The 144,179-nt window shown below is 41.1% G+C and overlaps 4 protein-coding genes and 2 long non-coding RNA genes across 7 annotated transcripts in view; 3 read left to right on the top strand and 3 right to left on the bottom strand.

Moving 5' to 3' along the window:
* Nucleotides 1–73,011: 73,011 nt before the first annotated feature.
* LOC124257565 (S-adenosylmethionine mitochondrial carrier protein-like) lies at nt 73,012–94,808 on the bottom strand. Of its 2 annotated transcripts, XR_006893302.1 has the most exons (11): nt 94,511–94,808; nt 92,078–92,163; nt 88,741–88,897; nt 87,923–88,032; nt 86,831–86,935; nt 82,649–82,712; nt 81,591–81,683; nt 78,772–78,841; nt 77,312–77,376; nt 76,267–76,340; nt 73,919–73,994 (listed from the first exon to the last, which is right to left on the bottom strand). XR_006893302.1 is itself a non-coding variant. In XM_046691665.1 (10 exons), the coding sequence occupies exons 2-10, from the start codon at nt 92,111–92,113 to the stop codon at nt 73,880–73,882; spliced, it is 825 nt and encodes a 274-aa protein (XP_046547621.1). In that variant the 5' UTR covers nt 92,114–92,163; nt 94,511–94,740; the 3' UTR covers nt 73,012–73,879. The 2 variants fall into 2 exon arrangements, 1 of the variants encoding a protein (XP_046547621.1); XM_046691665.1 differs by lacking the exon at nt 82,649–82,712 and having other exon boundaries at nt 73,012–73,994; nt 94,511–94,740.
* On the top strand, nt 93,191–103,871 carry LOC124257566. The gene is made up of 3 exons (XR_006893303.1): nt 93,191–93,308; nt 101,893–101,896; nt 103,860–103,871. It is a non-coding gene; the product is annotated as an uncharacterized LOC124257566 (long non-coding RNA).
* On the top strand, nt 94,759–101,166 carry LOC124257564 (myb-like protein X). The gene is made up of 6 exons (XM_046691663.1): nt 94,759–94,962; nt 95,560–95,693; nt 97,125–97,341; nt 98,937–99,399; nt 99,937–100,041; nt 100,463–101,166. The coding sequence occupies exons 1-6, from the start codon at nt 94,829–94,831 to the stop codon at nt 100,541–100,543; spliced, it is 1,134 nt and encodes a 377-aa protein (XP_046547619.1). The 5' UTR covers nt 94,759–94,828; the 3' UTR covers nt 100,544–101,166.
* A 1,097-nt stretch (nt 103,872–104,968) lies between the features above and the next one.
* LOC124257563 (cubilin-like) lies at nt 104,969–137,273 on the bottom strand. The gene is made up of 17 exons (XM_046691662.1): nt 137,045–137,273; nt 134,814–134,898; nt 132,725–132,855; nt 130,651–130,809; nt 129,926–130,007; nt 128,386–128,504; nt 127,794–127,940; nt 127,176–127,254; nt 126,809–126,918; nt 125,778–125,942; nt 124,324–124,402; nt 123,454–123,563; nt 122,184–122,354; nt 120,119–120,227; nt 116,512–116,633; nt 110,162–110,320; nt 104,969–107,974 (listed from the first exon to the last, which is right to left on the bottom strand). The coding sequence occupies exons 1-17, from the start codon at nt 137,139–137,141 to the stop codon at nt 107,565–107,567; spliced, it is 2,334 nt and encodes a 777-aa protein (XP_046547618.1). The 5' UTR covers nt 137,142–137,273; the 3' UTR covers nt 104,969–107,564.
* Nucleotides 115,910–131,230, top strand: LOC124257567. The gene is made up of 3 exons (XR_006893304.1): nt 115,910–115,994; nt 120,066–120,068; nt 131,219–131,230. It is a non-coding gene; the product is annotated as an uncharacterized LOC124257567 (long non-coding RNA).
* A 5,757-nt stretch (nt 137,274–143,030) lies between the features above and the next one.
* The window catches only part of LOC124257575 (deleted in malignant brain tumors 1 protein-like), a 51,775-nt gene continuing 50,626 nt past the window's right edge, over nt 143,031–144,179 (bottom strand). The window contains exon 8 of the mRNA XM_046691674.1: nt 143,031–143,750. Coding sequence (XP_046547630.1) covers nt 143,371–143,750 — 380 coding nt within the window. The 3' untranslated portion in view covers nt 143,031–143,370. The remainder of the gene's footprint in view (nt 143,751–144,179) is intronic.

The following is a 144,179-nucleotide window of genomic DNA, read 5'->3' as shown; positions in this document are numbered from 1 at the left end:
TCAGGAGCTGTGTTTTCGTTTCGTGGGTTCAAGATGCCTTGGAATGTGCCGGAAACAGATGGATCACTTACTAAATCGAGATAGGTTGCTAAAGGGCCTTTGATGGATTCCCTGGCATTTGCTAGGACAGACGAAGCAGTTCTACGATGTTCCTGATTTATTTGTACTCTGTTCCATGGAGCTTGGGTTTATATGCTAAATGGTATCCTTTGTAATAAACTAAATCGGGGATATCTGGATGGCGGAATTCCTGTTTGCTGAATGGTGGTGGGACTTCTTCAGAATCTAGTGTAAAATATTATTTCTTGAGTATTTGCTTGCCAGCTTTTATCGTTTTTGAGCCTTGATTTTTCCACCTATATTGATTTGCTCGGACGTCAACTGAAAATAAAAATAGAATCTTGTATCAGTGCTGAGTGGTGACTTGAAACAGTTGTAGATTCGAATAAAGATCTGAATACTTACACGTTTTGTTGGGGTCGCATGACAGAGTGAATAGGAACAATTACATGTATTGTTAGTAATTATTAGTAAACTTACCTCTGGATTATGGTTGCCTTATTCCTGTGGATTCCACAGACACATACAGAATGGAAATGATTTTTTTTAACTAAGTCATAGCTATCCCTAGTGGTATGCTTAAAAGAGTCATGCAGTTACCTCCCTTGGCTGTGACGTCACAACATATTTGTTGAAAACCTCTCACGATTTTTCTGAAGAAAAACTAGCATCTCCTCGTGGGGAGGTTGGCGTGGGCACTAAATCCCATAATCCAGAGGTAAGTTTACTAATAATTACTAACAATACATGTAAGTGTTCCTAATTATAGGCGTAAACATTCCCTCTGGATTATGGCTGCCAGAATCACACGTAAGGAAGGAGGGTTTATGCAGATGATGAATACAGCAATACCACTAATTATCCCGTTATAGTCTATGACATAACAATTAGGGTAACTATGACTTAGGTGATGAAATGTAATTATATGAATTATCTAGATCATTCCCTGGATATTCTAGTATTCAATTGGCACCCATGAAGGGCCACCTCCTCGTGGTGGGTGCTGGGTCACGCTAAGCGCCCTTCAACCCCCGTTGTGGACCCGGGGGGATATTAGGTCCACCAACCTGTTGGCCGTGGGTTGCGCCCCTGTGTCGGTGGAGGACGGGAGGCTGGTGGTTGAGGGCACTGGGGCCAGGAACAGTGTTCCTTTGCCCAACACACCACTTCGCCCCTTACTTCACCTAGACGGGTGGTTGAACTGGCCCGGTTCAACCAATCGGCTGGTCACGTCATGCCCTGCGCATGGAAACATTCATTTTTAAATTGTGTATTTTTCAATACTATTGTGATTGAATGAATGTCATCAATAAAATGTTCTATTGAAATTTTGATTTGTACTTATAAATTATTGATCCATTTAATTGCCTAGAGTCCTATGCCAGAAGGCGGTGGCTCATGGGCCAATCTGGCAATAGAGACCTCTGAATTCTGTGTTTCTCCAGAAAGGTGTCAAGGGCGAACCAGTCTGACATTTATTCTGTTAGATTCGACAGCTATTCAAGTGTTTATTTGCTGGAGTATAGCATCCTTGTAACCCTGGTGGAACATGCTGGTTTCCGCTGTACCATCGTCCTTGTTGACACTCCATGGTGGGTGGGGAGCAGGGATGTTGAACACTTTCCCTACACTATGGCTCTTACAATTCCATCTGGTTCCTCAAAGCATAAACGTAGGTGCATAGAATCTTCATCTTCTGATGAAGAATCTACTGAATTTGTTGAATCATGGCCTAGGTTCATTGTTATCACATCTGCAAATGAAAATCCTTTAAAATTAAACCCCTTCGCTATCTCCAAGGGCATACAAGGTGTCTGTGGAGAAGTTAAGGATGTAACACGACTCCGTAATGGTTCTCTGTTAGTGGAATGTACACGGAGGCAGCAATCGGACAATCTGTTGAAATTAAAACAGTTTGTGAATACACCGGTTGTTGTCTCTGTACACAGGACTCTGAATTCCTGCAGAGGCATAGTACGAGACAGGGCTCATTGTCTTTCTGACATGAGTGAGGAGGACATTGTGACTGAATTACAGAATCAAGGGGTAGTCGCTGTAAAGCGATTTTCAAAAAAGAAAGAGGATGGAACAGTTATTAAACTGAACACATACTTGTTTACTTTTGCACTTTCGGCTCTTCCGAAGTGCATAAAGGCTGGTTACTTTAACATTGGAGTAGAGGTGTATGTGCCAACTCCACTCCGATGTTTCAAATGTCAAAGGTTTGGTCATGGAGCCAAGTTCTGCCGCAATCATACGGTGTGCTCCCGTTGTGGTGATGCTCATGAACTAACTGAATGCACTAATACCATCAAATGTGCAAACTGTGAAGGAGATCATGTAGCTTCTTCCAAGTCCTGTCCCTTGTATCATCGTGAGCAAACAATTCAGAAACTCAAATGCACTAACAATATTTCATATTTTGAAGCTAAAAAAGCTGGTACCTCTTCCAACCAGTTCAACTACTTTATATTCCCATGCTGTTACATCTAACAACGTCACTGCAGTCACACGCCATGTTGCAACGTCCTCCATTTCATGTCAGACCGACTTCACATGGCTCAAATCAACACAACCTACCCTTACAGCGTCAACCCTTCCACCTTCTTCTAAAGTTACTCAGACTGCGTCTGGATCTCAGACTGGAATTCAGCCTGCGACATCCAAGACGTCTGCTTCACAGCCATCTTCTCAACCAGCTACTGACCAAACCAACAAGAAAAAAGGAAAAAAGTTAAACAGAAAACAACCACCTATTGTCTCTTCACCTTCCGAGGTTCCTCTTCAAAACCCGTTTGAACCTCTAGACATGGAGGTTGCTCTGTCCTCTCAGGACAGGCGGAGGGATAGCTCCTCCTCACATACCCGTGAACGATCGCCAATTGAGCCACCATGACTCAGTTGGCCAATATAATTCAGTGGAACTGCAGAGGACTTAAAAATAACTTTAACGAAATACAGTTACTAATTCAAGATTTTCGACCGTCAGTATTATGTCTCCAAGAGACATATCTAAAAAATACAGATAATTTTGATTTACGGCAGTACAGCGATTACCACTCATTCTCTCCTCCAGGAGATAGAGCAACAGGAGGTGCTTCAATTTTGGTGCGGCAGGGTGTCATACATAGCCCTGTCCCACTTAATACAAATCTTCAGACAGTTGCTGTTCGTTTAACCCTGCACATTGCATTGACCCTGTGCAGCTTGTATATTCCTCCTTCTTCAAATATTCGACAATCAGATCTTCAAAATCTCTATGATCAGCTTCCAAAGCCATGTGTTATCATGGGCGACCTGAACGGACACAACCCTCTTTGGGGAAGTGTCCATACTAATAATAAAGGCAAAATCCTTGAGGAATTCATCTCCGATAATAATTTATGCATTTTCAATGACGACTCAGCCACTTATTTACATCCAGCTACTGGAACATATTCGTCCCTGGATTTATCGCTAGCTGATTCCAACTTATTTAATGAATTTGAATGGATGGTCTGTGATGACCTATGTGGGAGTGATCACTTCCCCACCATTCTCAAAAACATCAGCCCTGGTGATGATCCACCTGTATCAAGAAGGAACTTCGCCAGGGCTGATTGGTCATTATATAAAACTCTGTGTGTTGAACACTTGAAGCATGATCTTTTTAGGAACAGTGAAGATCCTATACAGTCTTTTTCGGATATACTAAATCACATTGCTGACAAAACAATTTTTAAGTCCTCTACAGTTCCACATATTCGTAAACCATGGTTCAATAATGAATGTAAACAGGCCAGAAAATGTAGGAAGAAAGCCGAAAAATATTTTCGCAAACACCCTACTGTCCATAATCTAGACAAAGTCAAAATTACTAATGCTAAGGCTAGACGTTCTTTTAAACAAAATAAGCGTCAGTCTTGGCGAAATTATATTTCTAAAATAAATTCGCGTACACCTGTGTCAAAGGTATGGAACATGATACAAAGAATAAAGGGCAAAGGTTCCAAATGTACTGTTCATCATTTGAAGGACGGTGATAATTTATTGACTAATAAACCTGACATTGCAAATAAACTTGGTGAAACTCTTGCAAAGCATTCATCTTCATCAAATTATGTCCCTGAGTTCCAAAAGTATCAGAAACAACAGGAGAAGAAAAGAATAAATTTTAACTCTGACAATGGTGAAGATTATAACGAACTATTTTCGTTACATGAGCTCCATACCGCCCTTGAGCAAGCTCATGATACAGCAACAGGAGCTGATAACATTCACTATCAGCTCTTGAAACATTTACCTGAATCATGTTTGGAAATCCTTTTAGGAATTTTTGATCAAATATGGACTTCAGGGAATTTCCCAACTTCGTGGCGTAAAGCCATAGTAGTCCCTATACCAAAGCCTGGCCGGGATCATACTGATCCGTCTAATTACAGACCAATCTCTTTAACGAGTTGTGTGTGTAAAACCATGGAACGAATAGTAAATAATCGATTAACATGGTATCTTGAAACCAATAATCTCATAACAAATATTCAATGTGGTTTCAGGAAAAATCGTAGTACCATTGATCATTTGGTACGATTAGAATCCTTTGTCAAAAATGCAATAGTTAATAAACAACATGCAGTATCGCTGTTCTTTGATCTCGAGAAAGCGTACGATACAACCTGGAAGCATGGCATTTTAAAGGATTTACATGATTTTGGTTTAAGGGGTCGTTTACCTCTTTTTATATCACAGTTTTTTAAAAGACAGGCAATTTCAAGTCCGAGTGGGTTCAACCCTGTCTGACCATTACAATCAGGATCAGGGTGTACCACAAGGCAGTATTTTGTCTGTCACTTTATTCAGCATTAAGATCAACAGTTTATCAAAGGTTTTAAACGATTCCATTGATGGATCACTTTTTGTGGATGATTTTAACATTTCTTGTCGCGGTAAGAATATGCATACTATTGAACGCCAACTGCAGTTGTGTTTAAATAAAATAAATAAATGGTGTCTTGAAAACGGGTTTAAATTTTCTAAATCAAAAACAAATTGTCTACACTTCTGTAGAAAATATAAGCCTCATAAAGACCCAGAACTGTTTTTAAATGGCACTCCCATCAAGGTTGTCAAAGAGGCCAAATTCTTGGGTCTGATTTTCGACTCCCATTTAACCTTTCTTCCGCATATTAAATCCCTAAAAACTAAATGCCTGAAGGCACTCGATTTATTGAAAGTCGTGTCTAATTCAAGGTGGGGAGGGGATCAAACTACGCTCCTACACCTTTACAGATCACTTGTCCGCTCGAAGCTTGATTATGGCTCCATCGTATATGGTGGAGCCTGTAAAAGCAACTTAAAACTCTTAGATTCAGTCCACCAGCAAGGTCTGAGACTTTGTCTTGGGTCTTTTAGAACTTCTCCTATTGATAGTCTCTATGTTGAGGCTGATGAGCCATCCCTTACCCAACGTCGTATCAAACTCTCTTTACAGTATATAACAAAACTCTATTCTAACGAGTCTAATCCTGCATTTAACTGTGTTTTCAATCCTTCTTATGAGGAGTTGTACAACAAAAAGCCTTCTCTTGTTCCGCCTCTTGGTTTAAGAATTAAACCATTTCTTTCTGCTGCCGGCATTGAGCTGGAAAATATAGCTCCTTCCCGTCTTCTTTCTTCTCCGCCTTGGCAATTGGTTAGGCCACAAGTTGACCTAACATTAACTACATTTAAAAAATCAGAAACAAATGAATTACAGTATAAACAAGAATTTAGTCAATTAAGAAATAAATATACTACATACAAATCCTTATTTACAGATGGGTCCAAGGATGGTGGCGCAGTGGCATGTGCCACTGTCATTGGGTCCAAAACAATCTCTTCCAGATTACCCACTGACAGTTCCATTTTCACAGCTGAAGCAAACGCAATCCTAACAGCTCTCAAATATATAAATAGACACCCTAAATATAAACAATACATAATCTTTTCTGACTCTCTGTCTTGCCTTCAGGCGATTAAAAATATTTCTTGTAAACATCCACTTTTAATAGAAATTATAGAATTATATAATTATCTTGCTACTGGCCAATGCGACATCGTCCTCTGTTGGTTACCCAGTCACGTTGGTATTTCTGGGAATACAATGGCTGATATTGCTGCTAAGGCAGCACTCAACAAATCTGTGACACCACTTCTTATTCCTTACTCTGATTACAAAGCAAGCATTAGAACCTACATCCGTGATCTGATGCAGAAGAAGTGGGACACCCAAGTAGGTGTAAAGAAATTACATGAAATAAAACCCTATATTGGTTACACCTACTTGGGTTGTCAGTCCAGATTTGAAGAGGTCATCATACGACGATGTCGTATTGGCCACACTAGATATACTCATGAGTACCTATTAAAAGGTGAGGATCCTCCGTTTTGTATCCCCTGTGATGAAAGAATCACGGTCAAGCATGTCCTGCTTGACTGTGTTGAATATTCCATCACAAGGGATATTTATTTCAAAGTAAAAACTATGAAGGATCTTTTTAGTCATATAAGTTCTCATTTAATTATTGCCTTTTTAAAAAAATTAGATTTGCTAACTGATTTGTAAATAGATATATATTTTATTATTGGTAGTTTAAATTAGTAACTGATATTTTTAGTGGCTGTACCCTCAAAGGGGGTTGAAGCAGCGTAAAATTATTGTCCTCCTGAGAGGGTACATAAGTCCCAAAACATTTAGTCAATTTAAGTGTACCAGGTTTTTAATCGTAGAATATGTGTACTTTTAATTTATGGCTAGGTTTCTCTTCTGTCGCCAATGGCTGAAGGGATGGTGTAAATCCAGCTAGGGTCCATGCAGGAAGCAAATGTACTGTAAGTCCCCATGGTCCCTAGTATGGTGATCTACCTTCAGTTGTTGGCGATCAATAGCCTGTTTTTTATATTGTATCGTCTTGTATAGTTCAAATGTTTTAGATTTTTGTTACTAGTTTTATATCTATATCTGTGATAATCTAGTTATTTTACTGTCCTTCGTCGGCAGAATTTTATAATTTCACTTAAATTGTCGATATATTTATAACTTGCTTTAGTCACGATATGGCTGAAATATTGCCGATGTGACTTAAAATATTAACTCACTCACTCACTCACTCACTCTAGTATTCAATTACCTAAAGGGAAGGATCATACTCGTGAGGGAGAAATATTTGGTGTTTGGAGAAGAGTGACGTCACTTCCTGTCCAAGACCTCATAGGTGGTTCTGTAATAGTCTATTTGACCGATTCTCATTAAAACCGGTTTCTGTGACGTCACTTCCTGTTAATAACGTCACGATATGGCTGAAATATTGCCGATGTGACGTTAAATAATAACTCACTCACTCACTCACTCCTGTTAATAACGTCACTTCCGGTTTATGACGTCACTTCCGGTTCATGATTTCAAGTCTTCTCGTAGATTATTTAACTGGAGTAATGAACTGCAGCGGATATAATAATTCCACTTGCTGGTGATAAATATTAATAGATAAGTTTCTTCAAAGATCCTCATCTTTCCGTTTACTGTTAACCTGTTTCCTCCCTCACAGTCCACACACACACACTTTTTCCCCTTCAAGGGAAAAAACAGGAGGAGGAGAGGCGCTGTCGGTAGGCTCTCTAAGGATGGAATGACGTTTCGCAAAAGTAAATTGGTGTAGGGATTAGATATTTTCCACCGGAATGCAGCAGCAATCTGATCTATGGAAAAGGACCCCCAAGCTGCAAGTGACGACATCCAGGCCCTGGTCTCATGCAGGGAAAACTATTGTTCACTAAGTTGGGTTCACAGTCCTGGTAAACAAAAGTGATGGTCCTCCTAAGCCAAGACGATAAAACATGCAATCAATATCTCCAAATCAACAATGGTCATGCATAAGATAAAAAAGACAGCGGCAAATACGTCTGATATGGAGAGTACGCCGGAGATATCATCTCAGAGCTCGAATAGGTCATAGGACTCTAGTTCAGTCTGATCTAGAGGCAGATGTAGGGAATACTTGAATCTGGGATACTCTGTGGATGAGAGACCGCTAGCAGATGCCCGATTCTTTGGCAAGAAAAAACTGGTAAAGTGCTACATGACAGCCATCCATAGCCTCCTGTAAAGGGGATTGGCTAAAGTCTATGGCAAAAAATTCTGGTATTCTGAAACTGGAGTGAGTGAGTGAGTGAGTTAAGATTTAACGTCACATCGGCAATATCTGAAACTGGAAGCTGTATCAATGACAAGGAGAAAACCCACCTGTTAAGGAAAAGAAATGTCAAGGATTTTTTTCTACATAGGTTTGGAAGACTGCTGGAGGGACTACAGAATGAGACATAAAGCCAACGTGGGGAAGATTGTAGGACTAGGAGCTGAAAAAATAAGAATAAATAAAGAATTAAATTCGTAACTGAAAAGATCTAATCGGCTTGTAGATCAAGCTGTTAGAACCACTGCTAGTCCTTGTATATCCTAAACAGAAACGATTGCTGATCTGTAGACCACCATAGGACTGTTTCAGTGTCTTAACGTCACGAAGATAAAGATAGAAATCCGCTAAGAAATTTAACCAAACCTGAAGGGGTTTTCAATTCTTTGAAGAGAGTCGTCCTTGGGGTACATATATGCATTTTCTGCGCTGAAAATGTCCTGTGACAGTTGTATCAATGTTTTAATTAAAATATTGTACAATAAATAAAATCTTTTTTATCTATTATACGGCCCCCACCTCGTGGAGTTACCTCCCGCTACGCATGCGCAGCCAACCAGGTTAGCACCTAGGCCCGTATCATCATTCCTTCTGCTGAATAAATCAGTGAACAGAATTGCGGGGAGGCGGGTGGCCCTACACCAAGGACGACTCTCTTCAAAGAATTGAAAACCTCTTCAGGTTTGGTTAATTCTTTTTCATAGAGAGTGAGTGAGTTAAGATTTTAAGTCACATCGGCAATATTTCAGCCATATCGTGACTAAAGCAAGTTATAAATATATCAACAATTTAAGTGAAATTATAAAATTCTGCCGACGAAGGACAGTAAAATAACTAGATTATCACAGATAAAGATATAAAACTAGCGAACAAAGCTAAAATATTCCAATTAAAGAAGACAATACAATGTAAAAATGGGCTAAAGATCGCCAACAACTGAAGGTAAATCACCATACTAAGGCCCATGGGGGCTTACATTACTTTTGCTACCTGCATGGACCCTAGCTGGATTTACACCATCCCTTCAGCCATTGGCGTTTATACTGAGATTTAGCCATACATAAAAATGACAAAAATACTACGATTAAAAACCTGGTAGGCTGAAATTTACTTGAAATGTTTTGGGACTTACGTACCATCTCTCAGGAGGACAATAATTTTACAATACGTCAACCCCCTTTGAGGGCACAGCCACTAACAATCTAAGTTAACAATCTAAACTACCAATCATTAAAATACATCTACTTACAGAGCATATTAATCAAAAGTCAGTGATCAAATCAATTTCTTTTAAAAAACCAAGAATTAAATGAACATGAACAGTGTTAAAAAGATCCTTAACAGTTTTAACATTAAAATATTGATCCCTTATGATGGAGAATTCGACACAGTCAAGCAGGAGATGCTTGACTGTGACTTTCTCATCACAAGGGATACAAAACGGAGGATCTTCACCTTTCAACAAGTAGTTGTGAGTATACCTTGTATGGCCAATGCGACATCGTCGCATAATGACCTCTTCAAATCTGGACTGACAACCCAAGTGAGTGTAACCAATATAAGGTTTTATTTCATGTAGTTTATTAATACCTACTTGAGTGTCCCACTTCATCTGCATCAGATCACGGATGTAAGATCTAATGCAAGCTTTGTAATCAGAGTATGGAATAAGAAGTGGTGTCACAGATTTGTTGAGTGCTGCCTTAGCAGCAATATCAGCCATCGTGTTCCCAGAAATGCCAACATGGCTGGGTAACCAACAAAAGACGATGTCGCATTGGCCAGTAGCAAGCTCATTATACAATTCAATAATTTCTAATAAAAGTGGATGTTTGCAAGAAAGATTTTTTATAGCCTGAATACACGAAAGAGAATCTGAAAAGATGATATATTGTTTATATTTACGGTGTTTATTAATATATTTAAAGGGCAAGTGTACACGAATAAATCACATTTATTCTTATGTGAATCAAAGTGAACTGTTTTAATTAGTTAATACAAATGTTTGAAAATATACACTCATTTTTCTTACAATGTAAGTATACCTTCAAAATAAGTGCTGATATGTTACGCCAATATGAGGCCTTTGTTTGCAGAGCTAAAACAGGCCAGAGTTACCGCCCTTTGATTATGACGTAATTGGTGCCACTTGATTTTAAACTGGTCTCCTGTCTAGTCCAAAATCAAAAGATAAATTATACTGAAATTAATCACGTGAGAAAAGTTTATGAAAATTCGAAAGAAGCATAAGAACAGAAAATGTAAGCAGCAGGACAGATTGATCGTGTTTTTTTTCATTCATAACCTCATCTCAGTGAAAATAACAAATGTGTATAACAATGTTGACGTCCGTATGACATCACTATCGGGAAGCGACTTTTTCAAAATGGCGTGTTCACTGACACGAGTACGCCGGAGTTTTCGAAGACATTTTCATTGTTTCAAGCATAAAGGTGGCATGTAAGTAGTGCAAAAATTCTGTCAGTCTGCTGGTTGTTATTTTCTTTTTGTTTTCATTGTGACCAAGGTAAATAGTCAGAAATTAAGAGAGGTACCATCATCGTTGTGCGTGAGTTGGCGTCAATCATGGCGTCACGCTTTCAGAAACTGTAATATGTTGTGATGAATCTAGAAAATCACAAGAATACACCTATTTTATTTAACTATCGCTTGCTACGATACCTTTCCCATACATGTTCTAAAACTAATGAGCAGGCCCGCGTTTCACAAAAGCCTCCTAAATTTAGGAGGTCGTACCGGTAAGAGGGCTTTGTGAAACGGGCCCCTGGTCTATGCAACAAGTAGGCGAACGGATACACAGTGTAAAATCTTATTGGCTTTGTTTACATTTCACACATGTGGTCCTTCCCAGCGCGGTATCAGATATATTTCGTTCGATTTCACTGAAACACTTCGAATTGGTGACAAAGTCCACTTGCCAGTTTATTTTGAACTATATGAGGAATTCAGGGATTCGTGTCAGGAAGATGGTGTTGAACTATACAATTTTATTCATTTTATGGGCGAAACATAACCAACATACATGTGACGTGATTTTATAAACACTCTGTAATATGGCTTTGGTTTTTGCATATTTTCCAAAACATTCACAGCGATTCTCGGTTCATTGACAATGTTTCAGAACGAGCATTAGTGATTTGATCATACAACAAAACTACCGCTGATCACAATGATACGTCTTTTTCTTTTAAATTCAATTCTCCCAGTAAAATTTTACATTTGAATTAAGACATACAATAAATTACGCAAAACGCAGTTAATGGTGATTTAGTAATGTGTCAAAACTGGCGAGATTTACGATGCATGTAATTTTCAGTATATTTGATCTACAATGAGCGGATGATAGATCTATCATAGAAAAACGAATTTCAAACAGTGTTCAAAACTGCAAATTGCATTTATCTTCGTGATGTATTTGGATATGGTATCGATATCAAAGTGAAGGTGGAAGAGGAGGGACATATTGTACGATTAAGTAGGAATTTTAGTAACAAACGTAGAATGCCGGCACATTCACAGATGGCAAGCTAGATGTAGTGCACGTGAAAAATGATACTGTTGAAAAGGCGACCGACTCAGGTTGAATGTTATACAATTTGGTTACGTGGTAACACATTTAGTACAATGTATACGTTTTCAAAACAGCAACGTCATTACAGTGTACAACTGACCACATAGCCAGCTGACGGCTAGGCAACAGGTGGATTAAAACAGTAGCCTGCGCATCGAGACACAAGAACCACCCCCTATACCTGCACCACGTGAAATGGGTCTAATAAGGTCTAACGACGTCATTTGTTTATCGTTCGGGCACCAATGACGTCATTTCCAAGGGACATAAGCCATGGTGTGTTTATTGTGGACATAGAACTCTCGGTAAATGTTGAAAATATGAATTGATATAACGCAAAAAATAAATTAGTTACTTCTGAAATATGTACAGGTTTGGATATAAAACTACTTGATAAACACTTTTTATGAGGAAAAAGTGCAAGACAAAAAAGGTTAATTTTCGTGTACACTTGCCCTTTAAGAGCTGTTAGTATTGCGTTTGCTTCTGCTGTGAAAATTGAACTGTCATTGGGTAGTCTGGAAGATATTGTTTTGGGCCCAATGACAGTGGCACAAGCAACCGCACCACCATCCTTGGATCCATCTGTATATAAGGATTTATAGGTATTATATTTATTTCTTAATTGACTAAATTCCTGTTTATACTGTAAATCATTAGTTTCTGATTTTTTAAATGTGGTTAATGTTAAGTCAACGTCTGGCCTCACCAATTGCCAAGGAGGAGAAGAAAGAAGACGAGAAGGAGATATATTCTCCAGCTCAGTGCCGGCAGCAGAAAGGAATGGTTGAATTCTGTGCCCAAGAGGCGGAACAAGAGAAGGTTTTTTGTTGTATAAATCCTCATAGAGGGGATTAAAGACACAGTTAAATGCAGGATTAGACTCGTTAGAATAGAGTTTTGTTATATACTGCAAAGATAGTTTGATACGACGTTGGGTAAGGGATGGCTCATCAGCCTCAACATAGAGACTATCAATGGGAGAGGTTCTAAAAGACCCAAGACAAAGTCTAAGGCCTTGATGGTGGACAGAATCAAGTAGTTTTAGGTTGCTTTTGCAGGCTCCACCATAAACGATGGAACCATAATCAAGTTTGGAACGTACCAGTGATCGATATAGATGTAGGAGGGTAGCTTGATCCCCTCCCCACTTAGAATTGGAAACGACTTTCAACAAGTCAAGTGCCTTCAGGCATTTAGTTTTAAGTGCTTTAATATATGGTAGAAACGTTAAGTGTGGGTCAAAAATAATACCCAAGAACTTGGCTTCTTTCATAACTTTGATGGGTGTGCCATTTAGAAATAGTTCCGGGTCCTTATGCGGTTTGTATTTACGGCAGAAATGTATACAATTAGTTTTGGATTTAGAAAATTTAAAGCCATTTTCGAGACACCATTTATCTATCTTGTTTAAACACAACTGCAGTTGCCGTTCAATAGTATGCATATTTTTACCGCGACAAGAAATATTAAAATCATCCACAAAAAGTGATCCATCAATGGAATCATTTAAAACCTTGGATAAACTGTTTATCTTAATGCTAAACAGTGTGACAGACAAAATACTGCCTTGAGGGACACCCTGATCCTGATTATAATGGTCAGACAGGGTTGAGCCCACTCGGACTTGAAATTGTCTGTCATTTAAAAACTTGGATATAAATTGAGGCAAAGCGGCCCGTAATCCAAAATCATGTAAATCTCTCAAAATACCATATTTCCATGTAGTATCGTATGCTTTTTCTAGATCGAAAAAGATCGACACTGCATGTTGTGTATTAATTATGGCATTTTTAACAAAAGATTCCAAACGCACTAAATGATCAATTGTACTTCTGTTTTTACGGAAACCACATTGTATATCAGTTAATAGGTTATTGGTTTCCAAGTACCAAACTAATCGATTATTGATCATGCGTTCCATGGTTTTGCAAACGCAGCTAGTGAGTGAAATTGGTCGATAATTTGATGGATCAGTATGATCACGTCCAGGTTTTGGAATTGGAACAATTATTGCATCACGCCATGAAGAAGGAAATTCACCGGACGTCCAAATATTATCAAAGATATGTAAAAGTGTCTCTAAACAGGATTCTGGTAAGTACTTCAGGAGTTGATAATGTATGTTATCAGCTCCTGCAGCTGTATCGTGAGCTTGGTCAAGAGCTTTATGAAGCTCATGAATAGAAAATAACTCATTATAGTCTTCCCCATTATCCGTGTTGAAATTAATAGGTTTCTTTTCTTGTTGCTGTTGATAGTTTTGAAATTTGGGTACATAGTTAGAGGAGGAAGAGTGCTTAGCCAAAGTTTCACCTAGTTTATTGGCAATATCTGAAGTATCTGTTAATAATTGATTTCCATTTTTAAGATGGCGGATGCCAGTTTTAGAGCCTTTACCTTTGATGTTTTGTACCATATTCCATACCTTGGACATGGGCGTACGTGAATTGATGTTTGATACATAATTTCTCCAGGATTGACGTTTACTTTGTTTAAAAGTACGCCTAGCTTTGGCATTTAAGATCGTAAATTTATTGAGATTATGGACCATAGGATGGCGACGGAAATAGTGTTCAGCTTTTTTCCGTGCCTTCCTTGCTAGTAGTGTGCAACGTCTCCCTGGCGGGATTTTCAAGATGGCGGCACATCCGGTCCCCATGGGCGCCGCCATCTTGGATCAAGATGGCGACCCACGGTGACCGGATGTGCCGCCATCTTGGATCAGTCACTTCCGGTCAGGGGAGATCACTCGGGTTCCGGTTCCGGTGCTTCCGGTTCCGGTGGGTGCGCACGCATCGCGATGACGTCACGCCCGGTTCCGGGGGGTGCGCGCACATGACGCTGACGTCACCTCCGGGCCAAGATGGCGGACGCGTTTCAAGATGGCGTCCCATCCGGTGGGATCGCGTGAGATCTCGCGGGATCTCGTGGAGTCTCGCGGGATCTCGCGAGCGTAGACGCCTTTCAAGATGGCGGAACGGACGAGCGGCGGACGGGACGGGACGGAGAGGAAAGGAGAGGGAAGGGAGGGAGAGAGGGGGTGAGGCGGACACGATGGCGTGGCTAGACAAGTGTTAGTGTGTGTGTGTGTGTGTGTGTGTGTGTGTGTGGTGTGGTTAAAACAACATTGGATGTAGCATTCTTTCGAGCCAGGTGGGTGGCCCTGAAAAGGGCCGTTGGTATGAACGGGTGAGAGATCACCGAGGTATCTAGGGTGGTGATGGTGGTGCACTGGAGGCACTGCTACTGGAATCGTCCATGGGTTCGACAAACTCCAAGATGCGTTGAAGTAGAGAGTACATGGTGTCTATGCGATCTTGAACGAGGAGAACCTTGTCATGGAGTAGAGCCAGTAAATGATGGCTTTCACGTTTACTCACTTTCTTTGGCGGTTCACTTGGCTGGTAGGTGGGAGGAGCCGGACGTTTCTGGCCCTTGTTAGAGCAGTACATACTCTTATGGTCCTCTTCACCACAGTGACGGCAGGGATGTGGACAGGCGTAACTGAGATGACCTTCGTTTCTTCCACAGTTGTAGCAGGTGTTGTTATATCGTGCTTGTTGGTGTTGTCCTTGGTCTTCTTGGGACATACGTAATAGCGATGACCTTGATCACCACACTCGGCACAGGTCACCTTGGGACAGTGTAGATAACTGTGGTCATCTGTTTCGCACAGGCTGCAACGGAAGGAGGCGGAGGCGGAGGCGGAGACGTCTGCATGCTTCCAGTTTCAGTGAACAACTGATGAGGAGAGCTGGAAAACCTCGAATTTATATAGCTGTGGGTTGATGACGTCACTTTGACGCCTCTGGTTCGCACCGGTTGCATCCGGTTCGCACCACTCTCCTCCTGACTCAACAGGTTAGTGTGACGTCATGGAGTATGACATCATTCCTATAAATAACACATGAGCTCATGGTGCGCACTACTACGCTTAGGACAACCTATTGTGACGTCATAGGGTGGCGTGATGTATATAAACCAGGCTCAGCGTGGGTCTGACCAGTTCTCACCATGCCGTCACCACGCGAATGAACGAAGATGAACTTGAAGAGGAGCCTGTGCCCTACGAGTTGGAGCGGACGACTCAAAACAACCAAGAAATTCGGACTGGTACCCAGCGCTACCACCTGAAGTTCAACCCTGTTTGGCTGCAGCGTCAACAGCCTGAAGACCTTCCGTCGTTCTCAGAGAACAGTTTGATGCCGTGTTAGCAGATTTGAGAGACGATGTGGGTGGCCAGGATGGTGATCAGCGTGGGATTAACCCTGGAACACCCCGCCCTGGATACAGACATTCGAATCACGTTTTGGCGGATGGGTGACCTCCAGGGGAACACATCATGGGCGAAGTGGAAAAAGTACAACAAAGCAACCACGACTTACATATCGATGACACCATGGACATTTTCTTACTACATGTAGAGGATCCTGATCGTATCGTCGGTGAGGGCACGGCGGGCAACACACCTCGTTGGCTTAAACGCTTTCCTGGAAAAGAAACAGTGCATCGTTCAAATCAAGAATGAGGATCAGCTCTGCTTTGCCCGTGCCCTGGTCGTGGCCAGTCACCACGCACACCAACCCGAACCTGTGACCAAGGAATGGACCAAGGAATGGAAACGGCTTTGTGATAGTCGCAGCCCCGTTCAACTGAAGGCTGCCAAGGGCTTGTGTCGCCAACTCAAGATCCCCGAAGGTCCTTGTACAGGACATGACACGTGGGAGTTGTTCAGTCAACGTTTGGCCCCTTACTATCAGCTCAAAGTCTACTCCCAAGAGGTGTTGAATCGCCTCCTGTACAAGAGTGAAGTGGCTCAACCCACCAAGATCCTTCACCTCTATCATCACCATCACCATTACGATGTCATTACCTCCATGACTGCCTTCACAGGGTATCCCTACTACTGTGAGACGTGTGACCAAGGATACGCCCACGCTGAAGATCATCGTTGCACCCGAGAATTTCGATGTTACTGGTGCCAATGTCTTGGATACTGTGGCGACGTGGTCAGGGGAGGACTCTCCTGTCTCCAATGTGGCGGATGGTTCGAAACCCTACCTGCTTTGAGCGCCATCGGATGGCCTCCGCCAAGCATCCCAGCACCTGCTCCACCATCCACACCTGTCATCGTTGCTATGCCAAAGTCAACGTGAGGAAAATTCAGGGCATGGCCAACCACCAGTGTGGCACGAATTGGGACTGTAAGATCTGCAAAGAACCCTTGAAACCCAACCACCAGTGTTACATGTCCGTCATCGAACCACGAAACAAAATGAAGACGGTGAAAAATGGATGAAGACAAAGAACGGCAACAGCGTCAGTTCATCTTCTATGACTTTGAATGTACCCAAGATCAAGGGACTCATGTTCCCAACTTGTGTGTGGTGCATCTAGGATGTGGAAAATGTATTTCCGAGGCCTCGGATCAACTGTGTGACAAGTGCCCCTGGCGTAAAGAAGGAGAAGGACCTAGCCGCATCAAAGTGTTTCGGGGATCTACGACCTTGAAGGACATGGGCGACTGGCTGATGTCCCTGGTGGAAAAGAAAGAGAAGCAGAAGAAGAAACGTAAGGCGTCCCAGCAGCAGCCGTCAGGCCGTGCCTCGAAACAACCCAAACTGGTATCACCAGAACCCGATGATGATGATGTAGAACAAGACAACGACGACAAAGAACAAGATGACGAAGATGACATTTCCCCTACCCTTGATGATGACGACGTGTTGGTCATTGCTCACAACTACCGAGGGTATGATGGACACTTGCTCCAACAGTACTTCCATCAACATCTCGTGAAAGCACCCCAGGTCACACTTCGAGGGAATCACATCTTGCAAATGACCGTGGGACGTCTGGTTTTCAAGGATTCCCTCAACTTCCTCACGATGGCTCTGAAGCAGTTTCCAAAAACGTTTGCCTTGACGGAACTCAAGAAAGGCTACTTCCCTCACTTCTTCAACACCGAAGTTCACCAAGGCTATGTGGGTCCTTATCCTCCCGTGTCTACCTACGATCCTGACAGCATGTTTTCTGCCCGAACGCAAAGCTTTTTTGGCCTGGTACGATGCACGAGTGGCTGAAGGGACTGTGTTTAATCTGGATGAAGAATTGTTGACTTACTGTCAGAGTGATGTGGACATTTTGCGTCGAGGCTGTGCTGCATTCCGCAACATATTCATTCAACAGAACGTGGACCCTTTCTATGAAGCAGTGACTCTACCCATGGCTTGCATGCTCACCTTCCGAAAACAAATTTTGGAACCCCCGCACCATCGCCATCCTACCTACTCAAGGTTATCGTCCCCAGCGTCGCTACTCGCTTCAGTGTCTCCACTGGCTCAACTGGGTCATGCATCAACACCCTGGGGTCCACATCCAACATGCTCGGAATGGTGGAGAAGTAGGCTTTGACTGTGCTGACGGAAGTCGTTACATGACAGATGGCTACGACGCCAAGACACGCACCGTGTATGAATACTTGGGCTGTTTCTGGCATGGATGTACTCGCTGTTACAAGACGGACCGATGTGAGCGCCATACTAGCTTGGGTACCACCCCTTGGGAACGATACCATCATACCATGTACCGCCTGGGTGTGTTACGCCAACATCCCGACATCGGCCAAGTGGTGACCCTCTGGGAATGCGATTTTCTGAAACAACAGAAAGACAACGGTGATCTGAGAGCCTTCCTGACTACCCTGCAAGGGCCCCATGCCTACATGCCTGACCCGTTGAATCCTAGAGATGCTTTCTTTGGAGGTCGTACCAACGCCACCAAACTGTACTACGAAGCCAAAGAAGATGAAGAAATCAAATATGTGGACGTTTGCTCGCTGTACCCTTACATCTGCAAGTATGGTACTTTTCCCGTGGGACACCCGAGATCAAAGATCATCCTCCCGTGTCTGACTTGTTTGAGCTCCACGGTCTGATCCAGTGCCGAGTCTTGCCACCCACCGACCTCTATCATCCTGTTCTTCCTTACAAGTGTCAAGGCAAACTACTCTTTCCGCTGTGCCGTACGTGTGCTGAAGAGCAGTTGGATGCTCCCTGCCCCCACGGGGATGAAGACCGGGCATGGATCGGTACCTACGTCAGCAAAGAGCTTCAGTTTGCTGTTGAAAAGTGCGGCTATCAAGTGCTTCACATCTTTGAGGCTTGGCACTTTGACACGCTTGCCACCTACGATCCTGACACCCAAGAGGGAGGACTGTTTGCCAAGTATGTCAACAATTTCTTCAAAATCAAACAAGAGGCCAGTGGTTACCCCGAAGGCTGTCCAGACCCAGGCGCCTACATCCACGAGATACAGCAGAAAGAGGGAGTCACCTTGGATCCTGCTCGCATTCACAAAAACCCAGGACTACGTGCCTTAGCCAAGGCCTGTCTGAACAACCACTGGGGCAAGTTTGGTCAACGCGTTGGGTTTGCCAAGACGGAATATATCAGTTCCCCTGAGAGGTACTTTGCCCTCCTCCGGGATGAGCGCCGCGTGGTGAAAGACATTAACATCATCAATGAAGACCTCATCTGTGTCACTCACGAACCTCAGGCAGACTTTCACGACCCTCATCCAGCCCACAATGTGGCCATTGCAGCCTGGGTGACAGCACAAGCCCGTCTCAAGTTGTATTCTTATTTGCAACCGTTGGATCGACGTGTCCTCTATTTTGATACGGACAGTATCATTTACATTCACCGTCCACGAAGTTACAACCCGCCACTGGGAGATACCTTGGGGGGAGCTGACTGATGAACTGGGAGGGGGCAACAGCATTCAAACCTTTGTCTCGGCAGGACCCAAGAATTATGGCTACAAGCTACGCCATCCTCAATCTGACGGCAGTGTGGGCATCAGCAAGGTCCGAGGATTTACTTTAAATCACAGGGCGAGTCAACATGTCCACTTTGACAGCATGAAGAACCTCGTCTGTCAGAGGGATCAAGCCAACATCACGGTCCCGTACCCACACCGCATCATTCGCGGAGGACTTCGTCAGGGCAACGTGTTGCTGTCCAAGGACACCACCAAAATCTATCGCTTGGTCTACACCAAACGCCGAGTGCAGTACTGACCCCAAGGCGTCCCCAGGGAAACTCTCCCCTATGGCTACAAAGAGTGAACCCATCCCTCCCATGGACTTTTGATGCAGACATGCTCTGATCGATTGATGTTTAACCCATAAAATGTGATTGCCTTGTTCATTTGTTGTTGTTCTATCATTCAATAAATTGTGATTGTATTGTACTCTTGTGTTATGTCGTCTCTCTCTCTCTTCAGGGCCAGACCTGGTGGAGTCCATGGTCACCCTCAATCCTGTTGTACCCTGTTCTTAGACTCAGACCTGGTGGAGACCACGGTCACGTTGCCGTCACACACCCTATGACGTCATCACGACCCTGTGTGTGTATATAAAGAGACGTTTCTGTCAGAGTCATTACAGATTCTGTTGTCTAAGAAAAGAGAAGGATGGAACCCGTTCACTGCGATAGGCTTAGGGAGAATCGTTGTGGTCTCGTGCTCGCTATCAAGCAGGTCGAAGCCGTGGTCGACAAACTGATGACGTTTAAAGTCCTGACCATCCTCATGAAGGCAGAGATTATCGAAAAACCTCGGACCTCCTTTGACCGTGTCAGAGAATTGTTAGACATGCTTCCCCGACGTGGACCCCAAGCTTACTCCCTCTTCTGCAAAGCTTTGGAGGAATGTGGAGAAACAGAAGCCATGACCTTGCTGGGTCTCAAGACTCCCACGGACAAGGCACAGTCACAAGTGACACTCCCCTGGTTATTCTTCTATGGAATCCAGTCACCGTTCAGCAACTTTCATCCAGCTGTGTTTACCTTGGATGGTGTTACATTTAATTGTGTTGAACAGTGTTACATGTACTCTAAAGCCATGTACTTTGGAGATGACGACAGTGCGACGCGTATTCTGCAAGAGGCTGTTCCAGCAAAGCAAAAACGTCTGGGGCGATGTGTGAAAGGTTTCACTCAAACAGTGTGGGACACAGTCAGTCTGGAGGTGATGACCAAGGCGATCACGGCTAAATTTTCCCAGAACAAGGACTTGAAACAGAGATTGATTCAATCCTACCCAAAGTCGTTAGCTGAAGCTAGCCCCTACGATCAACGATGGGGAATAGGAATGGGTGTATCTCATCCGAATATTGACAAACCCTGGACATGGTCGGGGAAAAACAAGTTGGGAAAAGCGCTCATGCATCTTCGTGACACGCTGTTGTTGTTGTGAGTGACGTCATCCATGGGTCAACTCCAATGACGTCATTCATGCACGCGCCACGTGTCGTCATCCATGCACGCGCCACGTGACGTCATCCTGTGTATCTCTATAAAAAGACTCTGACCCCATCGTGATTCGTCATCATGCTGTTCACGCTGCTCTTTGTGCTTGCCACCTCTCTAGAAGAGAGACACTTTATAGAACAGTTCAGAAAAGCCGTACAAGAGGCCATCCAGAAACAACACGATCGTGACGCCATTTGAAGTGACGTCATTTGAAGTGACGTCATAGCTCGCGCTGCTGGTGCTGCCTATAAAAACGCAGGATCGATCGAGCGGGTCATCAGTTGCATCAGTTCAGTCGTTGCAGATGGCATCTCCAGGCAACCTCCCTTCTTCCTTCGTCAACTTGGCTTCGCAGGCAAAGGACCTCGCTTCTGACATGGCCCATCTCCACAACACCATGATGACTCAAAGCCAGTTATACAAGACCAACTACATGGATCTCCAGGACCGGCTGCGTGTGATGGAACAAAAGTTGCCGTCGATCATCCGCAAGCTGGCAGATATTCAGCCGAAAAGAGAAACACTGTATGGCATGATGGGTCGCTTCTGTGAGTTGACTGAGGAAGACTATTACTGGATGGCGTATCACCAAGACCACTTGCGTATCCTCTCCGACAGCGCCAACAGATCGTGTCCTCGCTTTGATCCTCATCGGTATCAACGATGCACATGCCAAGGAAAATGCAGGGGAGACCTTCCTCAACAAGCTGTTCCACATCGTGTTCAAGTTGAGGAATGGACGCCCTATGACCTATGACCATGGTGTACTGTACAGCAAGCTGCTGGCCAAACTCCAGGTGAAACTCTGGCCTCACCCACCCAGCTATGATCTTCGATATGCCACCTGCACTCTACCTTTGTTCTCCAATGATCCAGAGGTCACCGACATGACGCCCAAGCCCGTGCCTCGAAAAGAATACCTCCCAAGACCACGCCTGCCAAGACTTCTCCAAAGAAGAAGAAGAAGAAGGTCTCCACCCCGCCCCTTCCCAAGGCACCCACCAAGATGACGTCACCTCCCCAGGGGACCCTGGCCACGACTTCTCCAAAGAAACAGAAGAAGAAGGAGGCCCCCACCAAGACAGTCACCAAGAAGACGTCCCCTCCCAAGACACTCACCAAGAAGGCACCCCCCAAGCCTAAGAGTCTCAAAGCACCCCAGACTCCAAAGAAACAGTTGGAGATGACTGACTTGTGGGAGAGCGAGAAGGGTCAAGGGATCAGTCCTGGGGCTATCAGAGGGGGAGAGTTACCTCCAGATCTGCAAGACTTGTATGATCTACTCCCGATGGCTATCACCATGGAAGCAGAGCAGACAAGGGCAGAGCAGAGAGTGAGAGCAGAGAGGGCTCCAGAGACGACTTCAGTGACGGCTCCAGAGACGGATCTGGTGATGACTTCAGTGACGGCTCCAGAGACGGATCTGGTGATGGCTTCAGTGACGGCTCCAGAGACGGATCTGGTGATGGCTTCAGTGACGGCTCCAGAGGAGGAGTCAGAGACTTTTGCCGACATTCCCATGTTTAACGATGAAAACCATTTTCATCCCGGTCAAATGGACTTTTTACGGTGTTCGACTTGCAATCCCAATGATCACCTGAACTGGTGGTGATCTGTGGATGACCTGTTGTTGTTGATCTGTTAATGCATCATTATTATTGTTGATCTGTTTGCCATGTTGATGTTGTTCCTCAATAAATTGTGAATTCCATTTTCAAAGGGTTGTGTCTTCTATATCTTCAGGGATCTTAGCTCTTAGAGGTCATTTCCGTGCAACCCGCAGGGTGGTAAGACGTGTGTCAGTATGTCAGGGACACTATCAGGGACAGTGTTAGACTCAGACCTGGTGGAGGCCATGGTCACCCCACTCACGTTACGTCATCCCTTTACCATGTTAATTGCAGGCCCTACAGGGTCAGGTAAAACATCGTTTGTCAAAGCCTTCATGGAACATGTGTTTCAACCGGGGATCCTAGATCTTCCACCTCAGGGCATCGTGTGGGTGTACAGTGAATGGCAACCCATGCATGAGGACTTGGAAGTTCTGACTTCGAGGTTAGGGATACCCCTGACGTTTGTGCAAACGATGGGGGAAGCCAACACGCAGTTACCTGCAGGGTCTGGGGCTAAGACCGAGAAGGGTTTGCCTACGCCCCATTGGTTGATCATTGATGATTTGCTGGGCGACAATACCAAAGAGGAAGAAGCCGAAGTTCTGCGATGGTTTACCAAGAAAAGTCATCATCGCGAACACGTCCGTGTTGTACTTGACATAAAACCTCTTTGCTTCATCGCCTCATCATCGCACCATTAGTTTAAATGCCCACTACATGGTGCTGTTTAAAAACCCGAGGGACGCCTCGCAAATGGATCACTTGGCCAGACAAATCTTTCCAGGACAGACGGCCTTCCTTCGGGAAGCCTATGAGGATGCCACTTTGGCTCCTTATTCCTATTTGTTTCTGGACTTGAAACCGACCACGGCCAAAGAGCACCGTGTACGGTCCCATCTCTTCGTGAACCCCACCATCCTTTACATTCCCAAGTCGTGATAAATAGAGATGAGCGTCTACCCTACGGCCAGTTGACCCAGAGCTGCCATGGGAGACAGACGGAAACAGACCCAGCCCCGCAAACGTGCTGTTGCCACAGGGTTGTTTAAACCGATCCATAAAACACTCTTGACCACCTTGGGTCGTGGATCCCACCGAACAACATCGGTCAGGTGTGCAACGGTTGTACGAAAGTCTAAGTGCTCCTCCTCCCTCTGCTTCCTCCTCCTCCAAACAAAGACGTTCCTTAAAGCAGTTGTACCCCACAGCACCCACCATGAACACGTTTGTCCCTGTCAGTACGTATCGTGCCTCTCCTGCTGCCTTCTCTCCCCCTTCTTCTTTTCCGGCCTCTCCCCCTTCATTTCCATCGTCTCCCCTCTCTCCCACCATGATCCAACCCTTTCAACCCTTGACCCAACGGCGTACCACCAACACCAAACGCACCGGCAAGAAACGTACGGGTGCTAAACGCCCCAGCCCGGGCACCCCACGCAAAGGAAGCCACAGAAGCATGCCCGCCCGCAGAAAAGTCAAACCCATCATCGTGAAGAAACGACTCTTCGCAGAGAGCGTGGCTGTCAAAGGACGTCATCGACTGTTGCAATGGTTTGTCATTGCCGTGAGAAATCTGCGCGAGCAGGACGTGTTCCTTTGAAGACGCAGCACAAGACCTGGCTGTTGAGACACCAAGACATGCTGACCAAGATTGCGAATCCACGACTACCTTTGGATGAACGCCTGAGTTACCTGATGAAACGCAGTGGAAGTGGTACGTTGGCTGGTGTGTTGACCCGTATCTTGCTGAACTGGCAGTCCTACCTACAGGAAAAACAGCAGAAGCCCTCAGCACCTCGCCGTCGCCGCCGTGCCCCTAAGCAACCCCAGGGGCGTCGCAAGTCACCCAACCGACAAGAGAACAAGAAGAAGAAGAAGAAAAGGGTCACTTCACCCTCAGCCCCAGGTGCAGCCTTGACCCGGATGGTGTTACGAAGTCAAAAGAAGAAGAAGAAGACCACAACGGCATTACCCCCACTCCCTCCAGCGACATTACCATAAATAGAGGCCTCCCACCCCATCCTGGTCAGTTCAATGGTAGCAGCTGCAGGGACGACACCATCATCATCATGTCGGCACGTTTGAAGCGTCACAAAGAAGCGCTCTGTCATGTGTGTAGTCCTTCTGCGACACCAGCCATGCGACAGGCTATTTTGAAACAGGCCCCATCGGAACTGATTCAAGCCATCTGTGAATGCGTGGTGAATTTGTATGGAGGCAACATTCCTATGACAGCACAGCAACGTCAACGTTTACAAAAGCATGGGTCACTGATGCATACGTTGATGAAAAAGAAGGTGTCTGTGTCCAAGAAACGTCAACTTTTACAGCAGAAAGGAAGGGGATTAGGTCTCTTGTCTGCCTTGGCATCGGTGGTGGGTCCCTTGGTGTCTGGCCTGTTGGGTAGATGATCCTCAAGGAAGATCCTCAAGGAAGATCCTCAAGGAAGATCATAAATAGAGGACACATCCTAGATTGGCGTTAGTTGCATCTGCACCGTCCTACCACCAAGATGAAGCATGCACGGAAGATGGTGATGGTCCCAGAAGAGGTATGGCAAAGTCTGCAAGAAGAAAACGTCAACGGCATTTGCTCAAGTCCAACCTGTTGGAACAGAAACGTGTGCACACGCTTCACGATATGGATACCCTCGTCCGTGATGACACGGTTCCTTTTAGGGACCGAGAGCAGCAGTATAACACCTTGTTGCAACACACCTTGGCGTTTCAAGACCAAGCCGCTGTCAAACCACGACCTTTAGAGGCCACGGGCACCCCAGGGTTGGCACTCCCAGGGTTGGCACCCCAGGACTGGATCTCCTCACCGTAGTACGGTTGACTTACTGAGTCGCGTGTATCTACATGTCCCGCGTGAGAGGTCGCCTTCCTAAGAAGGAGTCCGCGAAGCCGGTCAGAGCAGTGGCTCATGGTTTGTTTGTTCTTTTTGTTTCAGAACCCGATGATGTCGAAGCCATTCTGAATGAAGTCGCAAACGGTTCCCAAAACGCTACAGACCAAGGCCAGGCAGTTGATGGCCCTCAGATTCGTGCTCATCCCGACTTGGGTTGGAATGAGGCGGGTCAATTCGTGGTGGAAGGGGAACCCATGCCTGGGACGCACATGGTGGATCTCATCAATGATCTTGTTCGACAACGTACCAAATTAGGCCCTCCACGGGTTGGAATATTCTGGGTCAGTATCTCGCTTCCAGCAACGTACCCCATGAACTGATTGGTAACCCTCTACGTTGGTCCTGGATGATGAAAACCAAAGGGTCATCCACCCAGCCTCCTCCTGACACCCCCGTGAAGCGTCCACACCCTCCACCCGCTGACTTGTTTTTGACACCCCCTGCATCCAACCTTCCTCTGGAACCCCAGAAGAAGAAAAAAGCTGTAGAGACCCCCTCCTCCCCTCTCAACCGGGTGCGTCAGTGGATTCACTTTTAATAAAAGGGAGCAGAGGGTGATGTCAACGACAGTGTCATCATGAGACGTCCAAAGAGAAACAACATCAGCAAAGCATCATCATCATCATCGTCTTTGTCACCTGCATGGACACGATGGCTCCACCACACCTATTACGATCCCAAACACCCAGCAGGCTATGGAGGGTGGCTTGCCTTGTGGCAAGCAGCAGGACATCAAGCCAAAGCAGGACCCAGGAAGGGGGAAAGCAAAACGGGGGCAAGGCCCACCCAACGCCAGGTGCGGCAATGGTTGAAAACCCAGGACACGTACACCTTGCACAAACCAGCCCGACGCTCGTTTCCCAGGGATCATTACCGTGTGGGTGGCGTGGATGAATTGTGGCAAGCCGATCTGAGCGATCTCCTTGCGTATCAGAAAGAGAACCAAGGCAACCGGTATTTGCTGTGTGTCATCGATGTTTTCTCCAAAATGGCTTGGGTGCAGCCCATGAAAGCCAAGACCGGTGCCACTTTGATAGAGGCCTTTCAACGGATCCTGAAACAAGCCAAAGGACGTGTGCCATCCCAGTTACAGACAGACAAAGGGACTGAATTTGTCAATGCCCCTTTTCAAGCCTTCCTCAAGAAACGGGGTATTCATTTCTACACCAGTCAAAACCCAGAAACCAAAGCCTCTGTGGTGGAACGTTTTCAAAGGACGTTGAAAACCGTATGTGGCGTTACTTCACCCAACAAGGGACACGCCACTACCTGAAGGCCTTACCCCAACTGATGCATTCCTACAATCATCGCGGTCCATCGTGACGATTGGACAACGCCCCGTGGATGTACGCCCTAACGCTCCCTACGATGAAATTCGGGTGTTGGATCACATGGAACGGCAGAAGAAGCAGAAGCAGCGCCAACTCAAGACAAAGAAGAAGAAGAAGAAGTACCCTCTCTTGTTACCGGGACCCGCGGTCCGCTTGAACAAGACCAAGGGCACGTTTGACAAAGGGTACCTTCCCAACTGGACCACCGAACTGTTCACCGTGGATCGGGTGGTGAAAGGGCGTGTTCCTCCTGTCTACCAAGTGAAAGATGATCATGGAGAAGTGCTGCAAGGCACCTTTTACCCGCAAGAACTGCAACCCATTCAGAAAACGGATGATGTGTACACAGTGGATCAGGGTCCTGAAACGACGACGCCGTCAAAAAGGATGAAGTGTTGGTGAGATGGTCAGGATACCCTGCCAGCTTTGATTCATGGATCCCTGCGGCTCATCTGGTCTTTAAATAGCGTGGCCTCCAGTCTCCCACCGTCAGTGGAGCCTCCACCATCATGCAGAGTGAACCGATCTCAAGGTGTAGGAGAGCGCAAGCCATCCCCACGCTGGTGTTGCTTTGGCATGGACTTGCCACGAAGTGAAGTGGTGTTTTTCTCCCAAGTGTTTCTGATATATGGCGTGGTCATCATGAGCATGGTTCAGTTGGCATTGGACAACGGTGAGAAACAGTTGTGGACAGCTTTGTTGGCCAGTAGCTTGGGGTACTTGCTCCCACAACCCACGTTGGTGTCGTCGTCGCCGTCGCCATCATCATCCACGTTGCCACCTTCCTCGACAACATCTCCAACCCCTCTGTATCCAGTCTGGTTCCCTAAGAGAGAGAGAGAGAGAAAGATGTCGGTGTCTGTGTTTTCCAAGCCGGACTTTTACGCGGACCTTACCCAGCGATGCGTCCATGGATGTTCATCCCGACAACAGAGTGAATCATTACGAAGTCAAACTACCCTTTCCCATTCAAGTGAATCGTCAGGAGTGGGAAGTCGGCGTCAGTGAACTTCATTTCCCATGACATGGTACAATGTGTCATACCCCTTCAACTGGTTTGTCCTTCATGTGAACTTGGAACGCATGACCCGGACTTACAGTTCAGCAGAACGCGATGCGACCGTGATAGAAGAGAACCCAGGCCTCATCAGAGCCGCCAGCTTAAAAGGTCATTATTCCAGAAGGAGTGTATTCCTGTCGCCAACTGGTCCAGAGACTGAACATCCTGCTTCAACACACCTGTGCACGGCTGTTGGACAAGCATACGCAAGATGTTTACCAACAGGATGCTCGAGGTCGTTTCACCGTCACCGTGAACTACCCCAAAGAAGACCTCTCGATTTGAAATGCGTGGCAAAACGCATGTCAACTTTTATGCTCCCACCCCGAAAAGACATGTGCAGAGCCATCACGGGTTCCTCCTGCAGAACCGCAAGTCAACCTGGCCACGATGCCATCAGGTCTGCCTACACCACCCGATTGGTGCTGCCTGCTCCTTTAGTACGTATGCTGGGATTCATACAGCTCCCCATGGTGGACGAAGCAGAAGAAATAAGTCAAGTCTCTGCTCAGCCTGTGCAAGTGGCTGCGTTTGACCGTCCTCTCGTCGTGGGTGAACAGGAAGCACACCATCTGGCTGGTTTTGATACCGCGGTAACGTCTACTCGGATGCAGTGGAAGATCAAATCGTGGGGATACCATGGCTCCCTTTACTGATGTATGTCCCCGTGTCGCGCCAGATGATGGAAGACAGCGCCGTGATCAAAACCCTCAGCACCTACGCTACATGGGATTGCGCCAGGGAACCACGGATGCCATTCGAATCTATTTAACGGATGACGAGGACGTCTCGTGCCATTCCAGACTGGGAAGACCATCGTGACACTTCATTTCCGTCCCCGCCGCCTGGGTACGCACTCGAGAATCAGCATGGTAGGACATCAGTGTATCAGACCGCAGAGCGCAGCGGTTTGGGTGGACAGCAGCGAGGAGGAGGCGGCTTAGCCGTACCGAGGACGATTCATCAACGAGGGAGAGGTTTCGTAACATCTTGGGAAACTTGGGACGTTCAGCCTCCATCCTCAAGACGGTGGGAAAATCAGCTCTCAAATCAGGCGTCAAGATGTTGCCGGGATTGGTGCAAGATATCCGTTCAGGACACCGAAGTGTGGGGGACAGTTTGAAACATCATGGAAAACAAGCCTTACTCGCCACCTTGCGACAGCACCCACCACCAGGATCACCTGCTCGCAAACGAAAACGGAAACAGTCCGTGGGATCCACCAAGAAACGTAAACCCTTGTTTTGAGAGAAGGCGTCATTTGGCTTCAAGTCGTCGGACAGTGCAGACATATCAGCATGAGTGCATTCGATGTCCCCGATACGGAATGGGTGTCTCAAAAGATCAGGCACAAGAAGTTGTATGTGGATATATCCCCATGGAGACCCTCAGAGGATATTCCTTCTCCTCTGTCATCCTCATGGACACAACCTGGATACAGCTTGAAGAATCCTACTCACCCCGAGTATGCCAAGTTTTATCAACGTGCGAGGTCGTTTCGAACATGGCCTATACAGATGGCCCAGTGTCCTTATGACTTGGCCATGGCTGGCTATTTCTATCATGGACGAGGTGATAGTGTGATCTGTTATTGTTGCGGCCTGAAAATTCATCGATGGGAAGCCACAGACCAACCCTGGCGAGAACACCTGAAGCATGCCGAAGTCCCTTGTGAATACTTGTGCCTGTTTTGTCCTGAGGAGGAAATCAATGACAACTACAGACAACTGGTGGCCAAAGGAGAAGAAGAAGAAGAATGCAAGAGAAGAGCAACGTGCTTTGAACACAGTACAACACCAGCAACCACCTGTAGTTGTTGGGGTCGAGATGTCCCTGATCAGGCAGCATAAAGGGCCGTCCAGATGAAAGAGGAGTTCAGTTCAACACCAGACACCGTAGGGTCAAGACCTGTTGTGTAGACCTGTGGTCCAGATCAGCTGTCAAGATGATGCGCCGAGATGCCTGTGAATGCTCCAAGGCCCAACTGGATCTCTTTTCTGTGCCCCCTGTGGTGACGTCCGTCCAAGAAGGTCAGTGGATTCGATACAGCCCTCTGGCACCCCCTTCGGTCGCGGGCCCCCTCCAATTTAACATTGCTAACCCTGTCAATGCCTACATCGATTTGAGCCAGTGTTACCTCCGCATCTGCCTCAAAATCAAGAATGCAGATGGTACGAATGCAGTTCGTGAGGGCGATGGGGCACTCGCCGTGTCCACGGTGAACAACATGATGCATTCCCTCTTTTCGTGAAGTGCGTGTACAAGTGGGACACAACCAACTGGAAATTACTCCTTCCATGGGTACCTATCCCTACCGAGCCTATTTGGAAACGTTGCTGAGTTATGGGAAGGCAGCCAAAGGGACCCATCTCCAGTGTCCAGGATGGTACACCGATGAAGCTGGAAAAATGGATCACTTTAATGCTGGCTTCAGAATGCCAACGCCGGACTTGTCGCGACGACGAGGGGTCATTCTACCCACCCGAGACGTGGAACTGACAGGACGTCTCCACTGTGACCTGTTTCTCCAAGACCGGTACCTGGTGGATGGAGTCCCCATGAAACTAGAACTGATTCGCAGCCCGAGTGATTTCTACTTGATGAGTGCTGGAGACGTCGAGTGCCGATTTGAACTGACCAAAGCCGAAGTTTTACGCGGCGCCAAGTCAACATTGATCCTGCCATACGGGAACAACACGTGAAACACATGTCACCAGGAGTCACGGCCAAATATCCTTTGACCCGAGTCCAAGTCACAGCCCACGACATCTCAGGAGGAGGACGCGATTTCCACAAAGATCAACTGATTGAGGCCAACTGCCCAAACGAGTGGTGTTGGGATTAGTGGACAATGATGCTTTGCCGGCAGCAAGGAAAAGAACCCCTACCATTTCAAGCACAACAACGTGACCAGTCTCAAGCTGAAACTCAATGGGCAAGAAGTGCATGGCACCGAAATCAAAAGCGACTTTCAGGACAACAGTGCCTCGCTCAAACAGTTGTACATGAACCTGTTCCGCAACACGGGACACCTGTGGCAAGAACATCCCTGCAACCTCACCCTGGACGAATTCAGGAACGGATTCACCGTGTGGGTGGTGGATCTGACGGCAGATCTGGGCGCAGATGAAGGGTATAACTACCCACGACAGACGGGCAAGTTGGGACTTGAACTTCAGTTTGCAGAACCCTACCACGCCCCGTCACGCTCGTCTGCTACGAGGAATACGAAAGCGTTTTTGAAATTGATCGGTTCCGCAACGCTCTGATGGTCTAAGGATGGACGACGACGACAGTGGCTTGACGACCAGACACTTGAACGCCTACGCACAACAGGATCCCCTGCTGCGACCCTCTACCAAGGTACCTTTGCCCGAGATCACTTTGCCACCACCGTGCTGTGTGAACAGCAGGAGGGACATTATCCTAAAGCCTACATTGTCAACACGGACCCCAGCCATCTCCCAGGACAACACTGGGTGTGCGTGTATCGTCCAGTACCAGGTGCCATGGACTACTTTGACAGTTATGGACTCCATCCCTATCAACAGCATCCAGACTTTCGGAATGTCATGACCTTCGCCGGATGGCTCCAACAACGGTGGAATGGCCAGTCACTTCAACCCTGGTTCAGTGCCTCTTGTGGAATGTACTGTTTGTATGTACTGGCTCATCGTGCCCGTGGATGGTCTTTTGACGAAGTGATGGAACAGTTTGATCCCTACGATACCCTCGTCAATGAAGAACGTAAGACGTTGGTTTCAACCCGCACGCCTGACAGACAACAACAACAACGCTAACCATGATCCACACCCCTGCCAAAGGACACAACCTTATCGTTCTGATGTGATGATGTTACAGTTCTGATGTTACAGTTCTAATGTTACAGTTCATACCGTTTGTAAACAAAAGATCAGGGACGCCCCTAATCCTGTCTCTCTTTGTCAAAGTGTTCTTGTTAGCGGGGAAATAAAACGTTTGAAAAATGTCAACCTAGTGTTGTTATTATTGTTGTTGGCATTGAAACGAACCTTTCTTTTTGAGAGATGGATGGCCCTGAAAAGGGCCGTTTTTCGGAGTGTACTTCACTCCAGGGACCACAGTGGGGTCATACATTGGCAGGGATGGATGGTCATCTTTGTCTTGACGGGCACTTGCTCCCATGAGTCAACCGCCGGATGTAAGTGTCCTTCAAGACAGTGCCACAGTACACACATTGAAGGTACCCACGATAGTCATCAGTCCCATTAGCGTAAACAGGCAGGCAGCCATGGCATCGTTGGCACTGCCATGCCGGTCAGGAGGGTGGCGATTGTGCCTCCAAGGGTATCAGCTCTAACTCCCAGTTCTCCATTCTGTCCATTGTAACACTGCTTCGGTCATTCCGCTCATCCTATATAGTGAGAGCTCACGATCATGACGTCAGCGGTGCCACGTCATGACCCTCACGCGCGACCATGACGTCATCGATACCACGTCATTACCCTCACGCGCGACCATGACGTCATCGATACCACGTCATCGATACCACGTCATCGATACCACGTCATCGACGACACGTCATCGCTGTCTGGTCGCCCATATATAAACTCCAGCATGGGTCAGTGAGAGCTATCTTCATGCAACATGAATACAAGAAAAGTAGAAGTCATGCGACCGACGCCTTACAGGAAAAATTGTGGTAGGCAGCAATGCCTACGATGCAGCCCTACCTTACAAGGGAAGGCTGACATCAAAAGGGAAGAGACAGAAGCAGCGGCAGCCCCACCATCCACGGCAGTACCACCTCCGCCACCGGCATGGCAATGTCTACCACCCAATTGGAAGTTCATTATATGCCAAACGTGTTGGAAAGCCTTGCCGTCCAACCAATTCGATGTCACCCCAGGTGCACCGTACTACGTGTGTACCTACTGCGGGGGCGGCGTCCGCAAAGGGGCTAACCATCTCCACGACGAAGTCTGCCCCGGGAAATTTATTTTCCGGGGCCTCGACCTGCTCTGTCTATGTACCATCGCCACCACAAAGTGAGGTCTCACCTTCCCGTCCATACCATCACAACGGCCCTTTTCAGGGCCACCCACCTGGCTCGAAAGAATGCTACATCCAATGTTGTTTTAACCACACACACACACACACACACACACACACACTAACACTTGTCTAGCCACGCCATCGTGTCCGCCTCACCCCTCTCCCTCCCTCCCTCTCTCCTTTTCCTCCTTCCTTCCCCTTCCTCTCCGTCCCGTCCCGTCCGCCGCTCGTCCGTTCCGCCATCTTGAAAGGCGTCTACGCTCGCGAGATCCCGCGAGACTCCACGAGATCCCGCGAGATCTCACGCGATCCCACCGGATGGGACGCCATCTTGAAACGCGTTCGCCATCTTGGCCCGGAGGTGACGTCAGCGTCATGTGCGCGCACCCCCCGGAACCGGTCGTGACGTCATCGCGATGCGTGCGCACCCACCGGAACCGGAAGCACCGGAACCGGAACCCGAGTGATCTCCCCTGACCGGAAGTGACTGATCCAAGATGGCGGCACATCCGGTCACCGTGGGTCGCCATCTTGATCCAAGATGGCGGCGCCCATGGGGACCGGATGTGCCGCCATCTTGAAAATCCCGCCAGGGAGACGTTGCACACTACTCTTGCTTGTTTGCAGTTGTCATCAAACCATGGTTTTCGTATGTGAGCAGCAGCAGAGGACTTGGGAATACATTCATCGGCAATTATATTTAGTTCATCGGAGAAACATTTTATAGGATCAGGCAGGGGTGTCCATGAAAAGCTCCGGTTTCAATTTGTTAGTGCAAAGAGTGTCATATAAATGCCGGTCAGCTTTTTTAAAATTCCATCGTGATGACGGAGGAACATCAGATGGGGACACAGGTTTCAAAATAGTTGGAAAGTGGTCACTTCCACACATGTCATCGTGGACTGACCATGTGAATTCACTCAACAAAGTTGAATCTGCAAGTGACAGATCTAGTGATGAATATGCACCTGTACCAGGATGTAAGTACGTTTTTGATTCATCGTTAAAGATGCAAAGGTCGTTATCAGATATGAAATCTTCGACCACTTTTCCTTTTTGATTAATATTTGAACTTCCCCATAACGGATTATGTCCATTTAGGTCACCCATGATGATAAAGGGTTTAGGGAGCTGGTCGCACAATTTTTGGAGTTCAAGCTTCTGAATATTTGAAGAAGGTGGAAGGTATAAGGAACAAAGTGTGAACGTAATTTGCAGTGTAAGACGAACTGCTACAGCTTGGAGGTTTGTGGTCAGGGGAACAGGACTGTGAATAACACCCTGTCGCACCAGAACAGAAGCACCCCCGGTAGCCTTAGCACCCGGTGTTGAAAAAGAATTAAAGCGTCTTACATCACAATTATCGGTATGTTTAAGGTACGTTTCCTGTAAACAAATAGCTGATGGGTTTATATCTGTTGTTAATAACTGCAGTTCATGGAAATTATGTCTAAGTCCTCTGCAGTTCCATTGAAGAAGACTGGAATGGCTCATGGTGGGTCTATAGGTGATCGCTCACGTGAACGTGAAGAGTAGTGATTACTACTCATACGTTCTGAAGATGGAGTAAAATCCATCTCGAGAGGGTCAAAAAAGTTGTGTAGATCCACTGACGTTTCAGTAGGAGTGGCAATCTTAGTTTTAATTTTCTTATTTTGTTTTTTCTTTTGATGTTTTGACACGTCGCTTGATACTTGTATTGGAGTTGTTGTTGCAGTAGCTGGTGTAGACTGAGACGTTGGAGAAGTGGCACATTGTTGACTGTCTGAATGATTCGTCTGACTGTTAGAGGCTTTGGTAATAGGCTCGGGGTGTTCCGTTTTCGCCCATGTCAAGTCAGTTTGACATTCAATTGATCTAGTAGAGGAAGTGCGGGAAACAGCAGCAGCATAGGTTTGTGTTGAGGGTGGTAACCGGCTAGCGACAATCTTTTTAGCATCTTGAAAAGAAATATTGTTTTGACATTTTACAGTCAAAACATCCTTTTCATATATCCAGGAAGGACAAGATTTGGAAGATGCGTCGTGTTGACCCTTACAATTAACACAGTTCAGTTCTGCTTTGCAACCAGAGCTTTCATGGTTCCCTCCACAACGATGGCATAGAGATGGACGATTGCAGAATTTGGAACCATGTCCAAATTTCTGACAATTGTAACACGGAGCCGGATTGGGGACATACACCTCCACTCCGATGTTAAAATAGCCTGCCTTAATGGATTTGGGGATAGCAGTCAGCGAAAAAGTGAACAAATAAGTATTTGTTGGGATAAGTACATCTCCATCTTTTCTCATGAAACGTTTCACTGAGGTCACATGTTGCCCAGAAAGTTCTTTCAGTATTTCTTCCTCAGTTCATTTCGCGAGACAACGGGCTCTGTCGCGGATGATCCCTCGACTGGAATTTAGAGTTCGATTGTACTGAGACAGTGACTTCAGTATTGACAAAAGTGGTACATTTCAAAGATTAACAGCCTGTGGTCGTCGGGCACATTCTACCAAAGAGAGCAGCCGCCGGAGACGTGAAACATTTGTTACTTCACCACAAATGCCTTCAATTGCTTTGCTAATAGCAAAAGGGTTGATTTTCAAAGGGAGTCCATCTTTTGAGTCAACGACAATAAATCGTGGCCAGGAATTTGAATTTTGAGGAAGAGAAATATCATCATCAGAGGACAATATCTCAGCTTCCAAACGTCTCTTCTTTTCACTGCGACTAGAACCAGAATGATTGTGAGCCATGGTGATATAAAATTGATTCGACAGCCCTGGTCCCCACCCACCATGGAGTGTCAACGAGGACGGTGCCTAACTGCATCGGGTCTACAGCATGCAAACACCAGGGATACAGGGATGTTATACTCAAGCAAATATGACTTGAATAGCTATATTTGTCTACTAAGTTAATTGGTAGGGTGGTTCTGCCCATAACAATAACTTAGAGACATACATTATTCAGCGGTCAACATCGCCAGATTGGCCCATGAGCCACCGCCTTCTGGCATAGGACTCTAGGCAAGTAAATATATCAATAATTTTGTACACTAGACGTCAAAATGACCAATACCCAATAATTCAAAAGTGCAAAAAAATACTTTCTACGCACAGGGCATGGCGTGACCAGCCGATTGATAGAATCGGGCCGATTCTACCACCCGTCTAGGTGAAGTAAGGGCCGAAGTGGTGTGTTGGGCAATAGGAACACGGTTCCAGGCTCCTACTGCCCTCAACCACCAGACTCCCGTCCTCCACCGACACAGGGGCGCAACCCACGGCAAACGGGTTGGTGGACCAAATATCCCCCCGGGTGCACAACGGGGGGTTGAAGGGCGCAATATGACAACCACGTGGCACGTTAAACTTCCCGCCATGGCAGAGCAACACGTGCGTAAACCACGGGAAAGTTAGCGTAAAATATTTAATACAAAGTAACAATTATGAGACAACCGACCGCAAAGTCTTACTGTTCCGTTCAAAGGACAAAATAAAGACCATACATACAGGTGGTGGTGCCCCAGACATTTTTCTCTTTAACTTCGTTTTAGTGAAGGAGTTCAGCTCTACTCTAGTGACAGCAGAAGGAATGATGATACGGGCCTAGGTGCTTACCTGGTTGGCTGCGCATGCGTAGCGGGAGGTAACTCCACGAGGTGGGGGACGTATATTAGATAAAAAAGATTTTATTTATTGTACAATATTTTTATTAAAACATTGATGCAACTGTCACAGGACATTTTCAGCGCAGAAAAAGCATATACAGTCAGGCCTCGTTAATACGAACACTTTGGTTTCTTTAAAAAAACGTTCGGATAGTGAAACGTTCGTACTGCTGAAACAACAGTATATGCACCGAGTTACTTCCCCTTGATATCAAAGAAATCAAAACAAAACATGAAAGACAATCACTGGATTTATTACACATTGTTTCACTCACACATTTTACTTACAAAAGTAGTCTTTAATGGTGGGCTGCGTCAAAGGTTGTTTTAAAGAATTGAGCATGTCCATTGCTTTATCTGCATTTTCGATGTCACCCTGGCACTCGTAGTACGTAATGATGTTACTGAGGTACAGTCTCATGTCTGTTAAAGACGGAAGGGTGACCGTGTCTTCTGCTTCTTCTTCACTTTCAATCTGATCATCTGCAGCTGTCACCATCTCTATGATGTTCTCTGAAGTCAGTGAATCACAAGTTTCTTCGTTGGCATAGGCATCGATGAAATCATCAGGCGACATGTTTTCATCATCAGACGGGAGGCGTTGAAGTAGCTTTTTCAAGTCGGCAAGCACGATATCATCTTCGAGATCATCAGTTTCACCAATCTGTTTTTTTTTTGACTTGGCAGAATTTTGACATGCTTGAAACAGTTCTTGATCGTCTGACAAGAAACATCTGCCCATGCAGATTTCACGAATCGCAAGGCTTCTCTTAAGTTTATACACTGAGGTTTGTCGTCTTCTGCACATGCGATGAAATGTCACGAGAAGTATCCGGGATGTAGTGTTGGAGGAAGAAAGTGAACTTTGATCACGCCACGCCACGTGACCTACACTGTCTATCAAAAGTTCTCAGCCAATCACTGAACATTTCAGAGATCATCCACGCCTTCTTGTTAAAACGGTACCGAGCATAGATTTCTGGATTGAAATCTTTCCCAAAACAGCGTGGTCGTCGATATTTCCCTATCATGAAGGGTTTCACTTTGATAGTACCTGTTGCATTGCAGCATAATGCAACTGTCACTCTTTCTTTCGACTTCTTCACACCAGGTGTTTTCTTAGAGGCAAGTGTGTGATTGGGTCCGAGCTTATAAAACAAGCCGGTCTCATCAAGATTGAAAATGTCGTCTTCGTCGTAATTTTTCAAGACTGATTTCCATTCTTCTCTACCTTTAACTACTGTATTCTTATCAGCACTGGCAGCTTCCCCCTGATAATTTTGTTTCTTAATTTGATGACGAGATTTGAAGCGGTAAAGCCAACCGCGAGAATAACCAAAATCATTGATTTCTAATTTTGAGCCCAATTCCATGCCTTTCTCAGTTAACATTTGGTCATTTACTGAAGCATTTTTTGTGTTCATTTCTGTCATCCAAACATAAAGTGCTTCCTCTAATTTGGCATGTTTAGCATTTCGTTCCCTTGTGAGAGATAGAGAATCTTCCGAAATATTAAGCCACTTATCCTTACTTTTTCAAATGTCCGAAACAGTAATTTTGCCGACAGAATGACCAAATTCTTCGCCAAAATGTTTACTTAAAAAATCGAAACTGGCTTTAGGATTTCTTTCTTTGTATAGGCAAATTTCCCTCTTTTGAGATGCAGTAATTTCGAAGCGCTTACGCTTAGCCGGTTGGCTAGCCATAGTGAAAATGCGTTGATTTGTGAAATGTTTACCCGTACATATTTATAGCGGAAGATTTTAACAACACACATTGACACTTCTCACTCAATATATTTGGAGTAAAAGTTGTTAAAGTGTTAACTGGACTGGTTAGGCTTTGTGATAAAGGGATCAAAGGGTTGAGTCGCTAAGTCGCTAAACAAACCACGTGTCACTTTGGGTGGGCCAGTCGGCAGCGCAGTCAACTTCAATCGTTCGGATTAACGCAGCTGTTTACAACTTAATTAGTCCAATCCGTTCCGACTGACCAGCGTTCGGAGGCGGAAACTGAATCATCGGACTGACGAGGTGTCAATTGTATACAATATATAGGGAGATGATTTGGTGCCCAGTGAGTAGCGTTCGGAAGTCGGTGGATTCGGATTAACGAGGACCGGATTACCGCAGCCTGACTGTATGTACCCCAAGGACGATCTCTATGAAAAAGAACTGAATTCCTCTCAACATAAAAAATGGAGGATCTATATCAGAACAATGAAAAATATCCAGAGATTGGTGAACCAATTTCCTCATTGGATTGTTCTGGAAGTTCTTCTCCAGTCAAGAGGCAAGATGGTACTAGTGCTGCCGAATAGTCTAACACAAACACTCAAGTGTGATTGGCATCAGAAAACTGCCTGAAAAACGACATCCAAAGAGGAGTGGGCAAGCATCCCTCGTGGGCTGACATGACCACCACGGTAACTTGATTAATCCTCAAAACCTGGGTGAGGAAGCTACCCGATACCCAAGACAAGGCAACCGCCGTATGAAAAGATATCAATCTAGTATGCATTGGCTAAAACTTAAAAACTCCCTTGAACTAGGAGGAACGTGATTTAAATGTGAACGAAAGTTTGGGATAATTCGAGAACAGATGTGAGAAATCCTTATCAAATTGGAAGCACTGGCGAGGAAAAAACAACCCCATCTTAACAAGGTTGACATTGGCTTGTCTAGCCGAGGATGCTAAGCCTTCGTATGTACAAGATTGTGACTGAATTGTCCAGCCACGTTGTACAGTGAACGCAGACACGAGATCACAGAATAATGTCCCACATGGTGCATAAAATTCTTACAGCGCATCTCCAATGGCGCGTCATATTGCTAAAGAAACGTACCTTCAAAGAAAAGGACATATTAATCAATGCGTCGTTGATTAAACCCATGATTAAACTCATGTCCGCCCGTAACATTCTACAACCTAACTACATGATGTTTACGGCGGCCATTTACAATGTATGGGCTCTCGGCCAATCAGCGTCATTCAGTCCGCAGTAAATACTATTTATCAGCCAATGAAATAATTCGTTATACTGTAGCTTACACAAGGTCTAAGCTGGTTCCCGGCTCCCGTTGCGCCCGCGAGCTTGCGCCACATTGCCTATATTGCTATAAGCGAGACAGGGCCCAGCTGAACACAAGGTCGCAAAGCATGGCAGAAGTAGGTAGACCAACGGAAGATGCCATGAGCGTGTTTAGGGAGATGAGGATGATGAAAAAGTAAACAAACGACAGAATACACCTTCCAAGCTCCGTCAGAATGCAGAGGGATAATAGGCACTTGGTAGAACAATAAATGCGCCTTATAACATGTCTTTCCCAGATACAAGGCACATGCTCAAGGAGTTGACATGTTACCTGTTATTACCCTGATAACCCAGGCTGCCAAGAGGCCCGAGAAAATTGAATAGCCACATGATTTATCCCACCAGGCACCCATGTACCCTGCTGGTTATATAGAGGCAAATGAATAAACACACTTGCCTGTATTCAGTGACTGGATGGATGGATGGATAATTGAAAGTTTGATAGGTGTTCGGGCAACTGGGCCCATTTACACCTTGCCCATCATAAAGGTTTGCTACGTTTATACATGTTTACAAAGTAGTAAAGCTGCCACAAGCTTTAATGTAAGCAAGAATGACATTCTGAACATCATTGCGAGTGATATTACTTGTACACAACAATCCAGTCAAGATGAGGTCAATATTAAGCGCTGTCAAAGATCCCACCATCGCCTTACGATGAGTTACATATTTTTGACAATGCAGTAAAATATGAGCAACATCATCTAGCTGATTACACACTGTGCAATTTGCAGGAATATCATTATTACGAATGTTTAGATATGCACCAAGACCACAATGCCCAAGACGAAGTCTGGTTATAAGAACCTCTACTCTACGATTGTTTCGAGATAATTTTGTTTTAGCTATATAAGGCTCAATGCCATAAAGATGACATCCTTTTAAGGATGAGGTCCATCTCTGTTGCCATTTCGCTTGCGCATGGGTCTTACTGACGGTGCATAATTCTGCAGGAGAGGGCAATATTGTCTCATCCTGTTCTGAGACATCAAAATCTAATGCAGCTTTTGCCAAATGATCAGCTTTTTCATTTCCAAAGATTCCAACATGAGCTGGTATCCATGAAAACTCAACATCTAACAGGTCTTTACCTAATTCATTAAAAAGATCAAGGATAATATTGATCAAGTCTTGTCTTGCTGAGGAGGCACCTATCTGGATTGCTTGTAAAGAACTGACAGAATCACTGAAAATGACCGCTGATACAGGTCTCAAAAAATGAATCCACCGCAAAGCTTCAATGATTGCTGCAAGTTCAGCAGAGAATACAGATAAGTGATCAGCTAATCATAGAGATATTTCTCTTTTATCAGTGGCTATGAAGATACCTGCACCAACACGACCAGACACTGAGCACTTAGATCCATCAGTGTAAATCTGCATTGCATTGATCCACTGTAAACTTCGGATATGTTCCTCGGCAAGAGCTTTAACAAGAGGCGCCGGATCAGATTTATTTGCTTGTTCCAGAACGTCAAGATAAACTGATGGAAGGTCAAGCAACCATGGTGGCTTCTTTGGCAAAACACTAACCTCAGCTATGGCAACATCACGTACATTATGATGGAAAGCAGTTCTCTGAGAACGCATCCCATAAGGCCCCATACCGTCTTTCCAAGGATCTAGGAAATACTCAACACAATCTCCCAATACAGCTGAAGTAGGGTGTTTCATTCCAAAAGATTTCAATTTAAGCATGTACCGAACTTCTAACAGTTCACGTCTGAGATCTAAAGGCCCATCACCAGATTCAACATGGAGAGCCTCAACAGGGGTAGTTCTAAATGCTCCAAGGAATATTCGTAGGGCTTTTGACTGAACAACAGCTAGTCTTGCCTTTTGTGTAGCACATGCAGATCCATGGGCTTGACAGCCGAAATCAAGTCGTGATCTAATGAGGGCACGATACAACAGTAACAAACACGTCCTGTCTGCACCCCATTTGGTACTGGAAATACTTCTCAGAAGGTTCAGGACTTTAGTGCATTTCTGAATCAAATAGTCTATATGAGGTTTCCAAGTAAGCCTCTTATGAAACCAGAGTCCCAAAAACTTGACTTTATCCACAAACTCCAAAGGAGAACCGCACAAAACCAATTTTGAATTATGTGGAATCTTCTTCCGAGTAAAAATGATTGCAGACGATTTAGAAGCTGAAATCTTAAAACCCCAATGGACACACCAAGTCTGTACACGATGAAGAGATTGTTGAATGCCGTTAAAGACAGTGTCAAAATTACTGGACCGTTTCCACAACGCTCCATCATCTGCAAACTGTGATGTTTCGACCATTTCACTGATATTCTCAAACAGGTCATTAATCATAACATTCAATAAGGTTGGGCTGATAACACTACCTTGAGGTGTTCCATTCTCTAACATGTATACATCCGACAGAGAAGTTCCAATGCGAACTTGTATAGTTCTATCCCTCAAGAAATCTTTTATCCAGTCAAGCATGCGGCCACTAACTCCAAGCTTATACAGTTTTATTACTAAACCGTCCTTCCATAACATGTCATAGGCTTTCTCAATGTCCATGAAAACAGCCAGTAGATATTCAGTGCTTCCTAGTGCCTTTTTAATTTTTTCAAGTCGCACTAAATGATCAGCACAAGATCTGTTTTTCGAAAGCCTGACTGGACACCTGAAAAGAGATTGTTCTTTTCCATGAAGTAAACCAGAAGGTTATTTACCATTCTCTCCATTATTTTGCACATGTTGGAGGTAAGAGCAATAGGCCTGTAGGATGTGGCTTGAGTAGGATCTTTACCAGGCTTTGGAATAGGAACTACAATTGCCTTTTTCCAAGAAATGGGAAGTTTGCTTTCAAACCAAATGTGATTAAAAAGTAAAAGCATAGTGTCAAGGCTGATAATTGGCAGATGTTTGAACATATCATAACACAATAAATCGTCACCTGGAGAGGTATTTTTACGTCCAGAGATGGCATTCCTTAATTCCTGCAAACTAAATAAAGAGTTGTAGTCTGCGATATGATGTGTGGGACAATGTAAGATATCTGAATACTCTGATTCAAGTGACTTTTTAATGAGCCGGAAGTCCGAATTAAAGTTATCTGTACTAGATACTTTTTGAAAGGACTTTGCCAGTGCATTACTCTTGTCAATATTTGTTGTTGCTGGTGTGTCTTTACCAATAGATGGAATAGCACGTTTAGAACAGGAACTACCAGAAAGAATTTTCACTTTTCTCCATACCTGAGAAAGAGGTGTATTATTGTTTATGGAACTTGTGTACTTAGACCAAGACCAACGTTTAGCTTCAGTAACAGTTCGTTTGAGGAAAGGGGAAGCACGCCGAAACTCTATCAAGTCAGATGGTAAAGTTGATTTTTCAACCAGTTTTTTTGCCCTCTTCCTAGCATCATGTGCTGATTGACACGCATCCGTCCACCAACAGACTGGCGGTTTAAGAGGACGTTTACCTGAACTTCTGCCTATGGTTCTAGTAGCAGCGTTAATAATGTTAGAAACAAAGCAGTTGCAAAACTGTTCAAGGTCAAGCGAATTTATAGCTGGCGTGATAGTGTCAGAGCACAAAGCAGTAAATGCAGACCAGTCAGCTTTAGAGAAAGTCCATCGCTGAGCTGTTTCTCTTAATTCCATTATCGGGTCAAGTTGAAAGCTGGTAAACACAGGATAATGATCACTGCCAAAAGAATCCCAAAAATACACTTCCCAATCACAGTGTGGAGCTAGTTGTGGACTGACAATGGTCAAATCCAGGGCTGAAAATGAAGCAGAAGCCAAGTCATACCGGGTCATAGAGCCATCATTCAGAAGGAAAAGATTCTGTTCATCAAGGAGTGTCTCAATGGCCTCCAACTTAACAGCTCCCCACAACGGATGATGACTATTAAAATCACCACATAATACTTTAAGATTATCTGACACATTCAAAAGAGAAATGTAATCATCGCTGGAAGCATGAGCTTTATTGTAGATATTAAAAATCGAGACCGATCTCATATCCTTCAAATGGATAGTGACTGCCTTCGCTTCTATTTCGGACTGTGGCAACCTAAGTTCACTAAATGATAACGAATCCTTTATGAGTATAGCACAACCACCTCTTGACCCGATCGGGCGGTCTTTACGTAGACAGACATATCCTTCCCAATGGAATCGCTGATTAGGATTCAAAAACGTCTCCTGAAGACATATAACATCTGGCATGGGATCAAGATTGTTGACAAACACTTTAAACCCTGGACCATTAGCATTAATAGATCTAGCATTCCACTGAAGGATTAAGAGAGCCATAATAAGGATTATGACTTCCATTGTTGACCCTTAACCATGCTCGTCAGATCCTCAGGTGACAACTGTAACCCCAGCAGAGAATGTGCAGCTGATGCTATCGTCTGGAGACCATCAGACTTGAAGGCACGATTCGTTCCAAGGTTGGCAACTAGGCAAATAACAAAATTGAGAAAATCAACAGGAGAGACATTGTTGAACAGAGGTGTACAAGAAGTTTCATGCATAAGATCAGTCATTCAACCTCTTGGGTGTCAGTCTGCGTACTTGCTGTCACCATGACAGGACGAGATACCACATCAGTAATGGGAACAACCGGAGACTGTGGTTGAGCAACGGGTGGTGATTTTTGAACCATTGGAACCTTAATAACATCTGATTCTCCGCGCACCTTTCGAACAGCCTGAGAATAAGAAAGTTTCCCCTCAACTCTAACTTTCTGGATTTGGACCGCTTCTTGATATTTAAGACAACCTCTGTATGCAGCAGAGTGAGCTTCAACACAGTTTTTACATTTAAGAGAACTCTCATTGCATTCCTCATATTTGTGCTTCCCTCCACATTTAGCGCAAACATGATGAGTGCTCCTACACTTAGCAGAGACGTGGCCAAAGGACTGACATTTAAAGCAGCGCAGTGCAGGGGGAACATAGATCCGGATTGGAAATCTCTGGAAGAAAAGGACAACATGATCTGGTCAAGACTGACCAACAAACGTGAGCAAAACAGATTTAGTAGGGATTTTTTCAGGTCCACGAGTCAGACGCACCGCAGAGTATAGTAGAGGCAAAACAGGTTTTATTTCTTCCTCAATTTCACTCATCTCAACATCAAGGTCGATACCATAAATAACTCCTCGAGATCTCATTAGTGACTCAGGCTCATACGGTGTAACATAATGTTCAGCAAGTTCTGTAATTTGCATAAGCTTATGGGTTGCCTCAACGGATTTAGTTGTTACACAAACATCACCCCTGGCCATCCGCTTAACACTATCTATCTCAGTTGTAACCTTAGCCAGAGCTCTAGCCAAAGCCCGCTGGGTCATCAGTTGACAAAGGGTTGGAGAATTATCATCATCATCAACATCTGCCTTAATGATGACAGTGGTTGACTTCATCTGAACTGGCTCATCATAAACAAAGGTGAGATCTGACCACGCATGAGAGGTAGTAGGTGGTTGCTTGACAACACAAGCTTTCTTAGAAGAACCATCTGGTATTCGACCGATTCGCTTCCTCCCTGAAGACACCACTTTAAAGCCATCCTCACAGTCCATTCTGTTGTCAGACATTGCCGAGGAAAATCCCCAACAACTGACTGACTAACCCACGAAAAATAATAAAAGTAAAAGTTTCAATACACTCCAACAGATGAGAAAAGCAGAACACAACCAAAAAGGAACAACCATAAACAATCAAGTATGCCTTGTTACTATTCAATTTGCTGACAAGCAAAAGACGTCCGCACTCGACGGCAGTCAAGACCGAACTCCTCGGTGACTGGATATCAGGCTTGTTTCCAACCTAACGGTATATCGCCCGTGCCTCCCGTTGAGCGCTCAGCTAACAGTGCATGCTGGCAAGAAAACGCACGTGTCATCCCTGTGATCTGATTCATTCACCCGGCCGTCACCTGGTCCGACGCATGTACTACCTGAACTGCCGACGCCTCGTGGGACAGCGGATTGAGTTTGAACCCTTGAATATAGCCGTGGTGTTGCTAATTAAGTAATTATAATAATATAATAATAATGAATGTTACATATCGCGAAATCAAACCACAAGGTGGATGCTCAAACGCTACAAAGTGAGGTTGGAGTTAATAGTACAGTGAAAGAGATGCGTTGAAAGATGTGATCTGAACGCAATAAAAACATGGAAACAGTTTAGAGCGAGGAACAGACTTTTGCACAGTGATGGCGCGCAACAACTGAAAGAGCATTCTCAATAAGAGGCCAAGGCAGTCCGTAAAAAGGAGAATTCAATAAGAATTGCTTCCAGATCGCAGTTGTCTGGGTGGTTGAAGGGGCAATTCACTGAAACGATTAGAAATTCTGGTGCTATGCCATTTAGACTCTTGTATGTGATACAGAGTACTTTAAACAACTGTGGAATGAACTTCCAGTTGAAGTGAGAAAAAGCGAGTCATTGAATTCTTTTATATCGAATATTGTTATAAAACATAAAACTGCTCCTCAATACTTTGATTCTGGACCGAGAATCAATAACATCATCCATACAAAACTACGTTACATGTGTAGTCAGTTGAATTATGATCTATTCCGTGCTGGTTTAAGAGATAACCCAAGTTGTTCTTGTGGAAATGTTTGTGAAAATTCTTATCATAACCTATTTGACTGTCAATTATATACAGTACAGAGAACTACCATGATGAATAATTTACGTAGCATTACAAATGTGGATATAACCTATGAGTTACTATTACATGGCAATGCAGATCTGACTGTTCACATAAATCAAAACATATTTAAAATTGTTCAAACATATATTTGTCATTCAAAACGATGTTCTTAATTGCTGCAATTGTTCCTCTTTTTCCCATATTTCTGTTCTGTTCTTCTCTGTCCATCTTGTAGAATGAATGTAAATAATACTATGTAAATACTACGGAGAGGGTGTTCTAAGTTGTATAACTTGTACCCAATCCTTTTCTCATGAATAAAATATGTTTAAAACCAACAAACAAACAACTGTACCGGGTTGTTTGGAAGCCGTGGCCGGAGGTAGATTCCAATGGAACGGGTGAATACCCGAAGTAGTAGACAAAGTAATAGGCTCAGATGATGAAAAAATATATAGCTACCTGATACAATGCCAAGCGTAACAGATTGTGGAGGGGAGACGAGATCGACAACCCCCGAGTCCCTTATACCAGGAGTAAATGTGAGAATTGCAAATGCCCTTAACCAGAGAAGGATGGCAAATACATGTAGATGGCACGTGAGACCCGTCGACTTGTCGTAAAAGGTGACTAATGGGATCGGGTGGTGAGGCTTGCTGACGTTGGTAACAAAGTGTCACCGTATCCCAAGTGCGTAGAAACCACCTCCGTAGTGTAGTTGGTAGAGCGTCCGCCCGGAGAGCGGAAGGTCCCGGGTTCGATCCCAGACCGCGTCATACCAAAAGACGTTAAAATATGATACTTGTTCGTCCCTGCCTGGCGCTCGGCATTAATGGGTACAACAAGGACTTGGCACCTCGGAGTCAGTATAATGTGGGCACCCATGAAGGGCCACCTCCTCGTGGTGGGTGCTGGGTCACGCCAAGCGCCCTTCAACCCCCCGTTGTGGACCCAGGGGGATATTAGGTCCACCAACCCGTTTGCCGTGGGTTGCGCCCCTGTGTCGGTGGAGGACGGGATTCTGGTGGTTGAGGGCAATAGGATCCTGGAACCGTGTTCCTGTTGCCCAACACACCACTTCGACCCTTACTTCACCTAGACGGGTGGTAGAATGGGCCCGGTTCTACCAATCGGCTGGTCATGCCAAGCCCTGTGCATGAATTGTATGCATATCATTATTTGATTCTATAATATGTTTTGATTGGTCTTGGCCAACGTATTTACGTTGTCAAAATGAAATCTGCCTAGAGTCTCATGCCAGAAGGCGGTGGCTCATGGGCCAATTTGGTAATGTTGTCCTCCGAAATCTGCATGTTTCCAATTTCTTGTTTTGGGCGAACCAACCAAACATTTACTTTGGTAAACTAACGCAGCTTTTCGCGTCATATTTGCTGAAGTATACCATCCCTGTATCCCCGGTGTTTGCATGTTGGAGATCCGATGCTATTAAACACCGCTCTTTTGGCACTCCATGGTGGGTGGGGAGCAGGGATGCTGAATCACATTACTTTCACTATGGCTCAACAAAACCCTGGTTCAAATAGATCCAAACGTAGACATGTAGAAACTGATGAAACTGGTCACAATGTAAATGTCTGTCCTGTACTTGATTCATGGGCTCGATTTGTTGTTATCGAGGCAGCAGATAAACAACCAATTAAACTTAATCCATTCGCGATTTCAAAAGCTGTTTCAGGAATTTGTGGCGAAGTGAAGAACGTGACACGTCTTCGAAGTGGATCACTGCTTATTGAGTGTTCAAGGAGACAACAATCTGAGAACTTGTTATCACTTAAAACATTTGCGAACATTGAGGTTGCTGTGTCTATGCACAAAACCTTGAATTCTTGCCGTGGCATTGTTCGCGACAGAGCACGTTGCCTGTCCGATATGTCTGAGGAGGAAATCGCGACTGAACTGAAAAACCAAGGTGTGACCACAGTCAAACGTTTTACTATGAAAACACGAGACGGTGACATAGTTCCGTCTAGTACGTATCTATTCACATTTTCATTGTCGGTCCTGCCGAAATCAATAAAAGCTGGTTATGTGAACATCGGAGTGGAGGTGTATGTCCCCAATCCACTCCGATGTTTTAAGTGTCAGAGATTTGGACATGGCTCCAAATTTTGCAATAGATCTGCTGTGTGTCACCGCTGTGGAGACGGACACGAGAACACTGAATGCTCAGCTGAAATACAGTGTGCAAACTGTAAAGGTCAACATGTAGCTTCCTCAAGGTTATGTCCTGTGTGGCAAAACCAGTCAAAAATACTAAAGTTAAAACACGAGAAAAACATTTCGTTTCAGGAGTGAGTGAGTGAGTTAATATTTAACGTCACATCGGCAATATTTCAGCCATATCGTGACGAGAACATTTGACCTTTAAATAGAGTATATATACAGATATTAGAAAAAACCTGCCGACGAAGAACAGTAAAACTACTAGTGTATCACAGATATCCATCTAAAACTAGCAATGAAATATAAAATATTGGAACTAGAAATGACAATACAATATAAAAACAGGCTGTAGATTGCTAACGACTGAAGGTAGATCACCATACTAGGGACCATGGGGACTTACAGTACATTTGCTTCCTGCATGGACCCTAGCTGGATTTACACCATCCCTTCAGCCGTCAGCAAGTTTAGACAAATTAGCCATAAGTTAAAATAACACATATTCTACGATTAAAACTAATGGTATGTTTAAATTTAGTTTGAATGTTTTGGGACTTACGTACCCCCTCAGGAGGACAATACTTTTACAGTGCTTCAACCCCCTGTGAGGATACAGCCACTAACAATCCCAGCTGCTCAATTAAACTACCAATCATAAAATATTTAGCTATTTACAATTCATTCAACAAATCTAATTTTTTAAAAATGCAATAACTAAATGAGAACTGATATTATTAAAAAGATCCTTCAGAGTTTTGGATTTGAAATAGATATCCCTTGTGATGGAATATTCAATGCAGTCAAGCAAGACATGCTTGACTGTGATCCTTTCATCACAAGGGATACAAAACGGAGGATCTTCGCCTTTCAATAAATATTCGTGAGTATATCTGGTATGGCCAATGCGACATCGTCGCATAATGACCTCTTCAAATCTGGACTGACAACCCAAGTAGGTGTAACCAATGTAGGGTTTTATTGCATGTAATTTATTAATACCTACTTGGGTGTCCCACTTCTTTTGCATTAGATCGCGGATGTATCTTCTAATGCTGGCTTTATAATCAGAGTATGGGATAAGAAGTGGTGTCACAGATTTGTTGAGGGCAGCCTTAGCAGCAATATCAGCCATTGTGTTCCCAGAAATGCCAACGTGGCTGGGTAACCAACAAAAGACGATGTCGCATTGGCCAGTAGCAAGTTCATTGTACAATTCAAGAATTTCTAATAAAAGTGGATGTTTGCAAGAAAGATTTCTAATCGCCTGAAGGCAAGAAAGAGAGTCAGAAAAGATGATATATTGTTGATATTTACGGTGTGAGTTAATATATTTTAAAGCTGTTAATATGGCGTTAGCTTCCGCCGTGAAAATAGAGCTGTTATCAGGCAATCGAGATGATATTGTTTTGGACCCAATGACAGTGGCACAAGCTACAGCGCCACCATCCTTGGATCCATCTGTATATAAGGATTTATATGTAGTATATTTATTTCTTAACTGACTAAATTCTTGTTTATACTGTAACTCATTAGTTTCTGATTTTTAAATGTGGTCAAAGTTAGGTCAACTTGGGGCCTAACCAGTTGCCAAGGAGGAGAAGAAAGAAGACGGGAAGGAGCTATCTCTTTCAAGCTCAATGCCGGCAGCAGACAGGAAGGGCTTAATTCTGTGCCCAAGAGGCGGAACAAGAGAAGGTTTTGTTGTAGAAATCCTCATAGAGGGATGAAAGACACAGTTATATGCAGGGTTAGACTCATTAGAAAATAGTTTAGTAATATATTGTAAAGATAATTTGATACGGCGTTGTGCAAGAGATGGCTCATCTGCCTCGACGTAGAGACTGTCAACAGGAGAAGTTCGAAAGGACCCAAGACAAAGTCTCAGACCTTGGTGGTGGACAGAATCTAAAAGTTGTAGGTTTGCTTTTGCAGGCTCCACCATATATGATGGAGCCATAATCAAGTTTGGAACGTACCAATGATCGATACAGATGTAAGAGGGTAGCTTGATCCTCCCCACTTAGAATTTGAAACGACTTTCATCAAGTCAAGTGCCTTCAGGCATTTAGTTTTTAGGATTTAATATGCGGCAGAAATGTTAAATGAGAGTCAAAAATTAGACCCAAGAACTTGGCCTCCTTAACAACTTTGATGGGAGTGCCATTTAAAGATAGTTCTGGGTCGTTATGGGGTTTGTATTTACGGCAGAAATGAATACAATTAGTTTTGGATTTAGAGAATTTAAATCCGTTTTCCAGACACCATTTATGTATTTTGTTTAAACACAACTGCAGTTGCCGTTCAATAGTATGCATATTTTTCCCACGACAAGAAATATTAAAATCATCCACAAATAATGATCCATCGATTGAATCAGTTAAAACCTTGGATAAACTGTTGATTTTAATACTAAACAGGGTGACAGACAAAATACTGCCTTGTGGGACACCCTGATCCTGATTATAATGATCAGACAGGGTTGAACCCACTCGGACTTGAAATTGTCTATCATTTAAAAAGTTGGATATAAATAGAGGCAAACGGCCTCGTAATCCCAAATCATGTAAATCTCTTTAAAATGCCATATTTCCACGTTGTGTCATATGCCTTCTCAAGATCAAAAAGATAGACACAGCGTGTTGTTTATTAATTAGAGCGTTTTTAACAAACGATTCCAAACGCACTAAGTGATCGACAGTACTTCTGTTTTACGGAAACCACATTGTATATCTGTTATGAGGTTATTTGTTTCCAAGTACCAAACAAGTCGATTATTGATCATTCGTTCCATGGTTTTGCAAACACAGCTAGTTAGTGAAATAGGTCGATAATTGGACGGATCAGTATGATCACGTCCAGGTTTAGGTATTGGTACTACTATAGCGTCACGCCATGAGGGAGGAAATTTACCTAATGTCCAAATTTCATCAAAAATATTTAAAAGAGTTTCTAGGCAGGGTTCTGGTAAGTGCTTCAGGAGTTGATAATGTATGTTATCAGCACCTGTAGCAGTATCATGAGCTTGCTCAAGAGCAGTATGGAGTTCATAAATAGAAAATGTTTCATTATAATCTTCCCCATTATCTGAATTGAAGTTAATAGTTTTCTTTTCTTGTTGTTTTTGATATTGTTGGAATTTGGGCACATAATTAGAAGAGGAAGAGTGTTTAGCGAGAGTTTCACCAAGTTTATTCGCAATATCTGATTTATTGGTAAGTAATTGATCTCCATTTTTAAGATGATGGACACTAGATTTAGTACCTTTACCTTTAATTTTCTGGACCATGTTCCATACTTTGGACATGGGAGTTCGAGAATTTATTTTTGATACATAATTTTGCCAAGATTGGCGTTTATTCTGTTTAAAGACACGCCGCGCTTTAGCATTTAAAATTTTAAATTTATTCAAATTATGCACCATAGGGTGGCGACGGAAATAATGTTCTGCTTTTTCCGTGCCTTCCGAGCTTGTTTGCACTCATCATTGAACCATGGTTTTCGAATGTGTGGAATTGCAGAGGACTTTGGAATACACTCCTCAGCTATGGTAGTCAGTTCATCAGAAAAACATGTGATAGCATCAGGAACATCAATAAAACATTCAGGTTTAAGTTTGTCAGCACACAACGTTTCATATAAAGGCCAGTTAGCTTTATTAAAATTCCATCTTGAGGATGGAGGAGCATCAGATGGGCTTACACGTTTGAGTATAGTAGGAAAATGGTCACTTCCACAAAGGTCATCGTGGACTGACCATTCAAATTCATTTAGTAAGTTGGAGTCAGTTATTGACAGATCAAGGGCTGAATATGTTCCTGTACCAGGATGTAAATATGTATCTGTACCATCATTATATATACATAAATTATTATTTGAAATAAATTCCTCCAGAATTTTACCTTTAGTGTTTGCGGTCGCACTGCCCCAGAGTGGGTTGTGGCCATTCAAATCACCCATGAGTACACATGGTTTGGGAAGATCATCATAAAGTGTTTGAAGATCAGCCTGCATAAGAGTTGATGATGGCGGAATATACAATGAACACAGAGTAAGTGCAACGTTCAAGGTAATTCGCACTGCAACTGCTTGGAGATTTGTTTTGAGTGTCACGGGGCTGTGGATAACACCACGTCTTACAAGAATGGATGATCCTCCAGTGGCCCTATCGCCTGTAGGAGAATAATAATGATATGTGTTGAAATGACGAAAATTTAAAGAATCTGTCTGCTTCAAATACGTTTCTTGTAAGCAGATCGCTGACGGTTGAAACTCCTGGTCCAATAGATGTAGTTCATGTAGATTAGTTTTAAGGCCTCTACAATTCCACTGAATAATGTTCGAAGAAACTATTTCTTCGGGGGGTTTATTGGGGATCTTCCCCTTGCCTTTCTAGAGGGCGACACGCTATGTGTCCTATTTGGGATGTTTTCGGACACATCCATGTCCTCCAACGATCCATATTTATTGAAAAGCTGAATTTTGTTTGTAGATCCTTTTGGGGCTCTGCCACTTTGACATTTTGTGAAGATTCACTTCTTGATTTCACTTTGGGATGTGCGATTTCTTTGACATTTGTTTGAGAATCAGATATGGATTTAGATTGAGTTGACTTACATAAAGATGCATCCTGAACACGGGTTGACTCGGAAGAACTTCTGCAGTTTGAGTGGATATTTCAGGTGAGAGAGTCTGAGGGGAATCAGTTTTAAGCCATGTCAAATTGGTTTGACAGCTTGCAGATGTTGTAGTTACATTGACTGTATCAGAAGGAGGTCTAGATTTGGAAGCATAAGTTTCAGGTAGTTCAGATGTTTGTACTAGTTTTTGGCTTCTGCAAAACTAATGTCTTGCGTAAATTTAATTTTATTAATTGCCATTTGCTGTTTCCAAATGGGACAGTCTTTGAGAAAGAGGAGTGATTTCCTTGGCAGTTGGTGCATTTTTTGAAATTGCTATTACAGTCATCTGTCGTGTGAGTTTTCTCACCACAGTGAGCACACGTAACAGATAATTTGCATGTATTGACACCATGGCCGTATCTTTGGCATTTAAAGCATCTTAAAGGATTTGGGATGTAAGTAGCCACACTGATGTTACAGTAGCCAGCCTTTATTGATTTTGGAGCAGTAGGACGGGAAAAGGAAAACAGGTACGTGTTTGTTTGAAGGGTTTCATTGTTTCTACGAGTTGTGAATCGCTTAACATAAGTGACACCTTGATCCTTCATCTCTGACACAATATCGAATTCTGTCATGTCAGCAAACAAGTGATCACGGTCTCGCACTATTCCTTTACTGGTGTTAAGGGTTCTGTGTGCTGAGACCGACACAGGAATGTTAACAAACGAGTCAGTCGCCATCAGGTTCGCGGCTTGGTGTTTTTTTGCTACATTCAACAAGTAGAGCACCCGAACGCAAGCGTTTGATGTTTTTGACTTCGCCCGCAATTCCTTGTATTCCCTTAGATACCGCAAAAGGGTTTAATTTCAGTGGCGTCTTATCCAGTGTCTCAATGACGACAAAGCGTGGCCAGTAATCAATCGATTTGGTAGATCTGTGGTCTGTTTCATCAGGATCAATGTCAAGTGGACGTTTTGTTTTTTTGTTGGGGGGTTTGGTAATCCATGGTTAATGTTTATATGGTTCATCATCCGAGCTCCCCACCCACCATGGAGTATCACAAGGACAATGCTAAAACAAGCGGGTCTCCGACTTGCAGCACCAAGGATACTCGGATGATATACTCCAGCAGAAAAATTAAAAGATTAATAATTCCACCAGATTGGCCCATGAGCCACCGCCTTCTGGGTATAGTACTCTAGGCAAATTACAAATGTGAAATATTTTCAAATTCAAAAACATAAACATATAAGCCAAGTCATTTCAGAAAACATGTTCCAAAGTGTTTAAAACGTGTGTATCAAAATATACATACACAGGGCTTGGCATGACCAGCCGATTGATAGAACCGGGCCAGTTCTACCACCCGTCTAGGTGAAGTAAGGGCCGAAGTGGTGTGTTGGGCAAAGGAACACTGTTCCTGGACCCAGTGCCCTCAACCACCAGAATCCCGTCCTCCACCGACACAGGGGCGCAACCCACGGCAAACGGGTTGGTGGACCTAATATCCCCCCGGGTCCACAACGGGGGTCGAAGGGCGCTTGGCGTGACCCAGCACCCACCACGAGGAGGTGGCCCTTCATGGGTGCCTTCGTTTCAGGAAGCAAAGAAACTTGTAGAAAATCAGATTCAAATACTGCCTCTAAATAGATCATATTCTGCAGTTGTAGCCCATACCGCTTCTCCTTGCACATCTGTTTCTGTTCAGACTGATCTGTCATGGATCAACTCAAATCAGCCTATCAGGTTAACTTATGTCAGTGATTCCGACACGTTGTCAACTCAAACTGTGAATCATTCTCAAATTGATGACGATGTACCTGATGCCCCCAGTATATCAGTCACAGCTGAACCAGTTGTACAACCTTTGACCAGAAATGAAAAAAAAAAAAAAAAAAATAGAAAACAGGCAAACAAAAAACCTTCATCTTCAGAGATAGTCGTCCATAACTCCTTTGAAGCTCTTGATATGGACATAACCCCTCCGTCACAGAGCGGTAGGAATCCGCCGTCACGACGAGACCGTTCACCGATTGAGCCACCATGAATCAATCGTCCAACATAATCCAATGGAACTGTAGAGGATTTAGGAATAACTTTAACGATTTACAGATTTTAATACAGGATTTTACACCATCAGCGATGTGTCTACAAAAAACATATCTTCGAGACACAGATAAATGTGATATCAGAAAATACAATTTGTATAATCACTTTTCTCCTCCAGGTGCAAAAGTCACTGGAGGTTCCTCCATCTTGGTAAGACAGGATGTCCTACATAGTGTTGTTCCGCTTACTACCAACCTTCAGGCTGTTGCAGTTCGGCTAACATTTCACATTGCCTTAACACTCTGCTCTTTGTATATCCCACCCTCCTCGACTTTACAGCAGACAGATCTACAAGCTTTATATGATCAGCTGCCCAAACCTTGTGTCATCATGGGTGATTTAAACGGGCATAACCCTCTATGGGGAGGTACAAATATAAATAATAAAGGCAAAGTTATTGAAGATTTTGTTTCTGATAATAGTTTGTGTATTTGTAATGATGATTCAAGCACCTATTTACATCCTGCTACAGGAACTTATTCCACTCTTGATTTGTCACTCGCTGATTCAAATATTTACAACGAATTTGAATGGTCCGTTCATGATGACCTTTGTGGAAGTGATCACTTCCCAACTGTCCTACAAACTATAAAACCGGATGACGAACCATCTTTATCACGATGGAATTTTACGAAGGCAAATTGGTCTTTGTATGAAACATTGTGTATGGATAAATTAATACCGGACAATTTTAATAATGTATCAGATCCTATAGAGTTGTTTTCAGCTCTGTTGAATGAAATTGCTGACCAGTCAATTCCTAAGTCCTCTGCAACTCCTCATATTCGTAAGCCATGGTTTAACAATGACTGTAAACAAGCAAGGAAGTGTAGGAAGAAAGCAGAAAAGTATTTCCGCAGACATCCTACAGTTCATAACTTCAATAATGTTAAAATTACAAATGCCAAGGCGCGACGTGCTTATAAACAAAACAAGCGCCAGTCTTGGAGGAAATATGTCTCCAACATTAATTCGCGCACACCCATGTCCAAGGTATGGAATATGGTCCAGAGAATAAAAGGCAAAGGTTCCAAGTCTTCTGTTAAACATCTTAAAGACGGTGATAAATTGATAACTGGTAAGTGTGTGATATTGCTAATAAAATTGGTGAAACTCTTTCCAGAAATTCTTCATCATCAAATTATATCCCTGACTTTCAGAAATATAAAAATCGCCAAGAAAAACAAAAATTAATTTTGATTCTAATAACGGTGAAGATTATAATGAAGTATTTTCATTACATGAACTACATACCGCTCTCGAGCAAGCTCATGATACTGCTGCTGGTGATGACAACATTCATTACCAGTTACTAAAGCATCTGCCTCAATCATGTCTTTTGACACTTTTAGAAATATTTGACCATATTTGGACTTCAGGGAATTTTCCTCCTTCCTGGCACAATGCCATTGTAATCCCCATACCAAAGCCTGGTCGGGATCACACAGACCCCTCAAATTATCGCCCTATATCGTTAACCAGTTGCGTTTGTAAAACCATGGAACGCATTGTGAACAATAGATTAGTTTGGTATTTGGAAACCAACAATCTAATTACAGATATTCAATGTGGTTTCAGGAAAACCGAAGTACTATTGACCATTTAGTACGATTAGAATCCTATGTTAAGAATGCCATTGTTAATAAGCAACACGTAGTATCAATTTTCTTTGATCTGGAGAAAGCTTATGATACTACTTGGAAGTACGGCATTTTGAAGGATTTACATGATTTCGGTTTGAGAGGTCGTTTACCTCGTTTTATCTCACACTTTTTAACAAACAGGCAATTTCAAGTCCGAGTGGGTTCAACCCTGTCTGACCATTACCATCAGGATCAGGGTGTCCCACAAGGCAGTATTTTGTCTGTAACGTTATTTAGTATTAAAATAAACAGCCTGTCAAGGGTTTTAAATGATTCAATTGATGGATCACTTTTCGTGGATGATTTTAATGTTTCTTGTCGTGGTAAAAGTATGCATACAATAGAGAGGCAACTACAACTATGTCTCAATAAAATTCATAAATGGTCAATTGAAAACGGTTTTAAATTTTCTAAATCCAAAACTAATTGTATACATTTTGTAGAAAATATAAACCGCATAAAGACCGGAACTGTTTCTCAATGGCACTCCCATCAAAGTTGTAAAGGAGGCCAAGTTCTTGGGTTTAATTTTTTGACTCTCATTTAACGTTTCTGCCGCATATTAAATCTCTTAAAACTAAATGCCTGAAGGCACTTGACTTGTTGAAAGTTGTTTCAAATTCTAAGTGGGGAGGGATCAAGCCACTCTCCTACACCTATATCGATCATTGGTCCGCTCGAAACTTGATTATGGCTCCATCGTATATGGTGGAGCCTGCAAGAGCAACTTAAAACTATTAGATTCTGTCCATCACCAAGGTCTAAGACTTTGTCTTGGATCCTTTAGAACTTCTCCTGTTGACAGTCTCTACGTCGAGGCAGATGAACCATCTCTTACACAACGCCGTATAAAATTGTCCTTGCAGTATATAACAAAACTCTATTCTAACGAGTCTAACCCTGCATTTAACTGTGTTTTTCATCCTTTTTATGAGGATTTATACAACAAAAAACCTTCTCTTGTTCCACCTCTTGGTTTAAGAATTAAACCATTCATTTCTGATGCCGGCGTTGAGCTGGAAACTATAGCTGCTTCCCGTCTTCTTTCTTCTCCTCCTTGGCAGTTGGTTAGACCACAAGTTGACCTAACATTAACAGCATTTAAAAAAGCAGAAACTAATGAATTACAATATAAACAAGAATACAATCAATTAAAAAGTAAATATAATACATATACACCCTTATTTACAGATGGGTCCAAGGATGGTGGTAGCGGTGGCATGTGCCACTGTCACTGATCCAGAACCATATCTTCTCGTTTACCAGATAACAGCTCTATTTTACAGCAGAAGCAAACGCCATATTAACAGCATTAAAAATATATTAAAAACACCCTAAATATCAACAATATATCATCTTTTCTGACTCTCTTTCTTGCCTTCAGGCTATTAAAAATATTTCTTGTAAACATCCACTTTTATTAGAAATTATTGAATTATATAATGTGCTTGCTACTGGCCAATGCGACATCGTCTTTTGTTGGCTACCCAGCCATGTTGGCATTTCTGGGAATACAATGGCCGATCTTGCTGCTAAGGCAGCACTTCACAAATCTGTGACACCACTTCTTATTCCTTACTCTGATTACAAAGCCAGCATTAGAACCTACATCCGTGATCTGATGCAAAAGAAGTGGGACACCCAAGTAGGTATCAATAAATTACATGAAATAAAACCCTATATCGGTTACACTTACTTGGGTTGTCAGTCCAGATTTGAAGAGGTCATCATGCGACGATGTCGTATTGGCCATACAAGGTACACTCACAAATATTTGTTAAATGGTGAAGATCCTCCGTTTTGTATCCCTTGTGATGAGAGAGTCACAGTCAAGCATCTCCTGCTTGACTGTGTTGAATTCTCCATCATAAGGGGTAAATATTTCAATGTTAAAACTATTAAGGATCTTTTTTATTCTGTTCATTTTCATTTAATTCTTGGGTTTTTAAAAGAAACTGATTTCATTAATGAATTTTGATTAATATGTTCTGTATATAGCTGTGTTTTAATAATTGGTAGTTTGATTAGTAACTTAGATTGTTAGTGGCTGTACTCTCAAGGAGGGTTGAAGTATCGTAAAAATATTGTCCCCCTGAGAGGGTACGTAAGTCCCAAAACTTCGAAAGTCAATTTAAACTTTCCAGGATTTTTAAAACGTAGCATTTTTGTCATTTTAATTATAGCTAACATTTCTTACAATCGCCAGCAGCTGAAGGGATGGTGTAAATCCAACTAGGGTCCATGCAGGTAGCCAAGGTACTGTGAGTCCCCATGGTCCCTAGTATGGTGATCGACCTTCAGTTGTTGGCGATCTATAGCCTGTTTTTTATCTTGTATTGTCCTAATAGCGCTATTAGTTTTAACCTTCCACACTAGTTTTAAATCTAATTGTGATATTCTAGTTGTTTTACTGCCCTTCGTTGGCAGGTTTTATAATATATACATATTCAATTACAATGTAAAATGTTCTCGTCACGATATGGCTGAAATATTGCCGATGTGACGTTAAATATTAACTCACTCACTCACTCACTCACTCACTCAGTATAATGTGTCCGAGTGGGGTATTCATGCTTCACTGCAGTATGGTATCTCAGTGGGCTTGCACTATAAACCCAGCTGAAGTCTAGGTTAGTACAAGCAGCCGCACATACACATACACACGCATGCACGTCGTCATATGAGCGAAATATTCTCAAGGACGACGTGAAACCCAATGTCGCCACACCTCACCAAGTGCGTAGATCGAAGCACAAGTTGATCACTGGAATGTCTGGTCCAGACTTGATGAATTACAGGTCGCCGCCATAAACTGGAATATTGCTCAGTGAGGCGTGAAATACGCTCACTCCATGGTTGATACTCGACTTCCCGGGTACAGACTATAAAGCATCCAAACTGTCTACACAAAAATAGACTCTAGACTATGGCTCTTGCCGGCGTTATACGAGTTGTACGGCTTACGACCCCGGGGGCGTGCCCAAACCACTGCCGCTGCCGTTGAGCTGTTGCGGCTACAACCCCACCATGCAGGCAAAAAACGATTGCCGTCCGTTGACCTCGTCGACATCTGTGTCAAGCTGATCCGGAACGTATCCCGAGATGCCAGCCCACCGACCAGCCGTTGCTACGGTGGCCGGAAGATCCGCTTGCCTAAGGGATCCCGTGGGTCCCCAGCATACGGGGGTGGCAGGACGGGAAGGTCCGAAGCCATGGAACCATACCCGACGCCAGCATGAACCAGTCCGACAGACCTCGACCCGTGGTCTCGTCTGGGACGGTTGGATGGATAGCCAGCTGTGTCTGTGTTTGTCACGTGGACGCCGACAGATCAACTGACTGAGTAGCCGTGGCCATGGGTCGAAACGCCATGGGGAACACGGACTACATGGAAAGTCAATGGATAGCCAGCTGTGTCTGTGTTGGTCCCGTGGACGCCGACAGATCAACTGACTGAGTAGCCGTGGCCATGGGTCGAAACGCCATGGGGAACACGGACTACATGGAAAGTCAAAGACACAATGAACATCTTAAGATACGCGCTTGAGACATATGCATTTTGGCGGGAAAAGTAGAGTTCAATAAAGTAACATAAAACGCAAGCAATATGTACAAAATATAGAATGCGATGGACAGAAATATCAACCAATGACACACTACTGACCGGGAGTCTTGTAGTACTTTGAACATTTTGAGGGAGGACCTGTGAAGCACGAGGCACAGACAAAACACGTGCAGATACGCGCTTGTGACATATGCTTTTTGGCGGGAAAAATAGAGTTCAATAAAGTAGAATAAAACGCAAGCAATATGTACAAAATATAGAATGCGATGGTCAGAAACATCAACCAATGCGACACTACTGACCGGGAGTCTTGTAGTTCTTGAAAATTTTAAGGGAGGACCTGTGAAGCACGAGGCACAGACAAAAACACGTGCAGATACGTGCTTGGGACATGTGCTTTTTGGCGGGAAAAATAGAGTTCAATAAAGTAGAATAAAACGCAAGCAATATGTACAAAATATAGAATGCGATGGTCAGAAACATCAACCAATGCGACACTACTGACCGGGAGTCTTGTAGTTATTTGAAAATTTTGAAAACACTTCCACTCTGTAAACACGTCTTCTGTGTTGTCGGCACCCATGAAGGGCCACCTCCTCGTGGTGGGTGCTGGGTAACGCTAAGCGCCCTTCAATCCCCCGTTGTGGACCCGGGGGGAAATTTGGTCCACCAACCCGTTTGCCGTGGGTTGCGCCCCTGTGTCGGTGGAGGAAGGGATTCTGGTGGTTGAGGGCACTGGTTCCAGGAACAGTGTTCCTTTGCCCAACACACCACTTTGGCCCTGACTTCACCTAGACGGGTGGTTGAATGGGACCAGTTCAACCAATTGGCTGGTCATGCCAAGCCCTGTGTATGTATAGTGTGCTGCACAAATTTCGGAAATTATTTAAAAATGTATCATATGTTTTGGCTGCATGGTTATGTATATATTTAAATTCCAAATGAGTCACTTCTATTTTGTAATTTGCCTAGAGTCTTATGCGCAGAAGGCGGTGGCTCATCGGCCAATCCGGTGGAAAAATTATTATTTTAGTTTTTCTGCTTGAGTATATCATCCGAGTATCCTTGGTGATGCAAGTTGGAGGCCCTCTTGTTTTTAGCATTGTCCTTTGTGATACTCCGTAGTGGGTGGGGAGCTCGGATGATGAAATTTCAAAACTAAAACATGGCTTACGAAACCCCAACAAAGAAAACCAAACGTCCACTTGACACTGATCCTATTGACGATGACCTCAGACCGTCCAAAGCTATTGACTTTTGGCCACGTTTTGTAGTGATTGAAACTGTTGACAAGACACCGTTAAAGTTGAACCCTTTCGCAATATCTAAGGGTATTCAGGGTATAGCCGGAGATGTTAAGAACATTAAAAAGTTACGCTCAGGTGCACTGCTGGTTGAATGTGTTAAACGACATCAATCAGCCAACCTGATGAGCACCGAATCGTTGGTCGGCGTTCCCGTTACCGTCTCTGCTCACAAAACATTAAATACAAGCAAAGGTATCGTCAGAGACCGCGATCGCCTGTTTGCTGACATGTCAGAACTTGATATCGTGACGCTTTTCAACCCGTAAAAACAATGAAACTATTCCAACCAACACTTATCTATTTTCCTTTTCTTCTCCGACAGCTCCCAAATCACTGAAGGCAGGTTACTGCAACATCCAGGTTGACTTGTATATTCCGAATCCGCTCAGATGTTTTAAGTGCCACAAGTTTGGCCATGGTGTAAAGACTTGTACATTGTCCGTTGTGTGTGCTCACTGTGGTGAGAAGACACACACAACTGAAGATTGTACAAGTACCTTTAAAAAAATCCACCAACTGTTCAGGAGAACATTCATCCTTCTCAAAAGAGTGTCCGATTTGGAAAGAACAAATGCAGATCAACAAGATCAAATTTAGCCAAAACATCAGTTTTTCTGACGCCAAAAAACCTTTGAAGAGATCGGAAATTACCGAAAGTTATGCTTCAATAACCAAAACACCAACTGAATCAAGCCCTAAAGTATCTACATCATCCACAAGCTGTCAAACAAACTTGACTTGGGTCAAAAGTGACAGTCCACAGTGTTTATATCCTGCTATATCATCTCAAACCACGGAATCACTTCCTAGTACATCTGAAAGGCAGGCAGAGTCATCTTCAGATCACAAGTCACTCACTCAGTCACGTTCACAATATCAATCGTCATCTGATACTCAGCAAACTGCTAAAAGCAAACATAAACAGAAGCTTGATGCTTTCAAAAAACAAAGTGGCAGAGCCCCAAAAGGGTCGGAAAATAGAATTCAGTTATATAACAAATACGGATCACTTGAGGACATGGACGTGTCCGAAAACGTCCATTCTAGGGCACATAGCTTGTCGCCCTCGAAAACAGTGCGGGGTAGATCCCCAATTAATCCGCCTAAAAGATAGGTCTATCTACCAATATCGTGCAGTGGAACTGTAGGGGACTCCGGACAAATTTTAATGAAATACAGGTAATTGTCCAGGATTTAACACCATCAGCGTTCTGTCTGCAAGAGACATATCTGAAACAGACAGATCATTTTAACTTACGCCAGTTTGAAGACTATAATTATTTTTCCCCTTCAGGTGTTAGAGTTACTGGAGGTTCTACTATCCTTATACGAGAGAATGTTATTCACAGCCCTGTTACTCTTAACACTAATCTCCAAGCTGTTGCAGTGCGACTTACTCTGGGTGTAGCATTTACGTTGTGCTCTCTGTATATTCCACCTTCATCGACACTTCAGCTGACTGATCTTCAATCACTCTATGATCAACTCCCGAAACCATGTGTTATCATGAGTGACCTAAACGGTCACAACCCACTCTGGGGCAGTACTACCACTAATACTAAAGGTAAAATAATTGAAGACTTCATTTCCAATAATGACCTGTGCATATTTAATGATGATTCAAGCACCTATCTGCATCCTGCAACTGGCACTTATTCTTCTTTGGATTTATCTCTTGCAGATTCACACCTCCTGAATGAATTTGATTGGTCTGTTCATAATGACCTTTGTGGAAGTGACCACTTCCCAACTATGCTTTCAGAAATAACTCTGATTCTCCTTCGTACACAAGATGGAACTTTTCGAAGGCTAATTGGTCTTCATTTCAAACTAACTGTAAATCGAAACTGCGACCTGATTGTTTCAGTGATATAACTGATCCTATTCAAACCTTTTCTGATGTTTTAAATGAAATAGCTGATGAGTGTATACCAAAGTCCTCTACGACTCCACATGTACGAAAACCATGGTTTAATACAGATTGTAGACAAGCAAGAAAAGCGAGGAAAAAGGCAGAGCGTTATTTCCGCCATCATCCAACTGTCCATAACTTAAATAAATTTAAAATACTCAATGCAAAGGCGCGTCGTACCTTTAAACAAAACAAACGACAATCTTGGAGAAATTATGTCTCCAAAATTAATTCACGCACGCCAATGTCTAAGGTTTGGAACATGGTTCAGCGAATAAAAGGCAAAGGTTCAAAATCAGCTGTACACCATCTTAAAGATGGTGATAACTTGATAACTGATAAATCTGACATTGCAAATAAAATTGGCGAAACCCTTGCCAAAAATTCATCATCGGCAAATTATGTCCCTGAGTTTCAGAGATATCAGAAACAACAGGAAAAGACAAAACTTAATTTCGAATCAAATAACGGTGAAGATTATAATGAAGTGTTTTCATTACATGAGCTACATACTGCTCTTGAGCAAGCTCATGACACTGCAGCGGGTGATGACAATATACATTACCAGCTTCTGAAACACTTACCGGAACCATGTCTGATGACACTTTTAGATATATTTGACCAAATATGGACGTCTGGAGAGTTTCCTCCTTCATGGCGTAATGCCATTGTAGTCCCAATACCAAAACCTGGCAAGGACCATACAGATCCGTCTAATTACAGACCGATCTCTTTAACGAGTTGTGTTTGTAAAACCATGGAACGTATGGTAAATAATAGATTAACTTGGTATCTTGAAACCAATAACCTTATAACCAATATTCAATGTGGTTTCAGGAAAAATCGTAGTACCATTGATCATTTGGTACGCTTGGAATCCTTTGTTAAGAATGCTATAGTAAGTAAACAACATGCTGTATCAATTTTCTTTGATCTTGAGAAAGCTTATGATACGACCTGGAAGCATGGCATTTTGAGGGATTTACATGACTTTGGTTTGAGAGGCCGTTTGCCTCTTTTTATATCACGGTTTTTGAAAGACAGACAATTTCAAGTCCGAGTGGGTTCAACCCTGTCTGATCATTACAATCAGGATCAGGGTGTCCCTCAAGGCATATTTTGTCTGTCACTTTATTTAGTATCAAGATTAACAGTTTATCCAAGGTTTTAAACGATTCCATTGATGGATCACTTTTGTGGATGATTTTAACATTTCTTGTCGTGGTAAAATATGCATACTATTGAACGGCAATTGCAGTTGTGTTTAAATAAAATAAATAAATGGTGTCTTGAAAACGGTTTTAAATTTTCCAAATCCAAAACTAATTGTCTACACTTTTGTAAAAAATATAAACCGCATAAAGATCCAGAACTATCTTTAAATGGCACTCCCATCAAAGTTGTTAAGGAGGCCAAATTCTTGGGTCTAATTTTCGACTCCCATTTAACTTTTTTGCCACATATTAAATCACTTAAAGCCAAATGCCTGAAGGCACTCGATTTGTTGAAAGTTGTTTCCAACTCAAAGTGGGAGGGATCAAGCTACCCTCCTCCACCTGTATCGATCATTGGTCCGCTCGAAACTTGATTATGGCTCCATCGTATATGGTGGAGCCTGCAAAAGCAACCTAAAACTACTTGATTCTGTCCACCACCAAGGCCTTAGACTTTGTCTTGGGTCCTTTAGAACCTCTCCTATTGGTAGTCTATATGTTGAAGCAGATGAGCCTTCTCTTACACAACGCCGTATAAAATTAACTTTACAGTATATTACAAAACTTTATTCCAATGAGTCAAACCCTGCATATAACTGTGTCTTTCATCCACTATATGAAGATCTGTATAACAAGAAGCCTTCTCTTGTTCCGCCTCTTGGTATAAGATTGAAACCTTTCCTTTCTGCTGCTGGCATTGAGCTAGAACATATAGCTCCTTCCCGTTTTCTTTCTTCTCCGCCTTGGCAATTGGTTAGGCCTGAAGTTGACCTAACATTAACTACATTTAAAAAATCAGAAACAAATGAATTACAGTATAAACAAGAATTTAGTCAATTAAGAAATCAATATAAAACATATAAATCCTTATTTACAGATGGGTCCAAGGATGGTGGCGCGGTGGCATGTGCCACTGTCATTGGATCCAAAACAATATCTTCTCGACTACCAAATAACAGCTCTATTTTCACAGCAGAAGCAAACGCCATCTTAACAGCTCTTAAATATATTAATAAACATCGTAAATATAAACAATATATCATCTTTTCAGATTCTCTTTCGTGTCTTCAGGCTATTAAAAATCTATCTTGCAAACATCCACTTTTATTAGAAATTATTGAATTGTACAATGAACTTGCTACTGGCCAATGCGACATCGTCTTTTGTTGGTTACCCAGCCACGTTGGCATTTCTTGGAATACAATGGCCGATCTTGCTGCTAAGGCAGCACTCAACAAATCTGTGACACCACTTCTAATTCCATACTCTGATTACAAAGCCAGCATTAGAACATACATCCGCGATCTAATGCAGAAGAAGTGGGACACCCAAGTAGGTATTAATAAATTACATGGAATAAAACCCTACATTGGTTACACCTACTTGGGTTGTCAGTCCAGATTTGAAGAGGTCATTATTCGGCGATGTCGCATTGGCCATACTAGATATACCCATGAATATTTGCTTAAAGGCGAAGATCCTCCGTTTTGCATCCCTTGTGATGAAAGAATCACAGTCAAGCATGTCTTGCTTGACTGCATTGAATATTCCATCACAAGGGATATCTATTTCAAATCCAAAACTCTGAAGGATCTTTTAATAATGTCAGTTCTCATTTAATTATTGCATTTTTTTAAAAAAAAATTAGATTTGTTGAGTGATTTGTAAATAGATATATATTTTATTATTGGTAGTTTAGATTAGCAACTGAGATTGTTAGTGGCTGTATCCTCAAAGGGGGTTGAAGTATTGTAAAATTATTGTCCTCCTGAGAGGGTACGTAAGTCCCAAAACATTTAGTCAATCTAAGTGTACCTGCTTTTTAATCGTAGAATAAGTGTGTTTTTAATTTATGGCTCGATTTCTCTTCTGTCGCCAATGGCTGAAGGGATGGTGTAAATCCAACTAGGGTCCATGCAGGTAGCAAAAGTAATGTAAGTCCCCATGGTTCCTAGTATGGTGATCTACCTTCAGTTGTTGGCGATCTATAGCCCGTTTTTATATTGTATTGTCTTCGTAAATAAAATAGTTTTACATGTTCATGCTAGTTTTAGACTCCATCTGTGATGCTCTAGTTATTTTACAGTCCTTCGCTGACTGATTCTTTAGCAACTTTAATTTATTATTTATATAAAACATTTCTCGTCACGATATGGCTGCAATATTGCCGATGTGACGTTAAATACTAACTCACTCACTCACTCTGTGTTGTCCATACAGAAAAATTATGAGAGGTTTTCAACAACTATGTTGTGACGTCAGAGCCAAGGGAGATGACTGCATAATTCTTTTAAGCATACCACAAGGGATAGCTATGACTTAGTTAAAAAAATTCATTTCCATTCTGTATGTGTCTGTGGAATCCACAGGAATAAGGCAACCATAATCCAGAGGGAATGTTTACGCCTATAATTGTTATTCGCTCGTGGTCTTGGTGTTTTGAAAAGTGTTAAAAACATTTCATACATCTGAGGAAAAATTGGTGTTTTGATGTTTTGTTCATTGATTGGTGTCTGGTAGTGGGTTGTATAGGTAGGAAATTATATTATGATGGTGCAGAACATGTCTCACCAAAAATAGAAAGGGCTTCACGGGCTTTGGGTTCTGTATCCTTTATAAGATATATTGGCACATCACTGACGCCGTAAAGCATAGAGGAATCCTGAAAAATATGCATACATTGTCATTAGTAACGTAACATACTAATATTTACTGGATTTCACAATTCTTTAGAATAGAGAATGCATGTCACCTTATGTGTTGCAAGTATCTCACCTTCACCGGCTGCTTACTGGTGGTAGGACGTGAAGCGGCTGTCAGTTGGGACGGGCAAGAAGAAGACGTGGTTTTAAAGAACAAATCTATACTGAATGCCATTAAAAACACATTTAGACATTCATACTTTCTTTACTCTCACAAATGTCAACATATACAAATGTAACTGGGAGATATGTTTTAAGTGGACATCTGTGGATACTTTCATCTGAAAACGTCCAATCAACAACAACATCAGTGACGCAACAACGACATCAATTAAAGGAGGGTCACTAGCAGTCAATATCGTGTGTGTCCACGGTGCGCAGCAAGACATGCTCGCAGTCTCCGGGACATTGAAAGACACAAATTTCTCAGGAACAGCTGTAGGATGGTCTGCCAGTGATGTTGAAGGAGCTGTGTCATTTCAACAACTGACCTTGGTGGATTTCGACCTCGCTGTCCAAGTTAATCTCACAGATGCTCGATTGGGTTCATGTCTGGGGACAATGAAGGCCAGTCCATCACATGAACATTCTCATTATTCAAAAAATCCCTTGTTACCCGGGCTGCATGGGGACGTGCATTATCATGTTGAAACACAAAAAGTTATGACCCCCATGTTGATTCATCATTGTGAGTACAGCCGGACGAAGGATATTGTCCACATAACGTTGAGCATTCAGATTGCCGTTAACCTCTACCATCTGGGATAGGAAGTTGGCATTGATAGCACACCAGATCATGACACCACCTCCTCCAAAACGATCATTTTCAAGGACACACTTTGGCTCAAGTCTTTCTCCTGGACGTCGATAAATCCGCTGACGTCCATCTGCAAAGGATACGTAAACCTGGATTCATCAGGAAACATGACATCTCGCCATGGCCTGTTGCCAGGATTGGCGCCATTAGCTGCCCATCGCTGTCTGGCAAGTCTGTGGCAATGCAATAAGGTTTTGATTGAGGCTATGTTGAGAATTAGGAGAAAAGGGCTTCACTTTAACGGACCAGTTATCTTTACATGTGGCATTTTGTCACATCACAAAGTGATATTTAGGTAGATATAATACTAATCCATGGATTTAAACACAATTCAAGATACATGAGCGGGACACTGTTATAAGGGTAATGCTATTTTTTAGGGCATTATCATTTGCAGAAGCCCTAGGTCATCCATTAACTGTTGAAAAAGACCGAGGGCTTTTGCAAATGATAATGCCCTCAAAAATAACATTAACGTTATTACTGCTAAAAAACATGGAATTTGTTTTGAAAAGAAAAAGGAAACAATGAAGGAATTTGACTGTACGTTTACCTCTTTGGTTAACTCAAAACCAACTTCTGACGGGGTTAACTGACCGAATGCAATTATGTCATCGAACAATTCAAGTGACGTCACAACAGAACGTGACGATATTCGACCTTGGCCTGCAACATGTCAAACTATGTCAGACACAACGTCAGTTTTCAGGGTTCGGTTTTGGTCCAACAACAAAGTTAATAGTGCAATTGTTTAACCTTTAGCACCAGCAAGAAAGCCAATATTATGCGGGAATTCGGGTTGCTTTGACTTGTTTGCCCCAGAATATCTGCCAGTCCAAAGCCAAAGTCGAATGAACCGTAAGCCCACGCACCTACTATGACGTCACTTGACAACAGAACTGATAGTGGTCACACTCCGGCGCAGCAATGACTTAGCATAACATCACTGCCACAGACTAATTTGCATATCATAAACAAAGGATCGCTACGCAAATCAAAATAGTGTTACACGTTTTAGGATATTTTCTCAGTGAAACTAAACCATTCTAACAAAGATGTTTAATTTGATGTGTGTACTCATCAAAAATAAAGAGCTAAGAAATATGTACATTATATTGAATGGACTGTGTAAGATGTGACGAATCGTCACATCTTTCTGGCTTGTGGCAGAGGTACTATGCTGGCAGGCCGCATGGAACTCTGGGTAGGAGAGTGGATAGCGGCCTGTTGTTAAGTTTGAGCGGTCTCATATCATTTGCAGCGGCCCGCAAATTTCTGATAATACGAGGGCCGTTTCATGATAATTCCATGTATTTTAGCTATAAAACTTGATAATGCCCGCAAATGACACGTGATCTGCAGTAAACACCAGTCCTGTTAATCTCCTACACGTGATCTGCAGTAAACACCAGTCCTGTTAATCTCCTACACGTGATCCGAAGTAAACACCAGTCCTGTTAATCTCCTACACGTGATCCGAAGTAAACAAGTCATGTTAATCTCCTACACGTGATCCGCAGTAAACAACAGTCATGTTTATCTCCTACACGTGATCTGCAGTATAGAAACTCCAGTCATTATATCTGCTATATGAGATCTGCAGTAGATAGCAGCCAGTCTGTTGTGTATTATTATCATGTAATTGTCATTGTCCCGTACCTGAATATCCCTCTTTGATGGGCTGTATAAACACCAGTCATGTTAATCTCCTACACATGATCTGTAATCATTTTCCTACACGTGATCTGCAGTAAACACCAGTCATGTTAATCTCCTTCATGTGATGAAGGTTGCTTTAGGATCTCTTACACGGATCTGCAGTTTCTTGGCTAAGTGATTAATTGTTCATCAGTGCAAAGATTTAAAAGTCCATGAAATACAGTTGATGTTTATTTTTCATACAAATATGTGAGACAGTCACATATATATATATATATATCCATAATAAAAAATCAAAACATACAAACATAACTGTTACATCTAAATTGTCATTCTGATTACATCAAAAAAATATTTTCAAAACATGCAAAAACTTGATGAAAACACTCTCACTACAACTTCTCACATTCACCCTCACAGAATTCTACAGCATATGGATTAGAGTGTCGCAGCAACACGATTGTCAAGGAGAATAACATTTCACTCTGACACCCTCAGACCAGACTGAAGGATCAAACATCCAACCAATGTGGCTTGTACAAACAAGTGCTCTCAAATACTGACTGACTGAGTTTGGTTTTAAGCCTCTGTTAGCAATATTCCAGCAACATCACGGCGGGGGACACCAGAAATGGGCTTCACACATTGTGCCCATGTGGGGATTCGAACCCGGGTCTTCGGCGTGACGAGCCAACGCTTTAACCATTAGGCTACCCCACCGCCCCGCTCTCAAATACACAGTGACTGGTCCAGAGTATGGTAGACACTGCTGTCAGACCAATCAGAATTCTGAACTTCTTTGAGTGGCATTTAGAAGCTGGTATGATGAACAGGAATGATTTTTTATGGACAGACAACTTATTTATTTCAATAGATGCGACGTTTCGGTGTAGATGCGAATACATCACTTGCTTTGATAACGCCACATCCATTCCAACAAAGAAGTTGTCAATCCATGAAAAGATCGTTCCTGTTCAGAAGTCTGAAGTACAATGTTACAGAGGAATAAACATGACTGAACACAGAGTATTACTTCATAAACTAAGTCAAGAAAAGAATAACAAGGGCCATAACTCTGTAACAAATTGTAACTCGGTTTCCAATTTTGAACTCGATCAATGCATTCATGTGCTGAAAACACATGTCAAATTTTGTTTCCCTACCTGTAACGTTTTTTGAGAAAATTTGTCCCTATCATCTCGGACGGACAGACGAACAGTTACACTTCTAAACTGAGTATTTGCAGGGACTTGTCTTTTAAAACTTTGTTAGGTCAAGTATGCTGAGCTAATATTCCATCTAGTGACAATGAAGCTCCCCAATTTTAGACCACTGCTGACTTATGGGCCACAAGTTCTAACCCAGATTCACCACAGAATATAGCACCAGTGAGCTGTATGTGTCTTGGATATATAGCGACATTGCCAAGAGGTACTGCACATGATAAGCTGAGACACATAACATGATCAAACTTTAATGTTTATTGGTCAGTTTACAAAAATGTCCGGTCCTGAACTCAATGTGCATCTTTCACAAGAAAATATGGGCCGATTTGAAATTTAAACAAATTAAATGAAATGAAAAGGCAGGACAATGAATTTAGTGTTGTTTCACGAGCAAGTGTGTCATATGACTTATACGAAACAAGTGTGAAATTTTTCACAAGTTTCGTATAAGTTCTATGATGCACTTTGCTCGAGTGTAATAATTTCTTTATTTCATTCATGTACATTTGTGCAGTAAAACACTGACAGCAAGTGTGGGCACTCTTCATTGACTCTTCAATTGTTTAATGACGTCACAGACGACAAAATACAGAAAAAAATATTTGTTAGACAAAAGGTTTATGTGCACATGTGCACATATGATATATATGACACTGGCTATGTTTCACCATATGGATAATAAATCTATATACTTGTCGAGTTCACCACACTGTCCCAAAACACTATAACACATACCTGGCACATATTCCTGGCCGGCTACTTATTGTGAAACAGTCATCCAAATATTTCCAAATATATTTTCAAATGGCAGATAGATTTGCAAACTGACGACTAATAACAAAAAAGTCCATAATACCTGCAATTACCTGCATACAAACACCATCTTCACATTGAAAGTTACACTTACAATTCTTGTATATATCGGTACAGTTTGAAATTCTGGTTATATATCGACACAAACAATATTGCTGATGTGGCATAAAGCAATAATTTGTCATTTATTCTGGTTACATGATTGCAACACACCTGCTATTATTGGTTACTATACCACAGACAGTCATACAAGGTAACGGTGGATTATATACTGTATATCAAGCTTTGTCTTTGTGTGCTGAACAAAATGGGTGACCCCCCTCAAAATCATCATCACTACACTCAAAACTTGGTTGTAGTCACTCCATCTTACATTGGAATCAGAGTGAGTGAGTTTAGTTTTACGGCACACTCAGCAATATTCCAGCTATATCGCGGCGGTCTGTAAATAATCGAGTCTGGACCAGACAATCCAGAGATCAACAGCATGAGCATTGATCTGCGCAATTGGGAACCAATGACGTGTTAACCAAGTCAGCGAGCCTGACCACCCGATCCTGTTAGTCGCTTCTTACGACAAGCATGGGTTACTGAAAGCACATTCTAACCCAGACCTTCACGGGTCACATTGGAATCAGAATCTACACTGGTACATTGCTACAAGCAATAAACAAGGACTTGTTATCCATAAACATGATAAAGGTATATGTTTTCTTAATTACTCACCAACTTACATGACACCAAATTACAGTTGCCGAAGACAAATTTGACTCAATAGTATCTTGATTAGTTTTGCAAGGCAATGGCTCAGTTGCAAGTCATCTAACACTGCATAGAGAGAATATAAACATCTCTTCACAACAACTTCGATAATGCCACAGATACTCGTTGTCATGCTCAGCATGAGGTAAACCAATATAAAAATATGTCAGATTATGGTCCATACATTCAGACTGTACTGCCAAAGAATTGAATACCCCTATTTGTAAATAAAATTCCTTCACCTTCTGTACAAATGACTTCTCTGTACTTGATGGTAGAGAGTGAGTGCTTGTTGTTATAAGCCACTATTTTGCCATATCACATCAACCTGTAACTAAACAAAAGATCACCAGGCAACAAGTGGTCAACAGCATGAGCAACAAACAGTCACAGGCTGAATAGTAACAACAATCATGATCTCTTACATCAACCATGCACTCTAAGGAGTTATTAAACTCTGGAATCCAAACAAGGCAGATGAAAATCGAAGGGGATGTTTGTCCTGAGATACAATGCATAATCTGATGCTTGATTGGCATTTTGGAAGATGTTATTTGATGAACATAGAGATTTTTCTGGGTTACATCTTCTGGGTACAACGTTTCACAGCTTGTTCTGGCCCCATCATCAGGTAAAATTGAACAGTAACTCAACACAACTCCTTCAACAGTTACTGTTCAGTTTTACCGGATGATGGGGCCAGAACAAGCCCTGAAACGTTGTACTCAAGAATAGAAAGAAGATTTAACCCTGAAAAATCTCTACGTTCAATGCATAATCTGTTGAAGCTCCACTTCTGATACATAAATAATAAATATATATTACTAACTTTCCTTCAAGTAGCGTTTCATTACAATTTGAACTTTTTCATAAACCCCCAGGAATACAGCTCCTCCTATGGAAATCCAGGCAACCCGAGGAGTAATTCCTGCAAACAACCTGAAACAGACAGTGTGTTTCAAAATATAATATATCAAAATAGAGCGGTGTGTAGGGTTTACTGGGCTTTAAACATTTTTCTCCCATTTCAGTGAGAGGGACACCAAAATATTTTTTAAGCGGCCTTCACACGACAAACTAGAGTTTGACAACACAAGTTTGATAGTGTGAATATTCCAACAACCCGCCACCAACACCAGTTTCAGAGTTGTCAAACTGTTTTCGAGAAATAGGATCAGTCTCTATTCTCACCAGAAAACTCAAGTTTGACGTGTGAAGTGTTGGCAAACTCGTGTTGTTCAGAAACAACCAATGGAAGTCAGCGAAATTGTCATGTGACCGCACCATAGAGACATGGCGCTCAAATGACCTGAAAGTTTGACATGTGAAATGGCGAGTTTGACAACTTTTAAAATTTCAACAACATGTGTTGTCAAACTTAAGTTTGCCGTGTGAAGGCCACTCAAAGTTTGATGGGAAAGTTGGTGAGAATAGAGACCGATCCTATTTCTCGACAACAGTTTGGCAACTCTGAAATTGGTGTTGGTGGCAGGTTATTGGAATGTTCACACTCTCAAACTTGGCTGCTTGACAACATGTGTTGTCAAACTATATATACATGAAGGTTATATAACTATCATACCACTATTATACTACACTTAGTTTATGAACACACAATGTCATGTAGACACCTATGTTATGTTTGGGATTACAATTTATCAGTTAAAGAACTCTAGCTATTTTGTTGGGTTGAGTCCAATCTGGGATTCGAACCCATACACTCAGTCAACAGCAAACAAAGTCAGGATCTAACCCACTCATCCAGGCTTCTACAAAAATGGAAGTCAAACAACTGGTAGTCTAGATCATGTACTGTTTGTACCCCTCTGACAAGAGAAAACTGGCATGGCTGCCATGGCTGATAGCTATGAATAGAGTGTTGGTTGAATCTGGGATGGGACTGAACCCCAAGAAGTACTAGAATCTGTAGCTTTCTGAGAAAGTGTAATCCTTCTTATAACATATGTTCCACTGGATGACACCAAATTGCCAGCACACAAAGTCAGACCCCTAACCCACTCAGTTTAGTTACAACCTGCTGTGGGCTGCAAGGGACACCAACATGGGATTTATTACCTACGAGGGCGAACATATCGGGGTTCATATTTTTTATACGATGCCCTAGGGCAACATATCACTTTGTCAGCTATGAACAATGCTATGACGTCACGTTTCTTCTGTCACATTGCGTTCTACATGCGTCGACGGCGGGATATTTGTGCCTAAGTATCGGTATATCCCTCGCTTTCGCTCGGGAAATACCAACATTTCGGCACTCGTGTCGTAAACATAGTATGACATGGGCACTCATATAATATCCTCTATTTACCCACTATGTGTGAAGGTTATAACCATTGTACTACCCCTGCTTCACACAAAACTAAAGTTGCTGAACTTGGCCTGTTTGGACAATACAGCAATTATATCACAGCATGTCATGTCATGGAACAGACAAGCCTAGACATGGACAGAAACATAACAAGGTCAAACCTTGGTTCAAAACAAAACTAGGTTTCAGGCATGCTCAAGGTCTACTTGCTAGTCACAAGAACTGAATGTGACACCCAGGCTGCCCAACCCCACCCAAAACAACAAAAAACTCAACACTATCAACAGATGATAATCTTTCTCAATATACGTCTTGTTAATCCTAGAGTTGACTTCTTACGATCATTTCAATTCCGAACACATTTTTCATGCAATTTGAAATATTTTGTAGTCTACAAATATTGTTCAGTCAATAAATACTTCAGTAAGTAGTGTGTAAATAGTTGTTTCAACAGCAGAAAAAGTACCAGAATATTATGGTATATATAAGAGGACTGGTGGGTCTATACTGATGAATTGTGATCCACATCTGATGCCCTGAATACAGAAACACTAGGCTGGGATATTTTTGTTTGTTGTTTGGCTGTCCAAACAATTAATGATTAGTAATTCAGTTATTAGAATAGCCATTTGGCTGCTTCCACACATTTTACAATGAGTACAGGCCTATTAGCTAATGATTCCCAAAACTAAAGAAAAACAATGTATCGGTTAAAGAAAAACAATGTATCGGTTAAAGAAAAACAATGTCTCCTTTTAAGAAAAAAACCGTCTTGTTTCCACACAGGTACTCAGTATATGTGTACACCTGGGTTGAAGGTCAGCAGACGGAACAAACTCGTACTTTGCAGCCATTAAGGAAATAATACAGAAATGTAGTTACCCGTTAACTCCTCGCTCTGCATGTACAACTCTGAGGGCGTGGCCAATACCACCTCTGGCGACATCAGTGTTGGCCTGTAACAGACAGATCAGGATCCAGCAGTGACTTCATGGAGAATCTAGCTGGTGACAGGGATGGAGGGGCTGGGATGGGTAACTTGTGTAGTGGTGGCTCCCGGGTGAGTGAGTGAGTGAGTTTAGTTTTAGCAATATTCCAGCAATATCACAGTGGGGACACCAGAAATGGGCTTCACACATTGTACCCAAGTGGGGAATCCAACCCAAGTCTTTGAACGCTTTAACCAAGAGGCTACCCAGCAGCCCTCCAGGATAAGACACCTAGACCAACCGGACTTGATTTTAGCCTCATGATTTATTGTGTATGACGGTAACAATAAAACTCCATGGTTACATTACAGGTCTCTAATGTCCGTGTTTCTTTCTGACCATGCACACATTCCTACTGTAATTGATATGTCCGAGTAAAGATAAAAGTGTTTTTATGTCAGCATCTAAACAGTTTTTGCCAGTGTGCCAGTAAAAATATTCCCAATTGGACATTTGACGCCAACACTTCAAATGCAACATGTTATAATTGTGATTACACTTACTTAGTAAAGTACTAATTCTGGTACATTGGGGTTTGAGCCCTATCTGAAATTTTAACCGACACTCACCGAGTGCGGCACCTAATCACCTGCACACAAAGTCATCAAACTAACTCAGCCACTGTGGCTTCCACAAAACTAGAAGTCAGACAACTGGTAGTCTAGATCACATATGTTGTGTACCCCTCTCATAAATGTTAACTGTCATGGCTTCCGTGGCCAAAAGTGTCAATAATCATGACATTTCGAAAGTGTTCAACAGTACCAAATTTTACCAAAAAAAGTGAAATCCCAAATATAAAATTTGTTACATCTCACCACCACATGACATTCTCTTCGATGGTCAAAGGCAGTATTATAACAACAAAGTTTCATTTATCAAAAGATACACCTCAATATCCCCAAAGTGTATGATAATATTATGAGTGAAAGACAAACCTTGGCCAGCATTATACGTGTTTTCGCTACGTCTAGTGGCGTTGTTACTCCAGCAGATAAACCTCCTGCAATAACAAAGAATTCAATCAGTTGTGTTTTATTATCATCAGTATCCATGGCAGTGGCAGCAGCCTTATCAGTTGATGCAATGCATTTGAAACTGGACATTGTTGGGATTAAATATCACTTGTAGAATTATGAAAAACAGACAATAATCCATGACAAGATAAAAGAATCTTCAGCTTGGGTTGCCTGAAGTATGGTATGAAGATCTGAGAAACCCCTCCATAGACTGAAGGAAAACCAAGTTCTATGGATAGTCAACTTCTTTATTGCAAGAGTGCAATGTTTCGGTCTTGGTGCTTGTTATCAAGCAAGTGTAGTACCTACACCGAAACGTCACACTCTTGCAATAAAGAAGTTGACTATCCATAGAACTTGGTTTTCCTTCACCTATACAACTTCTAAAAGGCCTCTCATAGCCTGTCATGTCAGCTGAACTCATTCTCAGCATGAGTGACTAAAGCATTCAGAACTGAAAATCTCATTTCTGTATCTCAGAAAGTTAAATGACCAATTCCGAATGTATATAACAAATGCTGTGGATATGTTTAAACACCCTGTCTTTGGGAATTGGAATCTTAATCCAATAAGACCATAAATCATAGATACAGACTGCCTGATAAATTGTACACTTGACATGACCTTTGTACAAAGGGGTATTGCATCTGAGTAAAAAGGTCTCATTCCAATTTCATTTTCATATAAAGTGGGAAATATATGAGAAAGCAGTTTGTGACATTTAAACTGACCCCAAATGTGTTGTAAAAAAGATCTATTTCCCAAACATTTGTCTTTACTTATAAGCTTTGGAAAATGGAAAATAAGCTTTGGGTACTTCTACACAGCATTCGTAGCTAAACAATTTCTGACTGGATTTCTGGTCCATCAATCATTTGATTGTCTGGTTTGTTCACAGGCCACCTACCGTAGTTGGAGTACTGCCGTGCAGTGTGAGGTAAAATATAGTGCAGTTTTTAAGCAAGTTTTGTGAATGGTGCTACCGACAGGGCTAGACATGCTTATCCTTTTTGTGAATGGTGCTACCGGCAGGGCAAGACATGCTTATCCTTTTTGTGAATGGTGCTACCGGCAGGGCAAGACATGCTTATCCTTTTTGTGAATGGTGCTACCGGCAGGGCAAGACATGCTTATCCTTTTTGTGAATGGTGCTACCGGCAGGGCTAGACATGCTTATCCTTTTTGTGAATGGTGCTACCGGCAGGGCAAGACATGCTTATCCTTTTTGTGAGCACCTGGTGCCATCACTGATTTTCAGTGATCCATTCATTTTTCACAGCTATTTTTCCCTTAACACAAATTTGTTTGTGAAGATAGTCAAGATTGGGGAGTCCTTTGCACTGATGTTTCCATATATTTGAACCCTGAGCCAGTCCTACCTGCAGCAGCCCCGCAGACCGCTGACTGCCACGCCTCTATCGGTCGGCCGGTGTGGGACGACCACTTCATCTGAAACACGTGTACATCTTATGGTTCTATATTATCAGTATTTAGCTATAATACAGTGACTTGAGTCTGGGCCATGATGTTGTTGGGTGAAGAATAAACTGTTGGGTAAAAAACATCAACTGTTTGAGTAAAATAACATGATGTAATCCACCTAACACACGTTCAATACCATTCAGAAAGTCATCCAATGTAACATATGTTATATTAGGGATTACACTTTCTCAGAAAGCTACAGATTCTAGTACTTCTTGGGGTTCAGTCCCATCCCGGATTCAACCAACACTCTATTCATAGCTTTCAGCCATGGCAGCCATGCCAGTTTTCTCTTGTCGGAGGGGTACAAACAGTACATGATCTAGGCTACCAGTTGTTTGACTTCCATTACTTGAATCTGTACTTTACTGAGAAAGTGTAATCCCAAATGTAACATATGCTACTCTGCCAAATATCATCCAATCCAATTTAGCTGCATCTTATGATTAGCAATGATGGGAAAAAACAAGTATCCTAACTGGTAACATATAGTCACATAATATCTTAGAACTCTGGTAATTGTGATGACATGGCTCTTCAATTATTACAAATATAGTAGTTGATAAGTAAGTTTCTAACCCACTCACTCTACATTCTCTTTTCCCCAAATTGTGGTTAAGGGAATTTATGATGTGCTTTTTAAGGATATATATATACCAAAAAAATTAATAAATATTGAAAAAGCACTATTTTCACCCTAACAGCCCTTGTTTACAATCTTTACAATAAAGGAAGAAGAAACATACCACAGCCCATGAAGATCCACTGAACACACAGTCCTCTGTAGACTAATGCTTAGTCTCCGAATATATATAACTTTGATAGTAACAAATCAACCCATTTAAATTGAAAAGGAGCCCCAGTGAGATGAACCTGGGGAAATCTAGACTTGCTTCTTTTCAGGCTTTAGCATTGCAGGTAGGGCTAGGCATTAGGGAAAATAATGTGGTTCAGGGACTGTGAGACAGACTAAGTCCTCTGTGGCTGACCTACACTGAATGTCATTTTAACCTTAACACTTTATGACTCCCAAGCCTGATTCATGTGACATATCGTATGTCAGACTAGCTATAGGAAGTACATTAGATCTACCACTCAACACTGGGATTCATATTTCAGCCTTCTTCTATGACACTGACATTAAAACAGGATACAGATGTGGGCCTGGTGGAAGCATCACTTCAGACAAGTGACAAGGACCTACAGACTACAACACAGCACTTCTTTACAATAACAGATTTCTTTGTTTTTTGTCTGAATAGGGGGACTGTAATCATTCAGATCTAACTACAGACCCCTGACCAACAGTCCTGCTGCAGGCAATACTTTACACACTTAGTGGATAAATAGGACCTGCCAAAATAGTAAATTTTATTCAAATCTGTATAATCACATTCTACTACTAGTATACAATGAACATACAGGACAGAATGTTCATAAAAAAATTCAAGTTATTTTCAACACTGTCTTCCCAACATTCAAGGGCATGCTATGCATGACTCACCTATGTGTTTATCATGCTGTACTTGATTAGCTAACATTATCCATTCATTTGCATGGAAAAGTGTGGTATGATTTACAGACTTGGGCAAATTCGTCTCTCAAAGGAAGAAGTCGATCAATGGAAGGGAGATAACTCCATCATTACTGTCTCTTAGTACAACACGTCGCCCTAAAACTATATGACCAACCAACCATCCCTTAGTACAAAATGTCTTCTTCAAAGCTTTCAACTGATTTCAATTTTTTTAATTTATTTGAAGATTACTGAGATTAGATCGTAAAAATTAGCTGCCTCTTCAATGTCCATGTGGCCTGAGTGAAATGTTTAAAATGTATCCTTTCAACAGTTACTTTGTAACATTCCAGCAACACAGTGCCCGGATTTATGCAGCGTATTAATTCAAAGTCGGATATCAGCTTATTATTCTCAAATGTTGTTTAACTTTGCATGTTTGTTTCACTATATACACATCATCATACACCGTTTGACAACACATATTTTTATGAAATATGACATTTGACAACATTCAAATTATTGGGAACATGAAACATTCCTAAGCTTACAAATATGAATCCAGTGGATGGACACCATAGTGCATTCCCTTTTAGAAGTCTGCTTAATACTAGGGCAATATTCCACCATGAGGCAAACATGATTCACATCATAAATATAAGTTAATGTTGGTTAAGTTGCCAAGTTGCCAGTGTTATTTACCATGCCATTGACAAGTCACCACATCACTGTCAAATTAAATCTATATGAGTGTTTACTGTCATCTTGCCTCATTTGTATATATTCTATTTTACATATTTAACTTTGATAAACAACACCCTAATCCAAGTTAAAACATTACTTGTAAATTAATCATGAATATTCAGTTCTAGTTATCGTGAATAGAGAACTGAATGCATGAAGGCTACAGTATGATCAAATGAATACACGCGAGAATCGTGAAAGCTCTACCTAGCACATTAAGAAGCTGTGTAGGTGATCTGAAATACAAAGACAACAACACTACAACCAACTCATTGGGTGATGTACATGTATTATCAACTGAAATAAGTTATTCCTGAATTTAAATCCTGATTCCCAAAATGCATCCCCCGATTTTCTGAAAAGTTGCATCTGTGTTTGGTTTGTCAGTATGCTGTCTCAACCCAAGGTGAAGACAGAATATTTCTCTTTAATGAAACTGTATGTTATAACATTTACCTTGAAATATTCCCACAATGGAAACTGTATGAATGAGAAAGGCACTTCTCTTGCTACTGTGCTGAAATAGCCCCGGTAAAGTCCTTGGAAACCCTGCAAATATAACAAACTGCATGTCTAATACCTTGAATGTTATAACAATTCACTGTGTATTTGTGAAAGACTGAGTACATTTTGATTGTCTGAGTCTGGATCCAGCAAACCAGTCAATGAACAAAAGATCCACCAAACCATGGTTTGATGACGTACTATCAGTGAGTAACATATTGTCTATGTCAGCTCTTAAAATCCTAACAATATCCAAAAACACCTGATCCTAATAAATTTGACTGTTGTGACATGCTACAATAAACAAAGCCTCATGTGAATGTCTTGTATGTAGTGTTTGGGCAGTAGATGCAGTAACTTAATTTCTGACAATTGTTAGAAATTGAAACACTCATAAAATGTCAAGTGTTCTGGTTTGCTATGGTAATGTCTACCATGGCATTTGGTGTCACATCCTTCTGTTGTTTCCAGTCCAAGCTCAATACTTTCATTACCCTCTCAGTATAGAAAGCTCCACCATGAGAACCTTGGTTAAAGATAATTCACTTCCAGGACTTACAACCTCACATGGAACTATACACACTGTAATAGTTTCTAGAAGATTGTGTGTATTCACACAGAAGCAAGATTAGGTTCCACATCTTACACAACTTGACCTTATTGCTGGCTAAAAAGAACTAATGATTATCAACATGAAAGTTGTGCCATCAATCTCAAAGAAAACTACTGTGATGAGGTTTCAAATTACTCACACGACACACAAAGTTAGGTCTTTATTCATGGGGTGCTTCTAGATTATGTTCAGGATGCTGTTTTGATCCATCTGTGAATACCGATATGTCACCACCCCCAACTGATGTGTAATTTGATGATTTCTCTCTGACTTTCCGGTCATTTTTGCTCCAAGACACTTCTGCAAGTTTTATCAAAAATTGATTGATATTTTGTTTCTGATTCCCTATCACTATGATCTATATCAATACCCAGCCTTCCCAGTACAGAATGGATACCTTCCTGAAGGCTTTCACTTCCCTGCCTGCTGCCAGCACTGTTTGGACATTCCAAGACACTCAACTGTAACATACTCTGGGTATTTGTCAATGCACTGAATATGGTAACAGGTCATATTATGTGTTGGCACTACAACATATTTGAGCAAGAGTATAACAAAATGTACTGCTTTTAATAATAGAAAAACAAATTAATATCAAACCCTGCATTTTGTAAAATCAATCATTGTTCAAAGGTGGTTATTTGCTGATTTCAGAATTTAGTTCTGGACAAGCCAAATTTATTTGGGTTAACTCATTTAGGCCGAGAGACGCATATATGGGGCAAATTAATCAGCTCCTCACAGCGACTGACGTGTTTATGGGGCAGGTAATTAGCAGTTTCTCACAGCGAGAGCCACATACAGTCGTCAACAGAAAGCACCTCTTATTCAGCGAGAGACGCACATGTGTGTTGTACTTTTAAAAATCGCACTGTACCTATTATTTCAACCAATTTAGCAGTACTGAGCAAATGTTAGCTTTTCTTACGAGAGATCCCACCTTTAGTATCAATCAGAAGAAGTATTTAAAGTGTTTTTGATAACAATTGCTAATCATTATCATAGGCTTGTACAGCGTTTAGCAAATGAACGCATGTCGTGAGAAAGGGGATTATGATGTTTTACAGAGGTAAGTGCCTGGTACTCTTCCTTGGGAATGGATACTAAAATACTTCGTATGCACCTTGATTGAATTAGATGTAATGGTTTAGAGGTTACTAAAAATTATATTTCCTTCAACTACCTAATAAATAGGAAACAATATAGGAAATTTCAAGGACATACAAAGAATTCAAACACAATAGGATAGTTTGAATTTACTTTTAAGGCATCATTACGTTGTCATGTTTCATATACTGAAACATAATGTATAAACACAAGTAATTATACATCCAAGCTCGAATAGATTAAACATAATTGAACTTACTAACTTGAAGTTTACTGAATTGTAACTAGTTGTTTTCCATAATCTAAAGTTCGTAATGTTACCTAAGCGAATATAAAGTGATAAGTCACGCCTTTGCATCGAATACATATATACATGTCAGTGTTATTACAACAATGAAATGTTTTACTCACGTTTGTTACAAAAGACAGTAAGTTGGTAATTCAAAACATTGTCACACATGGACAGAAGTAATATCATAAGTTATTACATGTAAGCCATACAAAGGTATTTCAAGCATTTTTGTTCAAGCTGTTGAAAGTTTCATGTTGATTTGAATTGTCAGTTTTCTATGCAATTTACATGAGCATTCTGTAAAACTTTGTATTTGATCTGTGTAATTATCAAATCCGGTGCAATTATCACGTGTATCAATCAACTCAGTCTCTATTGATCCATCGTCAATAAAAGCTGGATAGTATATCAGTTACGGTATCGATACACATCACGTATAATCATTTAAGCAGATTACAGTAATGAGATAATTGAGCGCCTCTTTCGACCTTGAAATAACAGCCTCGGTAGAATGCATATGTAGTTACGCGTCCTTGTTGAAAGGTTTGTCCCGTGACAAGTGTAAAATAAACAGATGCGCTGTTATATCATTGGACATCTTGCTTTATGGAGTCAGCGCCCTCTCTGTGATGTTTATACATGCATGCACATCTGTAATCTTATGAACCTCGTTTGCATTCAGTAAAGATATAAGCAGCCCACTTTCATAAATATTGGGGGTGGGGGTGTCAACTGCAAGTTTATACACTATAATAATTCAGTATAGTGTCACCCGTGAATTCTGTAATCGTGTACTCTAGTTTGGATAGTTATTCAGTATCAAGGTGAAGATTATATTTACATGTACAGCAAACCATTATGTTTTACTGTATTACTAGTTGTGTGCATAAAATGTATATGAAAATAAATACTACCTCTACTCAGTGGTTGGATTTCAATGGCTTTGTTTTACTTATCGAAAAACACTTAAATGAGGACAAATAAACTCGCCAAAGTGACTATCTACTCCTATTTGTCTTATGTGTATATTTCATACATCGTTACCAGTGTGTATGTTTACAATACACAAACTGTTACATGATAGCTTGAGTTGATAAAGCCGAAACCCAGCATATCGACTGGTCAAGGATATAGCCAATAACCAATCTCTATCCAAGCTGCTGAGTGACCAAACGTGCTCTTCAGAAATTTCACCCACGCCCCGTCACCTGTCCTTTCCTCTGTGACAGGTATCTCATGATACGATTGGTCGCAGATAACATATGACCAGCCACTATACTGAACAGTTGAGATACCAGTGTGTATGTTTACAATACACAAACTGTTACATGATAGCTTGAGTTGATAAAGCCGAAACCCAGCATATCTACTGGTCAAGGATATAGCCAATAACCAATCTCTATCCAAGCTGCTGAGTGACCAAACGTGCTCTTCAGAAATTTTGCCCACACCCCATCACCTGTCCTTTCCTCTGTGACAGGTATATCATGATATTATTGGTCGCAGATAACATATGACCAGCCACTACATTGAACAGTTGAGATACCGAACGTTCTATTCGGGAAATTTGATGAGGCCCTATCACGTGACTCTTTGTTTTATGTCTATGCAAGGAAGATGTAGTATACATTTTGTATATGTATGTTTGTATGGTCACGTATGTTTTCTGCATTAAATCTGTATGAAATAAAGTGCAATGCTATGAATGTGCTTTGTGCTAGTCACAGACTAGCGTTATAGTACCTTCATTAAAATAATTCGTAAACACTAGAAATGTATCGGCAAAACTGCTATTTTCGTCGAAGATTATAAAGTATGAAAGTAAATTCTTCTTTACAGTATGTCGTTGTCATAGATGTTTTGTAAATTTAAACCTCGCACAATGATATAAGAGAGAGAATTTGTTAACGTGTGTCTCATCTGTTACATACAAAGAATACATGTGTATGCATATTGTGATAAAATATAAATGTACAAGCCGACAAAAGGTCTACAAGAGAAACTTGCAATAAAATTACATAAAGCTTGCAATACACGACATGTATTCACACCTGATTTCTTTCAACATATATCTTTACGACACAATTAAACAATCAGGACTTGTTTGTACGACTAGACAGTTTCCTGTGATCCCCGAAACCTGCCAGGGAAATCAGGTGTGACTAGCACTAATTAGTCTCGGCACAGAGAGTGGGCAATCAGCGAGGGCTTCCAGGTGTTGAGTAGTGATGGGGCTCTTGGGCTTAATGAGTTAACCAAGGTTTTTGCGTTGCATCTTGGGAATGAATCAGTAACGATACGGCTGATGACTATCACCTGTTTGTGACTTTATACATATACAGTTGGATTCAGTATGATTCTATAAGGTTGGGAAGGGCTATGAGAGTGGTTGTGAAGACAAGCTGAACAAATGCTTAAGATGTTCGGCAGATGTTGTCATGGTTTCAGATTTCTGGATCCAGTGTGTCTTTGCTGGGTTTGAAGAAAATAGTAGAGAGTGAAGGGTTGGTGTGGTTGTCATGGTTACCTCTGAAGCCAGAGTCACATGAGGAATGAATGGACAGAGGAATTAATGTACAGGTAGTTCTCATGGTTACTGAATAAAATATTGCCAGACATTAAATATGGCCAGTGAGACCCTAAGTGTGTATGGAGGGATGAGTGGATGTGGTTGTCATGGTTACCTCTGAGGCCAGCGTGACCCTAAGTGTGGGCAGGGATGAGTGGGTGTGGTTGTCATGGTTACCTCTGAGGCCAGCGTGACCCTGAGAGTGTGCAGGGATGAGTGGGTGTGGTTGTCATGGTTACCTCTGAGGCCAGCGTGACCCTAAGTGTGGGCAGGGATGAGTGGGTGTGGTTGTCATGGTTACCTCTGAGGCCAGCGTGACCCTGAGAGTGTGCAGGGATGAGTGGATGTGGTTGTCATGGTTACCTCTGAGGCCAGCGTGACCCTGAGAGTGTGCAGGGATGAGTGGGTGTGGTTGTCATGGTTACTTCTGAGGCCAGCTTGACCCTGAGAGTGTGGAGGGATGAGTTGGTGTGGTTGTCATGGTTACCTCTGAGGCCAGCGTGACCCTGAGAGTGTGCAGGGATGAGTGGGTGTGGTTGTCATGGTTACCTCTGAGGCCAGCGTGACCCTGAGAGTGTGCAGGGATGAGTGGGTGTGGTTGTTATGGTTACCTCTGAGGCCAGCGTGACCCTGAGAGTGTGCAGGGATGAGTGGGTGTGGTTGGCCTGCGTTCTCTGCTTCACCACCTCCACTGGGACTCTAATCAAACAGGCAGCCTGAAAACAAAGGTAATCTATCAAAAGGCATGCTTCACAAAACTATTAATTTTTATTATCCCATTCATATTCTTCAGCTACTACCACACTGAATGATTTTGACTTTTCACATACAGAACTAAATCAACATGTAATGATACCAGGATCTTCATATCTTTAAATCTTATGGTTATGATATACATTTTAAGTGTGCACTAATGCTCAGTTTGAGAAATAACACATAAGTTCAAGTAAAAACACTGTTATTAAATAATTCAAGCACGGAAATAATTCAATTCAGTGAATACAGGAGTGAATTGTAACAGTCTTAATATTTAGTAAAATCAGACTTACCATACTCAGATGTGGAACGGAAATGCAGAGATGCCACCCCAAAGTGTTGCAAATAGTAGTTTCATGGATCAAAATTAGTAGTTTGACCATAAAATTAGTAGTCAACTAAATACTTAAAATCATGATAGATTATGAGAACGATAATATGACACTAATCAAGAGTGAAGCTATAATTTCACATAACTCCAACAGCAGATTTCCAAATTATCATCATTACATTTCCTCTTGTCTCTTTTTGGCAAAAATGTATTTAATCTACGAAAATACGTGTTTTTGTATATCCAAATTTTAATGAATTTTCTTCAAATTGCGTAGAATCTCTAGTGCTATCGTATTGGAGTAATCTGAGGCTAAAAATCGTAGCGACTACGATAAAATCGTAGAGGTTGGCATCTCTGGAAATGCATTGATAACATACAGATTTACAACTCAAACCAAACATGAGTAGGCACGTCATGCTGGGGCAAACTCCATTGGTTGAATCAAACTAGTCACAGATCTTTGGGGACGAGTGCTGTATGTTATAAATGGACCCATAATTTTCAGAGAAAACAACAAGCCCTCTGGATTTTCACTTTTCTGATGGCCCAACTGCCCTGGAGTTGTGATGAATTGACACACTGTAGGATCGTGATACCGCTATATTGAACGTACCACTTCTCCAAGAGACGCAGCTGCCATGTGTCCAACGGGCGCCATTGAACCAGCCAGCACCTGGCTGAAGGCATGCTTGGTTGCCTCGTATGAACAGAAGAACAAAGCCGCTGAAACCAATACAATTGACCACAGAGTGCACTGAAGTACGATCACTGGGGGATCCAACAGATGGCACAGTAGGATGCAGCTCCCACAAACAAAGAACAACAGAACAACAGAGAAATTTGAATGTATATTGACAGAATTCAAAATGCACATCTGATGTTATCCAATAAACAAATCAAATAATAAGCATTTTAATATTGTAGACAAATACTAAACCGTTGTGTTCAATAGGCATTATAAACATGATTCACAGCAACCTAAACTCATTGTCAGGACTTTGTATACACACGACTGCTCCAACACTCTTCAATACGTATACCTGCTGCATTATGACATATCTATAGTCAGGAAATGAAAGCAAGAATTGTATCCTGGAAACAGTAACTTAGGGATCATGAACAATTTGATTACGGATCATGACTATTTTTTAGGAATTAAATTAATATGAGCCTGACCAATAAAGCAATACATCTTTTCAATCAGCAAAATAACTAAAAAACTAAATATCTTTGAGTGAGTCTAGTTTTACGTCACTTTCAGTAATATTCTGGCAAAATAACTGCGGGGGACACCACAAATGGGCTTCTAACCCGGGGCTTTGGCATGATGAGTGAATGTTTTCACCACTGAACCATATATCTTTGAAAGATTCATATCTAAAACAAATTCATCATCAAAAAGAACATTCTTGCAACAAGAGGGTTTCAAACCTGTTGGTGCTGAGCCCAGAGCAGCAGACATGAGACCGGAGTAAATCCCCCTGAAGCCACCTGCCTTCCTGAAGCCATGCTGACTCTGGAGGCGGGTCTTGATGGTGTCGAGTGGGAAGAGGATCACATCCACTGATGTTCCTGCACAAGCACCTGCCTGGAACACACGACTCGAGTGAGTTGAGGTGCAACGAGGTTTAAGAGTCACATTCCAAGATTATCATACTTGTGTGTGTGTGTGAGTTCCAATCTACTGAGTGAGTGAGTTTAGTTCAGTCTTCAGCATGACAAGAAAACACTTTCACTATGAGGATACCCCACTGCCAGCCTACTGTGACATATTGCCACAGTTTAACACGGCTGTCCCACTGATTCCTGTCCACCCAGTCCTTGTTTTGTCCCTGAATCCCATACACCAGGCAGGGTGACAACAAGCACCATACTTCCACGTAGTGGCGTTCCGATGATAAAAAATAATCGAAAATTTATTGAAAGAAGGATTAAAAATAATTATCGATTGTAAAAAAACCACATTTTCGATTAATCGGAATTTTGTTGTTTTAGTATAACACAACTGAATGAAGTAAACTAACCATTAAAATTGACGAACATTCACGAACAAACATGCGCTCAACAGTGTAAAGCTGTGCGCACTGTATTTATAGACTCAGGATACTCATGAATGATGGTATACATATTTAATGATATAGAATAAAACAATCAAGCAATGAAAAGATGACAGTAAGCATTGTAAAAACTTAACCACTTTTATTGTTTAATTACAATTCCAGTGTCTTTCTTGCATGCGTGCATTTCATTGCATGACAGTATTACTTATTAAAAAAACATCAATTAGAAAATGCCTTTGGGAAAACTCTTAAAATTGGTGTTTACATTAAAAACTTATATATTTCGATTATAATTGATAATCACAAGTCCTCTGATAATCGATAGTCAATTTGGTTTCTGATTCCCAACACTACTTCCACATCTGTTGGTATGATAGAGGGAGGAGAGCCCATGGTGATGCAGCTGTCAGACATTTACCACTTTGGTGAAACCACTGGCAGTGGGTATTTCTGACAAACCTGGAAACAACTTCCTGACATCCCAAAGGGACACAACCCTGCACATGAAGTTGTGATGCCTCTGACACCTGGGAAACCTGTGCCTATTATTATATTCCAGGAAATCCTCGGTGGGGAGTGACATATAGTAATCATGGTTACAACCTCATCCAGGTATTTACTTCCAGTCCTGTATTTGACAGTCCCTGGGACTCATAGTCTCAATTTGGGTAGTGGACTACAAATTGGACTGACTGACTGACTGAGTTTGGTTTTACGCCGCTTTTAGCAATATTCCAGCAATATCACGGCAGGGGACACCAGAAATGGGCTTCACTCATTGTACCCATGTGGGGATTCGAACCCGGGTCTTTGGCGTGACGAGCCAACGCTTTAACCACTAGACTACCCCACCGCCCACTACAAATTGGAGGACTAGACACTTAAATAATATTATTAATACTATGCTGAAATATTGTTGTAATTCAGTTACTGTTACTGCATTGATCACTGCATGATCATCACATTGTTACAGTAATTAAACTGCAAATGATAACAAAACCCAGCTAGTGGCAAACTCAGTGATAACCTATTTAGTGGTGTAACGATTCATCGATAGTATCGATGTTTGCATCGTCAACTACGCGATACGAGTGATTACACATTTAGGCAATATATCAGGATATTTATATCGCAAGGGTCCACGATACATCGATGTATCGCCACAAGAGACGATATATCCCGATACAACTTCAATACTAGTTAAAGTTGTAAGGAGTATTGCATTAGGAATAGGAAGGGAGTATCTTTGAAATTCTTCTGAATGTTAAAAACAAATTGAACCTTTTAGGAATTTGTTTGTGTCTGTTATCTTTGTTACATGGACAAAGGAGTTGGTGTATAAGTGAAAGAGTGTGAACATGTTTCAAACTCTGTGAACTGTAGAATACTTGTCTTTAGTAATTGAAATATGTTTTAGTTGTTTGACAAATAACACCATTTATTAACATACACGAACGACGTCTTAGCTTTGTTAAGAAAGAGAACAAAGAGAAGATAAAATTTAGAAAGCATACTTAAGAGTTTTTTTCAGTGATTCTGAATTCTGATATAAATTACATTCAATTGTTTGTGAAAGCATCGGTGCAGAAACACACTTTCCCAAAGGAAACTTGGGTTTCAAACTTATATATGTTAGATCAAAGTATACTGAATATGTTTGACTGTACTTTAAAAGCATTAAATGCTGAAACTTTATTAAATGAACAGCTTTATAAGTGTGTGTGAATGTAACACAAGATCTGCTGTATAAGAAATAAAGATTTTAAAGATAAAGTCATTTTATCTATCATATATGTTCTGCTATTAGAAATTGTAAAGTATCGGGATACGTATCGTATCGCCACCATTGTATCGTGATGATAATCGTCTCGCAGGTTCCTTGCCAATACTTTCATGATATATCGGCTCGCCTAAGTAAACTGGTATCGGGATATATCGTCTCGCCACTTAGACCATGATACACAGCTCTAAACCTATTGTTACTTGATCAAAATTTTTTTAAAAAGCATTTGGACTTTTTCTGAGTCCCTGTGCACATGCTAATCAATTTGGTTGCGTCCATTGGCAATTGTTATGCATATATGATGCAGGAATGTCAGACAGCTCTCATACTGGGCGCTAAGACCTACCCTGCCTTCCAGCTGTAACCTAGCTGTAGCACTTTGTTTGTCTGTTTGTTTGTTCGTTCGTTAGTTCTTCATTCATTCGTTGGTTAATGTACGACTCAGCAGTATTCCTGTATGCGCAGAACATATTTCACGACAAACAATCTTTGAAATAACAGATGTAGGAAACATGAAGACTTGTCCACTTGATAAAAAGTATCTGTACTGCGCTGTGTCCATCTTTGTCAAATGTCTTCTTTGGAGTACAGAACACTTGTAGGGGCAGGAGCATTACACAATACTTGTGTTACAACTGCTAAAGGGTGTTATATAGTGTGTTGTTTAACACTGCACTCAGTAATTTTCCAGCTACATGATGGCAGTCTTTAAATAATCAAGTCTGAACCAGACAATCCAGTGATAAACAATTGGGTTACAATGACATGTGTCAGTCAAGTCAGCGAACCTGACCGCCCGATCCCGTTGGTCAGCTTATGTCAAGCATGGGTTTCTGAGGACCAACTATAACCTGGACCTTCAAGGGTAGTAACCTGTAGGATGTACAAGACAAAACAAAAGGTTACAAAACAAACGTATACTCACAACTAGAGCTATTTTAAAATCTGTGTAGCTTTTCATACTTTCTTGTATCTTCTTTCCATCAGAGACAGCTTGTACAAGTGTCAAATCTGCAAGACATTTTGTACACTCGAAAAGATGCATATATCTTTGTATATTCTGGAATAACATTATGTTCTCACACTGTCTTATGCAGAATTTAATGTATCAATGCTTAGAATTTCGTTGAGACAGTATTTCTATGCAGTGATTAAAAATTATGGAAGCCAGAAACATATGCATCACATTCAAGAAGTACTATCATGGAATAATTATTCATACAAAATATATTATTAATTATAACCACTACAAGCGATATATTAGGATTCAGATATTAGGAAAATATAAATATAGAATATTAGTTTCATCGTGTATCAGTAATAGATTAGAGAAAGACTCCAGTCAAAAGTAGTAAAACTCATCTCACAGACATACTATTGAAAAATGTATAAGTTACGGCTGCACAATTTCACAGATGTTCAAGATAAATCCTAGCCTAAGGTTTCAAGGACTCAAACCTTTCAGTAAGACAAAGTAATGTCTAGACAATTTTATGAACTGCTTTGATAAAGTAAACATGTCATCATCTATTTACAAACACCAATTTAGGGTCATTAAGACATGGCCCAGAGAAAACGCATCTATTGTAATCCAAGCACCTATGATTGACACATCAAATTAGGCTCGTTAAGATCTAGCTCAGGGTAAGCATCCAAGCATCTAGTAAAAGTGCTAGCGAGATTAGTGCCAGTTGAAATAGGATTAGCAGGATTAAGTACTCACCCTGTGTGGTCATTGAAGTTGTTTTTGTAGGACACACCCCATCTTGTATATTCTGTATTTGTTAATGTAGGACACACCCCATTTTGTATATTCTGTATTTGTTAATGTAGGTTACACCCATTTTTGTATCAGTCAACCAATCGTAATCTCTTTATTGTCTTAATTGTAGATAAAAAGTCACCAACTCCAGTTGTTCATCAGTAGGGTTTAGATTAGACTCCCAACACAGGTCAGCTCTAGCCCTCAGCCCAGAGGGTTGTACCGACTCTCTGTGGCCACCCCATGTTACTCCGTTCTTGTAAATAAAATTGTGATTAGCTTCTTGTGACTTTGGACTCTTTGCTGAGTTAATTCCCCCAAGCAGACCAGCACGCCAGTTAGATAAGGGGTATCACCGGAACCCTCACTTGGACCCAAGCCCCTTATCATAACAGTACTATGAGTCTCCTTCACTGACATATGCCTATTGTTTTCAGAGTAAGATCAAGGTGAGGTGAGGTGATATGGGGTTTAACGTCGTGCTTGAGAATATTTTGCTCATAGGACGACGTGCATGCGTGTGTATGTGTATGTGTGGCTGCTTGTACTAGCCCAGACTTAAGCTGGTTTTATAGTGCTAGCCCACTGAGATACCATGCTGCAGTGAAGCATGAATACCCCACTCAGACACATTATACTGACTCCTTGATGTACCCATTAATGCCGAGCGCCAGGGTGTGTGTGTGTGTGTGTGGCAAATGACTAAGAATAAGGCCCTTTTGACATTTTTCCATGGCCCATTTGACTTGGCACTTCTCAGCCCCTTTTGTCCTTTGGCCCATTTGACTAAAGACACCAGTAACTAAGACCTGACAGAGTTTCTCAAGTTGCAGAGTTAACAGTTTTGACACTCGATGATATCAACATGTTTAACACATGTTTTAATGACCAGAAACAAGTAAGTGTTTAACATGTTTACATCCTGCAATATGAATGCTGATCAACAACACGAAGGTATGGTGGTGTAGCCCAGTGGTTAAATCATTGGACAAGGCATCCAGCCTATGGACAGAAGGACTGAGTGTGAAACAAATCTCAGGACACACAATTTTATGGTCGATACCAGAGATATGGTCTCTGTCGATACATGGAGATCACACCGATCTGTAAACCCGATTTTCAGAGACAATGGTTTGTTTTGGTTTTGAGTTGAGCCCCATCCGGGATTCGAACTCACACCCTCGTGGTAGCTGAGCGGGTTAGGCGGCTGACTTTGTGTGCTGGCGATTAGGTGCCTGACTCTGAGGGTGTGAGTTCGAATCCCTGATGGGGCTCAACTCAAAAGTACTAGAATTTGTACTTTACTAAGAAAGTGTAATCCCTGGACTCGCTTGTAATTGAGTTTGGACCAGACAATCTAGTGATCAACATCATGAGCATCTATCTTATGCAATTGGGATGCCATGACATATGTCAACCAAATAGGGGAGACTAACCACCCGATCCCGTCAGCCGCCTCTCACGAAAAGCATCATGCATGAGCCATGACCACAGCTCGTAGCCGAGAGCCGCGATGGCATCAAGGCCTTACGCAGTGAGGGGAACGATTAGTTTTTGTAAAATACACTTTAGAGGAGTAAGTCATCTTTATCCTACCTGTGTGTAGATTCTAGTTGTCTTCTGGGATCGTGACCTATTTTTTCAGCTTTGCAAAATAAATAATCACATCCACACTGTAAGATACATTTAGTAGATACTGTCCAATATAAATAATCACTGAAGCAACACTGACAGATGTTCAGTAGATCTATAGGCGAAAATACACAGCCCACATGCCTTTTTTTAAAACCAGAAACTTCTGCTTATACTACTTCCGTTATTGTAGCGTGAGTAGCAAGTAGTCAACTTCCGCTGTAGGGATCGTGGTGCGAGTCAGCGAATGCAGATGTTATCGTTCTGATTCCAGGTTTCACGATGGCAGGAGGGACATTGACGTTCAATTCCCAGTACAAAAGCCTTGCGGCAGAATGGCTAGGACTGTCACCCGACCGGCTAGCGATAAAAGATGAACCGGATGTCGGTACAAAAGAATCAAAACAAGAGCACGTGTTAGTAAACTTACCTTTCAACACTATCATATAACTTGCTGCGAAATCGTAGCTATGGAATCATGTATTGGTCCGCTTTTACTGTCAGACGTGTCCTGGTCGTTACATTTACGGATGAAGGATAAAAAAAACACTGGTTCATGACGGATTCCACAGCTAATTTCTACAAAATCTGGGATAAGAGGGTCCTGGCGGTGGGTACCCGGTGGTTGGTACCCGGTACTGTTTAGTATAATAAACAACGATTCTAAACAACTTAATTAAAGTATTGTAAAAAACTTCAGTTCTGTTATTTTTTATGGTAAAAGAGTAGCGTATAATGTTTATAAAAGTGTGTGTGTGGGGAATCTGATCGTTTCTGACACTTTGTGTTGGTGGTTAGGGTTAACACTAAACCAGATTTAATTCATAGCTGGAGTCATAAGACTACAATCATATTCGACAGTATGGACTTTGTCAACCATCTCAGGTGTACATTTTACCCATTTCATAACAGTTTAACCAATCGTAAGACAGTTGAACATTATCCTTTATACTGTTAAGTATAACAAATACTCAAATGGTTAACGTAATCTTAATTGTCCTTGTGTTTTTCAGACCAGCCTCTGGCAAAGCAGATAAGAAAAAGGAAAAAGAACAGACCATAAAGGTGGAACAGTCTTTTGAAATAGGGGAAAAGCTGCAAAGGAAGTTATTTAAAGCAAAGAGAAAGGCATATGACCGAGAAAAGGGTGAGCTGCAGCTTTGGTAACAGTATCTCTGTGCTGCTCCCTACAAACAATTTCAATGAACAGGGCAATATGTTTTGCTACTCTCAGCTATTTGTTTGTTGTATAATGCCAAGACTGAACAATATTCAAGCTATATGACTGCAGTCTGTAAATAATCAGGTCTTGACCAGACTGTCATGTGGTTCACAGGGGCATGTCACGCTTAGAAACAGCGTTAGAAATACATATAGGTATATAGACCGTACTCTAGAACTATATAAAAGGAAAGGGATGTAACGACGGAACCACCCCCTCCTCAATCAAAGTTAGATTTCACCACGTAAACTATTTTCAAGGCCCCGTTGTGGCTACGGATCAAAAGCGAGATGATTTCCCTACAAAATGAGCTATAAATGGTCACAATCGGATCATTATTTCAAAAGTTATAGACGCCACGACTCACCGAAAACAGCTACCGCCGCAGTTCCAAGCCAAAATCATGGATCACCCAAGACAGCGAAAACTCACTTGTTAAATTTGTTTACGTAGACAGCACCTATGTAGGGCTAGATTCGATTGGCAGCGGCATTCCACGGGTCTCAAAACTTATTGCAACATCTACAAATCATTTCCTCGACAATAAGCAGGCATTTTCTCCAAAACCATCGGCAATCATACTCACTTGTCGGCCATAGATAGCCTTGACATTTAAGTGACATGAGCAGTAAATTGGTAAGAATAATTTTAGAGGTTAAACATTTATAAATATATTTTCCTAAAATGAATCCGTATCAAATGCATTTTTACAACCTCTAGAATTATTCTTAACAATTTACTGTTCCGTACATCATCGAAAATAGAAGGAATATTGCAAAGTTCATATTTCGCGCCCATTAGCAAACGGTCAAAATCTTACAGTAGATATATTTTCCACCAATCGGATGGCCCAATTCAGTTTTGCGGATCTGCTCAGATCACTTGAATGCCAAGGCCATCTATGGCGTGACATGCCCCTGTCATGTGGTTGACATCATGAGCATCTGTGATTCTGACCATCCGATCCCAGGTGGGGTAGCCTAGTGGTTACAGCATTTGCTCGTCATGACGAAGACCTGAGTTCAATTCCCCACATGGGTACAATGTGTGAAGCCCATTTCTGGTGTCGCTTGCCCGTGACGTTGTTGGAATATTGCAATAAGCGGCATAAAACCTCACTCACTCACTCTCAGTGCATCAGTAATCAGCATACTCAGTGACTCTAGACTCCATGGATATAAATATGTTAAAGTTGACAAAATAGTCAGTTCAGACTTGTCCTTCTTCCCAGTGACCATCTTTAAGCTAGCTGGAATATTGATGAGAGCGATGTGAAAAAACAAAAACAAAATACCATTGAACACATCGAAATCACTGTGCGTGTTTCGTAACTCTGTCACTCACTTGTATTACCAGATGAGACTGCAAGGGTTCATGACAAGTCTGTCATAGGAGAGGAGGAAGAGAGTAGGTCAGAGAGTGTGAAGAAGAAGCCGAGGCTGGAGGAAGGGAAGGACGGAAACAGAGTTAAACCACTTACAATTACTGACCTGAAAACAAGACTGAAAGATCCTACCCTGTCTAAACCAGCAAGGAAAAAGCTGCGTAAAAGATTGAGGGTTTTAGAAGAAAAGTAAGTCTCTTAACAAATTATGAGGGTCCCAATTTCATACTCTAAAATGGCACAAACCTTGCAGCAGCCTCTGACCAGGCCTTGGGATTACCACTGGCCCCCCATGTGGCTCTTAGCATCAGTTGTTTAGCATCAGATTTTATTTTATGTCATCATGGTTGTATTGGGGACGGTGGGGTGGCCTAAAGGTTAAAGCGTTCACTTGTCACACTGAAGACCTGGGTTTAGTTCCCCACATGGGTACAGTGTGTGAAGCCCATTCCTGGTGTCCCTTGTCGTGATATTGCCAGACTATTGCTGAAAGCGGTGTAAAACCTCACTCACTGTGTTGGGAGCATGGGAGACCCTGAGTGTGCCTCGATGTGCCATGCAGGGTTATGTCCCTTGGACCAATTATTGTGGCTTGTTGTTGGTTTGTCTGCATTATGTCAACTTGTCAACCCCATTCCTAGCTTGTGAATTTCACCAAAGTGGAAAAGGTCTCGAGACCTGCATCATTATCCCCCGCAACGCATTTTGCGGGGGGTATTAAAATGGACTCCTTGCATGCGTGCGTGCGTGCACATTTGTCTTTTCCGGAGCATAACTCTAAGACCATTCAATATTTCTTCACCAAACTTGGCACATAGACAGATCTGGTGGTCTACTGGTGCCTTTTGGTAGTTTTGGAATTCTGAATAAAATATTTTTGTTCGTTTCGTCGTCTATGGCAACAAGCTTCACTTTGACTGAAATTGGTGGTAGTGCTCTTTTCCGGAGCAGCACTTAAAAACTGTTCACTGTTTCATCACCAAATTTCATAAATAGGTAGATCTAGTGGTGAACTGGTGCCTTTTGGTAGTTTTGGATTTCTGAATAAAATATTTTTTTTGCTTTTCCATGGCAACAATTTTGGCTTCAACTGAATTTGGTCGTAGTGCTCCTTTCGGTAGCAGAACTTTGAAACCTTTCAGTACTCTCCTTCCACTTAGCTATATACACGCCAAAACATTTGACATAATCATAACTTGTAGACATATTCATGAAGAGTATTTTGCCATTGCGGGGGAGATTGATGACTTTGTCTTCTTGTTTCAACTGAAGCGTTAAACCCTCCTCACTCATCGAACAAACCCATCATGGTTCTATCCAAACACATTATTAGCTAAGCTCACTACATGTACTAGAACCCATGAAGGTCCTGGTTAGAATTGATCTTCAGCACCTCATGCTTGTCGTAAAGAGGCGACCAACGAGATCGGGTGGTCAGGCTCGCTGACTTGGTTGACACATGTCATCATATCCAAACTGCATAGACCAGTGCTCATGCTGCTTATCACTGGATTGTCTGGTCTAGACTCAATTATTTACAGACCGCCACCATTTAGCTGGAGTATTGCTGAGTGCAGCTTAAAACTAAACTCACTCACTCACTCACTCGCATGTGCTAGAGAGGTAATTTGATTTGACAGATCGGTAAGCCTAGCGGCATTTGTACCATAGCATTTGCCTTACAGGAAAAGATGGTGATGAATGTATAGATCATCATAAAATGGAGATGGAAATTCAATTATGACTCCATAAAACAAATAAAGAATGATGTTGTCAAATTTCAGAGATGGAGCAGCCCTAGCACATCATGATGGACAGAAGCATGGCTTTAAAGGTCCGATTGCTGAGAAGTTACATGCAAAGTTACAGAGAAAGGAAATTGATGAATTTTTGAAAAGTTTTTCAGATCATATGAAGGATTATAACAATAAAAAGAAAAAGAGGAAAAACAGTATATCCGATAAAATAAATAAATTGAAAAACACTAAACAGAACCAGGGTAACATTAACACCAGTGACCCTACAGATCAAGATGATTCGGACAGTGATGCTGAAGAGACTGAATCAGGAAATCAGAGTCCAGGAAAAGTCAGGAAAAGTGACCGAAGTCCTGTGAAAAAAGACAATGTGCAACCCTCGAAGAAGAAAACAAAGAAGAAAACCAAGTCCTTGCATGGTGGTGTTACCAAAGATAATAGGACTGACACCACGAAACATAAAAAAACAACAGACGGAGGTAGCAGCAAGGTATATATGATCACTGTAGCACTTCAATCTCTGACATGCTTGTTTTTGTTTGTTTTCCTGCCTGTGAAGGTCCGGGTTAGAATGTGCCTTCAGTAATCCATGCTTGTCGAGGCGACTAACGGGATCAGGTGGTCAGGCTTACTGACTTGGTTGACAGATATCATCGGTTCCCAGTTGCGCAGATCAATGCTCATGCTGTTGTTCACTGGATTGTCTGGTCCAGACTTGATTATTTACAGACCGCCCCATATAGCTGGAATATTGCTGAGTGTGGCGTAAAACTAAACTCACTCACTCACACACTCGATTTTTTTCCAGAATTTCACTGGTGATTTTGTTAATGTCGACTGCTCAAGGATTGTCATTATTACTGACATTTGGTTTCTTTCATCTTGACCATTCAATGCCATCAGAGAATTCTTTGGAGAAAGGTCAAAGGTTAAAGTCAGGAGAAAGAATTTGAAAGTTGAAATGCTGTCAAGCACCTGTAGTTTGTGATGATATGAAATGTACTCACTCCTCTCAACCCTGTTGTAGATTGGTGAGGACAACAATAGTAAAACTACAGGCAGGAAACGGAAGAGACACAAGAAAAGGAGCAAACAGAAAAACATAAAAAATGATCACAGGCCAGATGAAAAGGTGTGATATACTACATCTGTTTGGAAAAACATTGACATGTTTGTACATTTACAGTTACAAAATTCAGGGGACACTAAGATTTTATAGCCAGTATGTGTAATATTAGGTTTAATTCGACACTGTGCTCTCATGCAAACACACACACACACACACACACCCCGGTATTTTTTTGTTCCTTGGTGATGAACTGCAGCTTGAACTTTGTCAAGCATGGTCGCTGTCCAAGTGAGGCTCACAAACACATTGGATGGATAAGCGATGTTTGCAAACACATTGTCTGGATAAGTGAGGTTCACAAACACATTGTCTGGAGATTCGAGGTTCCACTGTATCTATCCTTAAGCAATGCAACACTTGTTAGTTGATGTAAGTGTGGAATGATTATTACTCAATGTCGCTCTGCGTTTCTTTATTTTTCCAGAAGCCAGCTCATCTTCAGGGTGCAGGGAAAAACAGAGTCAGCCAAAAATTGTCATCTCCGCAAAAGAACAACTCGGAATGAATTAATAATTTGTTGTACTTATTGCGAGAAACAGAGGTAAAAACAGAAGACCTGACGTAACCGTTGACAACAAACTCTGGTGTCCAGCAATACATGCAAAATGTATTGGTATGCTTTGGCAAATAGCCCAGTAATAACATCAGAAAGATTTTTCATCTTGTGAAATTCATAGTATGGATGTTGACATCAGGATATTTTCCATGTGTCACCTCTAAATGCTTCACAAGACAATATCTTTCAGGGGAAGCCTCATGGGTAAAGCCTTTGCTCGTCACGACGAAGACCTGGGTTTGATTCCCTACATGGGATAATGTCTGGAGCCCATTTTAGGTGTCCCCTAAAAGCGGGGTAAAAACCAAACTCACTGGGTAATATTTTTCACATATAGATGATTGGGAAATGCTGAACGGTCAATAGCCAACAGTCCAACAAAACCACTGTAGAAGATGAATTTGTTTATGCAAACTTATATGATGATGACCCATATGTGGTGTTATTAGTGGTAAATAGGAGGACATGCCAGACTGATTGTGTTCAACATGAATTAGCTCAACTGATCATTCACGCAATGATGGTGACTGTAGAAACTATTTGAAATAAGAGAATTAAATTTGAGTATTTGATCTTTGAAGTCTGTTGCATGTCAATAAAGTCATATCAGTAGTGAAACCAGCCTGGACTTTTGCACCAGAAGGGGCTGATGATAAGATACTTCGTTGGGAGTGGGGAAGAGTTAGAGAAGTTATATTATATTTATATTATATTTAAGTTACATTATATTCATCACCTTATTCTTGGTGGTTAATCTATTGAAACATTATTATAAGGGTATGGTGGTCACAGGGGCGTGTCACGCTTAGAAACAGCATTAGAAAGACATATAGGTATATAGACCCTACCCTAGTACTATATAAAAGGTGAGTTTTCGCTGTCTTGGGGTGATCCATGATTTTGGCTTGGAATTGGGGAGGTAGCTGTTTTCGGTGAGTTGTGGCCTATAACTTTAGAAATAATGATCCGATTGTGACCATTTATAGCTCATTTTGTAGGGAAATCATCTGGCTTTCGATCCGTAGGCCTTGACGGGGGCCTTAAAAATAGTTTCGTGGTGAAATCTAACTTTGATTGAGGAGGGGGTGGTTTCCATCGTTACATCGTTACAGGGTAGGGTCTATATACCTATATGTCTTGCTAATGTTGTTTCTAAGCGTGACACGCCCCCTGTGATGGCGGTGAGGTCGCCTCCGCTCGTCACGCCGAAGACTTTGGTTCGATCCCCACATAGGTACAATGTGAGAAGCCCATTTCTTGTGTCCACCTCCATGATGTTGCTGGAATATTGCCGAAAGAGGTGTAAAACCACCAAATTCACTCACTCACATTGGTAGGGTACGGTGATTCTGATGGGAGATGGAGCAGGTTCAGATCTTGATTCACAGTTCTTGATGGTGAAGAGACGGTGGGGTAGCCAAGTGGTTAAAGCGTTCACTCATCACGCCGATGACCGGGTTCGTTTCCCCATATGGGTACAATGTGTGAAGCTAATATCTGGTGTCCCCCGCTGTGATATTGCTAAATTGCTAAAAGCAGCAAAAACTAGCATCACTCACTTACTTGATGGTCAGGATATGGGTAACTTCAGGGGAGGGAAGGTCAGGTGAACCACCTCAACAAAGTCCATTCAGTTCTTTTTCGAGAACAAAGTCTGGAGAGATGTCACCTCCACCAGAGGCTGGACCATCAAGACCATTCTACAAACCAGTATCAGTAGCATCAGCACTGAATGTCTCAACCACAGAGGGGGTACCATGTACATGCAGGTGCCAGTTCTTGCCCATGGTAATGGTCTGTGTAGTCACCAATTCTTGAAGGTTGCATTGCACTTAGTTCATGACGTCAGTGATGTCGCTGCACACAATTCAAGTTACCATGGCAATTCTTTCTATCAACGGATGTTAAATTATGTATTATTAATTTTGTCATTTTCACGTTGTGCGAAACAGACCAAACTATAAGCAGTAACGGGTAAATAGAACACTAACACTGTCTGTAAATAATCTAGTCTGAACCAGATAATCCAGTGATCAACAGCATGCACATCTATCTACACAACTGGGATACGATGGCATGTGTCAACCAAGTCAGCAAGCCTGACCACCTGGTTCTGTTAGTCGCCTCTTAGGACAAACATGGATTACTGAAGACCAAATCTAACCCGGATCTTCAGGAATGTTTTCTTCAAGTGTGTTAACTGGGTGTGATGTGGCATGTGATCAACTTGGCAGAAGAAATGTGATCATATACAAGAAAGAGCATCTAAATGCATTTATTCAACTGAGCTGTACCTCATCACATGGATGAGAGATCCCACCTTGAGTGAGTGAGTGAGTTTAGTTTTACACCCCCCTCAGCAATATTCCAGCTATATGGCGGCGGTCTGTAAATAATCACGTCTGGACCAGACAATCCCGGGATCAACAGCATGAACATCGATCTACGCAACTGGAATACGATGACGTGTCAACCCAGTCAGCGAGCCTGACCACCCGTGGTTAGTCGCCTCTTACAAGCATGGGTTACTGAAGATCAATTCTAACCCGGATGATCACGGGTGATCCCACCTTGAGGTAACAATCGTCCACTTCGGTTGACGTTCACAACATTCCATGGGCTCGTAGCTCGAAGCAGTCGTTATAAAATCTGCTCCAACGTTTGGTTAATGAATGCTTTAGTAATATAATATAATGTCGTTGAAACATTATGTAGTGTATCGCAAAGTATTCGCTAAACAATCCTTAAGCGTTCGTTAGATGTTCCATAAGAAATCGTAACTCGAAATATAGTGAGTGAGTGACTTACAATTTATCGTCAAATTGGCAATATTTCAGCCATATTGTGACGAAAACAATTAATTTATACATAGCAATTCATGGTAAATTATATAAACCTGTCAACGAAGGACAGTAAAATAACTAGATTATCACATATGAATATAAAATTAGTAATTAAATCTAAAACAGTTTAACTATAAATGACAATGCAATATAAAAACAGGCTATAGATTGCCAACAACTGAAGGTAGATCACCATACTAGGGACCATGGGGACTTACAGTACATTTGCTTCCTGCATGGGCCAAATCGAAATACAGACAGCTTCAGGCTTAAAGACAATGGGATTCCCCGCGTCTCCTTGCAACCAACCATCTCTCACCAAGCCTTGTTCAAATGAATGCTTCAGATTGCACATACTCCAAATATGAGAATCCCGAGTGCTGCCAGACCATTGTGCAATATGTTTGTCATTTGCAGTTAAGCCCCATTCACAGTTTGAACATTTATACCATGGTGTTTTGTCCTAGACACAAACAAATGTTTATCTTTTGTAGGCGCTTTGATTGGGATTATGGAACCGTCTTCAGAGCTAAGGACATTTGGAAATTCAGCTATTTGGTTGAAATTAGTTTTCAATTTCTGTTTATCATCTTGTGTTTTGGGAAAATGAAAATACACATTGGCATGTTTGCACAATGATGTTGAGATATCGTGGGCACATCTTGAAGCTGCCATTTTTGACAAACCTTGTACATCTGCACAGACAAGAAACTCACAGTTGCATGATAACGAAGCGCTTCCACCACCTGCAGTGATACACTTTGTGCCCATTTCTCACGTAGAAATAAATTGCCGTTTTAATACCTTTATATGGATTACAACCTGTTTAAGACTGCTTAAAGGTTGGTCATGGCCTTGATTTTCGAAGCTCTCTTAGCGCTAAGATTGTCGTAAGTGCCATACATTAACATTAACTTACGACGATCTTAGCGCTAAGAGAGCTTCGAAAATCTAGGCCCAGGGATGCACCTTAAACACAGTCGTTAACTTGCCTTGTAAGGATTGTCCAAGCTTTAAGGATTGCATCAAGTTACACATCGTTAAAATAATGTATGCTTAACGATTATCCTTAATTAAAGACAATCTAACGACTGCTTCGAGTTACGAGCACCGGAGCAATTCACAGAAACTGTCCCTGTCAAGAAAGATCTTAGTTTGTAAGCAGGATAGTGAGGTGTGGTCAGCAGACATTCAAGACATCCTGGCCCAATTGCCGAACTTGGCATGTGACAGCAATGAATAACTACCATCAACCAATCAAGTGTCAAGTTAGTTAAAGAGGAAATATGCATCATATACATACTGTATTGCTGTCTAATGGACTGTGACAGGTGGAAGCGATCAGTCGACTCTGGTTTTAGATGAGATTTCATTTGGCTTATTTGATACCAAATCATTAACTTGTTTGATAATAATGGTATTACACAGTTTAGTATCCTCTAATCTGCTGTGCTGGCACTATACAGTGTAGCATGCCATCACTGCCTTAACAGCCACTATTCGTATAAAACAATAATAAATTAACACAGAGTATTTAGAAAAGGGTTTTATGAACTGTACAGATTATGGATTGATAAATGTCATCATTACACATACACATTATATACAGTTAGTCACAATCATGCAATAGACTCTGCTCTTAACAATGACCTCAAGACAATGAAAGGCTTTTCCCACTTCTATTATTGAAATTGTACTGTGTTTTATTTATGTTTCGGCAAAACACATGAGGAAAATGACAAGCTCAAGCACAGAACCTGAAATCAATGGTACCAGTTCACCTGAGGCATGTTTCAACGACCCAGAAGTTCATCTCCAATCTTGGGCAGAGAAGTGGGGCTGCCAACTTGAGGAACCATTCGCCATGGTTGGTTTGGTGTCTAACGCCGTACTCAGCAATATTCCAGCTATATGGTCAGTAAAGAATCAAGTCTGGACCAGACAATCCAGTGATCAACAGCATGAGCATCAATCTATGCAAATGGGTTACGATGAGCCTGGCCACCCCTCCTGTTAGTCACCTTTTACGACAAGCTTGGGTTGCTGAAGATCTTCACGGGTCTCATGTCAACAGACTGTGTCTCAATCTATACATTGGTACTATCTTTTTTCAGACCTTGAAACAAATATATCCAAGAAAGCCAATGCAAGTCTGAAAATGAAGAAAGTCTCTGGGCTCCGTTTCATTGTATATGGTTATCATTCATGAACCGTTTTTTCTGTAAAATATGTTCATTTCAGAGACTAAATGTTAGTCTAGTACAATGAGTGAAACGGAAGGTTCCCAGCATGTAAGGCCCTTACTTGAAATCCACTGGGGAACAGCCATGACATACAATTGGTTTTTTTAAATTTTTGTGTGCTGTGTAACTCCCGACCACCCGATCCCATAGTCGCCTCTTACAACAAGCAAGTTCCATGACACACATATTTTTTCAAAATGCTGAATATCGTTCATGGCAAACAGTCTTTGAAATAATAAATATAGATTATGAATAAATTGTTCAGTTGATAAAATATATCTGTATTGCACGATGTCCTACTTTGTTCTATGTATTATTTAGTGTAAAGAACACATGCAGCCATTATCTGTTGCATAACACAATACTTCTGCTACAACCACTAATGGCTGATAGTTTATTTGTTCTGTAACACCACTCTCAGCAACATTCCAGCTATGTGACAACTGTCTGTAAGTAATCGAGTCTGGACCAGACAATCCAGTGCTGGACAACATGGGCATCAATCTCAGCAACTTGGATATGATAACATGTGTCTACCAAGTCAGTAATCCTGACCACCCAATTCCTCTAGTCGCCTCTTAAAAGCCTTAGTTGAAGAAGATCCCTTCTAACCTGGATTGTTATAAATAAAAGATATGAGCAAGTGTAAGGCAGAAAAAAAATGTAGAAAAAGCACATTGCAACAAGAGTATAAGAGTATATAAGAAGTGTAAAAAAAGTATAAACATTTAACTTAAAATTATGAGCTTATTTTAACCCTGAAGGATATTGTGTCCATATTTTTAGCAGCTCTATACAAATATTGCTGACATTATAGATAGCACCCTTAAGGAGAAGGTGCTTGTACATAACACTGCTACATTCAGATAATGGTGCTGACAAACCTGAAACCTGATCTGGCTGCAACAATTTTCCTTAAGGGGCCATTTGTAGCTTGGGGGTTGATGATGATTGTTATGGAGAAGCATGTATCATGTGAATGACACACACACACACACACACACACACACACACACCACCCCCCATGTATGCACAAAGTAAGTGACCCCACCCCCATGTGACGTATTAAATCAATGCCCCCCCCATGTTATATGTCATATTTATTGCATAATATTTTTACATGTGTACAAAATTCTGGACCCCCCAACCTCCCCATAACAAAATTGGAAAGTAATGCTAAGTAATAACTTATCTTCATTAGGGTTTGCAAAAAATGTATAGAGATACAAATAATCTCTGATAATGGCAAATGTGAAATTAAGGCATTGAGTATTTTTCTATACCGAGATTCAAGGTAGATTGTATAGACATAGTGCTATACCAACAAACACCACACTCAGATTGCAGGCATAACAATAGTTTCTATTCAATACAGCTTGTAAAGTTCCCCAGAAACCTAAGTTTAGATCTGTCGGTCTGACAATACTTTTATTACACTGGTGACCTTAAGCATGCTCTTCTGTACAACCTGAGATTCCGATTTAGAATTGCAGATCTCGTTTCACAAGTTTCTGTAGTGTTAGCCAGATATATCTTGGTCAAGGGGTGGTGGGGTAGCCAAAATGCTAAAGCATCTGCTCATCATGGTGAACATCTGTGTTTGATTCCCCACATGGTTACAATGTGTGAAGCCCATTTCTGGTGTCCCTGCCGTGATATTGCTAAATGCTCTGAAAACCACTCACTCACTCACTCACGTCAAGGTCAAGGACGTATTGTATTTAACACCTTAGCAACACTTCAGGTCTGTGTAAAAGACATGCAGTTAGCTGACCTATACAAATATGGTATTTGTTCGTTGCTAACAAACCAAGGCTCACAATCAATGTGAATAATTGTTATGCTGGACACATGTAAAGACAATCATCCTCAAATTCTTGTTTCTTATGCCTTCTCAATCATTCTAAGGGCATCTTCGTAACTTGGTGGTGGAGCCTCTGGTCGTCTTTGCGGAATCTCTGGGGCAGCTGGCGGGTTAAAATCTGTGAACTCTGGCGGCGGGGGCGGGTTAAGATCTGTGAACTCTGGCGGCGGTGGCGGCGGTGCACTGGGAAGCATGGGATTTGTGGGATAGCTGGTTTGAAGAAACGGTGCTGTAGCATCTCTCCCTTGGGGGTCTGGAAGTTGAGATGCCTGCATAGTCGGTGGTTGTGACGTACGATCAAAGTGTCCTTTAGAACAGTAGGCTATTACAATGAGTACCAGTACGAGGCCGGTGACTGCACATGCTATCGCAACTACTGGCGTATTTGATGAAGTAGCCGTCTCTGTTTCACCTTCATAATAATCTGAAACTGATCAAAATATAACTTTTTTAATTCATCTAAACTCAGTAACATTTATCAGATGATACTGTGGGGAAGTAGTCGTCACATATGTTTCCTACCTAACAACTAAGTGGGATTGTATGACCAGAATATTGGTGTAACATTCCTACACTGTAGGTTATTCTCAAGAAATATAAACCTGAAGGCTGCTTCTCACTATATATTAGACATGGCTTCTTTTCCCGGAATTACCGCACTTGAGGTTTTTTGTTTGCTCCCAGGTTTTACTATTCGTAAGTAACACCTATTTCCCAGTTTTACTTTTTCCTAACTCTATATTAACATCAACATTCAAATTCAGATGATATGTTAGTGTTTGAAATCAATTGAAAAATATCGTCAAAGATCAACTTAAATGTGCAAATGTTTTTCCTAGCAGGATTGGAACCGTATATTTTAGATTCATCAGCAGATGCTCTACCTCACAGCCACCAGACAGACAAAGAACAAGGGTTGAATTATCTATTTATAGTTAGGCCTACTGTTATTCAATTGATTTTACTAGCACTTCAGTTACTGTTATGTAGCTTCATTACATGATCATCTAATTATCCATCATTGACAGTTTATATGTGTAGGATAAAGCACGACTCCGAGGTTATGGTTGGGAAAGTAAGAACCGAGACCGGAGGGTGGAGAGAAGTAAATATTATATTTAAATATCTTGCAAATGTAGTGTTGCATAGCACGCACCAAATGAGTATACAAATTCCAACAGTAAACTCATTCTTACACTGGCATTTTGACACAAGGGTACCACTATCGAATTATGAATGTTTGTCACATGACAGATTTATAAGTAACAAGATGGCTTTCCCTAGTAACATGAAAGATTTCCCAAGTGACATGAATGATTTCTAAGTAACAGTAAATCCCTCATGTGTCTAGGGAAATCCCTCATGTGACTCGGGAAATCCCTAAAGTTAATTTTTAAATCACTCTTGTGACTTGGTAAAAACCTCATTAGACTAGACAAATCCCTCCTGTTACTGGGGAAATCTCTCATGTGACAACAGGAAAGCCCTCATGTTATTTTGGAACCCTGTCATGTGACTTTGGAAATCCATCTTGTTACTTGGAAAGTCCCTTAACTTACTTGGGAAATTCCCCATGCTACTGGAGAAATCCAATATGTTACTTGGGAAATCCCCCATGTGACCAGGAAAATCCCTCATGTTATTTTGGAATCCCTCATTTGACTTGTGAAATACCTCATGTAATCCCTTATGTGATCGTGAAAATCCCTCATGTTACTAGGGGAACTCCTGAAGCTACTTTAGAAATCCTCCTTCGTGTGACTTGGGAAATCCCTCATGTTACTTTGGAAATCCCTCAAGTGAGTAGGGAAATCCCTCATGTGACTGGGAAATCCCCTCAAGTGACTAGGAAAACCCCTCATGTGACTTAGGGAAATCCCTCATGTTACTTTGGAAATCCCTCAAATGACTTGGGTAATCCTTGATGTTACTGGGGAAATCCCTCATGTTACTAGGGAAATCCCATGTGATTGGGGAAATCCCTTCGCTTACTTATCATCACTGAAGGAACATTCAGTTCCAATTTTCTGCAGTTAAGTATTTGCATGGTCAAAAGAGATGTTTCTTGTCACAACCCTTTCACAGATAGTTTTTATCATGTCATGAAGAAACAGTGGTTGTCAGATTATCTTTTCTTCCCTTTTCATTGTGAAAGTAAGCACATCTGAAAAACATTTATATAAAAAAGAATATTTGCCTAACAATGAAAGGTGAAGTGAAATGGGGTTTAATGCAGTTGTTAAGAATATTTCGCTCATATGAGGCAACATACATGCATGTGTATGTGGGGCTGCTTGTACTAGCCCAGACTTAAGCTGTTTTTATAGTGCTAGCCTACTGAGATACCATGCTGCAGTGAAGTATGAATACCCCACTCAGACACATTATACTGACTCCGAGCCGACCAGTCCTTGTTGTGCCCATTAATGCCGAGCGCCAGGCAGGGACCAACAAGTACCATATTTTAACGTCTTTTGGTATGATGCGGCCAGGGATCGAACCTGCGATCTTCCTCTCTCTCAAGGTGGATGCTCCTACCAGTACCAACAATAAAAGATCAACATTGGATAGACTATCACAAACACCACTTACAATCTGTCAATGAAAAGGAACTTACTGTCTTCAGAGATCTTGTAGACTATCTTGAATCCCTTTCCTATTCCCTCCTCATTGCTGGAAAACAAAACTGTTACGAATTGACCAGAGCTGGTGAAGGATGACATCTTATTGGTGCACCAAATCAAGTCTGGCTTTTTGGTAAAATCCCATAATCGCCCTGAAATGACATTTTATTACACATTTTAATAAAAAAGCCAGCAATTTAATTCATAAATTGAAACATTTAACTATAAATTGTATTGTATTATATTAATACTTATCCTTATCTCGCAATGGATGGAGAACACTGTTTTGCCTGGTCACAAAACACAAGTGGACAGTCACTGAATCGGGCTCTTCAATACAATACAGTGTAAACCGCCTAAATAAAGACCGCTTAACTAAATAGACCTGATAAGTAAACACTTTTCTTTGGTCCCGGCAACTTTGTTAATTAATTATCATTATTAGAGTCTGGTTAACTAAACTCGGATAAGTAAACAATACCTCTTAACTAAACGTCTTCTCACGGTCCCTGGAAGTAAATTCCTTTACAAAAGAGACTGAATAACTAAATTAGCGATCACCACATAATCCGACATGAGGGGCAGTCGTGTCAGTCTCCAGTCAAACATCCTACTTACAGCTCGCTGGCGTCAAGCAGTTGACAATACACTGACAACTGGAGGCCAACCCTGATAAGTTGTTAATTGTTACATATGCATACATATACATGCATATGGTTGTCATTTGCAGGTTTTTATAAGTTTGGATAAGTAAAATACCAAATAAGTAAACAATTTTGGCGAGTCCCTTGAGATTTTACTTATCAGGTTTCCACTGTATCAGTTACCATACTATCATTATTGAAAGCACAGATTACTCCCCATGATGTGGCAAGTAAAAGCACTAATGACGCAATTATCTAGATATTCATTTCACAATATTTACATTTTTTAAACAATACAAGTTCAAGGAAAACTAAGTTCTATGGATAGTCAACTTCTTTATTGCAATGAGTGCGACGTTTTGACATAGGTACTAACACCGTTATCAAGCAAGTGATACAACAATTTGAAACAAGGAGAATATATATACATGTACATTGCTGCATAGTGAGTATATACAAGTAACAAGGTTGATGTACGTTGGATATCTGATTACTGATTTCAGCAGAGGAGGTTGATGTACAGAGTGATTTGATTGTGATTAGAGTTGAATTTATACAATTGATGAGTTTGACGTACAATGAGATGATAATAAGTAAGTAGGTTGAAGTACACTAGTTGTGAATACAATGCACAAAGGGGAGCGTGGAAGCCAGATGGACAAGGTGGGTATGGGAGGATAGTGGTGGTGGTCTTTGATTAAGTAGTGATAGGCCGAGGAGATGAAATAACCTTGATCACGATTCATGGTGGGGTTGTAGCGTTGGATGTTTATAGCTTCAAGGAGTTTCCTAATCTTGTAGTCTGCTCGGTTTTAAGTTTCCATGATATTGATGTTGTTCCATAGGATGGCATGGTCAGGGTTGGCTTGGGTGTGGTCGGCTATGGCGGATTTGGAGTCGTTTTTCTGGACTGAAGTCTTATGTTCTCTAATTCGTAGTGGGAGAGGGCGGGATGTTTCACCTATGTAAGAGTCTCCACATTCACAATGGATCTGGGAGACTACTCCTGAGGGGTCATCTTTTGTTGTTGACGGTGGTTTGCCTGTGGTTTGGAGGAGGTTCTGGATGGACTTGCCTTTCTGGAACAGGACGTCTATGCCTGCTTGCTGAAGGAGTCATCTAATCTGGTGGCTGACTGCTGGGACATACGGGATATATATTACGAAGGGTGCTGATTGCCGATGGGACGGTTTATCTCTTGGGTCGAGGATAGTTCTGATGACAATGTTGACTAACTTCTGGGGGTACTGGTTATAATGGATGAAGACATGGCGGAGGTGGTTTAGTTCGGTTTCTAGTCACATCATTTCATTTTTCAAATAAAAATAAAATTGCTTTTTTCACTAAATCTAAATATTGTAAGCATAAGAATATACCCTGGCAAAGATCCAGATCAACTACGAGAGCATCTTAACAACCAACATCACAGCAATAAATACACCCTGGAACTAGTAACCAGCAACGAACTGCCCTTTCTTGTGTGACATCCTTGTGTCCCGCACCCCTACCAACACACTCCAGACCACTGTTTTCGCAAGCCGACCCACACCAACCAATATGTGCACTATCAATCCGACCATCCACATGTAAAGACTAGTATAATATCTACACTCACCAGGAGAGCCAAAAACATCTGCTCTACAAATCTTCAAGAGGAATTATCTTACCTTCCTGTAAAATACTTTAATTTCATTGGTCAGTGACGTTTTAACAAGTTTCAGTGTCATCTCTCCCAGTAGGGTGACAACTGGAAAAAATATTACCGCTGCCACGGTAACCGCCAAACTCTTCGCCGAGGTGCTGTATCAGTAACAATCGCATGATGTCATAATATGATGCAAGCAGTGCTCCGAGTTCAAAAACTGTTTGATCAGCTGTTTTTGAGTATAGTATGTACATATTTATTTTACCGACTTCCACTGCTTTATTTAAATTATTTTACATATTGCATCGTTTGCACACTCAACTTAAAGGGGAAGTGTACACGAAAATTAACCTTGTCTTGCACTTTTTCATCATAAAAAGTGTTTTTATCAAGAAGTTTTATATCCAAACCCGAACATATATCAGAAGTAACTAATTTATTTTTGGCGTTATATCAATTCATATTTTCAACATTTACCAAGAGTTCTATGTCCACAATAAACACACCATGGCTTATGTCCCTTGGAAATGATGTCATTTGTGCCCAAACGATAAACGAATGACGTCGTTAGACCTTATTAGACCCATTCCACGTGGGGCAGGTATAGGTGTGGTTCTTGTGTCTCGATGCGCAGGCTACTGTTTTAATCCACCTGTTGCTTGGCTGTCAGCTGAAAATGTGGTCACTTCTACACTGTAATGAAGTTGCAGTTTGAAAAAACGGACACATTGTACTAAAAGTGTTGCCACATAACCAAATTGTATAACATATTCAACCTGAGTCAGTCGCTTTTCCAACAGTATCTTTTTTCACAAAACCTAAAACGTATGTGCACTACATCTAGCCTGCCATCGATGAATGTGCCGGCATTCTACGTTTGTTACTAAAATTCCTACATAAATCGTACGATATGTCCCTCCTCTTTCACCTTCACTTTGATATCGATAGTACATATCCAAATACATCACACAGATAAATGCATTTGTAGTTTTGAACTCTGTTTGAAATTCGTATTTCTATGATATCATCGCTCATTGTAGATCAAATATGCTGAAAATTACATGCATCGTAAATCTCGCCAGTTTTGACATATATTACTAAATCACCATTCACTGTGTTTTGCGTAATTTATAGTATGTCTTAATTCAAATGTCAAATTTTACTGGGAGAATTGAATTTCAAAGAAAAAGACGTATCATTGTGATCAGCGGTGGTTTTGTTGTTATATTACAGAGTGTTTATAAAATCACGTCACATGTATGTCGGTTATGTTTCGTCCATAAAATCAATTGTATAATTCAACACCATCTTCCTTACATGAATCCCTGAATTCCTAATACATTTCAAAATAAACTGACAAATGGACTCTTTCACCAATACGACGTGTTTCAGTGAAATCTAACGAAAAATATCGAGGATATAAGATGCCGAGCTGGGAAAGGACCACTTGTTTGAAATGTAAACAAAGCCAATCTCAGATTTTACACTGTTCATCCGTTTGCCTACTTGTTTCATACACTGGCTCATTAGTTTAAGAACATGCATGGGAAAGGTATCATAGCAAGCGATAGTTAAATAAAAAAGGTGTATTCCAATGATATTTCTAGATTCATCACAACAGTTTATATTTTCTGAAAGCATGACGCCATGACTGACGCAAACTCACGCACAACGATGACGGTACTTCTCATTAATTTCTGACTATTTCCCTTGGTCACAATGAAAACAAAAAGAAAATAACAACCAGCAGACTGACAGAATTTTCGGACTATACTTACATGTCACATTTATGCATATACGTTGCTTGAAACAACGAAAATTTCCTTCGAAAATCTGGCGTACTCGTGTCAGTGAACACGCCATTTTGAAAAAGTCACTTTTACTTCCCGATAGTGATGTCATACAGAGGTCAACATTGTTATACATATTTGGTATTTTCATTGAGGTAAGGTTATGAATGAAAATGCACACGATCAATCCATCCTGCAGCTTACATTTTCTGTATTATCTTTCGTATTTTCACAAACTTTTTTTCACTTGATTAATTTCAGTATTATTATCTTTTGATTTGGGACTAGACAAGAGACCAGTTTAAAATCAAGTGGCACCAATTACGTATAATCAAAGGGCGGTAACTCTGGCCTGTTTAGCTCGGCAAACAAAGGCCTCATATTGGCATTACATTTCAGCACTTGTTTTAAGGGTTCTACTTATATTGTAAGAAAAATGAGTGTATATTTTCAAACATTGGTATTAACTAATTAAAACAGTTCACCTTGATTCACATAAGAATAAATGTGATTTATTTGTGTACACTTCCCCTTTAAACATCATTAACAACTTTTAAAGCAGTTTTAAGCTTGATAGAATATGTTTCACTGATTTAAAAATCCAGTCGAGAGGCAGACACCATTTTGTTTACATGTCATGTAGTTGGTAGCGATCTTCCAAATGAAATAAAATGATATTTTAACATTTTTTAACATGGCCTACCGGTTTCAGGTGATACTGCTACAAAGAGGCGTATTACCCACGAGAGAAGCATACAACTTATAATATATCATCTTTAAGAGGCGTTTATTGAACTCAACCATTACCCACCCCAATAAGTCAACAGGACAATTGTATCAACCCTCTCACCATCAACTAAGCATCCTAGGCCAGAGACAACACTGATCAAAATCTCCATCTCCTACATTGGCAAGAGTTCAAACCAGTTGCTGAACAAAAAGCTGAAAAGACACTACGTTCTCGACTTCCTAAACTCTCAATAACTTATTGCAAGCCAATGGGTACAACAACTCCAACAACAAGAAATTAAATTTTAAGGGTGTGATTTACAAAATTGACTAATTGTGGATAATCTTTTATCATCCAAACCTGTGTTCCACAGGAGATATTGCTTGTGTGAGATCAGATGATATCTCCTAGGAGATACCGTTTTGACAGTAGATTTCGTACAATGCCCTGACAATGCTATGACATCATGAACTTGATGACATCACAATGCTATGACATCACTGCACTGCAAGTCTAATGGCAGTACTGTGTTCAGAGATGTACATTTTTCATTGAAAACTAAATGAAGAGTGATTTTTTTATGATAAATAGAATCTCACCCTTGTGTCTACTGATATGACATACAGTATATCAACACTCGATAAAAGTAAAAAATATCCATGGCAAGCCTCGGATATTTGTTACTTTATCAACTCGAGGTGATATATTTGATATCAAAAGCCACTCGGGTGAGATTGTCTATATATTGGTGAAACATCAAGACTAATCAACAATATCCCTCACAGTGGCAAAATACTCTTCATGAATATGTCTACTAGTTATAGTTATGTCAAACGTTTTGTCGTGTATAAGGCAAAGTGGAAGGAGAGAATTGAAAGGTTTCTAAGTTCTGCTCCAGAAAGGAGCACTACCACCAAATTCAGTCGAAACCAAACTTGTTGCCATGGAAATGCAAAAAGTATTTTATTCAGCATTCCTTAACTACCAAAAAGCACCTGTACACCACCATATCTATCTGTGCCAAGTTTTGGTGAAGAAATAAGAAATAGTGAAGGGTTTTAAAGTTCTGCTCCGGAAAAGGGTACAACCACTAATTACAGTAAAGGTCAAACCTGTTGCCATGAAAATGCATAAGATATTTTATTCAGAATTCCAAAACTACCAAACGACACTGGTACCAGTACACCAAACGACCTATCTATGTACCAAGTTTGGTGAGGAAATAGTGAACGGTGAACTGCCAAAAAGGCACCAGTACACCACCAGACCATTATATGTGCCAGGTTTGGTGAAGCAATATTAAACAGTTTCAAAGTTCTGACTCGGAAAAGAGCACAACCACCTATTACAGTAAAAGTCAAACTTGTTGCCATGGAAACGCAAAAACATATTTTATTCAGAATTCCAATACTACCAAAAGGCACCAGTACACCACCAGACCAATATATGTGCCATGTTTGGTAAAGAAATACGGACAGAGTGCATTTTAATACCCCCTGCGAAGCCCGTTGCGGGGGATAATAAGCCTTCTCACCGTCATATATACTGATGCTGTCGTAACACTCCGGCTTTTGGTGAAGATCCATTTCCAGGACTCTGATATCCATTCTGCTGGTATAATGGTCAGCCTGTATTTGCCACACGCATTTTATTTGGCTGCAACACAAAATGATATTTAGCTAAATCGTATAAAATAAGATATTTTACTCCAAAACCTCTCTGTTGATGTAAGAGTACCTCTTGTAAGGTGAATCCCAAGCAACCTAGAGAAAGGTTTGTTCGTTTAGCACTGTGCTCAGCAATTTTCCAGCTATTTGTAAATAATCAACTCTGGACCAGACAATCCAGTGATTTATATCATGAGCTTCTCTATAAAATTGGAATACAATAACATGAATCAACAAAGTCCACAAGCATGACCTCAAAATCCTGTTAGTCGCCTTTTACGACCAGCATGCATTGCTGAAGACCAATTTTAACCCGAATCTTCATGGTTTCGAAAAGATAACATAATTGACCCAATCAGGTTTCTTATTCACCTGTGGGTGAGAGACTTATGTGCGATAACTGGTATTTAACATATGTCCGATCAAATTCCAGGTCCACAGTACCTCCTTCATGTTAAGGACGTAAAGTCAGATAATGATGGACTACTTTCCCGATTGTAAGTTAGAAGTTAGTCTCTGTGAAACTCACTAAGATCTGTGTTAAGTTACTGGAGTGTTATTTCATGTTCTTGGGTCTAGATTTCACCTTGATAATCTGCAGATATGATGGACTTATTTGCGTGGAGGGACACACCAGGTATGAGAAGTAAGCAGTAGGCCACAATAACACAAATGACCACTGTGTTCAGTATCAATACGCCACTATCATTATAATATTAGTATAATATATGTCAATTCAATGCCAGAAAATATCCTTTTAGCGTGTGTCAGAAATAGATTACTTCTGTCATGCCTGATATAATTTATCTACTGATTTGTTTAAAAACATATTTAACTGACGTTTGCTCGTCAGATACATTTGGAAAAATGGCGAAATGTACCTAGAATCTGACAGATACTTGTCTCCTCTCATCACCTGTTAAAAATGATGTGGCTTACTTCTTGATGACCTCAGTTTGGAATTTCATATTATGTATAGAATTTTGGGCGTTTGTTGAAACTACAAAGTCGATAAATTATCTACAACAAAATAATAGGGGTGCCTTCTGTCTACAATCGGAACATCAATGAAGCTAACTTTCAAGACAGATGAAAGTTGTAGATTGGTCACATGCTTTCACAATGAAAGCTTCCATTAGTCGGAATATTGAGCAATAGTCTGAAAATAATTTACAATTAAAGTTCATCCTCAAATAATCTGATTGTCCTGTGAGATATGGTAAGGTGTAAGTGATCATGATCATTAGTAGCAAAGCATCTATTCAGAGAAAAAGCACTTTGATGTAATTTTAAAAGCATATGACCACTCAGATTGAATATTGAAGATGCAAATAAAACAAGCATTGTCACTAAAGTGACATAATTCCCTGCCGCAAATTATCAAATCAAACTTAAAAGTAATGAAAGTGAAGGTCGTAATTTAAGATGAAGTTAAATGTCAACAAAAACATGACCAGTCAACCTCTCTTGATATCTTGTTCTGTAGTTGTATTTGTACAAATATTTTCAAGCCTGACTTTGACCTTGACATGAATGTCTTAGTGTATGAAATACGCAAAATAGTAATAATTACTTATTGAAAAACATTCAAGGGAAATCTTGAAAGTCCATGGAGAAAATCCAGTGAACTGTTCATGAGATATCTCGCTGACAATCGTAACATGCAGTTTAACATGCTGAAATCTTCAAAGTGTCCCTGTGACCTTGACAATTATGTGAAGGTCACCAAAATTGACTGGACCTTGCACCTTCCCTAGATGAAGCTTGGTGTCAAATATGAAGAAAGTCTAGTGAATGGTCCTTGAGATATCTCGCTGACAATCTTTACATGCAGCTTAACATGCTGAAATCTTCAAAATGTCGCAGTGACCTTGAAAATTTTGTGAAGGTCACCAAAACCGACTGGACCTTGCAGCTTCCCTAGATGAAGCTTCGTGTCATATATGAAGAAACTCCAGTGAATGGTTCTTGAGATATCTCACTGACAATCTTAAAATGCTGGTAACATGCTGAAATCTTCAAAGTGTCACAGTGACCTTGAAGATTAAGTGAAGGTCACCATCGACTGGGCCCTGCGCCTTCCCTAGGTAAAGCTTGGTGTCGAATATGATGAAAATCCAGTGAACAGTTCTTGAGATAGCTCGCTGACAAGCTTAACATGCAGCTTAACATGCTGAAATCTTCAAAGTGTCGCTGTGACCTTGAAAATTCAGTGAAGGTCACCAAAATCGACTGGACCCTGCGCCTTCCCTAGATAAAGCTTGATGTTGAATATGATGAAAATCCAGTGAACAGTTCTTGAGATATCTCGCTGACAAGGGTAAAACTTTAAAGTCCCCTTGTGACCTTGAAATGAAGGTGAAGGTCACCAAACCTGACTGGGACCTTTCTTTTACTGTGATGAACCTAGGTACCAAATATGAAAGGAATCCAGTCAACGGTTCTTAAGATATTCCAATTCGTGACAGACGGCGCCTAATACTATATCCCCTGCTTCACGCTAAACATGCGGCAGGGGATATGAATCTTTTTTTTTCAGCTACATTCCAGAGCATATACACAGAAGGATTCTTCTAAAACTTGAAGCGATATATAATTATATTTCCTAAAATTGTTGTACAATCTCCAAAACAAGACCACAAGATCATCAAAAATACACTCAATTGGACCCATGAGAGTCGTTATGTAAACAAACACGTGTGTGTATTTGAATCTCTCACCTTCTATGGCATTATCCTTATTAAAAACATCACATGAGGCAACACAATTGTGTTAGCTAAATTCTTTGTACTTTCAATGTGACGATATAAATTTTTCATGATTTTTAAAACAATGACATAATGCCATAAACGATTTAAGTACTCGGGATTATTTTTACCAAAGCACCTCAGTCATTACCCGTGTTCTGATTGGTTTGTCGTTATTTTGCACATAACAAGCATTGAGGCGTGGACGAGTCTCCTTGGAGGTAACAGAAAGGGGAGAGTGGTGACGAATGTTTATGGAAGTCAATGTTTTCTTTATTACAAGGAACATTTTCGAGTAAATGTTTACTCCATCATCTGAAGGTGATGCTGATGCTGCCTTATTTTATTGAAAGGTTATGACTATGCATTTTATTATGGTTCATTAGGATATGAATCGAAAAAATGATGTGCAAAGGTTTTGTTTTTTTCATTTATACCAAATGAAATGAAAAACATACAAAAACAGTCTTTCATTGTCTGTCGTCAATATTATCTCAATGTTTTACACTTTCCATAAGTAATACAGTCATTAAAACTATGAACATTCTCACAGAACAACAACTAATACATATCCTTTTAAAAATGTGATGATTTTCTTCCTGTATGTTAATTGAGGCCTTCATCAAAATACAGGACACAAAATATATGTTTGCAAAATACTGCCTCCTCTACAGATGGTTTATACTTCGATATTCACATGTGTTACTCAAGAAAGTATAGCACTCACTCTGGGTAGAGGTCCGGGTACCCAGGAGACGTCAGTATTCTCTCGTCGGATGTAGCTGTCAGATAAACGTTAGCGTAACCTGTATTGGTGTACCGATTTCTGAAACAACCTGTTACCAGGAAAGGAAAAACATGTTACGCATTGCAATATGACATCTGACAATCAGTAATATATGACAACTGACAGAAACAAATGTACTCAAACATTACTATAACACCCAGGTGTGTGATGATGGCTCAAGTTTATTATAACATCCAGTTGTGTGATGATGGCTCTAGTTTACTATAACACCCAGGTGTGTGATGATGGCTCTAGTTTACTATAACACCCAGGTGTGTGATGATGGCTCTAGTTTACTATAACACCCAGGTGTGTGATGATGGCTCTAGTTTATTATAACATCCAGTTGTGTGATGATGGCTCTAGTTTACTATAACACCCAGGTGTGTGATGATGGCTCTAGATAACTAGTTTACTATAACCAGGTGTGATGATGGCTCTAGTTTACTATAACACCCAGGTGTGTGATGATGGCTCTAGTTTACTATAACACTCCAGGTGTGTGATGATGGCTCTAGTTTACTATAACACCCATGATGGCTCTAGTTTACTATAACACTCAGGTGTGTGATGATGGCTCTAATTTACTATAACACTCAGGTGTGTGATGATGGCTCTAGTTTACTATAACACTCAGGTGTGTGATGATGGCTCTAGTTTACTATCGCACCCAGGTGTGTGATGATGGCTCTAGTTTACTATAGCACCCAGGTGTGTGATGATGGCTCTAGTTTACTATAACACTCAGGTGTGTGATGATGGCTCTAATTTACTATAACACTCAGGTGTGTGATGATGGCTCTAGTTTACTATAGCACCCAGGTGTGTGATGATGGCTCTAGTTTACTATAGCACCCAGGTGTGTGATGATGGCTCTAGTTTACTATAGCACCCAGGTGTGTGATGATGGCTGTAGTTTACTATAACACCCAGGTGCGTGATGATGGCTCTAGTTACAACTTCTGGTAAACATAACAGAGGTACAGAATAGGACTGTAGGCTTTAAATACATATAATGATTCTTACAAACTTGAGGATGTACAAAATATTGTGTTCTACACATTGTAATTAACAAAAAACATATAGCCACTTCATGTCAAAAGTCCAGATAACTATTAAAAAACCTTATTCTTTGTATACATGATGTACATTACCAATACTAAAAATATGTTGACAAAATTTCAGACTTTTAGATTTATAATTATTTTCAAATATATCTTGTTAACCCATTTAAGATAAAGAAGTGATTTCATATCTTCGACTATACTGAGGGGTGGTAGACAGATGTCAGACAGACAATTTGCCATACATTTGGTTCCAGCTGAGTGATTTGTTAGTTTGTTGTTTAACGCTGCACTCAGCAATATTCCAGCTGTATGGCAGTGGTTTGTAAACAATTGAGTCTGGACCAGACAATCCAGTGATTGATATCATGAGCAAACATGAGCTGGTGAGCTGAACATAAGATCCTAAAGATTCTTCTGATCTGTACAGATCTGCAGTCATTCAATGACAACCTTGAAAAGTTGATGTAAAAAGGAAGTAGTGCCAAGGTTAAGAGCCAAAGGAAAACAGATTCTGGTTGGCACTAATCTAAGAGCCATGTATGTTGGGGACCAGTTGTCAGACTTCCATATTTGTGGAAGAGCGGTGGCTGAGTGGGTTAGACGGTTGATTGACTTTGCCCGCTGGCAAATAGGTGCCTGACTTAGATGGTGTGGGTTCAAATCCAGGATGGGACTCAACCCAACAAATGTACTAGAATCAGTACTTTACTGAGAAAGTGTAATCCCAAATATAACATATGTTAACAGGGCGGATACAGCTTTTGGAGAAAGGGGTTATGAAAAGTACATCTACACCCTTTTCACGAGAGTTTTAATGGTCATTTAACAAACTTTCAGAGTAGTGAGATGACAAGCTGGCCACCTCATCTCTGGCTGTCATCAAGGGGTTTGGTTATTGCATGGCCATCTATTCCTGAAGACATGGACAACAGAACTACCTGTGTTAGCAATCCCTTTGTACTTAATGGTGAATGACACTGGCTGTGCTGAGTTGCCCTGGCTATTCAACTTGATGGCCATATGTCTGCCGGAGCTCATGTACGTGTAATTTTTCCCTTTGCCACAAATGTCCCATGAGGCATCATCATTGGACAAATCTGTATTTTCATCTGTAAAACATAAGTAAAGCAAAATGAATTTTTAGCTTTCTGTTTGGAATATTAATCATCAATATGATTAATGTCCATCACTGTTGGCCAAGAGCATGCCATTCTGTACAATATAGCCATCCCAAATGTATATTCTTTGAACTATAGATCTGTCAACTGATGTCTACATGAGTAAATATACGCTTTCAATATGGCTGACAGAAGTAACACCAATGTCAAAGATAAAAGAAAACAATGAAGCAGTAGAAATGTATTACACAGAATCACCCTTGCAGAGGTTTTAGTCTTATGGTCTTAAACTAACCATATATGTCTCAGCTTAACTCTGAAACACTACTCTTTTATGTTGCTGACCATCCCTTAGCAACACAACAGCTTTATCCTACAAATCATGGTGAACAACACAACAGCTTTATCCTACAAATCATGCTGAACAACATTATACAATTATTGACTTTTAATGAGGTTAATCCAATGATTTATCGACCTTGGACATGTGATATTCACCGTGGCGACCTTGACCTTGGACATGTGATATTCACCGAGGCTCTTCGCAATTCTCCTCAGTGAATATCACATGTCCAAGGTGGAGGTTCGCCTCGGTGAATATCACATATCCAAGGTCGATAAATCTTTGGATCAACCGAACTGAAGTCAATAATTGTTTTATCATATGACAAAAGTATTGAATACTGAGACAGTCATGAATCTTCGTGGTGTCGTGTCATCTGCCATTTTGATACAGATGGGACGTAACTCAAAACCAACACAGTCACAGGGACGAAGCGCTGCCTATTGCTTCCTTATCTAGCGTGACGCACGCAATGCAGAGTTCACAGCTGGAATATCCCAAATCTATTTTTAGCCACGGTAGGTGCTTGGTTTGTGATATCAACCTCTCGCGACATGGCGAGGTTGACATTGCTTAGCGTCAAAGCTGTCATGTGGCCAAGTGGGCCAATCAGAAGGGCGGAAATCTACCCGTCATATAATAAAACAGCTTTCCCCTACAAATCATACTGAACAACACAACAGCTTTATTCTACTCCCTACTAACGTGCTTGTTGCCTGATCTGATAATGAAAGTAAGATTGCTCACCATCATACACTGTGATCATACTTCCATCACAGTCAACTGCAAGTCTTGTGATGGACACCAGCACTTTATAGTCTCCCTTGGCTGTGATGTGCCACATGCATGTAACTGCACTGATGAAATTTAAGAAGAAACATTGGTTTCAGTTGTCTGAATTGTGTAACTTAAGACAGAAATGACAGTGAACTTGGCAGTAGACAATGGAGAGTGGGTACTGTGCAACCTGGAATAGTGCAGCAGGAACTGTACAGCAGGAACTGTACAGCAGGTTTTGTACAGCAGGAATGGGACAAGTGTGAAACTGCCGCGAATTGTGCAGCAATGTGAGTACTTGGGGAGCAAAGTCAATACATGGTCAGGAATAGAGAAGCTGGAAATTGTGCATCAATGTGAGGCTGAGTACTTGGGGAGCAAAGGCAATACATGGTCAGGAATAGAGAAGCTGGGAATTTGGCAGCAGAGAAATGGGTAGCCGAGAATTGGGAAGCTGGGAAATTGGCAGCAGGGAATTGTGTACATGGAAATTCGGCAGAGGGGAATTGGGTAGCCGGGAAGTGGGAAGCTGGGAAATTGGCAGCAGGAATTATTGACATGGAAATTTGGCAGCGGGGAATTGGGTAGATGGAAATTTGGACCCAGGGACTTGGGAAGCTGGGAACTCTGCAGCAGGCAACTTGGAAGCTGGAAATGGGGCAATGTGCACCTGGAAACACTGGGAATCTGGCACCAAGGAGGTGAACACAATGGCACATAGATGTATTTGGAAATATATGTCAAAAACATCATCACTGGTTGATAACAGAATTCATTATGACAGATCAAAAAACATGTTAGGAAAATATACATTCTACAACTGATATGGTTCATACATACTGATTGATTGGGTAAACTTTTCTAAACTGGACTGTCCTTTCACGACCAGTTTCTGCTATTAGACCCGCACCACAAATGGCTGAAAGACACAAACTGAGGGTTATACAGGCATTTCATGCTTTCACAGAATGGAGAGTTTCACACTGAAAGCTTCATACTTCAGTATGTACCGATGTCAAGTCACTGAAAATTTCCAAAAACATTAATAGGGTAATCTAAGCATGGACATTAAGCTCTTCCTGGGATGGGTGATGACTTCCTGGGATGGGTGATGACTTGTGAGTGAGTGAGTGAGTGAGTTGGTTTGGTGTGTATTTAGCACCACACAACAATATCAATTTGTTTGTTGTTAAACGTCACGGCTTGAGATTGGGGACACAAGAAATGGACTCCAAACTTTTTACCCATGTAGAAAAAGAAACATGGGGCTTTCGTGTGATGAGCGATGACAGAAAAATTTCACTATATATTGCATAGTTATAATATTAATAAGTACTCCTCCTTGTTCTTTCAACTGTGGAATGGAAATGACCTGGAACAAAGTTTTCAGCTTGCCCAAACACCCCCCTGCCCTCTTTCTTCCTTTCAATGTGAACTTGGGTCACATCCAGCATGGAGTTCTGAAACATGCAGCAGTAGCAGGAGCTACTAGGAAGACTGCCTTGAGAGTGATGCTCTCAATATCTTTGTCCTGAACATGTTCATAGTCAACTGAGGGGAGGCGCATCATCATGGCAGAGTTGTCCGAATGATGCTGGTCAAACACAGATATATGGACCAAGTCATTGATGTGAAGGGAGATTGACCAATGAACAACCACTGCCCTGGCACTTGTTGATAATGAAGAAGCGCACCCCAATCCTGTAGGAACGCATTTCTTCTACTTTTTCTCATATCTCAGTTCACCCGTGAAGATCCAGGTTAGAATTTATCTTCAGTAACCCATGTTCGTCTTAAGAGGCGACTAACAGGATCAGGTGGTCAGGCTCCCTGTCTTGGTTGACACATGTTATTGTATCCCAATTGTGTAGATCGATGCTCATGCTGTTGATCACTATTTACAGACCTCCACCATATAGCTGGAATATTGCTGAGAACGGCGTAAAACTAAACTCACTCACTCACTCATATCTCAGTTGGTGATCACATGATCAGCCTGGTTAGGTCACATGCTCTGTATGAGCTTCCAGCCACGTCCTTCATCAGTAACTGGGGTGTGTTCGGCAGACATGTTTAAAGAGGCTGAAAACTTTGTTTCAGATCGTTTTCACTCCACAGTCAAAAGAATAATGGAATATGCATACCATAAGATGGGATCAGTCGCAAAATAAGTGATATCGTGCAGACATCTTGCAGTGTCTTTAGTTCTGGTAAGCTGTACGAAAGATCGAAAAGATTCTCCTTCACTGAAGTGAGGGTCACCTAAAGTGATTATAAGGAAATCAGAACTGTACCTTTGTCATCAACCCCTTTGTACTTGATTAAGAACGACACTGGCTGTGCTGGCTGACCCTGGCTATTCAACTTGATGGTCATATGTCGACTGGTGCTCACATACGTGTAATTGTTCCCCTTCCCACAAACGTCCCACGAGGCATCATCACTGGACACATCGTCTCCTTTAAAACATAAGGAAAGCAACATGAATTTTTAGCCTTCGGAGTCTTTCATTATTTACCATTAACATCATAAATGTCCATTACTGCAGGGAAATGCATGCAAAAAATGTTTCTGTACAATATGACTATACCAACTGAATGTTTCTGTACAATATGACTATACCAACTGCATGTTTCTGTACAATATGACTATACCAACTGAATGTTTCTGTACAATATGACTATACCAAATGCATGTTTCTGTACAATATGACTATACCAACTGAATGTTTCTGTACAATATGACTATACCAACTGAATGTTTCTGTACAATATGACTATACCAACTGCATGTTTCTGTACAATATGACTATACCAACTGCATGTTTCTGTACAATATGACTATACCAACTGCATGTTTCTGTACAATATGACTATACCAACTGAATGTTTCTGTACAATATGACTATACCAACTGCATATGCTTTGAACTATACATTGGAATAATGAGAGGTGAGGTGAGGTGAAATGGGGTTGAATATTGCACTTGATAATATTTGACGCATATTACGATGTGCATGCGTGTGTATGTTTGGCTGCTTGTACTACCCCAGATTTCAGGTGGTTTTATAGTGCTAGCTCACTGAGATACCATGCCGCAGTTAAGCATGAATACCCCGACCAGACACATTATATTGACTCCGAGCCGACCAGTCCTTGTTGTACCCATTAATGCCGAGCCCCAGGCAGGGACCAACCAGTACCATATTTGAATGTCTTTGGGTATTACAAGGCCATTTACCCTACAACCCATTATCAGCAACATAATCCTACACCCTACTAACGTGTTTGATAACTTATCTGATAATGAAAGTAAGATTGCTCACCATCGTACACTGTGATCATACTTCTACCACAGTCAACTGTAAGTCTTGTGATGGACACCAGCACTTTATAGTCTCCCTTGGCTGTGATGTGCCACACGCATGTAATTGCACTGATGAAATTCAAGAAGAAACATTGGTTTCAGTTGTCTGCAGTATCTAGAATTTGCCAGTGTAAATGTGTATGTCGCATGAAACACGAGGCACCTGAGAATCTGACACCAAGGTGGAGAAATACCACCTTTTACATATGTGGCTAGAGGCAACATTAACAACAACAACACTGGTTTTAAATACATTGGATTATGATATCTCAAAAAAGAAATTCCGAAAAAATGAATATTCTAAAATTGATTTGGTTTATACATACTTATTGATTGGGTAAGCTTTTCCAAAGTGGAACACCCCTTCCTGATCAGTTCCTGCCATTAGACGCTCACCGCACATTGCTGGAAGAGATGAACTGATGGTTACATATATACTGGCATTTCATGCTTTCACAGAATGGAGACTTTCACAATAAATAGAATCTTTGAACGGCAATTTAGAAGTTGGGAAGTGCAAAAGGACAAACTTAAATTGTTGTGTTAAGCAACAAACAACTATGAAATGTTTTTATTCTACTGTTGTTTGTTTAATTAAACCTGTGTAGGTTTGTGGCTTCAGCAAATTTTCAGTCAGGATATACATGTATAAATATAAATAATCCATTTATGATGTGTCAGTAAATGTCTATGGTGCTGCAGCATTACTGTCTCAGTGTGCACATTTTATACTTAATCCTATGGGGAGTATATAAACCATCTGTATCTTATCATACCGGGTACCCAGTCACTGCTGGATGAACATCCTCATATCATGAAGATGTTTTTTGTCCTGAGGAGGCACCATTCATTACCTACATTTCAATTACATCACTGTAGGACACAATGCTGACCTACATTCTTGGCACCAATTACAAAACGTAATGAATTAAGGTAAGAGTTACCGTCTTTGTACTGTGCTTTGAATCCAGAATAAACTATCGAGTTGTCATGGCTCACGAACACTACATACAGACTTTCCATCAGGCTGCGGAATGTTGGCTTGTGAAACCGGCACACTTTTCCTAACAACGGACTATGTTCTGAATCTCCTAAAGGTACAAGAAAGAGGGAAAGAGTTTGTAGTCGTTAACACACACCCTACAACAAATATACCCAGTATAGTCCATGCAAGTGTAGAATATATATATGTGGCAAGTATAGATTACCACAGTCTCAGGGTCTGTACAAATCTGCTATACCCATGAAGATCTGGGTTAGAACTGGTCTTCAGCACACCATGCTTGTCGTATAAAGTGACTAACATCATGGTCTGGCTTGCTGACTTGGTTGACACGCCATCGTATCCCAGTTGCGCAGATCAATGCTCATGCTGTCGATCACTGGATTGTCTGTTCCAGACTTGATTATTTACAAACAGCTGTCATATAGCTGGAATATTGCTGAGTGTGGCATTAAACAACAAATAAACAACAGTCTGAATAACCTGTCTATTCATTAGCACCTTTTGTATATGGAGGAAAATAGGCTACGTACCATCATGAACAAGAATATATTCTTCACTGCAGTTATAGCCAATATCAGTAAATGTGAAGTTCAAAACAGGATGTTTGTTTGGTGTCCCAGACCTTATGAGATATGTGCACCTCTGAAAACTAATATGGAAAAGTCAATCATTAGTATCACCATGGAAACAGGCAAACGTAATCAGAATGTGGAACCAGAGGCAAGCATTATCAGAAAGTATTTTGGAAACATAAAGTAAAACATCAAAAATTCAATAAGAAATTTAACATTATCAGAAAATAAGACAGAAATACAAAAGCAAAGATGACAAGAAAGTAAAACATTTTCAAAAAGTGAAATAATCAAATGGTTTAATAGAAGCAGAAAGGCAAACATAAACACACAGCCAAACAGGCCCAGGTTTATCAGAAAGTAAAGAATTGTCAGAAAGTCAAACATCATCAGAAAGTGAAAATACAAAAGTATAGCAGAAACACAAAGAAAAACAAAACCAGAAAGTCAAACATTACCAGAAAGTCAAACATTACCAGAAAGTCAACCATTACCAGAGAGTTAAACATCATCAGAAAGGCAAAATACAAAAGTATAGCAGAAACATAGTAAAAACCCAGAAAGTCAAACATTATCAGAAAGTCAAACATAATCTGAAGGCTAAGATCAACAGTGTCCTAAGAAGCTGACATTATCCAGTATAAAAAACAGTTGTTACCATTTTCAGTGAGTAGGAATTTGTATGAATGTCTTTTCAGCAGCTTTTCACAAAATTCCATTAGTGTCATGGCATAGGATATATTGCAGTGATATCAGACTTAACCCATATGTTATAAACTTCAGCCTGTAACCTATGCATTGTTCTGGAATTGTCACTCCTATCAGGAGCCGATATGGCTTACATATAGGTACCATCACCATCCGTTGTACGGTGTAAGGGAATTGTCTGACCATGTGATGGTTTATCTTGTAAAGGGAGTCTAAATTTGGTCCAACTGTCTGTGACAGCATGTTTGATTTAAAAATTCAAAGCTACCTTTCTCTTCACGTTTACTCAAAAATGAAATGGAAATATAGAAATTAATTTAGCCACACTTAATTCATAGACACCTAATTATTTGAGTTAAGGAAACAGCATTTTTATGAATGATGTATTCACATCTTGCATCTTGCTGTATAGCATGGTTTTAGTGTGGAGATATTCAGTTCATGTGGAACTGTTTGCAAAGCATGTGAATTTGTCATACCCCCAACATTGTTGAAATCATATTATTTGATTTCACTTGTAACATGGCTGATGATAGTTAGCTTCGATACGGTTGCAGGTAACTACCTAGAATATGCTTGATCATAACTACCTGGGATACACTTGATGATAACTACCTGGGATATGCTTGATGATAACTACATGGCATATGCTTGATGATAACTACCTGGGATATGCTTGATGATAACTACCTGGGATATGCTTGATGATAACAACCTTGGATATGCTTGATGATAACTACATGGGATATACTTGACGATAACCACCTAGTATATGCTTAATGATAGTTACCTGGGATAAGGTCGAGGGTACAGGTTTGATTTCAGGATTTGAAATTTCTTGTCATTTGAATCCAGTACCTTATGGCATTTACCTGGCAGAAGAGACACATATCTAAATGTGAATATCTTAATACAGCAATTATTAAACATTAATCCTTATGTAAAAAATGTAAACATAACGGACATATTTTAAGTGTCGTCAATATCAGACTGTTGTACAAAAATTAGTCATTAAGTGAGATAAATCAATCAATCATGTGGTACATCATCAGCCCGATCTAGTCATCAATCATCTGAAAGGCCATCTTTCAATCATCTGGAAGACCAAGACTTGACTTACAATCAAATCATATAGAAGACCATCTCATCTGGAAGACCATCTTAAAGACTTTGACTTACTATCAATCATCAATCATCTGGAAGACCATCTTCAAGACTTGACTTACTATCAATCATCTGGAAGACCATCTTCAAGACTTGACTTACTATCAATCATCTGGAAGACCATCTTCAAGACTTGACTTACTATCAATCATCTAGAAGACCATCTTCAAGACTTGACTTACTATCAATCATCTGGAAGACCATCTTAAAGACTTGACTTACTATCAATCATCTGGAAGACCATCTTAAAGACTTGACTTACTATCAATCATCTGGAACTAGTGGAAGACCATCTTCAAGACTTGACTTACTATCAATCATCTGGAACACCATCTTCAAGATTTGACTTACTATCAATCATCTGAAAGACCATCTTGAAGCCTTTTCTTTCCTGTAATGAAGTTGGACTAGGTCTGTACACAACCATGATGTTTGGGATAAAGAACTCGTACATTCTGTTCTGAATCCTGCCACACAAAACTGCTAGCGTTGTATTCTTTGAAGACGTGGCTGTAAGCAAAGTACATTCTTTATTAGGGCATGTATATTGGAAAAGAATAATGTGAATGTTCCCTAGACAGAAACATGACTGTTGAGGGGCTGACAAGTCCCATTTCTGCAGGCCCAGGGCAAGTGAATTTGCTGTACTTTTTCTTGATGGGGGAGCGGACATGAGCTGCTTGTGGCAGTTACAAATTAGTTACTTCCAACATACTTCTCGCCCAGAGAGCTACCTGCTTTTCAGCAGGAACAAATCCATAGTTACCTACTTTTCAGTGGGAACCTGGTCTTTCCTGACTTTTTAACTGTGGAATCGAATATAGCTTCTGCTGGACAATCATTTGCCACATATATTGGCCTGGCAGCGGTACAAGTAGTTGCCACAATACTTTTACTAATCAGGGTCAGACAGTGATAGTTGCCAGTTTGGCCATATGCTGTCTGGCTAGCTGCTACAGGTCAGCAATGTTTGCTGCTAATTGTCTTTGACAGCCTGGTAGTTTCCACGCAACAATAGCTTACTCATAACTATGTACGCTAACAGTACCAGGCAGAGGCAGTTGCACAGAGGCCAGCAGTGGTAGCAGCGCCAATTGCGTAGTTGCCACGGCAACAATATCTTACTCATAACTATGTACGCTAACAGTACCAGGCAGAGGCAGTTGCACAGAGGCCAGCAGTGGTAGCAGTGCCAATTGCGTAGTTGCCACGGCAACAATATCTTACTCATAACTATGTACGCTAACAGTACCAGGCAGAGGCAGTTGCACAGAGGCCAGCAGTGGTAGCAGCGCCAATTGCTTAGTTGCCACGGCAACAATATCTTTTTCCTGAAATTAACTTGCAGCTGAATGGCCCACTAGTAACTATATTCCTTCAGCCATGTTAATCTGCTCTAATATAGCATCGTTCTGATAGGCGCGGGCATCCAGGGTTTGGTAGCCCGCCCCTCACCTTCGGCACATCGCGTCATTAACTTTAATCACCAGGTTTACTTTAATCATTACACTATCTAAGCTGTGAATCAACGAGGGGAGAGAGCCGCACTCTGTTGTATTTGTCAAGTGAGCAGACTAAATAGCGCATGTCGTTACACCTAATAGAGCACATTAACACAAGTACATAATTTATCACAAGTGTTGTTAATCATTATATTTATAATTGAATCTGGGTCAGGCATGTTCCAGTACACACAAGCATTGCTGCCAGTAAGCTATTTGAGGCCTGTCCCCACAGTTTTTCATGGAAAGAACCAGCAGAAACATTCTCTCATTAAAGACTTTGACTGAGGAAGGAACAGAACGATAAGGTTTCTGCAACACCTTTTCTGTATTCACCGGATAAGGAGATAACTGAATTCCTGCGTACAGCAGCATAAAATATAAGAACATGTTGAAATTCAAAATATTTACATTAATAGGATTCAGCTTTTGACCTGAAGAGTGTATTTACAATAATATATTTGACTTCTGATTACCCACATTCGATTCCCCACATGAGTACAATGTGTGAAGCCCATTTCTGGTGTCCCCCGACGTGATGTTGCTGGAATATTGCTAAAAGCGGCGTAAAATCTAACTCACGCATTCACTCACTCCAACATTCTTTAATACTTTCACTGCATTTGGTAAACTAATTTCTGAATTTTTTGATATATTTTATATCAGATTAAGAAATGTTCAGCTAAGAGAGCTTCGAAAATCTCGACGCAGGATATTTAAAAAACAAACTTAATATTGTCATATGAAATGTACTACCAATGAACCACATTTGGTACCCCAACAAACTGTCGAATTAATGTAACCGAAAACTAAGACTTATTATTAAAGTTCTTCAAATGAAACAAATATTTCAAAATGATAAATAGAAATCTCATAGGATCAGCAGACCATATGTTTCATTGTACATATCTTAAAAGACTCACATGCATACACTGTGACAGATTCCGAATCACATTTACTGGTATCTTCGATGTCCACGTCAAATTGTAGTTGGATGGTTTTGTTCTGTTGGAACATGGTGCTGGCATCCAACTCCCATCGGCATTCTCGACTCCTGCAACATGGACGACATGTGACAAAACATCGCAAACATACCTCACTATCTGGGGTGAAACTACACATCGGTGCATGGTGAGTTTTCATGCGATACACTTCTTTCTATATCGGTACAAGACGATACACTCGCTAAAATGCTTACAACTCATTGAATGACACTCACCATTAAAATTTCGTCATGTAGTCAAATATTTAAAAAAATTGTAATCAATGATTCAATGTACTACTAACAATACCTGTGACAAACTTACTTAAATGGGTATCTTTTCTGTTAGAACCTGCTCTGAAATATTTATATACAAGAAGTGTCTATGCCATTTGATGTGAGTATGTGTATTGCAATATGTATCATATCGTTACCTGCGTATCATGATATGTATCATATTGTTTCACACCTACTTCTTGCTAGACTCATGCAACATTAGATTTATGCTTCGACGAAACCTTAGTCTCAGAAAACAATAAATTTGGATCATACAAACAAATATCTCCACTGAAGCTGAAGCTAGGCCAAGTAGGAACTTGACGAAAATCTAGGCCTTTTTATGTAGGGTTTTGCATTACAGTTAGGGTTAAGCGGAGGGGATTAGGAGGGTTGAGCGATTGTGTGACAGACTATCTTATCCATATACTTAAGGGTGACCAGTAGTGGTGTGATGCTTCACTGATACGCATCCATGGGCCGCCGATACAGTGAATCAATACAAAGTTTTACATTGTCATATCTCCCGATACGATATTTCAAATGGGCCACGATACTTTGATGTTTTACTTTTGAATATTGCCAAATCGCGATATCTGTCAACAAAGTCTTACTTTTGTTTGATGATTAAAATATATGTATACATATATTCCCTTCATAAGTTTCTCGGAAATTCTTGCGTCAGGAACTGTGTCAAGCATAGCACTCGCATTTTATTATCATTCACAAAGTCTGTGTTAAAACTTAATTATCTCATTTCCGAAGGAACATTGAAAAATGCTAGTAAGGAAATACTTTAACATGGTGTTGTTTTGATCTTAAGGTGTTGGTGTTGGTGTTGGTGTTGGTGTTAGAATTAAAGATTTTAGTATTGTGATATGTATCGTATTGTCACCCTCATATTGGCATTCGTATCGTATCGAAGCTTCATTGCACAATACTTTGGCAATATATCGTCGTGACTAAAATTGTAGTATTGTGATGTATCGTATCGCAGTTTGTATGCCAATACTAGCACTCGTGACCAGATGTTAGCTGATACAATAATACATGTACAGCTTTGCCGTCATTCAACTATAACTGGAAAGTTCTTTGATTTAGACAGTAACTATTACAATATAATGCCTTTGGTCAACAGAAAAACAAATAAATGTCTGTTTACAAAATCTCATAACAAATCAGATCTGTAGGTGATTGGAGTTTGTTCTGACCTGGAGTCTCCTATATGCTTTATTCTATTCTGAGGTTGAATCCCGTTGAGGAGATAACATAAAATATCTTGTTTGTTTGTTTTTTAACGCCGCACTCAGCAACATACAAGCCATATGGCAGGGGTCTGTAAATAATCCAGTTTGGACCAGAAAATCCTGTGATTAACATCTATGTAATTGGGATATGATGACATGTGTCAACCAAATCAGAGTGAGTGAGTTAGTGAGTGAGTTGGCTGGTTTGTTGTTTATCGCTGCACTCAGCAATATTCCAGCTATATGGACTGAGTGAGTGAGTGAGTGAGTTGGTTTGTTGTTTATCGCTGCACTCATCAATATTCCAGCTATATGGGCTGAGTGAGTGAGTGAGTTTGGTTTTAAGCTTTCAGCAATGATCCAATACCATCATGACAACAGACACCTGAGGTTTCACGTTATTTCCATTCAGGAAATAAAACTTCAGCCTTCAGACTGGTGCATGAATACTTAGCCCACTAGACACACACTTAGCCATACTAACATGACATCCTAAAACTCTCTTACTGTTCATTTCCAGTGAGATACCCTTCTGATCGGACTGCATAGCTTAAAGTGTCGTACACTCGCAGTTGCTTCACACAGTCAGCATCTGTCAAGCATAAAAATAATACTACCATCATGACAACAAACATTATGTATATGTACATTTCATGTCATGTAACAGATTTAGAAGTGATGGACTCGTTGCACATATGCAAGTGATCAGTTTATTGAATAAAAATAACATAGATAATTATTTATAGCCCATGAAGGAGTTTGTCTTAAATCTGAGTGAGCATTAATACATGTATATCAAATAAATACATGAATACATGTATATCAAATAAATACATAAATACATGTATATCAAATAAATACTTAAATACATGTATATCAAATAAATACATAAATACACGTATATCAAATAAATACATAAATACACGTACATGTATATCAAATAAATACATAAAAACATGATCATGATTACCTACAAATTTACAAAAGCATGAGAAGGGAAAACATTAACGGTTTATATTCAACAAAGAAATTGATATTGGTACGAGAAATTTCATAACACTTGGATTTTCACATCGGTACATTATACCGACAGCCAGAGGGCAGAAGTTCATAACTTTCACGTAAAACATGAGAGGGATCAGTAATAATTTTTGTAGCTAAATTTAGAGACTTTCTTCCATGAAGTTCATGTATTCTCTTAAAGATGTGATTAGTAATTTTCTGTCCTTGTTGTATAATCTTGTTTAGCTTGTTTTTATTACCGAGTGAAAGGGAGCTGAACCAACACTCGGAATAGAGAACAGGAGGATGGATTTGTACACAATCCACAATAACCATGTAATGTTCAAATATATTTTATCTTTATTGAAAATCCTCAATGTCACTAGCATTAACTGAATCACCTTTAGAGCTACCTTAGGAACCGTTCATAATTTATGGCTCTAGGTGTGTGTGTGTGCGCGCGTGCGTGCGTGCGTGCGTGTGTGTGCGATTGTTATGGGTAAGCATGTACAATGTGAGTGACCCCCCTAAAATTTATGTACAAAGTTAGTGACCCCTCCTCCATGTCATGTACAAAATCAATGAACCCCCCTCCCGTTCGATGTTTATTAAGCTTAAGTTTTTACTGTTTTTATGTACAAAATTGCTGACCCTCCTCCACCCCACCCCAGTACATGTGTACAAAATTGATTAACCCCCTACCTCCCCAGGACAAAATGGGTGACCCCCCCTTAAGCCATAATTTATGAACGGTCCCTTAATCAGCATTCGTAGTTGTAGCAGCACAAACAGAGGTAGCTGAAATAGCAAAGGTATTCCCTAAAGCAGTATTTGGGACTGATCAGTGGCTATTTACTGCTCAAAGTCAGTTAAAGGCACAATGTCACACATTTTCGACAGTATTTTGGCTTATATTTTATATATTGGTGGCATATGCACACACTTTGGCTTCCTGTTGATGCAAATTATAAAAGACTTATTATCTCTGACAACTTCCTGAAATCGATAATTGAAAGTTCAAGGCAAACAGCTTCCAAACAGGTAACACTTGCCATATATGGAATGTAAACGATTGCTCCATACATCGAAAACTGTCGCACTGGTTTCAATCACAAATTGCATTATAGGATATTCATTATGAGCGCTTCAAGGGACATAACTCTAAGGGGTTCGCTTGAAATAATGTTCGGTCGGTAGAGGGCACGAGACTTGATTTAAAATCAATGCAGTGTTACATTAATTCATTCAAACTTTTCAATTTAATATTGAAATCTAAACACATAATTCTTTTTTAACAAATTATGTGATATTTTCCCTGAGGGCTGGTAGTTATATAGTATTACTGAGAGAAATGCATTATGTATTTTTAGAGAAATGTGGTGCAAAATTGTGCCTTTAACCCTAAGGGTCACTTATATGATATAAATATTACAGTAGAATTAAGGGATCAGATGATACGCAACTTCTTTTGAGTAGTACACATATCTTATGCCATAATTATAAATAATAGGATCGTGTACGGGGGGTTACTATTTCACAGGGATGTTATGTAGATTGACACCGCCGTGAGGAATGTGTTGAGGACACACGCACTGCACTGTACTGTGGTGGCCTCTGTGGTGCACCGCCGTCAGGGTGCATCTTGAACTATCTACAGCCACACTGTTGTAATTATCAAAATACATTTTCATATGTGGAGCTGGGGTGTGATTGTATGTCGGTTTGTCAAAGCCTACCTCTCGCTTGACCCACAACTTGAACACAAACGAAACAGGATGCGATGAAAGCTGCCCAAAGATGTAGATGCTCATGAAACAATCCTCTTGCTATCATTCTTCGCTCAGACGATATGAGAAGGCTGATCCTTCGGTTCGTTGAACAGTCATGGGAAGCCGTGATGCTTTACTCCGGTGCTCTCTCAAGCTGACACAGGTGCTGTGTTAAACAATGCCCCGTGGAATTTGAGCATCAGGCGTTTCCCTCGCAGTCACGAGACGTATCGGAAGATGGGAAACAATTTTGAATTTCCTTTTATGTCGTTGGTGTTTAAACTGGCACCTGTATTTCAGGTATAAATACATCGCCAATTGGCCACAGCCAGGTTGAGAAATTACCTCAAAATCTTTCTGACCAAGATGCTCTTGAAAGTTACAAGCCAACATCAAATATCGCCAGCTGTAGGGGGTGGGGTAACGTAATGGATAAGCGTCTGGTGTTCCCTGCCGTGATATTGCTGGAATATATTGCTAAAAGCGGCGTAAAACCCAACTCACTCACTTCAGCTGGAGACTGAGATTGACTGTGTGCATGCGATGGACGTAACAAGGAACAAATCACCATTAAAGTGAGTGAGTTTAGTTTTACGCCGCACTCAGCAATATTCCAGCAATATGGATGCGGTCTGTAAAAGATCGAGTCTGGACCAGACAATCCAGTGATCAACAGCATGAGCTGACCATTAAAGAAGATAAATGAAAACAATATTAAGAAATATGTTAATTACTCATACAAAGTATACATTTACACATTAAAAATCATGTCTCATTCAAAATTATTCAAAAAGCACAAACAGATCTCCAACAGGATTGGTCATACTCGCGTTGCAGTGTCTGTCAAAGTGGAGAGACGTACATCTTGTTTTGTTTTGAGTGTATTGTCTACATGAAACTGGAGTGCTTTTCGGTTACTATCGGAATATAGAAGACGCAACAAAAAGAAGATTATTGTGTACTAGCTACAGTCCATTTGAGACAAAATGATGCCGATGAATTGCTTTTGGCGCTGTTCCTTTAGTTGCCACTGCATCCTTGTAACAAACTTGGAAAACGCACAAATAAATGATGACAGTTTCTTAAACAACTTTTTTAAATTTTGTGACACAAATTTTGCAATGTTTTTCTAGAGTTGGTCTGTTGTTTTTATTGCAGTCCGCGTTGGTTTGATTCTGTTATGTCTATTTGTTTTTGATTGCAATTCATCGTTATCATTTTGTCTCAAACGGACAGTAATTCATCAAACAAAACCAAACAAAATATGTCATTTCTCTATTTCCATGCGCAAAGGCCGATTCAGTGCGGAGGAAAGTTTGGAAACAGCTACGTCAGCATGGAAAACATTAAACAGAAACCATATAGCCTTCTCCCTGAGCACATGAACAACTTTAAAACATGTCTCTAAGTTCCAAACGAGTGAGTGAGTTTAGTTTTACGCCGCTTTTAACAATATTCAGGCAATTTCACTGTGGAGAACACCAGACATGGACTTCACACATTGTACGCATGTGAGGAATCGGGTCTTCGACGTGACGAGCGAACCCTTTAACCATTAACGCCCACTTGCATCAGAGTATTTTTTTTAAGGGTCGTCCGAAAACGTATGATGCCCGAAAACATATAGTTCAAGACATATATATAACAACCTGAATCCCATCTCTGGATCCTCTATACCGATAAGTTTTATCGTGATATTCTGTCTAAATCTAGGTAAAATAAGAGTAGGATAAAAACCTGTTTAGGTGTAGTGTGCATGTGGTATACAGGTTCAGAGACAATATTCAATACTGGTCTTCAGCAACCCATGCTTGACTCCTTGACAAATACCTCTGCTCGTGCAGACCTGTGAAGATCCGGGTTAGAATTGGTCTTCAGCAACTCCTGCTTGTCGTAAAACGCAACTAACGGGATCGAGTGGTCAAGCTCGCTGACTTGATTGATACATGCCATTATATCCCAATTGCGTAGATCGATGTTCGTGTTGTTGATCACTGGATTGTTTGGTCCAGATTCGATCATTTACAGACCGACGCCATATAGCTGGACTATTGCTGAGTGCGGCGTTAAACAACAAACAAACAGTCAAAATTTGCATGACCAGTTTGAAAAGGAAAGGTGAGATAATATTGTTTAAGATATTCGCCGGTATATTTTGGGGTAACCCACTCAGCAACCGCGGCTTCCCTATGTGGACTCAACCCAACAAAAGTACTAGAATCGGTATTTTACTGAGAAAGTGTAATTCCAAATATAACACGTGTTACAGGTACGGATTCTGTCTTTTGATGGAGTGTTAATCTTCCACTCTCAATTTGAAGGATGAAAACGCCGAGTCTGACTCTTGTGTTTTGGGGTGTTCAAATGAGGTCGTTCTTTCGAATGTGACTTAATTTCGACCGAGTCAAGCGTCAATGTACAGCTTTCATTAATATTTCGGAAGAGATTGTTACCGTAGGCCTGACCAGGGACCCGTTTCACAAAGATATATGGTAGCGCTACGACTGTCGTACCTCCTACACTGTATAACATAGACTTACGACAGTCACATAGCTTTGTGAAACGGGCCGGTCATCTCACCGTTGTATAGATGTTGACTGAATTGGCTCATGTGTTCAGTTGTTCTTCTTTATTGAGACATTAGTATGTAACGATTTCTCGGTGTCCCACAGCCAAAAGTGAGTTACATTTTACGCCGCTATTCCAGCAATACACAAAAACAGAGCTCTTATCATTCCAGAGAATGCAGTTTCACGTTAGAATGTACAAGGCACCAATGTAGAAAGGTCTGTCAATATTACATTTACTTCCAAGTATTTGAATGGAAACCACTATATCTCAGTTTATTCTACACTTTACAGTAACAAAATTGGAAAAAATATTTTTATATTTATTTTAAACACCCCAATTTTCATAGGCGTAGGAACAGTTTAAAAGTTGGGGGCAAGATTTCGAAATTGATAACGGGGGGTGGGGTGTGGGGTGGAGAGAGGAGGTATATGAAGAGGACAGACGAGTTCACTTGCTTTGCAATTTCTCCACAAAGAGTGTCCCAGCCCTTGTCTGCAGCTTTAGAATACTTCACAAGAAGGTCTTTATAATTACTTATTCTCTTTATATTTGGTGTTAAATATCTGAAAAATAAGAAATTGGAGTCACTGTCATTTTTACTTTATGATAATCATATTTTGGGTGCTGACAAATAGAACAATAGTACTGAAAAACAATAGTTTTATAGTATAAATATATTATAATTACATTCAATAACAAGGCAGAAGTGAGCACAGCTCACATACCCCCGCTTATAGTCTGATCGCCTCCAATACCATTATTGAATACCAAAATAATATTTTAGGAAAACTTTCAATTTTGGCATCATGCAATTGAAAGCCAAAATCCGCAATGGCACCATAAGGGTAAGTTCCATGCCAAATTTGAAGTTTGTAAGTGGTATAGTTTTTGAGTTATGCTCAGAGAAACCATTCCGGACGCAAGGACGCACGGACACACGGGTATAATGCAGCCATTCTTATTTCATACATGAATTCGGCTTTCAGATAACACCAGCTCTCTCACTGCCAATGTATGAGTTTGAAATCGTGTCTTATTGTTTTATTGTTTAGATGTTCAATAAATAAATCAAACAGCACCTATTATACTTAAAATATGGCTATTACTGTAAACTAAATGTTACTGTATAGACTACACTGTAATGTCAATGTATGTTGTCAACTTACCGCTGATTCGAATCCATGTTGGCTGTTAATAACAGCCTGACTGCCTCTACTTTCAGTTTTGAGTGACATGAATTAAAAAATTTGGATTCTATCATTAGCGGAATTTTTTTTTTTTATCATGTTATTTTTTCAACGTTACCAGAGGCTTGAATTTGTGTTTAATTCTCTATTATGGTCCCTAAAAAAAATTCCAGCTTGTAAAAATATGGGGGGGGAGCACCCCCCATATTTTCTTCTGGGGGGCAGCTCTCCCCCCCCAAGTTCCTACGCCTATGATTTTATTCAATTTTCATGTGTCACAACTCCAGTGGCAGATGTGCAATTTGATTGTTTTGTCTTTGTCATGTTTTTTAAAAGAAATTATGTAACATATCATAATTAATGATGTTACAGCTACATGCTTGGCGTGATTTGGCCTTTTTGTACAGAAAATCATTTTGTAAAAGAAGGTCAACTTTGTCACAAGGTTTGATGTCACTACTGTAACACACACACACACACACACCACCCCCCACCTAAAAAAACCCAACATTAATAAAACAATTACAAAAAATTGCAATAATGATTACTCCCTGTATTGTTTTCTAATTCAACTTCATCTGCCCAAGCAATGGCAGTGAGAAAACATGGCTGTCAAACACTGACAAAAAACAACATTTTTCTGAATTTTATCGCAAAACGTGTGTGCAAAATGGTATGTGAGATTTTGGCATGTCCTAACCGTTACCTACATGAGATGACTCTCTCTCACACACTCTCTCACACCCCGACAATTAAGTTTGATCTCGACTATGTATGTTATGCACCTTCCAAATCACCTGCCTTTCGCAACAAAATCACAGTAGAATTTGCAGAAAATGTCCCTATCTAGGCTATTCTTTACTAGTAAAACTGTAATTAAGCAGATAAGTAAGGTGTAAGCACATAAGAAAGGTCTGTCAGCAGTCATTCCTCAGGTCCTTGCCCATGGCCGAGCCTCAAAAGAGTGAGTTGGCTTTGATGCCGCTTTTAGGAATATGCTAGCAACTGTATACCAGATATGGGCTTCACACTTTGGACCCTAGTGGGGATCCCAATGCATAAGTGAGTCTGATTTCACCTTCATCTGGACAGTATTTCAGCTGTATGAAGGATGGGCTGCTGTAAATAAGGATGATACAAGGGTGAGCCGACGTCAGGATACTGACAAGGCTAAGGGAGACAACCCTGTACAGAGAGTTGTAACGTCTCGCAGACCACTACACAATTGTACAGCTCCGTGACTATCTGAATGCATGCTAACACTGTTGTAGCTGTCACTATTCCTACGATAATAAATCAACAGAAGCCCTTCATAAAACAACAGATCTATTTAGAAAAAGTAACAGATAACTTTACAAAAACAGTTTTATGCAATACACACATATGGATTGACAATCGTCATAATTATATGACAACATGGATGGATAATGCCTTTGACCGACACTTACAAGTGATAGACATAAAGACATAAACGTAGATTTTCGAAGCTCTCCTAGTGATAAGATGGTCATACCCGTAAGTGCCATACATTAACATGAATTTATGACTATCTTAGCTCCAAGAGAGCTTCGAAAACCTAGGCCATGGACATTTTAATGATATCAACTTATATATAATATTCGGAACTTGACGTATTGGAATATATTCTTACCCCTAAAAAATAAAGTTGACATCTATAAAAATGCATTTCTTTAAGGAAAGATAGTCTGATACCTTAAGGAAACACAGTAAGCTACATTCTTCATACACAAAAACACTGCCAAGTGTAACTTTCAATAACATCAAAGGATGGGAAGGCGAAAGGGTCCTTAAGGTCGGTTCCAGGATCATTGCACTTAATAGAGATGTGTGTGTGTATATGCGTGTCGTGCGCTCTTGTACAAGTCTTTCTAACCTATACTTCAGGCATATACTGTGTGACCTGTACTATATACTACACATCAGTCATATGTTTTGTTACTTTTTTCCAGAACATCAGGAATATTCTTTCAAGTCAATGGTGTGGACCAGTTCTTTCTGACCAATGCCCTGTGAAGATCCAGGTTAGAATTGGTCTTCAGTAACCCATGCTTGTCGTAAGAGGCAACTAATGGGATCGGGTGGTCAGGCTCGCTGACTTGGTTGACACACGTCATCGTATCCCGATTGTGTAGTTCGATGCTCATGCTGTCAATCACTGGATTGTCTGGCCCAGCCTCAATTATTTACAGACCGCCACCATATAGCTGGAATATTGCTGAATGTGGCGCGTAAAACTAAACTCACTCACTTATAGGCAGCATTGACTTGGCTTTGCCTGTTCCAGACTGCAATGTTTACAGGCTTTCATAGACCTGTGATGATCTGGGTTAGAGTTGGTCTTCAGCAACCCATGTTTGTCAGAAGAGGCAACTTATGTGATCGTTCCTGAGAGTGGCCTTGTACAAATACACAAAAAAGCAACCGAATTGCCCCTTCTTTGAATGAGTCACTTATCACCTACCCTGGTAACGTCTCTTTAAAAGTAAAATTGTACTGATGTACAGACATGATTCCTCAAAACCTAGTTTCAGAGTCTTTTTCTATCATTCCTTTTGACACAGCATCTTCATAACTGGGAGGTAGCATAGATGGCCCTGTTGGGTCTGTGACAGGCAGGAAGTTTACATCCTGGTACGCTGGTGGCGGTGCACTAGGATCTGTGGTACTGCGGTGTGAGGTGGCCGTGAGAAAAGGGGCAGCCTGGTCCCGTGTCTGAGGATGTGGACCAGCAGATGTCTGGACAGCTGGAGACTGGGTTCTGGACCTTGAGGCTATTTTGATTACCACAGCTATGATTATGATGATGACGATGACACCAGCAATGAAACCTATTATTGCTGTGACTGAAATATTCGCGCTGGAACTGGTTTGAACTTGATCAGTTATTGTGTCGTCTGAAACAGAGTACCAAAAAAACACTTGTAGCTTATATATATAGACTATTAACCTCGTGTGTTTCTGTATCATTAATATCATATATTAGGAATAAAACATATTTTTTATTCCTAACATAAGATATTAATGATATGGAAACACACAAGGTTAATAATCTCTTTATCATATGTTATTCTTATAATTACTCCAAAAACAGAAGCAAATTGTATGTGAATTTATATAAAGAGAATCGAGCATTCGCGTAAGAATACTTCGCGGTACACCAAGGTGTAAGGCCGTTCGTGAAGGTCGCCTGTAAACTCGCGACATCATCAATGAAATGTTAAAACGTTTTAGGATTCGCATGGCGTGTATGGGGTTTGGTGAAAGTAGTTGGTGTATTGACCTAATTTGCATATTTATCAGATTTGGATACCAAGTGTATCAGA

The sequence above is a fragment of the Haliotis rubra genome, unplaced genomic scaffold (assembly GCF_003918875.1).
Source record: "Haliotis rubra isolate DU_JTF1 unplaced genomic scaffold, ASM391887v1 Scf667, whole genome shotgun sequence".
NCBI lineage: Eukaryota > Metazoa > Mollusca > Gastropoda > Lepetellida > Haliotidae > Haliotis > Haliotis rubra.
This window is presented reverse-complemented; position numbering and strand designations above follow the sequence as displayed.

Bases quoted from the DNA above. Each gene is read 5' to 3' on its own strand.
- LOC124257565 (XM_046691665.1), bottom strand. From the start codon at position 92,113: ATGAAAAGCTACACAGATTTTAAAATAGCTCTAGTT. The intron at 86,936-87,922 runs GTACGTTCAATA...CTTTGTTTTCAG, and splicing joins CTGCGTCTCTTGGAGAAGTG to GCTGCCTGTTTGATTAGAGT. The intron at 76,341-77,311 runs GTTTGTCTTTCA...TGTCTGTTACAG, and splicing joins CACGTATAATGCTGGCCAAG to GCCAACACTGATGTCGCCAG.
- LOC124257564 (XM_046691663.1), top strand. From the start codon at position 94,829: ATGGCAGGAGGGACATTGACGTTCAATTCCCAGTACAAAAGCCTTGCG. The intron at 94,963-95,559 runs GTTAGTAAACTT...TGTGTTTTTCAG, and splicing joins GAATCAAAACAAGAGCACGT to ACCAGCCTCTGGCAAAGCAG. The intron at 97,342-98,936 runs GTAAGTCTCTTA...GTCAAATTTCAG, and splicing joins TTGAGGGTTTTAGAAGAAAA to AGATGGAGCAGCCCTAGCAC.
- LOC124257563 (XM_046691662.1), bottom strand. From the start codon at position 137,141: ATGATAGCAAGAGGATTGTTTCATGAGCATCTACATCTTTGGGCAGCT. The intron at 127,255-127,793 runs GTAACTCTTACC...CATCTCTTCCAG, and splicing joins CAAAGCACAGTACAAAGACG to CAATGTGCGGTGAGCGTCTA. The intron at 107,975-110,161 runs GTAAGTTCCTTT...TATTTTGATCAG, and splicing joins CTACAAGATCTCTGAAGACA to TTTCAGATTATTATGAAGGT.